Genomic DNA, 112,020 nt, shown 5'->3' with positions numbered 1-112,020 from the left:
TGTTGGCTTTAGCTGTTTTATATGGTCGGCTAAAGTAAGTGATACGCGTACTAAAGTTCTGCCTAGAATCAGCGTATACTATATATGAAAGAAGGGTGAGCATGCCCGTTCCTCATGCTTGCAGTGTCCTCGTCGGTTGGTATAGTAGCCATGGCAGATATTTTCCCGAGGTTTATGGTATTGTCACGTCCATGGGTACCTTGAACTGAAAATTCTGACGCAAGTTTACTCACGCACATTCCGATTGAAGGGTGGATGCTTAGAGTAAGGCCCATTGAAACGAGATGCGACCCGGCTTAGTATTTTTTTGCTCTAATTTATAACTAGTTTTTAACCCTAAACGGTCTAATCTAGAACGGTCTAATCATTGAATTTGAGTTTTACAACCTTGTTCTGATTTCCTGCGTACTAACTAGTTAGTTTTTTTGTAGATTTCTGCTGCTGTGAGTCAGTGCTCTTTCTGTACAAATACTCAAATACCTAAGCTGTACATCGGTTACCATGCAATTGTCCACAGCCTTTCTTCACACAATATTTCACGCTCCAAACGATGTCTTGCCCATGTCTCCCCTTACCGCCTCTTTTATGGGCTCTGTCGTGAGCGCCTAACGCGAATATCATTACAGCTATGTGATCTGCGTAAGCGTGCTGGATGTCCGAACATCACGATATCACCTTTGGAGAAATGACATGTGGTCTAGTAAGCGTACATAAATCGTCATAGCACACCTGATTTCGAGCGTAGTCCACGAGAAACTGTGGGGCGGCCCCGAGCTGTGTAAGGAAGGTCAAAATGAGAACAAATTATGCGCAAGAAAGTAGACCTGGGGCCGTGTTTTACAAACTCTCTATTTTCTATGGTACATCTGGCGTTCAATTGGTCCTCTGTCATTAGACTCTCGGCTTTGCCCGCGACTTTCAAGCGTGTGTGGGAAGGGACACTCCATTGTGTAGTTGACAACCGGCCATTGGCTGCGTAGAGTTGCCACCGGAAACCTGCCTCATAACCTGCATCACCTGTATAATGACCTTTTTAAATGTGTCTTTCAAACAAGTGCAAATTGTGCACTACATGGCCAATTGGAATTAATTTGTCCGAAACTGTCTTCATGTCATTCTCGAGGGCCACGTCTGATTCCACGTTCACATATCTGTTCAAGGACAACCACCTAAAAAGAGTTCTGTAAAGCAAGATAACGGACCCTTGCCTTCCTGCATTTTATGTTCTAACAACGCCCTTCAATGGCTCGGATAATGGCATTGCCCTACACTTTGTGCTGCTCCACCAAATATTAAGTCACTAATAATCAAAGCCCCAATCCGCCCAATCCTAGAATACGATGGCGTTCGTTTGATGCCCGTGTAAGCTTGGGTTTGTAAATAAATTTTAACCGTCTGAAATTGTTTTGATATTTCATTGATTGCACAGTTTTTTCGTCTCCTTCGTGTCTCTCTGATCGAGGGTTCACTTCACAATCCCCGCGTCATCGCATTGAACGTTTAAAGGTCTTGTACTCTATAGTGAGAATCTGCGGATTGAAGCACTTGCGGCTTGTTAAAGTGACTTGCTAAATCCACGGATTTAGAGAATTACTTTCGGAAGTGTGACAAAAAGCCATACATTTTACGAAAGAATTCAGGCAGGGTTGAGCGCAATATCTGGCTTGTTTCGCGTGGAATAACCCTTGAATAGCAGAGTTCATATCTTCTTGCCATAGCCTGATGCGAGGCCGCAATGCATCAAAATAAATAAATCAACAATCACAAATAGATACATATATATAAACACCTAAATAAACAAATCTAGACGGGGCGATTGAGTTGTGACACACGGCTTCAATAAATTTATTAGCGAACGCAAGCATACCATAAACTTATGCTGGAAAGTTTACATATATGAGCGCCCAAGTCGTGGCGCCTAGAGCAAGGGAGGATATTCGCTGCGAGGATAAAGGCGGCGCAACTATTTTCTTGCGGTGTAAAAATGTCATTACGGAAATAAAAACAACGCGATAATATTATGAAGGCTCGCTCCACTCACGTCTGATTCGCATCGAGTTTCGAAGCAGAGTGCCTGAGGGGACTCGTAACGGTTTTCGGGAACCCAGGCGAAAATATGAGCGCCGTCGCCACCTGCAAAGCATGAGCATCATAGGCACCCTAAAGTGCCCGGCTATAACGCCGCAGGCAGAAGCGGCGGGCTGGAAAATTACGTAGAGAACATAAGAGTGTGTAGGTGATTTGAATTTGAAAGTGCTGTCTCATCGTGAGCATTGTTAGGAGGTTCATTAAAAGTCCATTGCTCTTTGATGACATACGCCTAGTGATTAGCATACAGCCGTAAGGAAACGCAGGTTCACTTTTATTTGCAAAAGTAGCACGGTTTTGTTGGAAAGGCCGCGTATGGGCGGCACAGCCAATGTGTCAATATTATGGGAAGGATAAAGCTTCTAACTTGTTTCTAGCAAAAAAAAAAAATTGCAGATTATTCACTGCGTCAGAATTTAAATTCATCATTTTCAGAGTTTTTGCAACTTCTGTTTAGGGTTCCTCTATGGAACCCATGCCACGTGATTATCTTTGCCTACTTTTCAGCGCGGGTAAGTTAATTTTATCCCATCTTTATGCGGGACAGATTGTTTCCGGCTTTACGTTTTTGGCGCGAAACTTCTGACCTGATACTTCGAGCGTTTTTGCGGACAAATTTAGTTATTGCTTTGGCCGCACAGATTGTATCCTCTGACCATCTTTGTCTAGGGGGTTTATGCATGAGCTTTTGTTTTTTGGACGATTTCTTGTAGTTCGTTTTTCAGCAAACTTCTTATTTTTAGCGTCGCGAAAACGCTTGTACAAAGATTCGATTTCTGTGCTTTCCCCTCCTCCTGGTTAGCGCTCAATGTACTTTTCACTGTCAGGACAAGATGTCTAAATGCGGGTGCGGAAAATGTTACCCTCACCTTGCACTGACGCTTTCTTCTACAAGCTACATACGGAAACATAGCCCTTGACGACTTCCCTTCAGAAAAAAAGCATTTTGTGTCATTTCTGAACTGCCACCTCTGTGACATTCCTCAGACAATTGAACATTGCTTCATCAAGGATGTAATGCTGTTCTGGGGTGTCTTGCAAAGGATTTTGAAAAAGAGAATTTATTTGGCACCTGATAACATACGATGCTTCACTGGAGTGCAGTGTGTTGGTGAACCTGTTGTTGTCTTTTCTGATTAAACTGTCCAACTTAAGGAGAAATAGAATGATGGACCAGCAGTGTGAAGCAGTTTCGACCAAATCTCATTTCTGCCAAATTGTCATTCATTTGAGTGAAGTGTATGAACAGACCGACTTTATTCCAGAGTGGCACTTCCTCTTGGTTCTGTGCTCAGGCTTAATTCCCGCCTTGTGCCCTGTTGCTCTCTCTTTACTGAGCTCTATTTCTCAAAGTTTTTGAAAGCTTTGTAAGTAGTTCATTCTAATAAACCAAAATTTCAGTGTAATAAATATCATGTTCAAGAAAAAAAAAGCTTTTTTTGTGACCTACAGGTTGCGTGATCGCCTCCCAATTTGAACGTAAATTCGGTTTTTGAGGAAAAGAACTGGTGGAGTAACTGTTTCACGTATCTCGGTAGACACCCGAACCGCGCCCTAAGGAAGGGATAAAGGAAGGAGTGAAAGAAAGAGGTGCTGTAGCGGAGCTAGATAAAGTTACCTACACCAGCTTTTTGTCCTGAAAACTCTCGAGTCTGCTCTGGAAAATAACTGTGAACGATTGATTGGGAATCATTAAGCGTAGAAAGTTGGGCTAGTTGGTTGGTAGTACTATTGGGAATCACACTGCCTTTTTTGCAAGTTAGGCAATATCTCGCTGCAACACGGCCCTTATACAGTCCTGACTCGAAACCACAGTTCATTATAACATTGTAACCAACCTTTAAGCCTCAAAAGAGCTAGGTCTGGGGCTAGTCGTTATTTGATCCTGTGGTCGAAAAGCGCTAGCCTGCAACTGGGGACGCGAAGAAAGTATGCTCCTGCCACTTATTTTCGTGTCCTTGTTTGGAATTTTCGAGAATAAGTCTTTCAGCATCGGTTTTGCTAGTCAACTGCGCCTGATAGCAACGATATTTGCCACCAACCTCTCTTAACAGCCCATCTATACTTTGTTTTCAAGCATTGAGAAAGCTGGTCTAAAGATGATATTGTGGAGAGATTTGTATGCATCAGTGTATCTCCTCGTCTAACGTAATACGTTTAAGATGCGTGTCTATATGAAAGAACGCAACTCAACTGGGAAGTCTTTTTTGTTATTGAGTCAGCCATTTGGTGCTTTATAAATTTCTGGGCATCAGAAATGATTTCTCTCGACTGTTATTAAAATGTGCACTCTGAGATACTGTGAGGTGCTGGGCCTACAGGTGGACGTACAAAACCTTTGCACATTTTCGAATAATTCGAATGGGGTCGGTCGGGTCTCGGGTCGGTCGGGTCTTAGGTCGTCGTGTCTTGTGGTCCGGGCGGGGGACGGGGCTGGGGTGAGCGGCGAGGTCGGTTCAGGTCGGGTGGGCTGGGGCACGACCGGGCGGGGCGGACCAGGCACTCACGGCCGTCGTCCACGGCAGGCGCAGGACACCGAAGCTCCGGGACCAGGATGGCGATGAAGGGACTCCAGCACCTCCACCAAATGTAATGTGGCGGCCAGCCGAAGAATGAGGCGTGGTGAACCATGAACGAGAGATGATTTAATGGCCGCTGGCCTAGCGCGAGCGCTCCGTCCCGCGCCGCTGCCAGCTTCGTCTTCGTCACAATATTGTGAACCGTAGCTTAAGGCTAGTCTGCTGGTATTATGGGACTAAATGTGAAATGCAACAAAGCCTCAGCACCGAAGGTATAAAAATTTATAACGGTCGTCCCTATTGAAAGGAACAAACTACTTGAAAACTCCGGTAGGGACACCTGTACTGGGTGAAGTGGAGATAATTGAGCATCTTTACTACACAACTTTATGTTGTGCTCCGCCCTTAAGAATATTTGCAGCTCACCGTTCATGGACTACCCCTATACGGTGGTCAGACTGCTCATAGTTCATATAATGCGCATATAAAAACAAAAGTTTTTCAAAAGAAGTGGAATTGTTGACCGCACCAACCCTAGCGAAAAGCGCAGCTTGACTGATCGAATGTCCGAAGGGATCGGCCTGCCAGGCAACGCTGGGGACACCGCACTGAGGTCCGAACGTGTCATTGAGGAACCTGAGTCCCAGCGTCATCTGGTCGATGCTCGCCGTGTAGTGAGTGACAGCCTCGTCGTTCTGCACCCAGCCACCACCCACGAACTGGAGCTGCCCTGCGAGATTGCGTCTCAGAATTCAGCATGGCTGCCGTTCTTCAAAGAAAAGTTATATAAAAAAGTAATTACACTTTAGCGCCCACCCAAGCACAACCACACGGCTACAAGAGACAGATAATACAGGAGAATTTGTTTCCTTACGTGAAATCTACTCGATCTCGGAGAATTGTTTTATAAACAAATTGGCTTCGATCAGAAGAAATTCTAAGGGCCCGTATACTGTGCGATGTCAGTGCACGTTAAAGAACCCCGGGTGGTCAAAATTTCCGGAGCCCTTCAGTCGCTTTAAAAAAAAAGCGACTCCGGTAGGGACACCTGTACTGGGTGAAGTAGAGATAACTGAGCATCTTTACTACGCAACTTTATGTGTGCGGCACACACACATAAAGTGTGACGTCAAACGCCAATACAAATAAACCAATCTAAACAAATTAGACGAACCCCATTCGCACCCAGCGTAAGTGCTCGCGGCTCTATCTGTTAGCCGTCCTGATTAGCCTTGCTGTCAGAGAGACTGTCGGGAATGCCTGCGGTCCCAGGTTTGGGTCCCGGACCAGAACGAATTTTACAACTGCGGAGTTTCCGAGGATGTTGTATAGGTTTCTTTTCTTGCCATGTGGCGTCGCATGGGTGGATGTCAATGAATAATCAGTCTCTTATCTGAAGCATATATAGCCCATTGCTGAATTTCTCTAAACACATTTTACTCAGCACATAAATGATCCCAGGACTCTATAGACATGAAAAGAATACAAGAGCCCTTCACTCCGGAAGGAAGAAGCAGATGACAGATAAGTTTATTATAACAGGAGGTGATCAGTATAAATACTTGGCGTGAAATAACAAAACCGTTTACTATATATACCGATGAGAACACGTTCAGCAGCTTGTCAAGGATCGACCCATAAAATTTTCACCTTCCTCGATGATTAATTATGCAATTTTTTGCTGGGTATTCAAGTATCCACGCTCAGGGTACAGGCTTCTTTAAAAGAACAGAATTATTGCTGTTTGACTGATTCCTGTGATATGAACAAGTTATCTATAAGAATCGAAACATTTCAGGTACTTCAAAGAACTCATGTTTGAGAAACAAAAACACAGACTCGCTAAAGCTATATCGGAGCAAGAGTAAAACACGAAGGTGCCCATTTTAAGAACAGTTATCAGCATAAGTTCGGCATGCTAGGCGGGGTGTGTTTCAGGTTTGAACAGGCTTAACTGCATGGAGAGCAGAGGATATTGCGCTTTGTATACGAACACATTGATAGTGTTCAGGAAGCGTCTAGCTGACACTCTCCATACTCTAGAGCTTCAGGCGGGCGGTGGTACTAGCGCACTCTTTTATTCAGATGTGGCTAGCGAACGAGACAGGGACGAGACCAGCGACGTCCCGTTTGGGTTGCGGTAAGGAGAGAGACTTAGCGGGACTTGTTACTGCATTTTTTCTGCCGATGTGCAGCACAGCACGTGATTTGCGTCGTACTTCCGACCCTATTTCACCTGACACCATATCCAACAGGTGTTAGCATACTGAGAAGAAATTGAATTTGACTTATGACGATTGATTGCCACATTCTAATGACAAAAAGTGTATTCTCAGTAAACAAACAGTCGTAAGACAGGAAAGGGTGAAAATGAAATGCAGGCAGGAGGGCACCGGCCGACTTAACAAGTAAACTTTGGTGACCTCATGTATATTTCCGTTTGGAGTACCTGAAGCTAGGCTTACTGCCAATCGATTAGAACCAGCGATCACGGAGACTAAATTTTCGATGTCACCATCATGTAACAAATTTCAATCATGTTACAAAAAAAATTACATTTTCTGGTCCAAATTTCTCAGCAAAATATATGCATTTTGTTTCTATACGTCAAGAGAGCCACGAAAAACATAAAAATGAAATCTTACGAAAAAAAAAATTCGATACAATTGTCCGCAGTCTGCTTTTGATTCGGATGCCACAGAAGTGTATAGAAAACTGGGCGCTTTACTATAATTTGAAATTAACTAAGCTGCAGAACCAACACGAGAGGTAGGATGTATAGATTGATATGTCAGGAGTGTCCCCTCTGAAACGGAGTGCCAGTGGATGCTTCCCTTCTCGGTGTTTGTCATTATATTTTTCCAGGCAGCTTGTCATAAAGGCACTATCTAGAAATGATCCCCTTTGAAGTTTAAATTCGTTTCGCATTTAGCCGATACGAAGGTGAAGTCTTCAGTTAGCGTTTTTACGTTCCTGCCAAGCTTTTAAGTCTCCACTCTTCCGGTCGTTTCTTAGTAACCTTACCTCATATGCATTCACATCATCTTCGTTATCTCTGATTCCTAGGGCCTCAGCGATACAAATCACTTCTGTGTCCACATCTGGATGGACACTGCCACGGTTTAGCAAACTGTGCTAAACAAATTTATGTATTTTTTCTACACACTGAACATTTTTTTTATCTTTGTGAAATAGCTTGGTTTTTCAGGGTTTAGTGTCCTAAAGCGACCGAAGCTATGAGGGACGCCGTAGTGACGCCGCATTTCGACCACCTGGAATGCTTTAACGGGCACTGACATCGCACAGTACACGGCATTTCTCCTCCATCGAAATTCGACCGCCGCGGCCGGGATCGAGCCAGCGTCTTTAGGGTCAGCACCCGAGCGTCATAACCACTGAGCCGCTGCAGTGGCGCTATCTTAATTAAATGTCTTTTCAAAGTTCGTGTTCTCAGGCATTTTGATCTTACTTCAGAGTTCCTCGCTGCCTTTCGAATTGCCATAAAACGATTCCTTCCTCATTTTCCTTTTTCATTTTCTGTACAGGTCCAGAGACTGCTGATAGAAATAGGGCGCTCTCTTATGTGCCCTACGCACATCGCACCTTATATTCTTCCACCCGCAGGCATATCTCACCGCACCAGCCATCACCTACAAGTTGCCCGTCCACGATCACGCACCGTCACCTTTTCTAATTCCTTCTTTCCTCGTGCAGCCGCAGACTGGAACGACCTTCCAAACAACGTTGCCATCATCACTTGCCCAAGTCTTTTGACTGATAATGTAGAAGCTTTCCTGTTATTGTGAATTTGTACTTTTATTCTTGCCACCCCTAATGTAACACCCCTTTTAAGCGGCCTTTAAGGTAATAAAATGAAATGAAATCTCGCTGCGATGCCAGCGCAAATAACTGCGCCGTTTTCAGTTTCTCGAGTTTGTAACCGCACAGCGACCTACCTGTGTACACGAGCCTTCGAACCTTCTTCCTGATGGCGGCCGGCTGCTCCTTCCACCAGCAGGAGAAGAATAAGCTCTCGGCCGACACGTACCGACGGCTGGGGTTTTGAAAGAGAGCCTCCAGCGTGGTGTTGTAGATGCTGTTGACGTCTGCAACGCAGCGTCGACGTTATGCAGCCTCGACAGATTCCAAAGTAGTGAGTTCGAAAAAATACATATTGATTACTTCTCGGAGGGAAGGAAAGGCGTAGTGGAACTAACTCGGTGCACACCTCAAAAGCACAACGAAGGAAGGGATAAGGAAGGGAAAGAAAGAAGGAAGAGAGAAAAAAGCTCATGTCCAACATTCTTGGACAAAATTATTGACTACCGGAATGAGAACAGAAAATTGTTCTAATTGGTGAAGATTCATACTTGGCAGCGCGAAAAAACAGTGTCAAAGTGAACGAGAGACACAACAGAGGCGCGACTATCAACTGAATTTTTATTACAGAACTGAAGGTTTATAGGTGCACAAAACCAGATACCGAAGAACGAAAGACAAGAAAACACTACTCTCACTTCCATACCAGCAATAGGAAACCCCAATCAACTCAAACGAACGCGGCCTAAAAAACAGACAACCACTAAAGGAAACAAAAGGTCATGCATCAAACCAACCCCCGCACTGTGCACTCGTACTGAAGAAGCTACGTAAAAACGCTATCTCCTTACCAAGCACGTTAGCAGAAGGTGATGCGACACACGCGTCCGCTTTTTTTTTTGATCAGGTAAGCTTCCACCAGCTCACGACATGTCTGATGACTGTGAGTTAACAAGATACTTGTTTTATCCAGCCATAGAATGCAATATTTGCAACCTTTGCAGTGCAATGCAAGGTTAGAGGGCACAGCATCTTTCAACGAACTACGGTGCTCCGCCAGACGTCCATTAATACATCGCCCAGTCTGGCCGATGTAGTTCTTGCCACATGAAAGCGCAACTTGATACACAACACCTTTGTCACAGTCTGTAAGCCTCTTTCTGTGGGCTATCGTGCATCCTCTCCTTGCACCGCCAAAACTCATAAGCCAGACGTCCCTCTTAGGGCTATTGTGTCGGAGCGAGCCACTTAGCAATATGTTGTTTCAGGCTTTCTACTGTGACATCGGAGCTCTCTCAGGCTGTCCGACTCTATTTTGGTATAATTCTACAGATGTTGTCAAGTTTCTGTCACATCGAGAGAACAGGAAGCACTTCGCCTACAGCGTAGATGTTGAGGATTTATTTTACAGTTTACCCCACGCTCAGCTTATGAAGTGTGTAAAGGATTGCATCCTCGAGGGTAATGATGAAGTTGTGTTCATTGCGCAATGTGGTGTCTCGGTGGAAAGTTTCCTAGAGCTCCTTTCCTCTTACCAGGGCTCTACCTTAGTGGGATGGATCGGAAAAGTGTACGTCCAGAAGTCTGGCGTTCGAATTGGCTCCCGAGTCGCGCCTGTCTTGAGCGATATTTTCCTTAGTAAAATGGATAAGAAACTAGCGGAAGATCTTCCTGCTGACCTTACGGAAAGGGTTTTCCGGTATGTGGACGATTTTTTGATTTTCCTAAAGAAATTATACCCCCGGGTGATTCCGGACGTCCTCAAGTGTTTCAATGAAAGGGGCGAAGGTTTGAGGTTTACCTTTGAATTACCACAGTCAGGCTTCGTCCAGTTCTTGGACCTAAGTATCAGCAGTCACGGGAGTAGAACATGCTGGGAATACCAACCAAGGACGAAAAAGCCGCTGCTTAACCACAATTCAGGTCATTCGAGATTGGCTAAGGCCGGCATTGCTACTGCTTGCTTGAAAGCGTCCCTTTCAAAATCCTTTAGCCCCAAGGTGGAGGCTGGCTTCCTGGGGCAAATGCACAGGCTTATGGGAGCTGGCTTTCCTAATCGGATCCGGTCTCAGCTCTCTGAAAGGATCCTGTTTAAGACGGGAAGGTCTGAGAAGAGTTCGAGAAAACGTATGGTGGGAATACATTACGTCCACAGTATTTCACATCGCCTGAAAAAAGTGGGGGCGCGGTACGGAGTTAACGTTGTTTTCACGGCGAAGAATAAGCTGGGTGGTGTGTGCAGTGTGGTGCGCAATAGGCTTGAGCATGGTGGTGACAGTGCAAGGCGAGGACACATGATAGCCCACAGAAAGAGGCTTACAGACTGTGACAAAGTTGTTGGGTATCAAGTTCCGCTTTCATGTGGCAAGGACTACATAGGCCACACTGGCCGATGCATTAATTAACGTCTGGCAGAACACCGTAGGCCGTTGAAAGGTGCTGTGTCCTCTAACCTTGCATTGTACTGCAGAGGTTGCAAAGATTGTTTTCCTTTTCTTGATAAGACAGGTATCTTGTTTACTCACAGTGATGAGACATGTCTTGAGCTGGTGGAACATTACCTGACCAAAAAAGAAGGGGACGCGTGCGTCGTATCACCTTCGCTTAACGTGCTTGATAAGGAGATAGCGTTTTTACATAGTTTCTTCAGTACAAGTGCACAGTACGGGGAGTTGGTTGGATGCATTATCTTTCCTTTATTTTTGTTTTCTTTAATGGTTGTCGGTTTTTTAGGCCATGTTGGTTTGAGTTGATTTTGTTTCGTATCGCTGGTGTGGCATTAAGGGTAGTGTTTCCTTTTCTTTCTTTCTTTGCTATCTGGTTTTGTGCACCTATAAAGCTTCCCTTCTATAATAAATTATTCAAGTCTGCGCCTGTGTTTTGTCTCCTTGTTCGTTTTGGTCCTGTTTTTTTTTGCGCTGCCAAGTAGTAATATCGGAAAACTGTAAGGTAGTGGTGTAGAAATATTTAAGGTAATATTATATTCATCCGATGCATACCAAAAATCTTTTTTTTTAAATTATTTCCATAGCTCGCATCGATCTGTTAAGAATGCCATAAAAATCGATGCGGGACCCCTTTTGACGGTAGCAAAAAGCTAATCGCAAAAAAATGGAAGCCTGCCGACGGAAGATCTTCGGATATACTTAAGGTTATAGCGAAATCTTACAATATATTGGTAATAAACTGGTTTGGTTTAGTTCATGGCGTTTTAACGTTCCAAAGCGACTCAGGCTGTGACAGACGCTGTAGTGAAGGTCCCCGGAAATTTCGACCACCTGGGGTTCTTTAACGTGCCCTGACATTGCACAGTACACAGGTGTCTAGAATTTCGCCTCCATCAAAATTCGACCTCCGCGGCCGGGATCGAACCCGTGCCTTTGGGGTCAGCAGCCGAGCATCATAACCACTGAGCCATTGCGGCGGCGTAATAAATTGATTCTCGTTCAAAAATACTTTCTTTTTAAATTGTTGGGTATGTGACAATGCAGTACTCGGGGATAATTTCGCACACCTGCGGTTAATTAACGTTCACTGACATCGAGCAGCTTTCGAGCGTTTTTTGATCACTCTTTGGTTAACCTGTACGAAGTGCACTAGAGTAGTTTATTTTTTGTAACAAGGATGAACGAAACAAAATAGATTAAATAGCAGCTTGATTATCTTATCAAGGGCCGTCATTTTTCTTCGAGAGTAAGTGGCTGTCACATCACGGTTATTTGTCTTGTTCGGCCGGATCAACAGCGATCACTTTCAAACTAACCCTGACTGCATTCCAGTGCAAGCTGTTACAAGAAAAAAACATTTATGTTGTTTCCGGCGTGTTCGACGACATTCATCGTCTATTTTCTAACGCCAGAACGTCACGTCCCTTCCATGTTATCAGGGACAATGTACTTTTATGCAGTCAGTGAACGTTGAATTTTCTTAACCTTTCCTGTGTAAAGAAGTAATGGCTAGAGTTTTTCCTCTGTGCAGAGAAAGTGCGAGGGGGTTGTATTTTGCCACAGCATAGCTCTCACGAGCACTTCTTTCAAACCCTTGTCTGGTGAACACCTCTCGCAAGAACATCTCCGCTTCTTCCAACCAAGTCTCTCAGGGTGGAGCTCCCGCTGTCATTAACAGTATACTTAAGGCGATAGTCCCATGCACATCTTTTCACTTCCCAATGGCCTCCACTTATGAGCAACAAGGAGCATTGCGGAACGGGCCGTGAACTATGCGGCGAAGAATAGTGTATGTTTTTTTTTGTTCTCTATCCGAATTTTTTCCTTCAGGACTAGCAGCTCCACTAGCAGTAGCTGCGGCTAATTGCGCTGCCTGTTGCTGAGATAGTTTTGTCGCTTTTTTTTCACACCATGCATGCTGGGGTGATGAACAGATCTTTGTACGCCAAAGCTACTGTGTAAGATAGACAAGATCCCCGCACTGGAATGCATTCGAAAGAAGCCTGTTATATCGCGCTGACGTCATGCCCTTTGCTTTTAAGTGTGCTGCTTTTCTGCTCACTTTCTTCTCGCTAAAGCGGTCATTTGCGCACTTTTTCCCTGACTGCTGGACGGGCCACCTGCTGACATTGATCAGAAACAAAATTCACCGGCGAGTTATGGCCGGGGTGGTGGGCGCGTTCAATTGGTGCCTCTCATAGCGTTTCTTTATCCCCCGTGGTGACGGTCATTGTGAAATCGGCAGACATCATTCTGGGTCAGAAAAATTGTGTTGACTCGTGTAGTGAAAATAAAACTTCTAGATTTGTTTCTCAGGAAGAATTCGATGTCGGGCAGCTGTACTGGACGGTGTCATCTCCGAAATACTTGCGAATAGTGCTCTCCCCCAAAATATTCTCTTTGCTGCTGCTAAATTGAGCCCATGATCTAAAGAAGCACAAAAGTCCCCGCCCGTCCCTGCCGATGGATGGATGGATGGATGGATGGATGGATGGATGGATGGATGGATGGATGGATGGATGGATGGATGGATGGATGGATGGATGGATGGACGGACGGATGGACGGACGGACGGACGGACGGACGGACGGACGGACGGACGGACGGACGGACGGACGGATGGATGGATGGATGGATGGATGGATGGATGGATGGGTGGGTGGGTGGGTGGGTGGGTGGGTGGGTGGGTGGATGGATGGATGGATGGATGGATGGATGGATGGATGGATGGATGGATGGATGGATGGATGGATGGGTGAGTGGGTGGGTGGGTGGGTGGGTGGGTGGGTGGATGGGTGGATGGATGGATGGATGGATGGATGGATGGATGGGTGGATGGGTGGGTGGGTGGGTGGGTGGGTGGGTGGGTGGATGGATGGATGGATGGATGGATGGATGGATGGATGGATGGATGGATAGGAGCGCCCCCTTTGAAACGGGGTGGTGACAATTGCCACCATGCTCAGGTTTTCTTTCTTTATTTTTTTCTACTGTGTTGTCAATTCTCATTAAGATTCGCCATCATCTTTACCTACGGTTTCCTACAATTCTAACCTTATGCCACATCTCTGCTTTTCAGCCACCAATCCTCGAATCGCTTTTTGCTAACTTCCACTGCAGATTTATTTACATGACCATTGTTATCTTTAAACCCTAGGGCCTCAGGAAGAGTGACTGTGCCTGCATCGACATCCGGATGGATACCATCACATTTGAGTATGAGGTGTTCTATTGTTTCCACAGATCTACCACACACTGCACATGTGTCATCTTCTTCGTTTAATTTCTTTTTGTAGTTGCGCGTTCTAAGACACCCTGACCTAGATTCAAAAAGTAGGGCACTGCCTCCTGAGTTATCATAGAAAAATTATTTCCTGATCTGCCTTTTCCAGTATCGATATAGTTCTACACTATGTTTATTTTCCATTCAATTCATCCAATTTATAACTTCCGCGTTTTTAACCTGTCGTTTAATGCTCTTTTTTTCTCCGTCCTCATGACCGGCATACTTACTGGTTAGTTTTCTAGTTCTTTTCCGCCACTTTGAGTCAACGCTCTTTCTGTATAAATATTTAAATACCTTAGCTGCCCACCTGTTATCGTCCAATTTCCTCAGGCGTTCTTCATATAGTGTTTTACTCTTAGCTTCCCGTGCTTCGAACGATGCCCAGCCCATATCCCCTTGTACTGCCTCGTTCGTGGTTTTGCCGTGGGCACCTAGTGCTAATCTTCCAACAGCTTTCTGATTTACGTGTAATCTCGACTGAACTTCTGCCCTTAAGCACAGAAACGCATTGCCGAAGGTAAGTCCCGGCACCATTATTCCTTTCCAAATACCTCTTAGTACTTCATATTTGTTGTACCCCCATAATGCCCTCTGTTTCATTATCCCGACGTCTCTTCATCCTTTTGCCCTAAGAGCCTGTTCATGCTTTTCCGTGCCTTTGATTCGTGGCAACGCCATCTGTCGGGTACATCACACCGGAGAACGGTAGTGGCGTGCCTTTCTCAACATAGCCCGCGCATGTAGCCACTTTTCTTCACGAGTAATGCTGCTCTGTGTTATGTGGCTAACCGAAGTAGAGAACTCAGATTATTACTGACCTTCTCGACATCTTTACCATACACCAGAATCTCAAGTTATGGGCCTTTTCGCATGGGGCCTCAGCTGAGGCGCGGATGGTGCGGCCAGGGTCAAAGCCGCAAACTCGTGCTCCTCAGTATCCAGCGACTGCAACCATTAAGCCCCTGCGGCTGATGCTCATTCACATAAAAGGGCTCTACAAAGTTGCGGTATGGCTGCGGTGAAGGACAACGCTTCAAGAATATCTTCCAGCAAGAACTTTTAGATACCCTTTGTAGAAGCTTAGTTGCCTGTACTAAACATTTGAATTTGAGCATCTTCGGTCCTTTCTCTCTCTTCTCGTCACTTTCCGCCCGCTCGAAGGTCGGCGCTCTTCCACCCGCCTCATCGTTGACGCGCGCGGGAATTTCCCCTGGGGGGAAGGGGGGCCGGGGGGGGGGGGGAAGGAAGGACTCTCCGGAGCGACGCAGCTTACTGGCTGCGGCTATGGTAGCTCTCTTACTTCTGGAAGAATCTAATCAATGGCCGCTCCTCGACTGGAACACGCAGAAGCGTGCAACACACAGGACGGTTGGAGCCTGAAAAAGTAATCGAAAAGAGGTCGCCAAATTTTGTGCGCGACTCTGGGCTCTTTGGTGTGTGTAGAAGTGTATTATTTGACCAGGGTCTTAAAGAGAACAGAGTGCAGTAACTGAGCGAATTGGTGCGCTCTCTTCAGAAGGGGTTTCGAGCCCCTTTAAGGCCAGAAGCAAGGCACGTATGTCCCGAAAAAGCTGACGTGTACGGCCGATCGGTGAAAAACGTTTTCTTCTCACGGGGTAGACCTATTTTGAATTGTGATGGGATAGCAGTGTCATCAGGCAGGAACGACTGGCATGAGAACACAGCCGAAAATAATTCCCTATTACAGACAGTTAACACAGTAGAGATGAACAGAGTGCAAAATCAAATATGGGCCAGAGGGGAGAAAAGACAATACGTAGAACTAACCAATGTGTACTCTGAAGCAGCACCGCTGACCCCCTTTTTTTTGTTTTACTTCTGTAGTGCGGTATGTGCTTATGAGTTTAGGTGACCAGGTAGGGCGCCTTCGTATAATCTACAGCAGGGCTCTTAAAGGTCACCTCTCCAGAAGCCTGATAATGAAGCGCCGGCTATCTAAATTAATGCAGAACCGCATAAGCCTTTACTGCTGCCTCGCATTGGTCACACAGTGTTGCTTCGGGAGATAAAAGCCATGAAACTCAGTAACGTATATAATCTGTCTAACAGTTATGTTACTTACGTGTCACAAGTTTTGTCTTATATAGGTTTTTCTTACTGGAAAATGGTAGTTTAAAAAAATGTGCTTTCTTGGTTATAGTGGCGCTTAAGCATCTCAGGTAAAAAACAAAAAAATGTGAAAAAATGTGCTGTTCCCAAAATTCAAAGGCAAAGAAAACACGCTTACACACGTTGAACATCTCATCGAGGGGCAAGTACCACCCGGCGTCGTTGTGGCTGTGACTGAGAAGGTGCACGTTGATGTATCCTCGCTTGGTCGCGGGACACCCCTGGGCGCGGATACGCGGCACTGTCATTTTCACGGCACTAATGACGGCAGAGTGTTTCGCTTGCTTGCCGCCTTTACAAAGTACGACATGAAAGAAAGAGAGGTGATGTGGGGGCGAGAAGGTTACACGAAAACTGGGGGAAGAAAATGACAGGTCGCGCTCGGCAAGCAGTTGACCACACTAACGACTGAATGCTAGAGCAAGCAGTTGACCCTACTAAGAACACTGCTTGGGTTTTTTTTTCAAACTACTCTAAACAAAACACGATTTGTTGGCCATTGAAGAATTTTTGAAATTCTTTTTTTTTTCTTTTATTCGCGTAGTTTGTATAGACCTTTTCCCTGTTGACAGCTTGATCGAGCGCGCGTGCGTGTTGGACTGTGCTGCGCATCCGTAGTAGATGCTTGTATGAAATCTGCCAATCAGAACGCTGCTGGCACAGTCCAGTGGAAATGTGGGTGCGCTCAAAAAGGTAAACGTGAAAAGTTCTATACGTCATTCACCTTGTGTTGGTTCGCGCCCCCTAGATTGACGCCATGGAATGTTCCTCCGCCACTGCTGCTGCCAATTCCTCTATCGCCTCCTTATCGCTTTCAATCATCGTCTGATCACCATCCCATCACTTTCTCTCACCTTCACATCACATGTTGTCGCCTTTCACTCGCTAGCACGGAATATGTTCACGTCTGTCCATCAAGTAGAAAGACCCTCGTCGTGGCTATGAGGCTCCGTACTCAATTCCGACTAGTCCTGGGTTCGAATCCGACTCGTGGAAATTTTCTCTGTGGGATTCTTCCTCTTTGTGCGACGCAGAAGGGCGACACATACATCGCTGAAGTCGCTCAACGCGGCCAGTAATGCGAGCGCATGAAAACTGTTGCTCGGTGCTTGCGCATAGCGATTTGTCCAATGTTAGTGGAATGTTTTAGGGGAATCCCCCAAGGTAGAGTAAATTTGTAACAAGAGAGCAAATTACTCATTGCGATGCACCCAAGTGCAGCCATACGGCTACAAAGGAAAGCTATACAGCTTTCTCAGAAACTTCGGAGTTAAAGAAAAATTCGTCCTGGTCCGGGATTCGAACCCGGGACCACCGCGTCACCGGAGCAGTCGCTCTACGAACTGAGCTAACTGGGACGGCTAGCACATGGTAGGGCGAGAGTTAATTGATCAATAACTTGAAGTGGGAACACTGTTGGTCGAATGTTTTAGGGGAATCCCCCAAGGTGGAGTAAATTTGTAAAAGGGAGAAAATTACTCATTGCCATGCACCCAAGCGCAGCCATACGGCTACAAAGGAAAGCTATACAGCTTTCTCATAAACTTCGTACATAAAGAAAAATTCGTTCTGGTCAGAGGTTTGAAGCGCGGACCACCGCGTCACCGGAGCAGTCGCTCTACCAACTGTGCTAACTGGGACGGCTAGCATGTGGTAGGGCGAGAGCTAATTGATCAATAGCTTGAAGTGGGAATAGTGTTGAATGAATGTTTTAGGGGAATCGCCTAGAATGTTAGAGTGAGCGCAGCAGCGCTTAACAGACTCGAGTTTCATAGAACGTCACGAGAAACTGAAACTGACGTCCCCATTATTGGTGACCTCTTTTTCTCTCTCTCCTTTCGCTCCCATATTTCTCCTTTCTCTTACGGAGCGGTTCAGGTGTCCACCGAGATATGCGAGACAGATACTGCGCCATTTCCTTTTCTCAAAAAGCAATTTATTTACCAATTTACCCCATTGCTGAGCAAGTGCATAACACACGAAAACGGCACGAGCTCTCCGTGAGGCCCGAGACTGCTCCTGAGTTTGCAAGCACCGAACTCACAGCCCGTGCTTGTTCCCCATATTTTTTTATGCAAGGTCAAAGAAACGTACAGAATTAACGAGCCCGCCACCAAGACGTGCCCATAAATCTTAAAACATTACGATCCTAACACGAATGGGCGATGCCCGCACTGTGGGGAGACCTGTGATATCTTCCACATGGTGTGGACATGTACTCAAAATACCCACCTCCCCCCTTCCCCTATCCCTTCCAGAGAGGCATGGGAGACTGCCCTCCTCAACTGCTCCTCGCTTGAGTCCCAAAGGGCTTTTGTGAAACGGGCGAGAGACGGGGCCTCGTCATGCGGTGTCCCGGACTAGGGATGCCGACCATGCAGCGGGGCCACTCTGTGGGTCCCAAACTCTATTTCAGCAATTAAAAGTTTTCACCACCACCACCACCATAAATCGCTTCATGCTGCGGACACTTCTTAGGAAGACGATATGTGAGGCTGAAGCAGCACGAAGCAACAGCAAAGGCTTTGCGTACCAACACTAAGTGCGCGCTCAACGTTTAGAGCACTCATGGGAGGGTCTAATTTGGCGAAAGAAGAGAAATAGGTCAGTTTCATTACCATTTTCAGCATGAAGAAAAATTTAGTCCCGAATTCTTGGGCCCCGTTACGAAATTGTGCAGACGGTAAAGTGAGCGCGCAACGTTTCACGAACTGAGTTATTAGTGCGAAGAGATAAGGCTGGGCACTATGCTTGATTCTACGTTTGAAATTTGCTGTATTTAAGCGCGTCTATCCTGACGTGCGTGTCCACGTAAGTTTTGCGTCACTATTAAAGACGCTTGTCCCCATGGTTTAATCGGTCTAGCTGCTACTGTTTTCCAAAAGCAAATTTTGCGGTTACGAGCACGATGCACGCATTTTCTCCGTGCCATACAGTGAACTTATTCTGTGTTGCGAATGCAAATAATGTGAAGATCTTAGTTTTGTTTTAGTTTATTTTTGAACAGGAGATTAAGTACAAGCAGATAAATATTGTTGGCAAAAAAATTCAACTCAAAAATGCATCCTCGCTGTGAATGATTTCTATTATTGTGGCCACAATATTCTGATGAATATTAAGGTGATTATTGAACATCATGTGAAGCAACTGGCAAGCTCTTTCTTTCTGTGTTGCCAATCCTCGCGTTGTAAGCGTTAAAATGATCCTCCAGCCTCTACCTGAACCGAGAGATGCAAATGATGTGCGTATCTTCCAACCACGAATAATGTGTACACTCTCAGCGCAGCAATGCACAGGTCTTCGGCAGATCCAGTGCTCAGCGAAACTTTTTTCTCCGATGGGTTCTGGTTCCGATGTGCAAACGCAATAGCAGCAGTGCATGCTGCTTCGTGAGCATATATGCAGATATTGGTGTTATGTTTCACCGGAATAACGCAGAATGAGGCTATAATTTAGTTGGATGTTGGCCTGAATTATTTAGGTTGTCATTCCAAGGCTTTCCTGGATGCAAAGGTATACAGCAACGCTTGGCGGAATGTGCAGTTAAGTCCCTCGGCCCAATCTTCTACCCTTAAGCGGTTTGTGGTGGAGAGCTGCGCTTCGCAGAACACTGCCTCAAGAAAAGCGTTTTCTCGGATATTTCGTCATAAGCAGCGCTCGCTAAAATGACGCCCCACAACGAGGCACTCACCTTCCGTTCGCATTCGTTGGCCCCAAGCGTCAGTGGACATCGCCAAGACGTTGACATCAGCAGCAGCTGAACGACGAGCTTAGGTCCCAGGTAGAGAAACGGGACCGGCGCGCGCATATTCAGGGCGGAAATGTTGAAACGGGAGGCCGCTCACATCCCCCATGGACACTCGACGCCAAGCACGGCCGGTACTGCTACACTTTCCATTACACGGCCTAAAGATTGATGCGACAATGCGGAGAGGGTCTTGGTTTTTGCGCGTCCCAGTTGCTGTGGCAACGCCTCTGCTGCCAACAGGAGGCGGTGGGGCATAACCACACTCCAGTTCTTCACACAATTACTCTGTGCAGGATGGATGGATGGATGAATAGGAGCGCCCCCTTTGAAACAAGGTGGTGGCAATTGCCACCATGCTCAACTTTTCTTGCATTATTTTTGTTCAACTGTGTTGTTAATTCTCATTAAGATTCGCCATAGGGAACCTCGATTTAAGCGCCACCTATTAGGATGGCATAGAGCGTTAAAACTCAAAGCTGGCACTCTTGGATCCTACTGCAGGCGTCAATTTCGGACGCAGAGTTTGAGCAGCTTCTAGTTTTCTACCCCAGAAAAAGCCTCACCTGCATCCGCTGCAGTACTTAAAGAGTTTGTAGCTATATGGACTATGATTAGGTATTCCGGAAAATTGTTGCGCCTGGGCGCCATTTAATTTTTTACATACCTCGTGATGACGAGTGAGTCCCAACACTGAAAGGTGCTGTCGGGCACTGAAGAACACTAATTCCTGGCCGCTTGCCTGGGCGCCTAACATCGATGCGGCGTTGCGTAAACGTAGCTTCGCGTAGCTGCACGTTTCTTCGCGGAGGTAACCGATTTTTCAACCATCACGCAGGAAATAAGCTGTGGCAATTCCTCAGATTATCTACTTCGGGGCAAAGCTTAGAGTTACTCCACTAGGTCGGAGTTGTGCGCTGCCAAATTGGATGAGGGGACACTGTGTCTTCGGGAAGAAAATCCGCCTTTGCAAAGGAGAGAGCGCTAGCGCCGGGTGATAGATATTCATAACCAATGTTAGGCGAATGACAACCATTGCAGGACAATTGCCGCTCCTAATCCTCCTTTTCCCCATTTGTCGCGCGCTGGACTCAGTCTGCGTACCCCTACTAGACTAAGAGTCTCTTCTCTCAACCACTGATGAAACTATGCCCATGAGCCTCTTATATAGAATTACAGGAATATCGAGCTCGATGTGGAGTACATATTTTCTCCGTACTTTCTCTGTTCCTGTTTGGCGTGCATTACGTCATACTGGGTCCGTATTTTTTCATATGTGTAGCTAGTATTGTCTAAATCGACTCCGTACTTTCTTTATGGTCTCCAAATGATCCGTATGGAAAACAGATTTACGGGAGTCCCCATATGGGACCCGAGGATCGGTTGGCACCGCTTTCATTTAGTTTCTCTAGAAGTTCGATACGCTACCCATAAGATCACTGGTTATCTGTTCTTTGCCACACGTCAGGTGTAGTTATTTATTTTAATTTCCGCTAGGATGTAATTACCTCGAGTTTGTCCTCTAATTCGTGTAGTGTTTTTGTCTCTCAATCTTACCTCAATTTTCTTCTCCGCTGGTCGCTGCGCTATCCAAAATTTTATCTCTGGACCCCGAATTTGGGGCTTAATGAGGGAATTGTGATTGCCGTACTGTGGAGTGCGTAGGATTACCTTCCCAGGAGTTGAAACCCTCTTATGATGAGAAGTAATAGAGGGTTAAGGGGAGGAGTACAAGCACCCTTAAAATAATAGACTCATTATCGCAAGGAGCTGGAAACATCGCGTATCCTGCAAAGGAGCCTGGAAGGAGATAGGTTGACATTTTTTCAGCTTCTTGCGTTGTGTCCTTGGGCAGAGGTCGGGAAAGAGGACTGCGCCCCCACCTCCCAGAGCCTTTTTTGGAGCTTTACTCTGCGAGAGACTTACCGAGCGTAGCTTTTCTGATTCAAAGAAACTCAAGCAAGGAGTCCTCTATGAAAAGCTTGCGGTCACCGACGCCCTACTCCCAATCCACTACTCATTTGCAGCAACCTCCAACAAATGTGACCTGTCGTTGGGACTGCAGTAGGTGCTGTGCACGAACGCAGACTAATCCATAGGCTTAAGTATGCTGAGAAAATTTTCTTTATGTATTTTTATATGCTTGATTGCAAAAGCTTGCGAGCTCGTTATTTATAGTTAAGTGTTAAGCTGTCTCTGCAGCAGATTTTTGAGGGAATGACAGTGCTTGGATCCAGTCCATGCATGTGAATTAGAATTGTGCTAAGAGCGTGAAAACATACATATTATGCAAATTGCACGTAAATGTAATATTTGAGTGACTGTCATTACTTGGCTAAACAATATAACACATGTGTGCCAGGGGTGCATCCCAGGCACAAGCCCATAGTAAAGGCGCCGACTACCTTTGAACGCGACGCCTAGAACTTGTACCGCGGCCGCTGAGGACAATCACGATCAAGTAGTTTTATCGTAGCAGCTGTTACATCAAGACGAGAGAATGAAACCTTGAGATAGTTGGAATAGAAGAAGTCTTCGGAGATTCACTTGAAGTAACCTGGCGGTCCTCACTTGGGCGCCGTGGCGGACTAGAGGGAAGATAGTTGCATAAGCTTGTTAGCAACCCGTACCTTCAGCAGAAAGAGAGCAATAGTTTGATTTTCCCCCGCTCCATAGCGGACACTATATGCCACACAACGTACAGAGTGCCACAATAGACAACGAAGAATGCGTTAACAGTGAATAGCAAAGGTGCACTACTAATAGCAGTAAGGTTCGGCCCTTAAGTGCGGATTGGCATGAAGTGTTAGCATTTCCTTGGAACGAACTGCTAGCATGTGAGCGGGGCTGTAACAGTAAATTATTGCAGTCTGATGAGTTCATGCGATATGTTCGTTAGATTCAAGATGTAAAAACAAGAATTCACTCTCAGTAACTTCCCGCTTTTGGGGTTTGCATAAAGTGAGCCTTTACGTCGCGAGCGTGTCACACTTGATCTTATAGCAGTACCAACACACATGACTTATGTAATACAATCTCAGCTAGGGCTAAAAACTGAATGTTAGAGACAACCCAAGCATCATGTGAAGATTCATCGCTTGTATCAGGCCTCAGAGATTTTCTTTTAATTTTATCTTTATGTGCGCTTGAGGGTATAGAAGCATTTGACGCGTTAAACGGTGCACATAGTACCTTTAACGGGACCCTGCTTAACCTCACCGTGCTAGCACTGTATCCCTGAGAGGAGACACTCTAACCAGTCGCAGTGCTACTTCTCGGTTCGTATACCTTACCCTTATTTTAGAAACAACCAATATACCGGCATCAAATGTTTGCGGGTCACATATTCACAGAAAACCTAATTATTGCAGCGCACCCTCGCGATGCAGCCGGCAGGTAGTGTTTCCAGCCGATAGAACTTACACGTTGCAACGTACCTGCAGATATTCAGATGTTCGGCTGACATGAGTGCGTCGAAAGTTTCTCCCGCATATCCTCAGCCGCTAAACGTTTGCTGCCGATAGTGCAGCTTTAGATCACTTTCTTTATGAGTACCACACTGGGTAAAACATGGAGCCTGACAAAATCTCCATCACTCAGTCCAAGCAAACGGTTGCATTCAAAGGACAAGGCATCGCGCCGAACAGGTTGTGGCGTTCCGCGGACTCCCTGGCAGCGCTACAACAGGCTGTCGCGTTTCACTGCTAAATGCGAAGCTTAAGCGTCATTAATTAGCGGATAATTAGATTTAGGCATTAATCAGTAATTAGCCATTAGGCAGTAATTTGTCATTACTTAGTCATTAGTACTTAATCATGTGCGACTTCATCCAGTGGTGACGTCACCAGTGCCACAGAGGCAGTCAAAGTGGTGCGGAAAACGCTTTCGCCTCTACGCACTTTAGGCAGTCAAAGTGCCCTCCGAGATGCCGCCGCCGCTGCGATTGCCGCGCCGTTGCTTCCGCAATTCTACTCGGGATGGCCATTGGTCTAATATCTGAAAGAGTTGATCGCCAGCAAAAGGAAAGAGGAGATGGGAAGATGTCGTCATTGCGCAGCGGCGCCTGCCCACAGCTCACACTGAGAGAAGCAAGCTAAGTAAGCTCTAAGAGATTGGCAGGGGAACCGAACAAAAAAACTTTCGCAGGCCACCTTACCTCTTTGTAGTGGCGAGGACTTGCTAGACATGGATGCTGGAATGCTTTATTTGCGGATGTAATACAGTTAGGCCTTTGCACGTGGCGTCGAACTGTACGCTGAACATCTTGACGAGGCTCCAGGAAATCATGTGTGCTGCAGCTTGCGGCTGTATAGGTGCTGTTTCGAGAGCATCAGTGTGTATCGCAAAATGACGACATTACAGAAACACATGTGCACTTGAAGCAGCGATAGTGGTATCAAGAAATTTCACTTCCTTTCTGAAATACAGCTTCATACCGCGCTGTGGCATTCTAGCATGTATTTTCATGGAGTCGAAAAGCGGCAAACGCTGGACTTGCTTAGTGGCTTGCATGATTATCATAGTTTCGTGTCTAGTTGTTCAACGCTGACAGTCAAAAATTGTTATAGGGGCTTTGGATTGCCATTTGTACATGGTCGCATTTGTCCAAACCTACAATTGCTCACTCAGTCAGCTGTGTTGCTAAAAAAGTGGTGATCTGTCCCGGCATAATCTTCACTACCATGTCTCCCGTATCTCCGACCAAGGTTGTTTCAGGAGCGTCCATCTGTATGTCGTCTAGCGGATGAGACGATGTGTTCACACGCTGCATGGGCCAGCGGTGCCGGGTTGCGCCCGGAAGGTATTGGTTGGCTCCCAGCGTCAGTGGTTGGATGTCGCTGAGGCGATGACCTTCCAGCAGTCGCTGTAGATGGCAAGCATGAGGTCAAAGAACAATCAAAATGGACAGATTGATGTAATGCTTAATAATAAGCGAATAGCGCCTTCTGACTCCAGGTTCGGCCAGTCCACTCACTCATTCGCTCAATTAGTTTCTTCTTAATCGAACGAGTGACCAATCAATAATAGGTGCAAGTGAGTTAGTCATTCGGTTCGACACCAATATGTCCACAACACAACAACTCCCCGAGCGAAAAACCGCCCTGTTCATTTTCAAAGCTGAATTTTGAAACTTTGACAAAAGGACATCAACGTAAATCACAAACTTTGAAATTTTTGAACCTATTAACTAGCTCGGCAGGGATCAACGCATTAAGAACAACAAAAAAAAAAAACTCATGAAAAGGAAGGAAGCATCTATGCACTGTCATGGACTGTAGAACTGTTTTAGATGCCAAGTCTTTTCAAACTTCTGGAGTGCCTGGAGCACGTAAAATTTAATAGGATTTTTTCATGACAACGATTTGGTTAACGACAGTAATGATTTAGTTACATTATTCTCTTGGAACTCCGGAATGCTCTGATGAAAGAACCCACTTGGCCTATCCTTTCGAGGTACAGCATCGAAAGATAAAAACTGGCTGTCTCTGGTACCTCATAGAGGCGCTCTATATTTTAGGGCTACAGGGATGTTGAGCATTAATGGAGAACTGCACGCAACTTGCTCCCAATGTAATACTCGGTAAAAATCGATTCCTTGGCTTTTGGTGAAAAAGAGGCATGTAATGCGGAAAAACTGCATTTAAATTTTTTTTCGTCCCTCAATTCTAACCCGTGACACCAAGAACAAAAGGGATATAGTGGTGACTTAGTGAATGGTGAGGTAGCGTAGTCTAAATGATCGGGCACAAAAACTGTCTTGCCGTATTGTATTTTATTGCAAAAACAGCAGAATGTGGCGATACTCGTATTCCTGTTCACACCTTTTCTAAGTAATAAAAGCTACCTTTCAGCTTAGAGCAGCCTCTTTGTAATTATAAAGCGATCGTCTACCCATGACAGTTGAATTTATCTCAACTCAGAGCCGCTTTAAGACAAACCATGCTTTGGGAATTACGGGACCCAAGAGAAGTATTTCAAGCCTGATTGATAAGTTTATTCATAAAAGGGGCAGACAGGTTGGCCGGAAACATCGCTGCCGCTGAAAGAGGTTTGCACAAAAAATCGCGGCCCTGAAATTCCACAGACACGAATCAACAATGCGCTCACGTTAACTGCCTGTTCCCGTGGTAGTGGAGATGTAAAACTTCGAAATCAGAAGATAAGCGGATGAAAATGACTCCCAGACACAGTTTCTTTTCTGGTAATTTCTATCGTAATCCGGTAAATAACAGATCGGACATCAACCATAACTGTAGTAAGGACTGACCCCAAGTATGCTGTTTCAACTGATATGAAGAGAGGGACTAAATAGTTCTAATAAGGATCTATTGTTCACTGTCAGTAATATACTAAAAAAATTTAAAGAAGGAGCAGAGGCACTGTGTTAAGCGCGAGGATAAGTGCTTGGTACTTCTGTCTTGTTGCGTAAAAGATGTAAATCCCCCATCTATAGCAGACTTAGTGTCGACTGTGGTGCTATCATTGTTTACAACTTCAATGAAGCATCACCAATGCTGCAACTTTCCCGTGTGGAATTCCGCCGCCCCTTAAGCTGGAATTACCATTCTGCCCAAAAATGCTTCAGGGAGGCTTGAGAATAACACGCAATTTTCAACAAAGGTTGGTCAAGCAGCACTAACGCACATCCTTTGAAATGTATTCGACATGTTTGTCGCTTTGGGTGCATGAAAGAACATTTTCAACGACTTTTCACCTTTCTTCGCAGTTAAGTGACAAGGATACACTCCTGCAGATTCTTAAACACTATTGTAATATGTCATTTACCTCTCTCTATCCTACAAAGACGCCCGCTCTCCTCTCCAACACCCTTGCCCCTTCTGACCTCACGACGATGACTGATCATTCTCGAAGGGACTCACTCCCCTGGCCACGTAGGAGGGGGAGAAAGGTAGAGAGAGAAAGAACAAAGGCCGGGAGCGCAGAAAAAGGCAAGAGGGGATGCACGCGGAAAGTAGCAGAAAAAGGGATGAAATAATGACTAAGGAAGTTAGTTTAATAGACATTGCGGACAAACAGGATTTGGCTTCTGTCAATAGATTACCGAATTCTAAAAAGAAAACCTTTACTTTCACTAAAACGGAGATTCTATGAAGAATAAAATAAAAAATATGAAATATATGTCTTGCTATTATCGGCTGACTTCGCAAGTAAACTACAGTACGCGCACGCAGTTTTATTCGTGAATAGTGAGGTTAGGATACATCGCTATTAACGTAATAAGCATGATCAGAGAGTCTTGGGTCCTCAAGCGAAGAACTTAAATCGTGCAGAGGTAAAATTCTTAGATGCAATTTTCGTACCCATATTTGAGTCGCTTGCCACGGAATAAACTCCTACCAAGACAGACTTTCAGACTTTCAGAAAAAACCAAAGAATGAATTTCAATAAGCACAAAAATTTAATGCACTTTTCTTAGACTTCCTTTTAAGGGCACGCATTCTGCGTGATCACAGCGCGTCAACGTGAGAATTTCCGTCAAATAATAAAGACTCCACCTGTAAAGGTTACAGCATACTACTTTGAAGCTGTTACCATTGCATGATACGACCAGTTGGCGAATGGTTTACAGCACGCCGGTGCTTACCGTGACGTTAACGTCCACGGCAGCATCAGCGAGCCCCAGATGTTCGAGTCGAAGCAGAACTTGGCTTGGCGAGAGCCGCTCCAGGGTAAGCACGTGCACCGTGCTAGGCAGAGGTGACCGCAGTGCGGAAAACTGGAACACGTGAAGAGTAACGACGTCATGAATCGATTTAAAGGAACATCTCGTGTTCCTCTCTGCAGTGCTGGCTTATGTAAACGCAAGCAGTCTGATGGAAGATCCTGCTTGATTAGATCGGCTAGTTTATTAATACATTGAAGTAAATTTTTCTAAGCTTCCCGAATATTGAACTGAACAAAATCAGTGGGGAAAATCTTGCTCCTCCGCTATTTCCTAACCTTTTAATCTGAGTAAAAGAAGCTTACACTGAGCAATAGCTGCGAGGAGAATTCACAGCATGCAGCATATTGCCGCGTATACAACAATAGCCGCTCGGCGGCTGTTCGGCACGCAGCTCGTGCGCCACACGGTTCGCTGCTGAAGAAGACGAAGCTCGACGTTCCATCCTGGCCGTCTCGGTGTGCGCTGGCATCATCTCGGTGTTGGCGTTCCTCTGCCGTCTGGACGCGGCGCTACCTGTACCAACTGCTACGTGACACTGGTGGAGGTGCGGGCTCGACGTCCCATGTCCAACACCTCTTCAGACAGCCGCTCATCGAGTCCCGACCAGCTACCCCTTGTCTGCACGCCCGTTCACCGCAGCAGCCGCCGTCTCCTGGGACTGGTCCCAGAGTTTGGTCTCCTCCCAAAAGAGGCACGCACTCATCGACCTGGTGAGCATACCACCATGGCTCAGGCTAGCGCTTCACATTTGACGCTCCAGCAACCCCGCGTGCCAGCCAGCTTCCATGGCGTCACTTTCGAAGACGTTGAAGACTGGCTTGACCAGTTTGAGCGGGTTGCCGATTTCAACCAATGGAGCCCTGCGCAGAAGCTGCGGAACGTGTATTTCGCCCTCGAAGACGGAGCCAAGATTTGGTTCGAGAACAGGGAGGCCGATCTCCAAAGCTGGGATACCTTCCGCCAGCAGGTCCGGGACACCTTTGCTAGCACGGACCGCCGGGATCGTGCGCGGCGCCTCCTGGACGCTCGCGTACAAAAGCCTAATGAGACCGTTGCAATGTTCGCCGAGGACGTGACCCGTCTTTGTCGGCGCGCTGACCCAGATATGGCGGAATCCGCGAAGCTCCGCCACCTGATGCAAGGTGTGACGGACCAACTCTTCGCTGGTTTGGTCCGGAATCCCCCGCAGACGGTAGCCGACTTCATCAAAGAGGCGACCGCCATTGAGCGGGCCTTGCATCAACGCTGCCGCCGAAATGACTCCTTGTGCGGAGAGCCAAGCGCCAGTGCGGCTTCTTTGAGCGTGTCCAGCGACAATGCGTCGCTGCGTGAGCTCATACGCGCTGTGGTCCGTGAAGAGCTGCAGAAACTGACCCTTGCCTCGTCTGACCCGACGGCTGCGGCTCTTACCGAGGTTGTGCGCGACGAGATTCGTCAAGCATTTTCACCGCCTCCTCCAGTCATGCCGGAGCCACGCCCCATGAGCTACGCCGCGGCTCTCCGTTCCGAGTTGCCACCTGTGCAACGCTTGCCGTACCACCCGCCGCCGCCAACCGCTCCGCCACCGTCATTCTACCAGCGGCCTCAGCGAGGACCTGCCATGCGTCCACCGGCCCGGAAGGCGGCTGTTTGGCGCACTTCTGATCAGCAGCCGCTCTGTTATCATTGCGGGGAAGCCGGCCACCTGTATCGCCGTTGCCCATACCGTGAAATCGGCCTCCGGGGTTTCCCACGTGACGCTCCTTGTCCCCGTTTCGGTGAGCGACCCCACGAAATAGAGGAGTACCTTACTGCCCATGACACCACCTCTAACCGCCGACCCCGATCTCCGTCTCCCGCACGCGTCACGTCGCCCAGCCGCCAGGCTTTCTCAGATGGACTGCGGGGCCGGTCTCCAAGCCCGCGCCGGGGAAACTGAAAGCGGCGACCTCAGGGGGGAAGGTTGCTGACAGCGGATATAACGAAGACCCCCGAACGCCGCCGGAGCGCGATGCCGAGATCCCGATGCCGCCGCAGCACGATTCTGTGAACCCGAGTTTCCCTGACACCGATGCAGTTAGCGCCGACCTCCGCATTCACGTTGACGGGCACCCAGTGACTGCTTTAGTCGATACAGGCGCGGACTTTTCGATCATAAGCAAGCACCTCGCGGATCGCCTCAGCAAGGTAAAGACAGCCTGGGATGGACCTCAAATTCGTACTGCTGGGGGTCACCTCATGACGCCTGTCGGAAGATGCACTGCTCGAGTCACCATTGCCAATTCTGCTTTTGTTGGCACTTTTGTTGTTCTGCCGCACTGCTGCAAAGACCTGATCCTCGGAATGGACTTCTTGGGTGAGCATGGTGCCATCATAAACCTTCCTGATCGTCTGGTAACATTTTCGACCCCTGGAACGATTCCAATCGACACCGAACCACGCAGAGTGGCCCTGCGCATAATCGACGCCGATGTGACCGTCCCTCCGCGATCCTGTGCCCTCGTTACCGTCATTTGTGACGACCTGTGCAGTGCTGACGGCGTAGCAGAACAGAACACTGCGCTTGTACTCTCTCATGGGGTCTGCATCGCCAGAGGTATCGTCACGCTACGGAACGGCCTGGCAGATGTCCTTCTAACGAATTTCGGGACCTAACGGCAACACATCGCCAAAGGCACTGCGGTCGCATACTTCGAGGGCATCGCCGAAATTAACGACTGCCTTGCCCTCCAGAGCGAAACGTCCAATTCTTGCACACCTCAGCTGATCCTCGACGTGAACCCAGGCTTACCCCCGGCCGATAGGGAGAGCCTAGTCGGCCTACTGCATCAGTTCCAAGACTGTTTCTCGTCTACGTCGGCAGTCAAACAGACGCCTCTCGCTAAGCACCGCATCATTACGGACTGCAGTACCCGACCAATTCGACAAAACCCATACCGTGTCTCACTGCGGGAGCGTGAAGCCATAGCTGAACAAGTCAAAGAGATGCTGCAGGATGGTGTTATTCAGCCGTCGAGGAGCCCGTGGGCTTCGCCTGTGGTTTTGGTTAAGAAGAAGGATGGTAGTCTGCGATTTTGCGTTGACTACCGGAAGCTTAACCAGGTTACCAAGAAAGACGTCTACCCGTTACCACGCATTGACGACTCTCTTGACCGGTTACGGCACGCGCGCTACTTTTCTTCGCTGGACTTAAAAAGTGGTTACTGGCAGATCGAAGTTGACGAGCGGGATCGCGAGAAGACAGCGTTCGTGACGCCGGATGGCCTTTATGAGTTCAAGGTCCTTCCTTTCGGTTTGTGTTCAGCTCCAGCAACATTTCAGAGAATGATGGACGCTGTTTTGTCGGGCCTGAAATGGCAGACGTGCTTGGTATACCTGGACGACGTTGTTGTATTTTCGCCAACGTTCGAAGAGCACCTCCAGCGCCTCTTGACCGTGCTACAGGCTATACGATCTGCCGGCCTGACGTTGAAGCCCGAGAAATGCCACTTCGGTTATGAGGAGCTCCTTTTCCTGGGCCATGTCGTCAGCCATCGTGGAGTCCGGCCGGATCCGGCTAAAACAGCTGCCGTCGCCAACTTTCCCACTCCTTCGGACAAGAAAACGGTCCGGCGTTTTTTGGGCCTTTGCGCGTATTACCGGCGGTTCATTGCCAACTTTTCCCGACTTGCTGCACCGTTGACGCATCTTACAAGAGAGGACGTCCGATTCACGTGGACAGAACAGCAGCAGCAGGCATTTGATGAATTACGGCGACGCTTGCAAACCACGTCTGTCCTTGGTCATTTCGATTCTCGTGCGGAGACTCTCGTCCACACAGATGCCAGCAACGTGGGTCTCGGTGCTGTTCTCGTCCAGTGGCAGGACGGCGCTGAGCGCGTAATAGCATACGCCAGCCGCACTCTGTCTCGTGCCGAATCTAATTATTCCACGACCGAAAAAGAATGCCTTGCCGTGGTATGGGCTGTGACAAAATTTCGACCTTACCTGTACGGTCGACATTTTCAAGTTGTAACCGACCACCACTCTCTCTGCTGGTTGACGAACTTACGGGATCCCTCTGGCCGCCTTGCGCGTTGGAGCTTACGCCTTCAGGAGTTTGACATGTCCATCGTCTATAAATCAGGGCGCCAGCACAACGATGCCGACTGCTTGTCCAGATATCCAGTCGAGGCTGCGCGCGACGACGACGAACCGGACTTTCCTCTCATCGCAGCCGTAGACGCAGCGACTATTTCCAGTCAGCAACGTGAGGACCCGGCGCTGAAACCTCTCATCGACTTCCTGGAAGCACGTACCGAGGAGGTTCCCCAGCCCTTCGCAAGAACCCAGTCCTCCTTTTGTCTGCGCAACAACGTGCTGTACAAAGCCAACTTTTCTCCAACCGGAAGCGACTACCTCCTCGTCGTTCCAGCGAATCTCCGTGAAGAAATCTTGCAGGCGTGTCACGACGAGCCCACCGCAGGTCACCTCGGCTACGCCCGCACTCTGGCTCGGATCAAAAAGAGCTATTACTGGCCTAAGCTTGCGGCGACTGTACGACACTATGTGCGCACGTGCCGTAATTGTCAACGACGAAAAACACCCCCTGTCAAGCCAGCTGGACTTTTACATCCCGTTCAAGTGCCCAGACTCCCGTTTGAGCAAGTTGGCATGGACCTTCTCGGCCCTTTTCCAACTTCATCTTCGGGAAACCGGTGGATTATCGTCGCTACTGATTACCTTACGCGCTACGCTGAAACCAAGGCCCTCCAGCGCGGCACAGCAGCCGAGGCTGCGAAATTTTTCGTGGAACGCATCGTCCTCCGGCATGGCGCTCCAGCACTAATTATCACGGATAGAGGCACCGCTTTCACTGCCAAACTCTTGGAATCCCTCATGCGGCTGAGTGGCACTACTCACAGGAAAACAACCGCCTACCATCCCCAGACGAATGGCCTGACCGAGCGCCTCAACAAAACTCTCGTCGACATGCTGTCCATGTATGTTGACGTTGAGCATCGCTCTTGGGACAATATCCTGCCATATATTACTTTCGCGTATAACACGGCTCAACAGGAAACCACGCGGAGGACGCCCTTCTGTCTGTTGTACGGCCGCGAAGTGTCGACAATGTTGGAAGCAATGCTGCCCCATGATGGCCGCGACCCCGACGTTGGCGCCGAGGAGTTCACGCTTCGCGCAGAAGAAGCTCGACAACTTGCACGAGTGCGCATCCTGAACCAACAAGACCGTGACGCCCGACGTTACAACCGCCGCCACAGACTGATGACGTTCGCCCCGGACGACAAAGTGTGGGTATGGACCCCCATTCGACGCCGTGGCCTTTCCGAAAAACTGCTCAAGCAGTATTTCGGCCCCTACCGAGTTCTCCGTCAGCTAAGCGACGTAACCTATGAAGTCCTCCCTGATGGGGCTTCCCGGACTACTCGCCGTCAGCAGAGACCAGAGATTGTTCATGTAGTGCGGATGAAGCCCTATTTTTCGCGAGACATTCAGTGACTCAGTGCTGTGCGTTACTCTGTTTTTTTTTGTTTCTTTCTCCCTATTTTCTTTTTAAAGCATCGGGCCGATGCTCTTTCCGAGAGGGAGGGTAATGCCGCGTATACAACAATAGCCGCTCGGCGGCTGTTCGGCACGCAGCTCGTGCGCCACACGGTTCGCTGCTGAAGAAGACGAAGCTCGACGTTCCATCCTGGCCGTCTCGGTGTGCGCTGGCATCATCTCGGTGTTGGCGTTCCTCTGCCGTCTGGACGCGGCGCTACCTGTACCAACTGCTACGTGACAATATTAATCAGGGCAGCGATGAGATAATGTGAGACAAGAAATGCAGTTTTTCTCGTACTGGTAGTGCACACAGACAAGGACTCAAAGTAAGGTAGAAAGGCACACCAGACCTTTGCCTTTTCCTTGTCAGTGTCAGAACAAGAAAAATGAAATGCCAACTACAGCCCACAAAATTTTTAAGCAATGCAGATTTACGCTAGCAAATGTCCTGGTGAGATAAAACTGCTAATAAGTACACTTTTCCACGATTGTAGCTATGAGATTATGGAAGAAATATAGAAACACCGCTACCGCACGTACACATGAGGTATGGAATTTCAGTCCAGAGGAGATGCGAACTACGAACGGGTGCACGCAAGATCCTTTAATTTTCCACTAACTGCTCACATCGTCTTTTTTATGATACGGCAGTGGCGCCAAGGAGGCCTCCTCTTGACATTCATGAAGTTATCCACCTATGAACTATTTCCTTACATAGAGGTATCATCATTAGCCCGATCACATAAACATCAGGACGATGTCCTCTGCAGTTCGCTTCCACTCCACGCACTGTTGCACCAATCACGGCCATCCTAAATGAGGAATCTAATTCTCACAGCACCTTACTCTACTATTGTGGGTTCGATATAGTGGTGAGGCGGGATTAGCATTATAACAAAGACCTTGACTACTGGCGATGTCCAGCGATCCATTCGAACGCTTCGGTTGCACAGCTAAGTTCGAGAGTTATCAGACGCTAGTGTCGCACGACGGCACTACCCTAAATCCGTACCTTTTCCTGCTTGGGCTGCCATCCAGCGGGAGCGAACACCAGAACCGGTCTGTAGACTAATTGCAGTGCCTGTGGACGCAACATCTGGCGAGCCTCCGACGCGGTACCCAGGAAAAGAAGGTGCCTTCCTCGGGCCACCAGTCCTTGACCGTCACTGCTAGTTTCCTCTATGGTCTCAGGATTTCCAAGGTCATCGTTGGTCGTGTGGTACCGGTGCAGCTGGGCGGTTGATGTCGATGGTGTTGCAAGAAAGATGGGCACAGGAAGTGGGAGCACATTGTAAATAACAAGACCTCAGAGTAGCTGAAGAGGAAAAGCTCATGACATGCAATCGTGACTAGCTTGAAAACAGGGAATAAGTTTTTGAAGGGTCTGCTGGCAGGCACATGTAGATTTTGTAGCAAAAGTTACCTTCGACTGATTCTTCCAAAACGCCGTGGCCAACAAGCTGAATCAACCGCAACGAACGTGTAATACTCAGCACGTTGCTGAGTACTGTCGTAAATATTTGGAAACTCTTCTCATTCAACGACATTAGACAAACTGAACTGGAATACTCATGAACTGAAATACTTTACTGCAATAAAACCTTAGGCAGCACAGATGCTATTTGTCTTGCTCAAACATGCGGATTTCACGTTTCGTGTGATGTGAATTTATTATAATCGGATACAGCATTCCTCTGCAGTGAAGTCGCCTGATTTTAAGATAACTGCACAATGTTAATTACCGACAAAGAAACGGTCTGTTTAAGCCTTCCACCTGATCTAAACAAAAGCTAAACGAAAGAAAAATCTGAAGAAAAGGACAAAGAGTTTTGATGACCATCATTTGGCTGTTAAAGTGATACATTGGTGTTCTGATTTTGTATACTGCTGTGATTATTAGTACGAGCAGTACAGCGCGCTGCGAACCTTGGCCTCTCGTTGCTATATAAGTGCTGCTTTTCACTGCGATACCAGTACCAATCGCGCATGGCGAAAATGCCGGCCTTATGTCTGTGAAGCATGGAGTGAATCCTCCAGCCATCGTAAGACCCACCAGACTCTCCAAGCCAGCTTCATCCGCCAGAAGCATCAGCCGCCACTAACCCACCTACCTGCGCCCTCCAAAATGCCGCCATTCATTAAAAGCCGACGCAAAAAGGGCAATGGGTGGCCCGATCCAATGGAAATACATAGAATTCGACTCATTCCCCTTTTCCTGACATGATTCGTCACTCACATTTCTTTACAACTATCGTTATTGCACACTTACACTTCATGAAACGTCGTTACGCTTCAACGTCGATGCGCTAGAGGTAGTTACTCACCACAGGACTTCTCCTGGAAACTTCCGTTATCGGTATTATATATTACTCCTGTATATGCCGCTAAATGTTGTCTGGCAGTGGAGGCCTTAAAAGCGAGAAACATACAGGAAGAACCAGGGCACAGTGCACAGGTCGCCGAGGGCTCATGCACGCACCCAGTCAACACACTTTACTCATGCTACTGTCGTTGACATCTCTCGTTGCAATATATTTAGCTCCAGTCATTCAGTAAAGTTGCGAACAGATAAAACACAAGACGACGGTGGTCATCACGCGTCAGTAAATGGTTAAGCAGTTAGATAAAGAACATCACTGAGCTTCACGTATCGCGTTATGCCACTCCAGAAGTCACCGTTGAGTAGACACAGCAGTGCGCTACCTTCGCCAGCCTCGCAGACAACCACCGAAATTCAGAATATAAGCTAGAACAGGTAGTTCTCCTGCAGGTAGCACTTCGCTCTCTTTACGTCGAGGGAGGCATTGAGCACGGATTTCCCCTCCAGCGGCACCAGTTGCTTCCAAAGCCATGCTATGGGTCGCAATTCATCGAACGCGGCGGCGTAGTGATTTTCGACAGATGCTGTGAGCCCTCCGTCCAGTTGCGGTCTCATCAGGAAGCACGCTGTCTTGCTGAGGTAGCCCTTGTGTTTTTGGGCTGCTCACGCACGGCTAGCGTGCGGAGCAAGGCATCTGCAGACTCTGGAGACAGCTTATTTCCAACGAGACTTACACTGTGAAGTCTTGGAGCGCTTTCTCTGAGTATTTCGGCCACAAGGGTACAAGCGTGTTGTTTGACGTTAGCGTCCTACATGTCAAGTTCACGAAGCCAACGCCGCAGGCCAAAGGCTACGAGAAATCCGCTGTCAGGCTCAAGACTGTTGCAGTGAGGGTGCAGCACCATGCGCTGCAGGTTGGGCGCCTGTCCGATGATGAAAGGGGACAAGGCGGAGAGCGGCTCAAAGTACGGTTGGTTGTACACCCGCACATCGTGGATCCACTGGCGCTGGCCATGCAGGTGACCAAACCATGACTAAAGCGCCGTCGTTTTCGTCGCCGCCGCATAGCTACGTGATCCCGTATTCATCAGGGTCTTCCCAGGAGCGGGTTCAAAGCTTGCCCTGCTAGAACTCAGCCAACGCCAACTTTGCCGCCCGCAAAAGCTTTGTTCCACAAGGCTAGCTGGTCGATGAGCCAGCATGCTATGAGCGCGTCCGTGGAGCATGAAAGCTGGGTGAGAGCGTTCGCGGCGCCATCGCCAAGTGCAGTGGCCCGCGGCACCCACTCCTCTTATTTGTTGTAAGGACGGCAACGCACCTTCCACGATGGTATTGAGGGTTCATCTTCTTAAGAAAATTCTCTCCATGCCCTAGTATTGGAGGGAGCAGGCGTATTTCCTCAAGGGCGATGAATTTTGCTCTTGGACAAAACTCCGTTTACTCACGCTGCCAGTCTCGAACCGTCCAAGGTCATTCGACGAGCACGAGATTTTGAGTTGTTGCCCTCAGTTCCGGATCTTCATATGCATCCACGCCGATTGTACTCATAACACAACATTTCATCGAACAGGAAGGCGTGCGCTGAAGGTAGAGCGCTTCGCATAGCAACGAAGGAAACGAAGACTAGCACTCATTCTTACACTGGAGACTCCACCGCCAATAGGTTATGCCTTCGTCTTTGCCGCGGTCTTTGCTTATTTTGATGATGACAATGATGAGCAGCTATATCTCTTAACTCTCTCGATCCTGGCTGTCCTACTTGTAAATCGTGTGGACTACGGCTGACTGTACATGTAATAGCCAAGTTGCTTGTCATGCTCCACACTGGAAACTATTTCGATCTTTCTTTACTTATGTGGATGGGCGTATTGCTTGCATTATCGTTTCAGAGCGACAGGTTATGCAGCGCGTCTGGAAAGTTCAGTGGCGTGAAGAGCAGCGGCTTTGTGTTCCACGTTTACATTGAACAAATACCTCTTATATGTCTTCCGTGTACAGAAAGCATATCATTTTCAATTTGAGTTTACGTCCCTCGTATCCTTTGAACATTCAGGACATAGTAGTGTAATAAAAAATTACCAGGAGCACTTAGGAAATTTACCTGCGAGGAATAGGAAAATATTGAAATTCTGTTCCCATTCTGTTCCAATATTATTAAGCTCCATTTGAATTTCTTTCAAATTCTATTCTTAATAAATTTCAATTCTACACCAATTATACTCTATTCTTTTGTAGTGGTTAACATTTAGCAATTTCCTACCTTTGAAGACGTTGCACAATTGCGACCAATCATAAATTATGTAACGCCGCCACTTTTTGGGAGACCCCGTCTAATGCTTTGGAACTAATAATAAAAGAACACACGATGGCAAAATGACGAATAGTAAACAGCACTTTCGGCGGTTAGTTATGCAGTCAGGCTGTGGTGCTTTTTTAGTGTTTGTGGTTCCTTTTGTTCAGACTGTGTGTAATGTGTGTGTACTCTGAGCGTAGTTTTCTCTAGTTTCTTGGGTTACTTTTGTGTGCGCGCTTTGAATGCACAATCCTCTCACTCATTTATTCACATCCTCTTAGCCACTTTTACTTTATGCTCGGTAGCAATACGTACTCCGTTGAACAACCTCCCTGCCATACCGCTTAATACTTTATCTCGATGTATAATATAGATAGTTGCACCTGTTGTGAAATAGCTATATATCATCTTCTATTGTTCGCACTTTCTATATACAGAAACCCCTAAAGGCCCTCGCTACGACGGTATTACATAAAGGGATGGTAAAAATGCAGTCATGAGAAACTGAACCCTTAAAAAAAGTAGAAAAGCAGAGTCGTTGAACAGCTAACAAGTATCAAAATGAGGTGGAACAACAACGCGCAACAAGAACATAATGGAAACAAATAAACAGTGGCGAACTATAAAAATCAAACGAATTATGGTCAAACAACAGAACTAGACGAATTGTTCATCCCTTTCACTTTTTAAAAGTTCATGAAACACTGTCGGATTAAGTGCTGTTGTGATTGTAGAAGGCAGCCGCTCCCAGTCTATAATAGTTTTGGAAAAGAAAGATTTAGCTAAACCTGAAATATTGCACGACGTGCGTTGGATTTTGAAAGGATGGCATTGCCATTACTTGCTGTAATTCTTTCTACTCTAATACTCATTCATGAGTTCTCCTGTGTCTCTGCTGTTTCGATATTGTATTACTTTTCTTTTGCAGCTAATTCGGCTTTAACTGTTTGTCTACGCCGCGCCAAAGCGCTTTCGTACGGTGCCGTTTCATCTATTTACGTCCTCTGACTAAAGTTCCCCAATCTAGTCTGAGTTGTCATTGCGATTGCATTGTGGCTCTCATTTTGTGGCAGCTTGCTGTTTCATCGATGTTTAGGTGTATTAGAAATATAAGAAAGCTCATTTGGTTAAGTATTTGAGCCAGGAGATATATGCTTTGCCTGCCTTTTTTTGTCCTGCCCTATAGCAAAACGCAGCTTGAGCTGTATTTTACCGACGAGCGTTGATATCTTTCAAGTAAAGCAATGGCCATGGCTTGAGGTGGACAATTTTCCATGTACTTTGTACGGTAGGCAGTGAGGCCTGCTTTTGGTTAATTTTTCTGCTGAAGTTCAGCGGCCCCATCCTTTAGCCACCGCCGTAAGCTGGAAAGTTACCATAAGCTCGATGTGTCCCTTGCGTAGACTGGTTCCACCCTGGGCACGGTCCGGAAGAACCACCATCTGCAAATCCTGGTCTTTGTCCTGCGGGTGAGGGTGAAGTGTAATGAACGCGTGTCAATGAGTGGGATACTAGTTCCTCGGAAGGTTGCCCCTGTGACTCACAAAAACGAACAAGCATTGTAAATAGTTTGAGAGCAACGCGTTTAGAGACTATTTCATTGCGCTGAAGATGGCGTGAATTTTACGCAATGATAAATATAACAAATTCTTGGCGACGCCTTTATCACGCGAACAGAAGCCACACAGAGCTGCTAATTTTATAGCAATCCGGTCTCTCTTCGTAACTGTAGGATTATTTGAGAACCAAGGCGTCTTATGGCTCAGCCTACCTGAATATAGATCCAGGAAGCCACAGGATAGTAGTTGGACGAGATAGGCCACTTCTCTCCTTCTCGGGCACTCACCCTGCGCCGAGTCAACGGGCAGCTGCATTCCAAGCTTTCACGTGAAATGTGTCATGCATTCCTAGCATGTGAACTACTCAGCATGCTTGTGGGAACTCTTTACAACTTTACCCAGGGACAGATAAGCGTCTTGCACAGCTTGTAAGATTCTGTTCCACGTAAAAGTCATTGAAGTTAATTCAGTGATTAGTAAATAGAAGTTCGTACTTTCGGCTGCAGTGGAAGGGGATGAGCTTTGCACGGCTTGCGTTCGATGTCTAGAACTGTCTATGGTTACAGAGAGACGTCTAATACATGCATGAAATAACACAATAGATTTCATGTATCGCATAAATACACAACTGTTTTTTCTTCTGTTTGTAAACGGCGTCACAACGCATTGAGAGAAACTGAATTGCCCCTGTCATGCCCGACATTCTTGAACAAAAAGGTTGAATATTCAAAAAAACTTTAAGATAGAGTTAGAAATGTAATGAATGTATTGGTCCATTCTTCCAATGTGTTGCAAAATCTTTATTTTTAAATTTTTTCCATTTAAGCAGTTAAGACTGCCTTATATTACCCACGGGGAACGCTACTGACGAGAGCAAAAATGTTACTGGTAAAAAAATTGCAATATATAACAAATGTGCTCATAAACTCATTCTCGCTCAAAAATGCTTTTGTCCACTATTGCTGGATATGCATGCGAAGCCTCAAAGGTTTCCTATGGCTCTGAATGATAATAAATTGGGTAATGAAAACAGCCATATTTTCTTTTGCCATGTCGGAGCTTACCTTCAAAGTTGGAGAGTCAAATTGCTTAACTGTATTATCGCCACTAAAAGTGATGAATCCAAGAACGTCGGTCTAACCATTCATTTCAATTTGCCTTCATGTTCAAGAGTATTCCGTAGTTCAAGTACTAACTGTAATCGGTGTCAACATCTCTGACATCCCTGATCTTGAAGGAAAACCTACTCAACTGTGGCTGTCAAATCCACCGTTTTGGACAAAATATTTATTTATGAGGCAACTGGGAACTATTGCAAGATATAATGTCGGTCGAATATTTTAGGTCGAAAATTTTTGTTCGAGAATGTTCCACATCACTTGAATATAACCGTGTGAAAAGCGTATGAGAAACGAATGCAAGTTGGGGAGATTGAATTCAAATATAGCTTTTTAATTCATATATAACGGTTTTGGCTGCTCTTGCTGAGTTACGCAAATAGCACTGCACGGCCTAAGTGTGGTCAATTGCTGCGTATGAAATGTTCTTGTACAGACGTGTAAATGCTTTCAGGGAGGTGGCGGCGGTTTAGCAGCTCTTCTGGACCTCCCCCAGCACTTGCTTTCTGTGTTAACTTGCCGCATGTGAGCGGGATCTCCTTTACCGCCTACAAGCGTTGTCGGTGACGTGTTTCCAAAGGTTTGGAAGCAACTTACGACCGCGAGTACCAGGAGATGGGCGATAAGTACTGAAAGTAGCGCCAGGCCGCATACTTGCCTCTTTCTTATTTCTGGCCAAGCCTCTATCTCGCTTCGATGGGGACAGACGACATTTTTTGGTCCAAAGCACTACTTCACGAGATCTAACCGGCTCACCGGATTTGTGTGTAGCTATACCTTGACGATGGTCTTGGCCAGAGTATAAATAAATAAATTTAGTAAATGGTCCCGCGACTGGAGTTCAAACCCGCTTTGGAGCGAACAGATTAGCTTCGCTGTCCACTGCACGAGAGGACCATGCTATCGCCGCAGAAGATCACACGGCGTGGTCAACTGCAACACACTTTCACGCGGTGCATTGCAGATCGCTGTAGTCATTAACTAAGGCTACTATCTAACTAATGTCGTCGCTAGACGTCCCAGGACCTAAAAAAGCAAAACCAAGAGCCAACCATGCTAAACACACACTTTCACACGTCTACTCGGTTTGCCTACGTTAAAACCCTACTACTTTTTTGAATTTTCGAAGATGGAGCTGTCTTTACAAACTATTTTATTGCACAGTGTGCCATTTTAACTCACATTCTGTGCATGTCCCTCCAGCCATTACTGTCCGTGTAGAACCCCTCGCTGTGGAGGTCGCTGTCGAATATGCTGACCACGTCACAGCCTGCAAAGCTTTGCTTGGTGGGCTCCGTCATCCTAAAAATGAAAACAAAAGGAATCGTTTCGGAACAAAATTTTTAAAATGTAGGCAAACCAGCAATGGCACAGAGCTAAAAAAGTGCACCAGCACTAGGCAGTAAACAAGAAATAAGAGCACTTATTCTAGTGCTTCCTGTTCTTAACGGCGCGATATGTACACAGTCATGCGGCTGCATAAAGTGTGTGTTTCGCAAACACTTCTTCACTAACCCTTCAGCAGCTCACTAGGGTAGATTCCGCAAAATTATGTTCAGGCAATGGTGACTTCCTGTAGGTCTTTGCGAAGTTGTATCGGTGGGTGCCGCCGCACAATGTGTTCACACATGTTTGCTAGCGCATATGCACAAACATGGAGAGAGAAAGAATAGGACGCACGCCGGACTTGCAACTGAAACATTATTGACCGAAGAAAAAATTTATACGATCTTTTTTCTTCTTTTTCTTGTACCAGTGGTGCCATCATCAGCTGCGATCGCGTCATGTTTTCAATGTGCTCATGTTTTCCTTCACCTGCTAGCAAAGATGAATACCTCTGCATGGTATAAAGAATATTCGGATAGAGTCAGGATGGTTGAGGAACAAGCAACCGATCATTTTAACCGTCCGTAAAAAACGTGCATAAAACTTAATGATCGCTGAACTGCTTCCAGTAAGAGCAGCTGTTAATGAGTGAACCATGAGACTATTCAGAACATGTTATGCTTAAAGTTGGTCTATAAGACGGCCCCTTTGTTGCTAGAATACTTTTTTTATCGTCATTGGTTGAATGTAATCGGTCGTATAAGAAACGCTGTCTCTCTGTTCGTGAGATCTAAAAAACGCTTATATGTTCAAGAATTTGTGTACAAGAAAGCAGCACAGTACTATGAATTATTGCAAGCTTTATGTTTCACGGGACTGGCTGCCGTCGATTAATGTCACGGAGCCATCAAAATTTAATAAAGAGCGCTGCAAAACTGCATTAGCAGTAACTTGTACTCATACACATCATTCTCGGGCATCAGTAATTAGTATTCTGTGCTGGCCGCCGGAAACTCATCGGTGATATGTTAAACTTTTTATTTTTATAAAACTAGACAGTCCCATGAGATTCAGCTTGAACTTTGAGCCTAATCTTCAACATCGCCACGAAACCTTCCTTATGAAATGCTTGCTGCGTTCGCACTATTTCCAACGCCCATAGAAAATCAATGGGATGTACCGAAGTCTCCAAGTTCCCGCTGTGATTTTAGTTTTCAGCGCCACGGGGCTGGTGGTGGCAGCCGTTTGAATTAAAATCATTTGTCCAGTTGCCTTCGACGTGGGGAAAGGTGGAGCTTTGTGTCTTGTGCAAGCATTTTGAAGAGTTCCAGTACTGTGCCCCTTGCGACAGTCATCGAAAAGAACCATATAGATCGGGACTCGTTTCGCAGCTTCAAGACACCCTCAGAATTGATCAGTAAACGCTAATGCCTTGGCGTCTAACTACTTAGACATTGCCTTCTTTCGTTCTTTCGTTTCGTTCCCTTCAAACCATATTTAATTGTTTTAAATTTTCTTTTTTTCCTCTAACTGTTGAAATTTGGAATGGATTGGACGGCTCACTTCGTTCATTGCCAATTGAAGAGTTTGTTGTTCAGTTGCCTGACAATTTGACCTGTTGATCTGTTTTTAATACTTCTGTGTTATGTATTTCTATGCTACGCATGTTATTTGACTTTACTCATGTATTTACCCACTCCTGCTATGTCTCTGCTCAGAGACAGCAGTATTAATAAATAAATAAAATAAATAAGCCATGAGCAGTCGCCAGGTGCTTAGTGATTTGATTCCTTTACGTGCGTGCAGTAACTGACAGCATGACTACAATACAGGCACGCAATCTGCCTATCCTTTTGGAGAAGACGCGATTCGCACTGGCATTGAGCATTACGCATTTTTCAACTGCCTAGCGGGTCGCATCTCGCGGCAGTTCAACACTCCATCTTATTTATTTATTTACTTACTATCAGGGACGAAACTTTACAGAGAGGAGGGGGTGATACAGAACAAAAACAGAACAAGTAACGTAGCACTACGATGTAAAATCAATTACAGCATTCTTAAACAAGTCGGCGTTTGTAATGGAAGCGATGGAAGCGGGAAGGTGGTTCCATTCCTTAGCAGTCTTGGGGATAAAACAGGCGAAGTATAAGTTGGTGCGACTGCTGGGTACGCCAACATTGAACTGGTGGTCGCTGAGGAACATTGAGGAAAGCTTCATCAATTTTTCTTTTAGTGAAAATAATTTTTCTGCCTGTTTTCGGCCATGGTCATATCTATTCGACAGCGAAGAGCTACAATTGCTTCGCGCGCTAACTTTTTCAAATTTGGGAAATTCACGTGGTGGTCACCACTTGCTAATTAATGGCGGTGTAACCTACCGCTGGAGATTTGCTCATAGATATCAGTCTTGACGTAATTGCAGTTACTTCTGCACATGGCGAGGCCGGCGACATCTGTATCTTATTTCTGGCCTTTTCTAGCTTATGATAGCCCCGATTTTAGTGCGACCTCTTGTTTTTCATTAAATTTCAGTACTCATTGCTACAAGTGAGTTTCAATCATACTATGTGTCGTTTTGGGAAAAGGCGCTGGCGCCGCTTGCTTCTATATTAGCCTTACAGCTCCGTGAGTGGTCCCACAGTCCAGGTGAATTCGATGAAAGGACTGTCACTGTGTAGCGTTATCACTTGCGAAAGGTAGTTGTTGAAGATCTGGTGGATTTCTTGCACAAGGGGTCCCTGTTGAAGAAAGCGATATTGATACAAAACACGGATCAGGATGGCATTTATAGACAGCAACATTTATAACAGAGTGCACATGTGGGTGAAACGTTATTAACAAGCCGTTTTTTATGCGAAGCATATTACAATAGGTAACTCAAGCCCTTCGTGACGGTTACACGCTGTGCACACCACGTGACACAATGACGTCACGACAGATGAGAGACGGGGCTCCAACTTGTGCCGTCGCTGCGGTTGCACGCCGTGCAGATCACGTGGTTTGTTGACGTCACACCACGTGACACAATGGCGTCACGACAGATCGCCGTCACGCGCTGGGAGAGGGAGAACGATGCCATCGCACAGACGCCGGAATGTCCTCGAGCGGCATTCCCGCGCATTTCGAACGCGCGTTCACACTCGGTGTAGGTGAAACGCTCGCTCCACCGGGCAGGCGGACGCGGCTTCCGTGGCAATCCAGGCGCTCACCCAACGCGCGTCTCGGGGTTAGTCGGCGTTCCGCTGTAGCCATGCCGTTGTCTTCCCCCACGACGAAGGCTTCTAGTGGTTGTATTAAAATGACCAAGTATTCAACCAACGAAAGCCACGTATTACCAAGCCTAGCCATCAATATGCTTCGCATCTGACTAGGCTTAACCTTAGCTAAGCCTCAGCCATTTTTTTTACTACCGTAAGGTGAGAGCTTGCTTTGCACTTTTAAAACCCTTCTCTTTTGATTACGCATATTGCTACACCAATCGCATCTCACACAAAACTTGTTCTGGTCAAATGTTTAGGGGAATCCCCCAAGGTGGAGTAGATTTGTAATAAGGGAGTAATTGCTCATTGAAGTCCACCCGAGCGCAGCCACACGGCTACAAAGGAAAGCTAAACAGCTTTCTCAGAAACTTCGTAGCTTTTCTTTGTAGCCGTGTGGCTGCGCTCGGTGGATGTCAGTGAGTAATTACTCCCTTATTACAAAACTTGTTCTGAGGAAGATATTCTTACAGAAATATTCATGTAACGTCCACTGCCAGTTGTCTGAAGGTGTGCATTCTCAATTTCGATTACGCCTTTTTGTAGGAACGCAGAGGACACTTTAAAACGAAAGTTAGGATAACTCTAAATCTCAAAGCATTATATGGAGCCTGTAGATTTCGGTCACTGCTGACGTTATGCAGCTCCTTTCCAAGTTTTTTTTTGTATTTCACCATTTAGACAGTACTCTACAATCCACAAATCGACGCGGTAGTTTTGTAAGGAAATTCACCTTTGCACTGTAACAGTAGACACTATACATATATGGCGCAGTCACCGCAATGTACATGAATATCTGGTTGCTCGATAAGAGCAGTTTAAATGTTTACGAATATGAGAGAATTTGCACTCTCAGAACCGACCATGCTGCAGTTGCGAGCGCGTTTACAAAAACTTTTATACTAAAAAAACATTTCGGACAGAGCAAAAGCCATTGCACAATTGTACTGACAAAAGACAAGCGTACACAGTCTACTGGTCATTTTCTGCGGATGCAGTGGCTAGCGAACCAGAGCCCGTCGCTCTGGTTCGAGTGTCTAGGAGAGACTTTTAGCATAACGGAGGGGTATACCTCTTAATCGGACTCCTGTGCACGTGCAGTGGCAGGCGGGGCCAGTAAGGCCAGTGCAGGTGCGCAGGAGGCGTCCGGCTGTCAGGTATGTATTTTATGCTAGTACGTCTTCAATATGCTAAAAGTCGGTGCGGATTTATTACTGTATCCTCCATTTTCAACAGGCCGGAAGCTTGGAGAAACTACCTCTCCTCCGTTGCTGGTTTTAAAGCTTTCTCAGCCTCTATCGGTGACTGACTCTAAAGCTAGGATAAAGATCGGTAAACTGGGATAAACAAAGGCTATTCTTCGAATTCGTGGTGGAAAAAACAGCGCAAACTAAGACAGCGCAAACTTTTCTGTGTTTTATGGCTTAGTTTGCGCTGTTTTTTCCACCATGAATTCACACCAACTAGCCCAAATGTCTGCTTTGCTATTCTTCGAACCCTTTCAACCCCTTGCCACCGACGCGGTCCAAACCCGAGCAGCTACTTTTGCTGTGAGCTGAACAGGAATCTGGCTCATATGAGTATTACTAGCCCGCTGCACTGAGCAATGGCTGAAACACGTGTGTAGACTGGATTTAGTACGAATGTCATCGAAAGGGGGCAGAACCAGCAAGTCCACTGCGTTTATGTACCACGTAACGCAATATGTGAAGCATTCTATGACAAAGCCAAAAACTAAACTCCAGTCATCAAAGCTAATGTGCGTTCATTCCGGTCGTGTCAGATCCCTCATTTTATGAAAGCCGAACCAGCGGTGCTGTCCTTTACCTACGGGAATGTGATGCCTCATTTTCTGTTTATAGCGGCTTTGGCGCGTTGGCTTTGTGACCTAATTGAATTAAATGGAGAACAAAAAACAGCGTGGCTTCACTGGCTTGCTAGCAGCTGCTTTGAGATATTTGCTCGCGAACTTGGGAAGAGTGAACGTTCCAGTCTCACCGCTGTTCTCCTTATCAGCAGGGTACGAATGAGAACTTTTGAACGTTTCGGTTGGTTATATCTTGGCGTAATGAAACTGCCCTGATCCGCTGCCTAAGGGAGTAAATTGAGTAGGAACAGGTAACCTCGATCTTGTCTGAAAAAAAAAAAGAAACTGTTGAATGGTACAGAATAAACGTGTAAAAATTACCGAGGCAAACTTTCTGAATCTGTATGTTTTAAGTGGACAGCGAAATAGTACTATGCTAAAGCAGCCTTCTATAGCTATGTGTGCGCTGTAGAGTGCTATATTTCTGAGTGGCGTAGTGTGTTAATATTTGAGGTTGCTGTTTGACTCATAATTTTTTACAGCACAGCTGTTAATGTCGCGTTTCTCGGTCGAACTTCGTGGCGCAGTGACGTAGCCACGCTAGGATGAAGAGGAGAGAAAACAGCGAGTGTGGAAAAATAGCTGTCATGCGGTGTCACCTCCCCTGCCTCCTGCATCTTTCCCATGCGTCCAAAGATGAAGCTGTTTCCATCCCACTCCCGGGATCTTCATGTAATGCTCGGCTGCACGGACGCGAAACGACTACGAATGCAAACATCCCTTTGCCGCCCGTCTCCGTTTTGGTGATTTTGGGAAAGCTAGCCCGAGGCACTAGTTATGACAACTGCACGGTCACATGAGCGTGCCATGACTGCAAGCTCGCCAGCAGTACACGGGTGACACTGATCTGCCGCCGCAGATCGTGCGTGCTTACCTTTCTACAGGAACGAGAGAACAATTTATGATCTCTTGATCAATCTTTATCTCTTACAGAATATTACAGACAACATCGCAGGTATTTTCCCCCGCCTAGTATAACACTCAACTATCAACAGGCGGTGGCATGGAAGCGTCTACAAACAGATGTCTACCCACACCCAATTCTAAGCAAACATATCATTCCAGAAATAGAGGATGATAAATGCAAGAAGTGCGGGTTGAGAGGGACACTCGACCACATAATGCGGGAGTGTAGCCAGTCACCAAGCAGGGCAAACAACATTAATAGTAGAGACGCCTGGGAGACCTTGCTCCGGAGCTCGGACCCTGAGCTCCAGCTCACCGCCGTCCGACTGGCTGAAGAGGCCGCCGGGATACAAAAGATCCTGGCCAGCATCTAAAGCGACTACCCCATGCGGCCGGATCTGTCCCGATCCTCCTCCCTCAACTGAGGGTATAGGACAGGGGAGGTCTGGTTGAGGTAGTCTCATTCTGTTGGACAATAAATGTTTTTCACTCACTCACTGATCTCTTGAGTTGATCAGTTTATGAGCGTCAAAAGTACCTCTTTAAAAAGATGCATAAATGCGGCTCGACCCACCGTGACGATGCGGTAGGTGACTTGGTCGCCCAACTCCTGTGCCTCGCTAGTTGCGGTGAAAACGTAGTGGCCAGGCGTGGAGGCGTTCTCCGGAGCTGTCCTTTCGAACAAGTACGTGGCAAAGGTCTGCCTCAACTTCACCGAAACCTTGGAGCCGTGCAAGAGGACGGACGAAAGAAGGCCCGAATTTGGGTCCAACGCTATGTGGTACCTCTGGGAAGAAATCAGGACCGAGACAGATGACGTGTCATCACGCACTGTCTCCCGACTCGGCTAGGCTTAACACAGGGAAACAGGTGCAGCTCAGTATTGCACACCAAAGAGTAAACAGCTCTGCGCATCATGACGTAGAGCACCATGATATAGCCTGATGAATAATATCATAGCATAGCATAAAATATTATAGCAGAACACAACAAGAACAGCGATAGCAGAGATAGCAAAACCTAGCATAGCAAAGTCAAACATAGACTAGTATAACATTACGTAGAACATCCTAGTATAACGCGCAGGATGCCTCGAATATCAGATGTTCCTGGATTGCAGTGGTTCTGTACAGTTTCGCAGTGGCGCCGGCAGCAAACATTTCAAAGCGTTATAGAGAAGTTACATAAGAGCATGGCATATGTATTAGCCAGCCTCGAGGAAAAGAAAAACGCATACTTATGCTTCACGTATTTAAATTAACAGTCGTGGTTGCCGCCATAGATAAATGTAGAACCCATTAAAGTTTCAATGTGTAGTGCATATAACTTTTTTACATGTTAACGCACGGTGAATTTAAATCAGGACGTGATTTTATATTTGGCAGCGCTGCGACTAGGAACAAGAACAGAGAAGGAAGACAAGGACAAGCGCTTGTCCTTGTCTTTCTTCTCTGTTCTTGTTCCTAGTCGCAGCGCTGGTGAAATTTTGAAGATGTACCAACTAGCTCAAACCACCATTTTGCTCCAGTATATTTGGCAGTGTATTGACAGATGAAACAAAATTATTGTGCAATAGCAGCCAGGAGTTTGTTGAACAATTTCATCATTCCAGAAAGAAGCACACCTCCATCCTGTTTCATGATTTTGTTGAAAAGAATGAACGAAATTAAGCTCTGCAAAGTTAAAAGTCGCTGGAAAGGAATTTATATGGTTAAGAGGTACTCAATGGCCAGTATTCAGCTGAAGTTACGACGTCTTTGTCAAAAGGTGCAAATGATATGCGATAATTATCTCGCAAGATGCCACGTAATGAAATCCTGGTGAATCGTCTTTCTACGAGCGTGAATTTTAAATGGAATTGAGTGAGGGGCCGCAAACATTTGTGATGGCTTCCGGTATTTTCGATCAGCAGCCCACCCGTATAGCGACCTGTGAACGCGTAAGAATATATGTACTGCTTCAAAGATTGCGAGATAAGATAAGACGTGAGCTCGGTCGATTACGGCAGAACAAGACCAAATGTTACGAAAAAAAAGAAACATGGATCATGCGCTGAAAACAGCAATATATACTGTGCAAACAATTTCGATAAGGAATTCTTTGCAGCTAAAATTGCATAATTAATAGAAGCCAAGCCTGTACAAAACTTGAGCTTCGCCTTTTATTTTGTATGTACAGCCGTTGTCAAAAGTTTGGAGCCCAGGGGGTTTTCTTTTGAGCCACATTGTGTCATTCTTAATGGATCTCTAGCGCTACAAATTTCCTGGACATGAGAAGATATCTGGTACTGCATCCTGCAATAGGTAGGACTTTATGAATGCCCCTGGAGTCCCAATATAAAGCTTAGAAGTGAACCCCCTGGGCTCTAAACTTTCGACAAAGACTGTACATGTGCATCAGATGGCCTGGGTGTTGCATGGGGTTCGTTGTCATGCGCCACATTTGAAGTGACCCTTCAGGGGTTCGAGGTTCGTTGTCTTTAAGCAGAGTGGAGCCCTTGACATCATTTAGCATTTTGACCCCTGATTACAATTGCGCTCTTTGGTACCAGCGTCCATCCAATATCTACGAAACATTGTGCCAAAACATGCAGGTCGCTGGCGTAATAATTCTTTTGATAGCAAATGCATTTTGAAACTTAGACGGCGTACCTCGTTCTCGATGAAGTTTATCGCTTCGTCCAGCTCCAGGTAGTTTTCAGGACTTTCTCGACTATTGTGGGCGGGTCCGACTTTCACGTGGTACAGGCTGGCACCCAGCGGATCAACCTCGGCTTGGAATACTAGCGACTGCTTGGCATCTCCGGAGCTCTCTTGTATGCCGTGTCGATGGGGAGCCAGTGGAACAGCCTTGGGGAGAAAGTAAGCAAGCGGTCATGATCCATGGACTGCAAAGACGCATCTTGCTAAATATGTATTTTTACTGTGCTGCTTCCGCTGCAGTTTGAGAGCAACAAATTAATATCCGTAGTTTTTATGGTGCTCAGAACAGAAGCTCGCTTTGTCATGCCTGCAGGCCTTCGTAGCCTGCATAGAAAGCACTCCCAGAACGTGTTCTGCATTACTTCGCCTAATTCGCAATCACAGTGTCGTGCCAGCTGTGACTAATGGGAGGCAAGCGGCAGGCGGCAATTAAAGTAATGTTTGGTCGCAAGACTTTGCTGCTCGGAAAGAGCAACATGGGTCGCAAAATCTTTGCCGGTGGCTGTGGTACAGAAACACCCACCTGCCAGTGCACCGGCGCATCGCTTAACCGCTGCGCCACTGCGCTGGCAGTGGCATGACTCGAGGCGATTTATCAGCGTTAAGTAGCGAATGAATAATTCGGCATATATGGTCTTTAACACACTAAAAGTATCACTAAACACCCGTAAGACAGATCTTAAGTGTCCCCTCCAATTCAAGAATTAACGCATGCTTTCGCACCTCTACTCGATTTATCTACGTTAAACCACACCACCTTTTTTATGCGAAGCATACTACTTTAGCTACCACTTCAGCCCTTCACCGTGGTTATGCGCCTCCAAATCACGTGATACATGACGTCACACCACGTGACACGATGACGTCACGACAGTAGAGAAACGGGGGCCCACCTCGCGCCGTCGCTGTGGTTGTGCGCCTCCAAATCACATGATACATGACGTCACACCACGTGGCACGATGACGTCACGACAGTGGAGAAACGGGGGCCCACCTCGCGCCGTCGCTGTGGTTGTGCGCCTCCAAATTACGCGACACGATGATGCTTCGCATTCTCCAGGCTTAACCAAGTTAAGCCTCAGCCATTTTTTCTGAGGATACTGGATGAAGCTGCATTGTGTTCGCAGTTTTCTGCATTCATGAGCTTTTGTATGTGGCTGAATTGGCCTCTATAGCGCGCTTTCCTCCGCATTCAAAGCTCACTGCAAATAACAACTAAAACGAAATGTAGCATACAATAACCTTCGGTATATTTAGTGAACAACGAGTGTCACAAAACCAAGCGGCCTGTTGTGCGCATTTATAAGGAATGAGACTTACGACGCTGGCTCAAATTACCTTTCCCGCTATTCTTAGTTGGCCAAGATGTGAGACCAGGCTTAAGTTACTAGGAGGGCTCGTGCGACCACATCTCGTTGGGCGTAAGTTTCACATTGCTTATCGCGACGAAGGATAGCTTCATTTTGGCCCGCCCTTTTTTCTACTCTTCCCATTTTCGCGCACTCATAGCTGTGTGCCGCAGTAGGAATTACTGTTTTAGGCAGACACCGTTCTTGGAGTACCCTTTTGAGTGAAAGGTAAATTATCTCTTACACGCGATGTGGTCCGCAGGCACTCCTTCCAGAGCGCAGAATGAGTGATATTATTATCAGAACAAAGAAAAAAAAAGAAAAGAATGAAAGGTCATTCGAAATATAACTGAAAATGGTGCATTGTTCATTAGCGAAAGTGTGTTTTCTAACAAAGCTTATGCTGCAGAAGGCATAAAACACAAGGGGCGGTATAGCCCCAAAACAGTTATTCAGGGCGAGTGAAGCTCTGTACGATGTAAACATGTCATGAATAAAAGCTGCCAAGGTAGTGGTCGGACGACCTTAGGTCGCGCACGGCCCGGACCGACCTACCTGCGACTCCACCGTGGCTCCCTTTGGTCCTGTGATCGTTGTGATGCGTTCACCGTCACCTTCTAGTGGAAGGCGCACATACGGCGAGATCGGTACGCTGGCTGGGTTGTACACGATCACGCCAAACTGCGAATCAATCGATCGTTCAATAAATCAATCAATCAATCAATCAATCAATCAATCAATCAATCAATCAATCAATCAATCAATCAATCAATCAATCAATCAATCAATCAATCAATCAATGAATCAAGGTTTATTGAGCTGTAGAAGTTAATAACTAATTAATATAGGTTCTATCAGCATCAAGTAAAACACGAACATGACACAGAAAAAGCGTACGGCAGAGCGAAGGTATCTTAACCAAGAGGGTCGGCATAGTCAAGCAGTTGATCTTCTCTTCGAAGGCGGAGGGAGGGTACATATTCAAAAATTTATTGGGATCCCTTTTTTTGTTTCCGTTTCAGCATCTTGTGTTTGTCTTTACCGGTTCGCGTATCACTTGATGTTGGCAATGTATACCAGGCATGAAGAGAAGTCAGAAATAGGGGAAATTGGGGGCAGGCTTATCAGCAGTAAAAATTTGGTAAGTTACCAGATAATGAAGCCGCAGTGATAGTATATTGTACATTCAGTAGATCCACGACTAAAAAGGCGATAAAAACGTGAAAATATTTTCTGACATGGTTAATACTCTGCATCATGTGGGGTTTCTAGCCGTGAGGAAAAAAACCTGAAATGAAGAAAATATTTACACGGCCTGCGAAAACTATTTAGTGCTACGATTAAATGGGTGAACAGGTGGAAAAGTCTTTCATAACTAAAGCCCTAACACAATACAAAAAGGAGCAATGAAGTGTATAAGACAAGGACAGACATGCTGCGAATTTTCAAAAGATAAGTTTTTCGTTTTATCATCATATACAGAGGGAGCGGCGAAAGGGTCTGCACGGAGAAATGCTGCAGAGATTTATAACTTAAAAAAAAACAACTAATGTGTTGAGTGGCAAGCAGCGCCGCTCGAGGTTATCACTTGAGATCCGTATTACTATGATCATGGGCTGTTAGCTACCGCGGTGGTACGCTTTCTGGGCAGGGGAGAAAATGCACACATCTTATCAATGTCTTGAACAGTTTGGTATCAAGAGAAACAGGGCGTGAGTTTCTCAGTCCATGCGACGGAGATAATTCCTTGACGGTTATGTGTCGCGACGAATACATTAAAGGCAGGCTGAATACAAACTTGAAGTTTGTCCGAATCAATAGATCACGATGTCTTAAAGACAAAGGTGCTTTTGTTACTGAAAACCGAGGTTTTGGGTGCTGAAAAGATCAAGAAATCAGATTCAAGTGTCGCTATACGCGGCCATTTTCGCAAGAGAACTCTGGTGCGCCATGAAAAATTTTTAACGGCGATGACTAAAGCTACACAGCTATCCAGTTCCGAACAATAATCACAGATTCCATTTCAAGCTTGACGTCCCGAGTTGACTGGAGTGGCGGGAAATTAAATCCTATTTTATCTGAAATAAATAATAGATTTCCCGCGGGACGAACCTCGACATAGAAAGAAAGTGGCATGAAATAGATATTTACTAATACTGAAACTTGGATGGTTTTGTTTTCGGTGTCATCTTAAGGACCAAAGAGGAAGACACCCCGGCTTCCCCATTTCAACTTGCCGTTCTAGAATAACGAAATTTAATGTAACCACTAGATGTTTATTGCCGTCAAAATAAACGATATGAAATGAACTTTTGCGAAACTTGTGTGAAATGCTCGCCATGGGGAACTGGCCAATATAGCTTTCACTTTTGAACACGATCGTGTTGGAAAAATCACTGTCGAATAGAAGAAGCTTTGCGCAAATTTAGACAGGCTGCCAGCTTTGTGCAAAATGTTACCCGGTTCGATAGCAATTGGCTCAAGATGTTGTTTTAGAAAACATCTCACGTGCATTGATGTCTGTAGATCCCTGCGAGCTAATAACTGAATAAAAAACAAACTCCTCTCCTAGACAGGGTGCGGCGCGGCAGCTAAGAGCCGTCCCTTGTGGGGTTTGGTGCTGCCATGCCTGACGCAAGTCCGCAGGCAAGCACACCAGCTCGTATTGAGGAATGCGGTGTGCCCAAATCTAAACAACAGGTGTTCGCCGTCAGACAGCCCTGGCATGCAGTCTTGCAGCCGTTCATGCGGTCTTTCTACTTTTGCGAGTGCCTCTACTTGCGCTCTTGCACATAAACGCCGCCAAAGTGAGTTTCGTCCTCGGGCACGTGACGCTGCATGACTTCCTGTCTAAAACACTGATCACGTACACCATAATCGTTTCCTCCTTAGAAGAACTAGCACAGAACGAATGGAAGTACTTCTGGTTCCTTGGTGTGCTCGCAGTCACTTTGGTTGAGGAGATGACAGAAGTGCAGCTTTTTCCCGATGTCATCCACGTTAGCTGCACCCGGATCCAGTAGAGACACCACGCTGGTGCTGATCACTCTCTGTAATGGTAAGCAAGCAGGCAAAACCAACCGTAATGTGCCAACAAATTACCGCATCTTTTCAAAAACCTACTGCTTCTTCGATGGGTAGAGTTTTTTTTAAGTCGACCCGAATATACAACCCCTAATATGGCAAGCTGATAAGTGGTACCACGCAGTGACGGCGGGCAATGGTACTGGCTACAAATGCATAATGGTAAGTGGCCAGTACTGCCGATGGCGGCGCTCTAGTAGTGTGCTAACCAGCCAAAATTTGTGTGCAGGTCAACAAGGCTGCCACAGGGTATAAAAAATGCGCACTTCCCTTTTCAAGACCTTCCTTTCGTATTAGTGGGTAAGGTTTTGTATGCAAACCTTCTCATATAGCTTGGCGCACATCTAACCCCCGTCTGCACTAACCGGCCTGTCATACTGTTGAGTTGGAATAAATGCTGTAATATGGACTGTGAGAAGAGGCACTGAAGCTGACTATGAATGGCATACGGCACGAGATTAAATGTCTTCACTCTTCTATATGGAATAAAACAAAGATGGATGTGTTTGTAGATCGTGCTGCCCTTGATTACCGAACTCTTCGTGCTCTGATATGGTTAAATCATTGATCGTCCAAATATATAAAGGACAGGGCCTCACCTCGCATCTCTTGATGCCTTGGTGCAGCATGTTCGCATAATCCTGGGCTACGTCGTCAGTGCAGGTTCCCCTAAAGGCAGGAGAGATGCAGCCGGACGTGCAGTAAGCAGCCGAGAACAATCAGGCCTACAGCAACTTCAAGACTCACGTGATGCCGTCGTGATGCTGCAGAGTAGCCACTGCTTCGCCTGCGTACGTGAATAATGATGACGGGCTGCCCATGAGACCAAGCCTGGGGCTTGTTACCACGCATTGCAAGGCATAATTTCCTGGAGCCGCTATCACATTTTGACGCCTCTGGAGTATGAAGGCATTTGTGCTTAACCAGTGACCTAAGGAATACGGATCGCTCAGGAACTTTCATCTAACACATGCATCGTATCTGCCTCCTTGGCATGGCTTGGAATGGTTTATCACTTATGCGCACTTTACACCTGATAGAACCAGACAACCATTACTTGTCGCTACTGACGCTAGAGGCAAGAGTACATCATGAAAGCGAGAGATAAGGAGTGTTGGGATGCCACGGCACTCTGTGGCCTTTCTGCCGCTGGCGCAACCTTGGCGAAGAAAGTTCAAAGGATGGAACCGCATGTAAAATGCGAAAGCTTTAAATAAGGCGCACATTGTTTCTTGAACAAATGCGGCCGAATGTGCAAGCCACTGAAGGGTGCGTAAGTGTTTCTCGTGATTTTACCTTGCAAACTCACAGGCATCTCCGCTTCACTCGCATTCAGATCGCTTCGCTATTACTATGTGCCCCTGCTAAAAAGAGCGAAGGAGCATTGCTTGCCTTGTGGTTGCCGGGTTCTTTTTTGTGCTTGACAAATCTATGGCGGCGCCCCACCGGAAAATGATAGCCTTGCTCTTTTGCGAGTGAGCATCACTTCACGCTAATTCGTGCAGCGGCGTAAGTGATTCGTGCAGTGATGCACTAGTTAGAAGCTATATGAGCGATTCGATCAGTGCCTTCTAGTTCACCTTAACTTTGGTTAGTTTATTTTTTGAGTACTCAGGCTAAGAGGGGCGCCGTAGTGGAGGACTCCGGAAATTTCGGCCACCTGGGGTTCTTTAACGTGCACTGACATCGCGCAGCACTCGGGCCTCTAGAAATTTTGCCTCCATGAAAATTAGACCACCGCGACCGGGATCGAACCTGCGTCTTTCGGGTCAGCAACGGAGCGCCATAACTACTGAACCACCTCGGCGGCCGTCACCTTAACTTTCGAGCTTTAATACAAACATACATCTCTGAATGAAATATATAAGTCCCAAGGAAAGCGGCACTTATTCGTTTGAAAGCCGGACATTCCTTGCAATCTTCATTCTATAGTTAATCCGAATCCATGTTTAATAAGCCTTAAGGATAAAGCGATGAACTGTCAAAGGAATGAAAAGGATCAATTCTTAGGTTGTTGCGATTGTATACATAGATGTCAAACTAATGGCTGTCAAAACGATAAACAAAAAAAAGAAACAGTAGTATGCGACAGCTGGCTAGAAAAGGAGCTAGTATAGCGGAGATAGGGGTGACTGCATAGTTTTCATAGCTGCCGCCGCGGTGGCTCAGTGGCTATGGTGCTCGGCTGCTGTCTCAAAAGACGCGGGTTCGATCCCGGCCGCGGCGGCTGGAATTTCTTTGGAGGAGAAAATCTAGAGGCCCGTGTACTGTGCGATGTCAGTGCACGTTAAAGAACCCCAGGTGGTCGAAATTTCCGGAGCCCTTCACTACGGCGTCTCTCATAGCCTCAGTCGCTTTGGGACGTTAAACCCCATAAACCAAACCAAGCCAAACCAGTTTTCATAGTTGTGTTTCTCACGCTCTTTTTGACTCACGCTTAACCCCTGAAGGCTGTGCTCATGCATGGCGCGTTCCTAATGCACTTGCAGGTTTGATTAAATAGTGAACAGTGCCATGCGCAACTGCTCAACTGTGAAAGACAACATTAATTTCGTACCGCTAAGTAAATGCGCACTTTGCAAGACCATTTACGTAAAAACGTGAACTATGCTAGGTGCTTCCTTATTTTTACCGCAGAAGGACGAAACATTGCGTCCTGCTGACAGATGCTGACGTCTTCGTTTGATTCTGAGAGTGGTAGAACGTTTGTATGCACGCTAATTTTTCTTCGCCCAAAAGAAGAGAAAAGAAACAGTTTGTATGCACGTAACGCTTTTGTAGCATGGTAATTTTAGGCAAAAATATTAATTAAAAAAATTAACGATTGAATGATTCAGTCATTCAAACCGTCAGTCTTTCAGCCACTCAGTTAACAATCATTAGATAATGATATATAGTAATAACCAGTCATTCAACAAACAAATAATTGAACATTCAGGGAATCCAGCAAGCAATAGATTTTGTGTTGAATGTTTCGGTTTACGAAAAAATTTTCAAACAACTTCCCGCCACCTGGTGCGGCTAACTGACCATGCACATCCGCCATTTGATTTGCTGACAAATAAAGTTGTTTCTCTTTCTTTCGAAATGAAAGCCGTGTGGAAAAAGAAGGCCGTTGATTGCTGCATGAAGCCCTAATTAGTGGGGCTGATTTCTGTTTAAGAATTTTGCCAACGGAACCAACCCTGAAATAAGCAGATTGTGCCAGCCGTAACTAGGTGGAACAAATGCGTATAAAGTTGTTTTAAGGTGTTCTCTTTTAAACAAGCCACAATCATACTATGCACACCGCATTCTTGCCGTAGATATGCAGCTTACCTAGTGCTTTGACTTCAGCGGAAGCGTCCTTTCCTCCAAGAACAGACAGCTGCTTGCTGGCCTGTTGAGAGGAAGCACGTTTTAGTCTAAAATGTAGTTGGATGTACTGGGTTGCACTTTTTGGTACAAGAGAAGAAATTGCGGATTGGGGTTTGTTTAACGCCCTGAAGTAACTCAGGCTATTACGGACGCCGTTGTGGGGGGCTCCGGATCAATTTGGATCACCGGTAATTCTTTAACGCATCTCACACCTAAAGGGCTTTTTTTTGTTTCGCCTCGATCGAAATAAGGCAGCCAACGGCCTCGGTAGCAGCAATCGCAGAGAAGTGTCTCAAAATTCAGGTAAATGGGGAACGGTTTTACAGTTGAAAAATTTCTTTACAGAGTTTACTGACATGTAGTGCGTACAGACTGGAGACCGCCTGTGGACATTCTGGCAAAACTTTTTTCGGGTTGCTAATATGCCTGTCAGAAGTATCAAGCGGCGGCTGGCTGGGAAAACTGAGAATCTGTAATTTCCTCAATGTCGTCACGCAATACAGATTCATTTCACATGCACATGATTGTCAATGATCTTTTTACACCAGTCACTAAAACAGAAGCTGCAGGAACTTTCCGCTTCAGTGCCAAAGTGCTTCGCTGCATCGAATCAAAAGCTTTCACCACCAAGGGGTCAATATGCGCTGCTGCATATGTCTCAATACAATGAGAAATCCAATGTTAGAATTAAAAAAAAATCTACAGTATATGCGTCACGGCTGCATGAAAGAACATTCCTACAAAAGACAGCAATAAAGCTAAAGCTTCGCCACCATCTTCATCACCAACTTAACCATATTCTTCGCAGGACAATGCTCCATGAAAATTTCTACCTGATTTCGACAACGATTTCATTAACTCCCGTGTGTTTCCAGCCGCCGCTCTGCTGGCAGTTTCTACATCTTTGCGTTGCACCAATCACTTTCCTTTTATGCCTCGCTCCGTTGTCCCCGAATTAAGTTCATCCTTTTTTTTAAACTTCATATTTCTGTCCAGTAGTTGAGCTCTGGCAGAATACGACTGTTGTATACTTTCCTACCGAGGAATGCTGGCAAGCTGGTATTCTTGATCTGAAAGTGCTACCTTCCAAATGTACTCCACCCTATTCTTACTTTCCTACGTATTTAACTACAAGTACCTCGGCGTAACATTAAATAAGCACCTTAGTTGGACTAGTCACGTCGACAAAATTTGCGCTGCTGCTGCAAGGAAACTTGGCTTTCTCCGCCACAAATTAAAGTCTTCCCCACAGTCCGTGAAGCTATTAGCATACAACACGTACATTGTACCTAAACTTGAATATGCTAGTGTGTCATGGGATCCATTTCTCAAAAAAGATATACATTCACTAGAGATGATACAAAGAAAAGCAATCCGGTTCATTTTCAACAGTTATCATCGGAATGCTTCACCGTCCGCCATCATGTCTGTAAATAATATTCCATCTTTTTGAAAAAAGAAGAGCACTCGCTAGGTTAATATTTCTTTTTTCACTTTATCACCAACAGTTCAATTCCTCTTCCAAGGACTACCTGCGCCCACGCTTAACCCGGTATACTAGGAACGTTCATGACCACAGCCTTACGCCGTTCTTTGCCCGTACAAACCTCTTTAAAAACTTTTTTTGTTCGCACTATCGCTCAGTGGAACAGCTTGCCAGCTCTCGTCTTTTCCGCGCGTAATGTTCATGATTTTGAAGAACGCTTGTCCCCTCTCATCTGAGTTCTGTTTGTAATCCTACGTCTGGTGTTTTATAATATTTCTTCCTGTGTTTTTTTTTCCTTTTTGACAATGTTGTTCATACAGCAACCTTTTACTTTTGACTGCCTTTATGTTGATCATTCAGGTGTATTGTAGTGTTTGTCTGTTTTCTTTCTTTCTTTTTTGAAGTTTGGTGTGATCTTTGGCTGTTGTTAAATTGCCCACTCTGCTTGGCCCTCGGGCTGCAGTATTTTGTAAATAAATAAATAAAATAAATAAAACTTTCGTGGTCCGGATATGCACTAACTGCCCTATGTGGACGTATTTCCTTAACACTTCGATGCTTCGCTTCTACTGTTACCTCTTTTCCTGAAGGTATTGGTATATTTTTACATTTATTTTTCATTAATTGGTTGAGAGCATCTTTCATGCTCTCCAATTTGTCCCTTCACTTACTTAGCATGGCTATTCAATAATAAAAAGCCATTTTCGATTACCGTTTACTCACAATACTTCCCTACCTAACCATCTGAATACCCCCGGTAAACACTCGGTTAGTAGTAGTGAATGGACCGTGTCGCCCTAGTGTACAAATCTTCTCCTTCGAGAATTTATCAGTTTTCGCGTGGATGAATATTTTGTCTATGCAGCCGCTATAGCTGCTTTCTAGTACCTTTATATATGCCTCTTCTACAGACTGGATCCGTAGTGATTGCGTGAATGCTGACGTTCCGACTAACTCAAATGCTTTCTCGTAATCTATAAGGTATGCACCGTGAATAAAGGTTAGTTATGCTTTACGCATTTGTCTTTCCCTTTATTGATTGTGCGAGTGGGTACTTTGGTTGACTGAAGTCTGTTTTGAAGTGAAAAGCTTCACTACGAGGGTCGGAGCCGAGCTTGGCGTGAGCCGCTGCACAGATTTGCCAGTTCACCGCGTGCGCAAAACCGAGTGACGACACACGCGGCACAGGTGGCCGCAGCCGCCGCCGCCGACTCCATCCCTTGACCTTTCGCCGCAGCCGCTCGCTACTGCGCATGTGCGCCGCCGTTACTGCTGCGCGCGCTACTCCTCCTCGCCACCGTTTGACCTTTCGATGCAGCCGCGCGCAACTGGGCTATAAATGCGCTTGTCAGAGAATAGGCTCTCGCACTCGCCATGGTAGGGGAAGCAGCCAGACGTGGCTGTAGAAAATTTACCAATCCAAGAGTGCTAGCTTGGGAGTTGGACGAAAAGCTGCGAAGAAATGAAAAGCGCAAAGCTAAACGTATGGCCGAAACGCCAGAAAACCGGGGCGGAACTCCTCTCAAACTAAGCGTAACCGAATCTTTTCGCTTGTATATCCAGGCTTAACCAGAGCTGAGCCACTGCCAAATTTTTTTCTCACACCATTACCGATCACCATAACGAGCTTCTTGCTAGGAACAGAGGATAAGTTGATGATCTGTAACTTTTCAATGACTTGACATTTGCCTTCGTCTGAATTTTGAAAAAAAATTACCGTTCTTGCAAGCTTCCTGTATGGTCAAGGTCCTGAGGTATTCTCATGGGCATATTCGGTAGCCAAGTTGTTCGACAAAAATGCGCGACCATCTTTCGACGTATACATAGCTTTCATCATCGAAGGAGCGGCAAAGCACGGCACATCGAAGAAAAATCTATGCTAACTGGTGATCGGCGCCCCACTGCCAACAGTAATAAAGCCATATAATGAGTACATCACTAATGACATCTTGTCAGTTTCTAAGGGGCGTTGTGGTAAACCTATTTTCGATGTTTGTGCATGAAATGTAACTAAATAGGGTATAGATATGTGACCGTTTATGCCGAGTTCATTATATTCCTTTCGTTTGAGCTACCTGTTATAGTTGCTAAGGAAATAACATCCTTCTAATGTCATCTCAGAGACAACAAAAATATGAAGAAAAGGCAGAATTTTTTAGATCAGCATTTTCAAGAACGCCTGCTCTGTGCAGGCAAATGTTTTTTTAGATGCGCCATTCTTATTAAAATAGGAGTTAATTCCAGCACGCTCTCATGAGTGAAAGTGTTTATTTGAAAAATAACATTCCAAAATAATTGTAAGCTTATATAGAATACTCGAGAGCTTTTTTTTCAGTCCTCAGTGTCTCAGAATTTGTGCGAAAAAATGTAATCACTCTAGCGTCATTCGTACGAAATGATGAAGGCATGAGTGATCGCAATCGCAGATGGAGTGAAAGCTGACAAAATCAGCCTTAAAGATTATTCTTTCGCTTACCTCTTTATCTTCCCATTTGTCTTAACATTTGCTCACAGAAATGCGGCATTGAGGTCATCGCACGCCCTCATCTTTCTTCTTCACGGTGAGGCATAGAGATACTAAGATGGCCGTGCTGCGTCACTGGAAAGCAGCGGGAACCGCGATGCGCCGGGACCATCACAAGCACGAAGAACTTAATTTTCGACGGCCGCACTTAAGGTAAAGTTTATTTTTCTAAAATTATGCCGTATATTTCGGTGTAACTTCTCGCTCCCGGACTGAGGAAGAACTGAGGACCGCGAAAGGAGATGAACTAAGAAATCGAAAATTATGACGACATTGGCCATTTTATTGGCTGCGTGATACCTGGAATGCAGTGGTAAGAGTGAGTTCATAAATGTTTCGAACTTATAGGTTCCATTGCGTGCACCCAGGAATGCTAAAGTGGCGTGAAGAAACACTATCGATAGTTGCTTTGAAGAAACTACTTTCAACAACGTGAGTGTTCTTTTCACTTCAGGCCGCGAGGGACGCTAATGTGCCTTGTTGTATAAAAATTAAATAAATAGAGTCACGCGGGCCAACAAACCGAAAACGATAATAATTCCCAGCATTGTAGACAGCGGTGCAGTTTTTTCGCCTGTGCTACTTTTACCTAACGCATATCTTGAATCTGACATTCTGGTTTATGGTTTGGTTTATGGGGTTTAACGTCCCAAAGCGACTAAGGCTATGAGAGACGCCGTAGTGGAGGGCTCCGGAAATTTCGACCACCTGGGGTTCTTTAACGTGCACTGACATCGCACAGTACACGGGCCTCTAGAATTTCTCCTCCAAAGAAATTCTAGCCGCCGCGGCCGGGATCGAACCCGCGTCTTTTGGGTCAGCAGCCGAGCACCATAGCCACTGAGCCACCGCGGCGGCGAATCTGACATTCTATCGCGCAGTTACTTTCATACACTACTAAGTAAGTCGTGCTTTTGGCCCATTGATTATGGTGTTGACATGCTCAGCAATACTCGTGAGGTTGCAAACACTTTTTGTTGCAGACAGACAGAAAGTGGCTTAGGGAAAGAGCTTTCTCAACCTGTAGCGCGGTGTGTAGTTTGTACTGTGTCGTGTTCGCGGTAGCTCTGAAATTCAACCGCTGCCTCCATGTGATGTACACTTTGTTTAGAAAGCCTCGTGTAGCGAGCTTCAAGGCATATAATGTCGTATCATCGAATAATTTGGCGCTTCTTGGAGCTCCTTAGTCTTTATGTACAATTCAAGCATATTCTGCAGCCTCTGCTAGATGAAACACTGGTAGAATTTAAAGGAATACCTGGAAACGTCGTCCTATTCATGTTTTTTCAACATGTAATATTACGCACAAGTTCAGTGAGCTTTGCCTGAACGTATAAAACCCGGAAACATAACTGGATGTTGCATCACGAAAATGAGAAGAGAACTAAGATGTACAGAGAAATTGTTGTTTGTATCGTGTTTTCAGGTAATCAAAACAACAAGGTACCCACACTACGGTAGAAGAGAATAGTAATTAGACTCTTGTTAAACCTTTTCTCCACCTTCTGGGTGCTCCCTGAGCACTGTGCACTAGTCACTGACGTCATTCTGAGAGAAAAAGCCAGTGCAAAAGCTCAGGGATAAAGAGAGGGAAGGCGGCCAGACTGAAAAGAAATCCTGTTTCCGCAATCACGTGGCAAGAATAGTATAGTGATAGGTGCGCATGAGAATTCGCCGGGCCACTCGATCTCTGATTTCCCCTGCGGGCTGCTTACCTGGAGAAAGCCATTAGCATATCGCACCATCATCTTGAGGTTTGGCCTGGTTGTGTAGAACCCGGTCCATGAACGTCCGGGCTGGTCAGAGTAGGGAAGCAAATCTCCCGCGAAGGCAGGCCAGCTCCGCACCGCGTCATGTAGTGCCTCATTTCACACAGATTCGTGGACAGAAACGAGGAAGATAATAAGGAAAAAAATATTAGCGAAAATGAAACGAGATGTTCGCTAAAACTTCAAATTGTTTGGCTGCGCTGACTAATGAACAACAAATCTTATCTTTAAACGTGACAGGTTTTTCCAGAACTCGTTGCAGGTAGCGCTATCAGCAGTTATTATATTACTAAAATGTCCATTGTTTAAATGTGTAAGTGCTTTTTATTTAGATAATAGTTAGCTCTCCTACGAGAGTTTTCGGTCGCTCGGAAATATTATTTTGAAGTCATGCTGCGCATAGACAAAAAATTTACATTCCGTTCCGGGGAATACAAAAAAGTTTCTACGATTAGGGTGGTCGAAAAAGCAAAAAAATACCTCTAGCGAACAAACCGTTAGCTGTGGCGGACATCCATAATTTTAAAACAACAGTTTTACGCAGTAAATGAACTCAATTTACAGAGTATCATAGCTAGAACAGGAACGTCATTGTTGCTGCTTTAAATTGACTAGCACGGCTAAATGAATTCATTATTACCGTTTTCAGTAGAAAGCCGTGGTGGCTTGGAGGAGTGCCGACTTCGTAGCCGCGTAGAGGACAATATTAAAACGAAGAAAAAGTCGTTCACTAAATCCCTCTAACAGGACGAGATTTAGTGCTTTTTCTCGCACAAACGTAGCGCGTGAGGCAGGCAGGTTAAGCATAAATACAATTTCCACTGGCGACGTATTTCAGCGCTACGGCTTGCGCTAGTGTACCACGTGACACACTTCTTTTCCTTCGTTGCTGGACGCAAGGAAAATGACAGCCTTCATCAACTACGCAGCCGTCGGGTTTTAGAGCGGATATAGTACGCGGAGAAGAATGTGCCAATGCACAGCTTCTTGAATTCCCGGTTGGAAATGGCGCAACATCAAACTAATGTGCATGACATTGGCTTGGCTCTTGGCACAGGTCTGTGTCGGGACAATGGACTAGGTTCCTACCTCCACGTAGCAAGCTGGCGTCGAGTGAACAACATGCACTGGCGGGCCTTCCTTGTTCACAGGCGACATTTTGTTGGCCTGCTCAATGATGGAATCTTGCTTCTGGAAGCGCCAGTCTGCCGCCACGAAGGCCAGGTCTCCGCCGGACATCATTGAAACTGTGTCGTTCGTGTACACCTTGGCCTACGTACAGAAATGGGCCCAAACTAAATTGAGGAATAGATAAAGATTGCTGACGTTATTGTGAGGTATAAATAAACAGAAGCGAAGACGCGGTAGGAAAAAATTCCTGCGCAAATACTATTCCCTAAATCTTCACGAAACTCAGTTTTTATTTCAGAATACATAATATCCAAGTTATAGGGGTATTACGTAAGCAGTGGCCAAATATGAGAAATTAGGACCTACTGTTTATAAATAGAAAGTGCAATATGACTTTATGAAGGAAGGCTGATAGACAGGTGATGAGATGCCACCTAAATTATGAAGACGGCCATTCTCACAACTGAAATGCATCATCCTCATTAGCGTCGTCATGAAGTACAAAAGAATTAACCTGTGAAATCGTAAAGACTAGCGCTGAATAAAGTGATCCTCGAGGCGGCCTGGAGCCGGCCGAAGCGAAGCGTCATTTGTACTGATTTGCAGCGTTATATCAAGAATAGGCCCGGATGCAGCAAGGGCTGATTGAATTGAGTCCAGACTTGGGTCGCTGCCCGATCTAGGCCAATGACCTCGGGTATCAGTAAAGCTATGCTATTCAACATGGAACCATTTCCTAAATGCCGGCTCCATGAACACAAGGGACGCGCTTCAGCAGAACTGGAATCAGTCTCATTAAGCTTTTGGACATCATATGCCTCAAGCTTATGTCAAATAATTAACAGGCCTAAGTCCGTACCGGCTGTCTAGGAGAATAAGAATTAGCTGCAGCGCACTGGACACGAACCCCCTAGTTAGGTACAGCCGTCTACTAGCACTCCTAAGAAGAAAGGGTCATGACAGTTACATTCTGCCTGTACTCCTCTTGTAGTCGAAACTTTAATGCTATAACAAAATGCTTGAAATTAAAATTCCGTGCAGGGCATTGGATGTGTACTGAAAATTACCGGGGGCACCACTCAGAGGCAAAGCTGCGCAATGTAGATTAGCAACTCTAGTTGCTGATATGAAATAAAGAGCAATATGGGCGTAGACGTGGGACGTTATGCGGAAAACAAATCACAGGGGCTCCATTAGGGTAGGGAAATGAATTCCAAAGCAAAGAAAACAGCAGGATGCCGGAGGGAAATCAGGTGAAGACAAGAGACTAGTGAGAGACTCATGGGGATGCGGCGGACACAAGATCACACTGATTAGAAATTACTGGCAGAGGCGTTTGTTCACCAGAGGACGAAATAAGTCCGATAATGACAATGATAGGTGAGATATATATAAATCCCCTCAAAAGATTTTACCTGGTCCCGCGCGTACTTAATAAGTGCCGATGGTTCCCTAGTGTTCCGTGTTAGTCGTGCCTGGAAGAAAAAGCAAAAGGGAAAAAGTTGCGGCTTGCATAAACTGTGCACCCTCCTGAGATCTGGCAATACAAAATCTCCCCAATATAGTTTGGTTTATGGTCCATGGGGGTTTAACGTCCCAAAGTGACTAAGGCTATGAGGGACGCCGTAGTGAAGGGCTCCGGATATCTCGACCACCTGGGGTTCTTTAACGTGCACTGACATCCCACAGTACACGGGCCTCTAGAATTTCGCCCCCGTCGAAATTCGACCGCCGCGGCCGGGATCGAACCCGCGTCTTTCGGGTCAGCAGCCGAGCTCCATAACCACTGAGTGACGGCGGTGGCGAACTTTACCCAATATAGTGAACACCATAATCACAGGCGGGGCAATGATTTTCGGAGGTTTCGGTCCGATGGATTTTTTTTACAATTTTTACAACCTGTGCTGTTATCTGGTGTATATGAACAAAGTCACGTTGTTGTTCCTACTCTTTAAAAGCTGTGAGAAAGACAGGAGTCAGCATGAGCAAGTTTTGTGGCAGCTATCAGTAAAAGGTCAAACGCCCGCCGCGTTGGCTTAGTGGTTTCGGGGTTTGTCTGCTTACCCGAAAGACGCGAGTTCGATCCCGGCCGCGGTGGCTGAATTTCGATGGAGGCGAAATTCTAGAGGCCTGTGTACTGTGCGATGTCAGTGCACGTTAAGGAACCACAGGTGGCCGAAATTTCCGGAGCCCTTCACTACGGCGTCTCTCATAGTCTGAGTAGTTTTGGGACGTTAAACCCCATAAAGCTAACCAAACCAAAATGCGATCCCGTTAGAGATCCCTGGTGCGCAAGTAGTCGTTTCTTATAGCCTATTTTCTTCCTGCTTACTCTTGTATGAGGAAGTATTCATTCTCTGCTTTGGATTAAAAGATCGCGGGCAATCCTCATGCCCCTCCTGGCGCTGTCGTGCAGCGGTTAAGCGATCACCACTGCCTCGGCAGGTGGTCGTTTCAAATACAGCCACCGGTGCGGCTTGTGAGACACAGGTTGCTCACCCGAGTAACCTCTCGCGACCACTCATTAAATTTACTGCTGCCTGCCACGGTGGCAAGTTTGCTCACAATTCGGTGGGCAGGTTGTTACGACGTAACAAGGTTACGTGACCTATGTGTGATTCTCTGGCGATTTTCCGGTACAGCAGACATGAGTTGTGGAGGTGCTCATCTAAAACGTCGTTTATTCACCGTGCGATGCGTAACGGAAAATAAGCAAGGATATCTATGCCGAAGAAATTTCTCAGAGAAAATTTTCCCGCCGGAGATGGAGATAAACAGGTCACAGTGAAATGTGAGCAAACTGAGCTTGAGTTCAACACAACTTGACGAGATGTAATAACTGTCCTTTTGTGTCACGGAGCCCAAACTGTGTCGGAGACGTTTTTTAAATTTTTGATGGTAATGTGGGTCTGAAGACGTTGTTGAAGTGTGCTTCGCTTCATATGGAACTTTTCACCACCTTCTAGAAAATCAGTAGTACAGTCTGAAGTAGGAAATTTTTGAACCAAAAGCAATATTAGAGCTTCTGTCACTGAAATGTGTGCTTATATATGTTGGCTGGCATGTTACGAGTGTCAGTACGCCTATAAAACTTCGTTACCACCGGTTGAAATGCATATTAATAAGTTTGCTTGTACTGATTCCAAAAGCACTGAGAGCTCCTCGGGCGGAAAGAAACGAAACGACTTTGACGATACTCACTTGATAACAGCAGAGGTTGTAAAATAAAAAAAAAAACGCCGTTTCGATACTATAACACTCTCAATGACTGCCACACGGCCGCGGTTCCTATAGGATGGTACTGTATCGAATGTACGAGGCGAAAGTGCCGCGTTTGAGTGCGTATATTGAGGTTGATTTCTCTTCTTTGTACTTTTTCAACTACGCATAAAATTTACCAAATTACCTAGATCGTAAAGTTGTTCCATCGCCTATGCAACTTCAATGAAGTGAACACCATTCCTCAATGAAATGCCACGAAGTTTAAGTTTAGTATTTGTTTTGACAGCTACTGGGCCCGGAAAGTGGATTCTTCCTCGGAATCGGTTGCTGTGCCGTGACATGCTCCTCGGTGCGCCGGATAAATTAATTTATTAAGGCGAAAGCCTTTAATGTCTCATCGTTGTAAGCAGCAGTTGTCGACAGAGAATGTCACGCTTTTCAGTTGGTCGAAACGGTCGTGACGTCACAGTGCGCCAATTTCAAACGGGGCCAATTGTACTTTGGCTAGTAACCACGCAACCAATTGAAGGGACCATATAGTGATGCTCCAAGTAAGTGGGACTGAGCTTAGTTAATTGCTTAATTACCCAATTAGCCTAATTAACTTCTCTAGTCAGGCCATATAAATAAATAAAACCTAGTAAGAAATTGGTCGAGCTCGGGAATCGAACCCCGGTCTTCGGAGTGCGAGACGAGCATGCTATCCACACCGCCATGCCAGCTCGATGGTTTGGAATGAACAAAGGCACGTCTAGTGAATACGGTGTCTTCGCTCACTGCCATCCTCCTCCCTTCCCTTCCGGCGAGGTTTAGGTGTCCACCGAGATATGAGAGAGAAAAATACATTTCCTTTCCTCAAAAAACAATTTACCGACGAGCGAGGCGTAGAACCGAATGGGCGATGGCGTTCTATGGACTCCCTGGCAGCGTTGCAAGACGCTCTCGCGTTCCACTCTTAGAGGCGAAGCTTAACATCTTAACCACACATCAGTGACCACACTTTAGGTCAAAAAAGTGCACCCCCCCCCCCCCCCCCCTGAATTTTGACGGGTGTCCACCGCGATATGCGAGACAGTTACTGCGTAATTTTCTTTCCTCAAATACAATTTTCATTTTCTTCATTACGGGCCATCTTCGTCTTTCTTCTTTCACTCCCACTTCCTCCGTTCCTCTACGGTGCGGTTCAGGTGTCCACCGAGATGACAGAGATTTACTGCGCCATTTCCTTTCCTCAAAAACCGTTGCGTTGAAACGGCAAGGCATCGCGCCGAACGGGTGGTGGCGTTCCGTGGACTCCCTGGCAGCGCTACAACACGCTGTCGCGTTCCACTCCTAAAGGCGAAGCTTAAGCTTAAGCTTAATTACCAGTTAATTAGTATTCAGGCATTAATCAGTAATTAACTATTAATTAGTGATTTGTCATCACTTAGTAATTAGTACTCAATTACATGTGACGCCACCAGTGCCACAGAAGCACTGAAAGTGGTGCGGAAAACGCTTTCGCCTCTACGCACTTTAGACTGTCAAAGTGCCCCCTGAATTTATTACGGCGTTTCGTCAATAAATTCAACTCTGGTGAAAGTTCGATATTACGCTTGTATAGATGCTGAGAGCATTCCTTCTAGATTCACTTCGAGAAGAGTCGCCTTTTTGCAGCTTAATCTACGTTTTATCCGCAGCCATATCCTAGCCAAAAAGGAAACCTGGCCTTCCCGGCCTTCCTGCTTCTCTTCACGGTGGACGAACTAACACCGCAGTAGTTTTCACATTGATTAATATTACGAAACACGAGCAATCACTCGCGACCACTGATTACATTAACTGCTTCCTGCCACGGTGGCCAGTGTGCTCACAATTTGGATGGGCAGGTTGTTACGACGTAACAAGGTCACGTGAGCCGTGTGTGATTCTCTGGCGATTATTTGGTACAGCAGACATGAGTGGTGGAGGTGCTCAACTAAAACGTCTTTATTCACCGTGCGATGCGTAACGAAAAGTAAGCAAATATACCTATGCCATAGAAATTTCTCAGAATCGGTTGCTGTGCCGCGATAGGCTCTTCGGCGCGTCGGATAAATTATTTTATTATGGCGTTTTCGCTCTTCAATAAATTTAACTCTGGTGAAACTTCGATGTTACGCTTGTATAGAAGCTGACAGCATTCCTTTTAGATTCACTTCGGAAAGAGTCGCCTTTGGCAGCTTAATCTACGTTTTATCCGCAGCCATATCCTAGCCAAATAGGAAACCTGGCCTTCCCGGCCTTCCTGCTTCTCTTCACGGTAGACGAACTATCACCGTAGTAGTTTTCACATTGATTAATATTAAGAAGCTTTACACGCGTGTCCCCCCCCCCCCCCCCCTTCCCCCCGGTAGTTTTAGGCGTGCCACTGATCCGTACACACGAGGAATGAGTTCAGAGACAAGCGGCGCCACTAACACTGCAATTCTAATTTTCGATATCTTGAACAAATATTGCATTGGAGGTTGTAATATTGCGTCTGGGTGCTCCGTTTAAGCATAATACGTATCACTGCAGGAATTGCATTGTGTTTATTGCGGTGTGGAAGAATGACGACGTAGCACGGAGACACAAGTACGGCTACCTCATGGAGGAAGTGCAAGATAGCAAACACTATTCTAACTTGTGCTATTTCGAGTCGGTAGGTCTAAGTGGGTTCATCAGGTCACTAATTGTGCCTGCCTTGCAAAAGGTTTTGAGCGTGGCCGATCAGGCTAGTTAATAATTAATGACAGCTAGGAATCATCACAGTGCAACTTAAGGCAAGGTCAAAACAAAAACTGCCGACGATTACGTTACTTCTGTAACAAGGTCAAAAAAAAAGAAAGATGGGACAACACCGTATTTTCATTGTTATTGTCTTAAGCTGCGCTGTGTTGAATTACCAGCTGTCTCGCGAAAACTGAATTATTCCACTCTTTTAGTACGCAGATATTAGTTCATTGGCATACGCTGCGTTTCTCCTGAATGCCACCGTACTAAGCATTCTACACGGTTGGAGAGAACATTCAAGCCTCTCACTCCAGTTTTGAATTTCCATGCTGCGCATATCTTCGCAGACAATGTGGCATCGAATTTAAGGATATCTAATAAGGCCCAGAGTGTATGTCACTCACACTGAGGTTTTCGCATCCTCGCCAGGTGAGACAGATGACGGGTGGTGTCTCGTACGAGTTTTTAGGCACCCAGGCTAGTATGTGTCCGTCGTCACCACCTGCAAAGCGAGCCAGGAAATCGTGGTTAAGACGTGCATGCAAAGGAAAAAAGAAAGAGAAAAAAATGTAACCCCTTTCTATTTGTCTGGAGAGCGTGATTGATCATGAGTTTGACGTAGTAATTCTGGTCGACACCTCAAAGGCCGTTGCATCGTATTTTCCTGTAGTCCAATTTTAAACGCCCACACACGCTACTTGTTCACGAAGGGGCTAGATAAACAAAATAGCTGGGATTCGTAACCAATTTTATCAGCCCCTGTGGTTCTGTTTTGGGATTTGGGTAACGTGGCCAACTAATGAAACTTTGAAAATAGTAAGGTTTCTTTTCAAACTGTCGTTGAAAAAATACTTATAGAATTAATTGCACATAAAACGAGCACTTGATCAAAAAATTTAATTACAAGGCTGGTGCCGTTACAGCAAAGGGATGGTGAGCACCGTCCACAATAATAGTAAAGATAACAGATTATCTCCTTGTGTCAGTTATGAAATACTGTGCACAAAGTGCCCGATGAGCGGACTTCAGTATATTTTTTTTGCATGCAAGTTTGTATGAACTATTTTAGGCACTTTTTTTTTACATGCAATTGCGACGGAGAGATCGCCGCATTTCACAACGCCGCGTTGAATTATGCGACCTCTATAAAACTGTATGCGTCTTTAAAATGAAATTTGTTGGGCCCGCAGTGATCCTCCCTTCCAGGTCTTGGTTAGCAGTGGCTGATACAGGAATCCGTAACACACACATAAAAACGAAAAAAAAAAGCTGGCGATTCCAGAGTGGCTGACGTGTCTTAGTCTTCGAATGACTTCCTAAAACATTCTTTTCGGAAGTGGCCTGTGCGTCGTGTTCCGCAGTAATGTTCTCCCCTTGAAAATTAGCTCAGATAAAACAGCGTTAATACAAGATCCATAACTACAGCGCAAACGACAAGACAGAGATGAAGAAGGGACACCACAAAGCGCTGTGTGGTGTCCCTTCTTCATCTCTGTCCTGTCGTTTGCGCTGTAGTTATGGATCATGGAAAACATCAACCCGCCCAACAAATGCTTTTGTTAGTACAAGCGTCTCCAAGACCAGAGTGATACAGAGGAACAGCTCGTTGCGTATCATGGCCTTGGTTTTATCTGCCCATGGAGACAAACCAGCTCGACAGTCTCTAATTCGTAATAAATACCCCTCAGTCGATTATTTTATGCGCGCTACCACGTTCATCAGCCGCAGTTATCTTGAGCTTCCTAATTCCCAAATTGATTTCTGCGACACGTCATGCAAGAGGGCGTTCAGCATGGGGACTTTCCCTGTTGGCGGCTGTCGGCCTGCCATACGAACTCCAAGGCGCGGGCCCGCTGCCACTCTTCCTTGGTGTCCCACGATATCCGGCCCAGCATCAAGCTGCTGAAGCCCATCTGAAACAAAACATCAGGCACCAATGCCAGGCTCGTTAACACAAAGCCATGCAGCGCAATTAACGGGTGTTCCAAAAATAACTGATGGATTTTGAAAATCAATAAAAAAAAGATGCAATGAGATAGAATTGCATTGTTTGCGGCCTTACGCTTAGGAAATCAGGGAATTTTATCCCTTCAAAATCCAAATTTAGTTTACATTTCCACCAACAGGTGGCGGGTATTTTCTTTGGAAACTGCGCCTCGTTTCAACAAAACTGCGTTTCAGGCGATGGAAATCTAACACAATAAACAACCGCTGTTCAACGGAATAAACCATTTTTGGTACAGCGGAATTGTAATCTCAATGGCACACGCTATCAGCTTGACGGCGAACTACGGAATAACGAGCTCAAATATGCTCCGTTCTAGCTATACCTCTAGATCGCCTGCAGGGCCACCTGTTGGTGGAAATGTAAACTAAATTCGAATTTTGAAGGGATAAAATTCAATGTCTTCCTGAGCGTAAGGCCAAAAACAGTACAATTCTATCTCATTCCGACTTTTTTTTATTGATTTTCAAAATCCATCAGTCATTTTTTGGGACGCCCAGTATATGCACATAATAAAGGGAACGCATTGACGTTGATATGGCGGGGCAAATTTCATCAGCACAGGGGTACCACTGAACTCCCCACTACTACTGGTACTTGAAAATTCATATGCACTGTATAGTAACCACAACTGGGCGGTCATTTGTAAGTCCAGAGTACCATAGAAGAGTGCCATGTGTACATGCGTACGGGTTGGTTGATCTGCTATTTTTCTAAATTACGCTATCCAAACTAGGCGGTCGACCAATACGCGAATCAATGACACGGAGAAGCGCAAAAGAAGTTACTGAAATATGAGAGGGTGTAGGAAAGACGCCAACAATGATAGTGCGGAAAGTGCGGTGTTTTGACTGCCTTCAAGCCTGCAAAAACTGCTGCCATTGCTTGGAGCTTTGCTGCCCAAATATTTCACGCGCTTGCTTGTTTTCTAAGAGACCTGTGCAAACATCGAGTCATGCTTCCCGACCGTGGCGACAGTTCTCGGCAGCGTTTAAGTGGCCCGTATTGTTACGCATGGATGCGTCAAATAATGAGCGAAAGCACGTGACAAGGGTGTGGCTGAAAAACTTTGATGGTGCTTATACTACCTTGAAGAACACAATAAGAAAGCACTGCAGATCTCTCCCGCGCAAGTATTCCATCGCTTTTCCAGATTCATAAGTCGCGGAGAGTCCTCATACCAATACTTGCGCCAGGTTTCTTTTACTAAGCTCCAAAGGTGGGCAGATTGCAGCCACGTGCTTTACGGGGACTGGGACGGACGAACGCCGGCTTTTTACGAGAACGTGACCTCAGATGCTATGGCATTAAAAAATGCATCAGTTGCTGGTTAAAGAAACGCGAGCACCCTTCCCGTGATGAATTTATTGCGGTGCTGCCGCAGTGCCACTATTATGTGGTGTTCTCCTAGGCAGTACCACTCATCGGCCCAAGAGACAACAGTAAAGCGAACCGTTTCCAATATTGGGCCAATTATTTGTGGTGCTTGTGTTTTGTCTGTAGCCATTAACTACACGTTGGAGGCTCGGAGCCTGTGTTGGTGGTCCAAAAGTACGATCGAACTTTTTGCGAAAGCAATACTAGTTGCACTTTCAGGCCGTCGCGTAGCGAGGCCGGTAGCTACCAAATTAGCATATTGGATTTGATTGGAATGAATCGGATTGGATTGGATCGAATCGGATTGGATTGGATTGCATTTGATTGGATTTGATTGGATTGGATTGGATTGCATAACCGATGCATCACCACAAGTCTAACCGCAAGCGCCACCACCAGCTACACTACCAGCTGAACCATGGCGTAGCTACGGATATTGCTTTCGCAATTATCGGGCTTAACCAAGCTAAGCCACAGCCATTTTTTCTTTTCCTGTTTCCAATGTTTAGGACCCACCTGCACGGCATATCGACTAATATGCGACTCAGTACGATAGCATGCATCTAGCATCCGCTATTGGGGGTATAGGCCAATTCTTGGCAATCTTATTTTGCCAGATGTTTCGAGTATTTCCTGTGCTGCGTCGTTTCCTTTAATTGCTACCCGGATGTTAGACACTATTGGCTCACTGTGAAATTCTGTAACTCGTTTTTAAAGTATGTATTCTCTACCTTTTAATCAACATGAAAATTGAGCGCATAAATGCATTGTTCCCAAGCACAGTCGACCATTGTGAACTTGTTATAGGCTTGTTCACGGAAATTTGAGCAGAAATTCTAGTGCGCAAGAATCTAAAAGCAAACTGAAGCGGCAGGAGCTGAAGGGGCACAGGAAACATTTGTGGTTGAAATGTTTTCATAATATATACTACCGTAAAACTGGAATAAGTAGAGATCAATTCATAAAATCTCCATTTTATATAGAAAAGACCTGACCACTCTCTGAAAGTTCGTGAACTTTCTTTTAGAAGGGACGTCATGCGTTATTCTTTTCTTGCGCGTACGATTATAGACTGCAATGCTTTGCCACTAAATATTGTTTCAGTACTAGCAAATGATGCTTTTTACCGCGTTTTGCGCATTATATTTCGATTGGGATTTTTGTTTCGAAGATGTCCCCCTGCGTTAATGCCTTAAACAGGCGATGCAGGTAATAAATAAATAAATAAATAAATAAATAAATAAATAAATAAATAAATAAATAAATAAATAAATAAATAAATAAATAAATAAATAAATAAATAAATAAATTAAATAAATAAATAAATAAATAAATAAATAAATAAATAAATAAATAAATAAATAAATAAATAAATAAATAAAAAAGGCTAGATGGCCTGCACGCGTCCTCATTTCTATTGCGGCAGCTGTTACACACCACGCTAAAGAACACATCTTTGAAGATTCGTGTGCGAACTGTTCATAGTTTCTCGCAGAGGTTTTCCTTCGAGCGTGCTTCTGGAGGAATGTTGACTACCCTTATAAGCACTTTCGTAACGGCAATTTATAGTTAGTGCCGAAAAAATGGCACCCCATCATGGAATAAAATAGCAAGAAACATGCCTTCTCGCAATATCACGCATTTGATTAAGGGCGTCTACAGTCCAGAGAAAAAATCACACCCTAGAAAATAGCGCCGCCTGTGCGATGGAGTGTCCGAAGGGGTCCGCCTGCCATGCGACGCTGGGCACGCCACACTGCGGGCCGAACGTGTCGTTCAGGAACCTGAGTCCCAGCGTCATCTGGTCGATGATGGCCGTGTAGTGGGTGACGGCCTCGTCGTTCTGCACCCAGCCGCCGCCGACGAACTGAAGCTGTCCTGCAATTTGAAACCAATTGCCAAGACAATCGAAATGAAGTCGGAAGTTCCTAAAGTTTCATTGTGAATGTTCAGGTTGGTTTGGTTTGATTTATGGGGTTTAACGTCCCAAAGCGACTCAGGCTATCAGAGACGCCGTAGTGAAGGGCTCCGAAAATTTCCACCACCTGGGGTTCTTTAACGTGCACTAACATCGCACAGTACTCGGGCCTCTAGAATTTCTCCCACAAAGAAATTCCGCCGCCGCGGCCGGGATCGAACCCGCGTCTTTTGGGTTAGCAGCCGAGCGCCATAACCACTGAGTCACCGCGGCGGCAATTTTTTTTTTCATTTTTTTTTCAGTATTTATTCAGGTTTAAAATGATCACACGAGTCGGATCAATCAGATGTGATTATGCTCGACGTCGCTACAAGTGGAAAAATCAACCGTATTTTTTCCTCGCGTTACTGTCGCAGTTAGTGTCGCTGTTTTGGTGCGACAATCACGTCTATGCCCATTCCGTCATACGATTCGCATTCTGAGCCGTAGCAATGTGTGGGTGCCCAACATGACGTCAAGATACTGGCGCCGCCGTTTGTGCTGTAATTTCTCGGTCCGCGTTGTTTCTAGTGCCGTAGTTCACGGCTTGTCTAGCACTCTCACGGTAAGATATTACGTGCTCCTAATTTACATTTCCGCGGAGGATTCTGAGGGGTGTGAAATTGTCAGTGAACGTTAAAGAACTCCAGCTGGTCCATATTATCGGCACGTTTACACTACGGCGTCCCTTGTAGCGTGAGTCGCTTTGGGACGTTCAATACGGTAAAACCGCAAAAAAAAAAAACAAAAAACGCCTCGATGAAGGCGGAAAGTTTTAACTCCCGTCAAACTCACTGGAGTCACAGGATTAGTCCTATATGTTCAGGGGAATCCTACACAGTGGCGTCGAATCGAAAAAAAAGGAGCCATTGCAGAGCAGCTTGTACCCGAATGTAGCCGCATGGTGATAATTAACAGCTATGAGGCTTTCACAAAATCTTCGTAGTTGAAGAAAACTTTATCTTGAAGGGAGGGGGGGGAGTGAAATTTCTTTTCACGGGAAAGCGGTATCCCGTTAAGAATCAATAAAAACGAAATAAGCAAATGGAGCGAGTCAGCATGCAAAGTTCCGTAGCACTGTTAAACGTTTAGAATAAGACTAAATCATCTTTTGTTACCCACTAGGCTAGCAGCCTGTGATGCATCATCGGACCATGTAGGAAATGAAGGCCTGGAGACGCCATATTAGTAAAAAAGGAATACTTCGGTACAGCAATGAGATACGAATGAACTAAAGAAAGCACACAAATGGTGCAATTGAAGGCTGATCCGCAGAATAATTTAAATATGAGCAGGACATGCTAAGGATGCTAACGTCGCAATTCCAAGCTCCTCTGCTCAACCATCCTGTCAGTCATGTGCAGGGAGCGTGGTACTGTAGGAGAACTGTTCATGGCTTCGCTTGTTTTAAGAAAAGGAATGCGCAACTCATGCGGAGGCAGCATCAACAAGAAAGAACAAAGCGAGATAAAACATTGGGCCAGGAAACAACCAGGCGAATAAGACGTAGTAAGGGAGTCATCCATCGGAAGCAAATATTTGCCATATTTGTAGTAAGGGAAGCAAATTTTTGCCATATTTGGACCTAGGTATCACTGGGGCCCAAAGAAAAAGTCGATGCACGCTTACTCATGCGCTAACCGACCGGTCTGAGGCGCTCTCAGCCCGTCGCGTGGCTGTGCTTAGCGCGAAGTGCCTTGAACATTGCCCCACAGCGCGGTGCTTGTATTTTTCCGCATTGCTTTCAAAAGAAAATAAACATAAGATCCGTGCTCTGCAGACGCACCTGAGTCGACGGCGGCTCGTACTCTTTCCCGCACTCGGGCCGTCTGGTTCTTCCACCAGCGTGCGAAGAAGACGTTCTCGGCTGACACGTAGCGCCAGGTTGGGTTCATCCCCAAGGCACGCGTTGAGGTGTTGTAGATGGACTCCACATCTGCAGCGGCGTAACCGCCGGTACCATGATTCACATGGCAGATATTTATGATAAGGCAGTATTTACTCATTGACATCCACCCGAGCGCAGCCATACGGCTACAAAGGAAAGCTATACAGCTTTCTCAGAAACTTCGTAGTTAGAGAAAAATTCGTCCTGGTCCGGGGTTCGAACCCGGGACCACCGCACCACCGGAGCAGTCGCTCTACCAACTGAGCTAACCGGGACGGCAAGCTTATGGTAGGGCGAGAGCGAATTGATCAGTAACTCGAAGTGGGAACAGTGTTGGCCAAATGTTTAGGGGAATCCCCCAAGGTGGAGTAGATTTGTAATAAGGGAGTAATTACTCATTTATGTTTGGCCATCAGCTTAGCATAACAGTCGGAGAAAAAAAGAGCAGGCTGTAGGTTGACATTAGGTTACGGCACTAGGTACCGCCCAATAATTTTTGAACTCTGAAGCTTAGGTTAAAGGAAAGCAGGGAGGGTTGATTTGACTTATAAAACACCTAAAAAAAAACGAGGACGGTAGAAAGGTTGCGCCTGTTCGGTCTTCTTTTCTGCCGCCATCGCTGATATGTTTTTTTTATCATATACAGGCTCACACTGGATATGAAAGGAGTGACATTAAAGAATAGTGTATTAGGATCATTTACACTCTGGCTACAACAAAAGTGGTAGCGAAAAATATCTTTTAGGGCAATCAATCTTACCAGTTCATACAAGTTATGTTGGTTATAGCTCGGCGTTCGCCCTTATTAGCGAAAAATAGAAAAGTTAAACTTGGGATAGCTGGTCTCGCATGTTTCAAACAAAGAACGGATCGCAATGAAAATTACACTCAGAGAGCTAACGAAGAGGCGGGGCTATGAACATGATGCAATAAAGAGAAAGGATGTGCTTCACACGCCGTTTGCAAGCATGGCTACGTTAAAATATGGATGAAAACAGTAATACTAGTGAGCGCTGAACCTGCCCCAGCGCTGAAAATGCGTGCTTGGACTGGTATAGAGAAGAGAGGATTTCGATTATTTAGCAGAGTTCTAGTATTCATGACAGTAAGAGCATCACCCGCAGACAAGGCAAATTTTGTAGACTGCTTTCCACAGGTCAGCGGCTCGTTTAAAGCTGGCCTCTCTCTGACCTTTTTTGTTTAATTCGAATCTTGTCGGATATTTCAACCCCACTCGTTGTAATAGATATATGTGTCTAATTCAAACAGGACACTTCGAAAGGAACCAGGAAGATAGGAACACCAAAAACAGCTGAGCTGCTAGAGAACGGTGGCAGGGATTATTTTGAAGTGAACTAGTAAGCTGGTTAGTGTGTGGAGTTGCGTTATCGAAAAAAAATTACTGCCGCATTTGTTAACGCAGTACAGATTTTTGTATTTTTTGGCTTAAAAAACTGGCCCCGCACGCACTCAAAGACAGCAGCGGCGGCTCGGAATGTTCAAGGTACAGTGTAGTATATCACTAAGTTTTTTATTTGCAGCGCCCTAGTCGCGTATGCTTTTCATGTAGTAACAGATTAGCCACTTGTTTCCATCACGAGGGAAATATCACACAGGGGAAATAGACGGCATGCAGTGCAAAGTGATGGCCGGCTCACAGGCCTCGTATAAGGTGTCGACAGTCTGAATCCATCCGGCGTCGTTGTGGCTGTGGCTCAGGACGTGCATATTGATGTGGCCCGGCCGGCGTGCCGGACAGCCCTACGAAGAAGAGCGGCCACGTTCACCACAACTTCCAGTCTCCTGTGTCATTCACACCGTCCACCGCACTAATGGCGGTTATCTTCGGAACAAGAAGTGGTATTTGATAGTCACTAAGCGGAAAGCTTTCGCCCTATTAAAGGGGCTCTGCTCCTGGCGTAGAACAATTACAACAAGAATACTAAATGCCTTTATTTCGACATTAGGTGATATAAGGAGGTGCACCCAAAAAGTATTAGATTGGCTTGACAAAGTAGTGCACAGCTGAGGTATGACAGAACATGCATAGGTATGTGCGTTAACAGTAGGTACCTCACAGGTATGACAGAATAAGCTACTGGTAGCACAAGAAGCTTCTCGAGCAGCTGCTACCCTTCCCGTTCGACCATGTTCGCGCTATGACAGGGCGTTCCGCGCCCACCTATGTGGTTTGCGTGGTGGTAGTGAACACTCTCAATAGACAGCACGCAGTACAAATACAGTGAAAAAAAAAGGTCATTTGAGAGCGACAACCGCACCTCATTTGCTAGAGTCGCGTGCTCGACCGGCGGATGATGGCTGAAATGCCACTGACGGTACGTGTTGTCTTTTTGCTACTTTCTCTTAAATGATTTATGAACTACATATGATTAAGCTTGCGAGCTGTTTTTCGAGGAAATCATTATGTAAAAAAGTTTCATCAGTGGTTTTCTTGGTTTCAATAAGAGTTGAAAGTGACATGCACAGCTGCAGCTCAAAAACATTCGCACAAGTGACAGACGGCCAGCTGGGCGGAAATAACAATAAAAAATAGAATTATCTGCAAGCGGAGACCTCTTCTGAACATTACGCTAGACTGAGGGATGGAAAAGGCGTGCGGTTCTTTTCATTGCCGTTTTCTTGAGCCGCAGAGCCACAAGTTTAAATTATTTCGTACCAGTCATCAGTCACTTCTGGAAATCTTTCTCCGCGGCAGCTGTATACATTGATGAGCCCTTCCTTATCGAATTTTTTTTTGTTCAACAGTTTACGTATAGTCTATATACGTAAGCGCAGACGTTGCAGGAATTTCGCATGTTCGAGAAAATTATATAGAAATAAACCAATCACTTCTACCTGCGGTCAGTTAAAATGCATGTTACATGTGGCTGTAAAATCCACGTATTTCATTTCTCAATAGTCGGCTATAGGATCACCGAAATGAATCGCTGTAGTAGGGTGTTGTGATGGGCATGTTGCTTTATTTTCATTTCTGGTTAACATCACATTCACCGACACATTGGCTTGGTTTCTCTCACATTATCGCAGTAAATTAGGGACCATTAATTTACTTTCGTTTACTTCAAAATGTGACGGTTATTGTCCATAGATGTCATCTTTCGATTGATCACAGACTGCCGAGAAATAAAACGCACTTGTATGGCGAAGTATTTTGCAACAAGATGTCTAACCACCGTAAATATGGCTGTTCCCGATCATGTAGATCATGTTTATGGCTCGCACTGTGCCTCTTTCTGACAGCCTACAGACGATTGTCACGTGGCTCGCAGCTCACGTTGGCTCTTTGAGAGGGCAAACGTTTTTAGGCGACCAATGTAACCTTTTGTTAAACGTCAGCGCCGTAGCTGCTCGGGAACACTTTGCATCAGTATACTCTTGTTATACTTGGTAAACTCTTGTTAGACGGGCATCACGAAGGCCTTAGGCCTTATGTTCAAAAGTGCGGGCTGGGTAGCTACACAGTACTAGTGTAGTGCCATGGTAGGCAAGGGCCTTCATGAGGAAGGCGCACGTTCAGAACCTTGAGGGCTCAAAGCAGCTGCCTTTGATTACCTTAGCCTCAATAGAAACTTACAGTCACTCTAGATCACTTTTGTTCGAAGCGTCATTCAGAATAGAAAAGTAAAAACGATGAAGGAAAATTTATACTTCTTAGAGTGCTTAAAAACATGTGCAAAGTATAAAAATATTTGCCTTCTTTTACGTTTTGGACGGCAGGTTATATTTTATGGTCACACTTGTGGAAGTAAAAATTTTGCAGCAACACCAAGTGCCGAGAAGGTGTTTTTAGTTGTTTTGTGGAGCAAGTAACGTGCAACAAATCTCCAAGCTGAACAAGTACAAGAAATGATCCACTTTAATTTTAAAACTCTCACTTCACCCACCTTGTGCACATCAACGGGCGCTAAAACACTACGACTGTTGCACCCATTGGCTATACCGTGTAGATGCATCGCTGCTGCTTTGAGGTTTAGCTCGTCTGGTGAGAAGCGGCGGCTGTGCTAGAAAGACATTAGACGAATACCCTGCGACAGGGATATCTTTCTGAGTGACTGAACGCGGCTAAATTCCCCGCAGGTCTAGTGGCAGAAGGTAGAGGTACAAAAAAGACGGTAATTTTTGCCTAGCTTGAAAGTAAATGCAAGACAACACAAGGAAACCCTTAACAGAAACACAAAATGGAAGGCTCTAAACTGGAACAGAAACGCGTATGGAGCACCAACTACCCATTCTGAGCTTCTATTCTGCACACTGGTCTAGTGATTTGTTCTTTGCCACAGTTCTTTTTCAGCCCGCGATTATTCACTAGAGATTTACTGTTTGGCCTCCGCCTGGTTGTGTACTCACCCTCAGTTCACATACGTTGGCTGCTTCAGCACGCTGCCCTCGCCTTGTTGTGAAAACGCATAACAGCAGAAACGCCTCAACAAACAGCCACAAGACCCGTACGGCCGACGGCGCGAACATAGTGCGAGGAGCGATAACACACTCGCCCCAGCGACGATTGTCCCGGCAAAGCACACCCGACACCGCGCTCTGCTGGGAACACCCGTACGGAGGAGGCAACGGCGAAGATGAGAACGAGCGGATGTGAGTGCATACATTGGCGCGTCTAACATCTCTCCCCCTTCCTTCTGTGCACTAGACTAGGTAACTGGCGACAGCTCTCCTTGACAATACCGTGGCTAGCTGAAAAATGCAAAAGAAAATACGTACTATGATAAAAACACCTGTGTTAGCACTGCTGAACGGATTATAGTGGTATTAGACTATGAACGAAAGGCCGCGTAATTTTGCGCAGCGTCGTGAGAACTGCTGTTGCTACGCCCGACTGCGAATTAAAGAAAAAAAGAAACGCGAAACGTATGAGCCAAGCAAACTTAAACTCAACAGATGAATTTAGCAAGCTGCATCCTTCAGGAAGAGCGGCCACTGGTCTTGCAGCATTTTTAGGCAAGAAGACGCTGCTTATGGCCATCATGCTGCTGAATTACTCTGGGACACTGGTAAGCAGGCCTTTCGCCCATGATAAGCTGGGTCCAGTCGCTGCGAGCTTATGACTTGATTGCAGAAGTTTAACGCCAAGAAATCTTCTGTTTGTAAATGTCCTGTTACAGACGCTCCTGATACTTCAACAACTAGCCAGAAAACGACTGCGAATCCGCAAGAAGTCTCATTCATACAACTGTTGCTTTAAAAGTGTAATATATATTACCTTTACTCTAGAGGTGCAACATATTTTCCTGTTCTGTAGCTTTTCTTTGAGCGCTTCACATACGGCGTATCTTCGTAATATGTTATGCACGTCATGCAAAACATCTGACCATCTGCTTGTGGGCTCGCCTCCTTTAGATAACGTTGTTTTCATCAAGAGCATGGTGTAAGAGCTATTTGGGCCTACAAATTTTTTGACGCACGTCAGTTCTCTTCTTTCCAGCGCGTACAGATGGCGGCACAAGTGGGGAGGGGGGAGAAGCCGTCAATAAGTAGAGTGGGGCGAAATAAAAGAATGAAAAATAATAGCTCCTGCCTTCGCCACTTCCGTACAACAGGCCTAATCCAATTGTAATATACAAGGGGAAGCCCAAGGGCAATAGTGATTTTGCCCCCCGAAAGAGGGAAAATAAAATAACAGGGGGAGGAGCTACTAAGCGATCCACAGCCGGAGGACCGGGCCCGAGGAGACTCTACTGATCCCCACTGGGAAGTATCAGGTAGGGATGGGATATGGCAGTGGGATATGGGATATACCCATGGGTTATGGGAATTGGAGGGTATGGGGACAGCAGAATTTCCCCATAATTCCGATCCCTTTGAGCTCATTTAAGGCCTCCTTATGGGGCGAGCACTCGAATTTCCACCAATATTGCGGCCCTCGGCCTCTAAGCCTACTTGAATACCACAGACCACTCTGCCAGGGTCTCCGACCGTCCAAGACAGGGCAACCTAACAGGGGCTGGACTGAGATCCCCTCCCCCTAGCAAGGTTCCGCCACCTCAACTGTCCAACAGTACTAAGATGACAGAGTTTTTGCCTGCCCGTTCGGTCTCCGGTTCATTCTCCAAAGAGTGAGTGAGTGAAGAAACTTTATTTCCGCCAGAAGAAGACCCGTGCCCCTCCGGGTCCGCACGCAGGCGTCCGGGGAGGGGCAGCGTTCGTGGTGGGATTTCTTTCAGAGTTTTCTCTGATGTCATACCACCGGCGTTCGTCCTCTCACATAGTCTGTAAAACTCCTATCTTCAGGCTCCAACGGCTTGGAGTCTCATTTTATGTCCGCAGCTCACACCTCACGCTACTACAACGTCTTTCTGTTTGTGCTTTCTCAAGGCTCGGTGTTGTTCTGCGATTTCGTCAGGTCTTCACTCGGTATTGACCACTCACTGGGCCCTCCCAAGTTTCGAGGCCTACTAGCCTCCCGAGTGGGCAACTAATTCTGTCATTTTTCCCATCTTCGGGTAAGGACAAATTCTCGAAAACCCAGGCTTGGTGCGCTCACTCACATGACCCCGCGTGACACCGAGCTATTCGGAATGGGAAACCAACGCGTTGCGGCTGGGTGGTACGCCCTTCCGTAACTCCCTAAGTCCGTAACTCTTCGCACCTGTCCCCGTGCCAACGGGCATTGTGGACTGCGACACGCTCGCAATGTGGCGGAGAGGCCGCTGCACCCTCTCCTGGGGGTTCGCTACACTGCAGGGCGCGGTCCGGCTGTCCCACTTCGACCACTGCCGTTGCACTACAACAAAGCCTAGTAGTCTAAACCGCGGGAAGGAAGGGGGGGGGGGGGGAGCACGGGCTGGCCGCACAGCCAGATTTCCTCCCCGTGGGAGGCAGTGAAGTGGAACTGCGGCGGCCTTGCTGTTGATATTCCGAGATATTCCGAGATCGCCCAGTACCGGGGCAAGTAAATGTGCTTATCTGAGTGCGGCAAGGCTTAGTACCGTTCTAACTACTGTCGACACCGGGTCGTTTCACGCTACTTCGCGTTCTACCGTTTTACTTCCTGGGACTGCATGAGTACGTGGAACAGCAGCGAGGACGGAGCCTTCACGCCCTTCGAAGCTCGTCATAGAAATAAATTTATTCCAAGCTTGTTTGCTATACCCGGACGATTGTTGAGCGCATGATTGAATATACCGCTAGTCAAAGATAAACGGTCGATCTCAATGCGCACGCTCCCACATTTAGGCCAAAGAGTCTACTTCTACGTTCAAATATTACCTGAAGAGTGTAGTGCGCTGGTGCTGTGAGGAGATGAGATGTGGCCTGTAGGGAACGTGGCTAACTTCGACCACCTGTGGTTATTTAATGAGCCAGAAATCAGAAGGGCGTTCCCGCATTTCGCCTGCTGAACAAATACTGCCTCCACGGCCGGGAATCACACCCGCGCTTTCGGGCTGTGTAGCAGAAAGCCTCCGCCGCCATGGGCGTGCGCAGGGAGCGAAGGGAAACCAAGAATGCATTTGGGACGTCTTAGTGACTAGTGCAGCGCACTTTTAGCTAAGCGACGCGAAAAGGATCCGCTAAAATTTTCTTGCGCCCCCCCCGCGAGTGGTATCTTTTTCGCCGGCACCGAACATGCTGAGCGAATGTCCATTTTAAGGAAAGACCGGCATTCACATGAAAAGATAAAATAATTACGTGGCTTGAAACTGGACTTGGTGGATATCAGTTCAGAAGAATTCGAGTTGGTCTGCTAAAGTGCCTCTGTTTCTTAAATAGTGTTCCCCAAAGAAATGCTCTATCAAGCATTTGAAAGTCGTGCAAGATATGCAGCTCCGTATTTCCTATAAATTTTGCCGCCTTATTTACAGCTTTCATACAACAATATTTTGTGGCATGGAATTACACCGCGGGTGATAACTGCACTGGGCCAAGAGACCGCCGGCGGAAATTAATTGCAACGCTAACGCGCCATCTCGCATCTAGTGTGCCTACATAGTTGGTTCTTCTGATAGTGTGGAGTCGCCCACACAATGAGGGTGTGACAAATGAGGGTGTGGACAACCATTAGTAGCCCCAATTATTTTGTGCCCGACCTCATGATCTCCAGGCGTTTGAGTTGAGGGATTCTTAAACCACAGTGAACAGACTACCTACGCTGTATAGTAAACAAATTGAATGATACAAGGCGCTTTGCTGAGATACGTGATTCCGTGTATTCATGATAGTAGCCACAAGACACATTCAATTACGGCTTGATGGGCTACTGTCGTGTGGCCAGAAGCCCAAGCCAAGAAGCACTTCTGAAAATAGTTGCATCAATCCACTTCCACGACGAACACGTAGGTTTCTCGGAAACACCCATTGAATAATTGTCCAAGTCAGCTTTTGGGCCTGGCTGGATTTCACAGTTGTGCCGCAATAACAATCAACGCATCAATGCCATCAGGCACATAAGCCGTGACTACCGTCCGTGGACGTGGCTTGCACCTTCTAGGGAACTTGCTGTACATGTTGCCTACCACTCCGTTAGAGGCGAGGAGCTAATGGTCACGCATTGAGGTGCATTCTGGCAGCATAAACGTAGTTAAACACAGATTGAAACGCTGTCGAAAGTCAGACAAGCCGTGTCGCTGCCCGCCGCTCCGCAACTCTTGGGGTCATACGACACAGCGACCCTGTCCCGTTGCGGTTGGCTGATGTAATAGAGCGCGAACACATTTCTGCGTGCTCTCCGCCAGTGGCGGGAAATCGGGAGGCTAGGGTCAGCAGCTAAATATATTAACGCGATAATGTTAAGACTTAATGTCGGCGTTGGCTTCTTGTGCGAAAAATCTCCGGAGGAGCTGCCTAGCTGGGCCATCTAGGTTCCCTGACCTTGTGGCGTCACCAAGGCCTGCCCATAAGATTGTGAACAAACTGAGCAACGAGAGAGGTTGCAGTTAAATTAATGATCGAACGCGAGTGGCTGCTCGGGAAGAGCAATCTAGGCGCACAGGCCCCGCTGATGTCAACAGCTGCCCTGGCAGGAGGTTGGCGCATTCATTAACCGCTGGATCACTGCTCCAGGAGTGATACGAGGGCTCCATGGGCCCTGTGAATGTAAATCCTAGAACGACAAATTCCTCATGTATGGGCATTATCCCATTAACACTGTGGAGCCTAAGTGTCCCCCCAAGTTTTCTTACACCGTGATCAAGAGTAAGGATTTCGCTGCTGCTTTCTTCACCCTTTGGAACTGTTTCTTCATGTGGCTTGTCCGTGCTAAGCGGCGACAAGCAGACGCTCGGAATGAAAAGAAGGAGGAAGAGTAGGAAGGGTAGGAGCCAAGATGGCTGTCTCGCTGGGCTGGATGCTGGCGCTGATGGTGGCGGCAGCAGCCTGGCCATCCGGCAGCGGCGGAGTCGCCATCCCTCCATGGCGCTGGCAGTTCCCGTCCAGGCACCGGGCGCTGAGGGAGCAAAACCGCTGCGCACCTGATGCTCAAGCCATGGAAATAGGGGAGCGCGCCACCTGCCCCTTCGACGTCATCCTCAACGTGGACCCCAAGCGCATACCGGCTGAGATACCTATGGCTAGTTGCCGGTGAGCGCTAGCGGAGGATTCTGGAGTCGTAGTATTTCGCAATGGAAGTGGCTGTATTGCCGGCAGCCGGCAGAACCGCTCGAAAAGCAATGCCGACGGTATGGTCTAATTGGCTCGCTGTGGTCATGTGTGCTGCACAACCGACCTCCTCGAGAAGGAGGAAGAAAATAGAACAAATGAACCCCGTACCGCACCTTATTATGTTGGAGAGCTCCCGTTTGCAGCGGTTCCAACATATATCAGCCAGCTTGGGTGATCCGTTGCTGAATACCGTGGACTTTCAACATTTAAATTTCCCATGGAATGTTCGATCATGTAATACAAGGCGGTGTGAAGTGTCCATGACGCTTCTGCGATGCAGAATCCCCCACCTCAACTTGTACTTATGCAGATGCGGGTTCGCTACGAGTAACCTTTGTAACACATGCGGAGAAGTTGAAACAATTGACCATTATCTCCTCTCTTGCCGGCGGTTCGCATTTCAGAGAAAACAGTATTTGGAAGACCCTCTTTCGAGGTTAGGACTCCCTTTGTCTTTACCATTTCTGCTCTCGTTTGGTGCGAGCGCCACGGGATTCTCGTTAAGCACTATTTGCGGCTACCTTCATGATTACATCATTGCAACTGGCCGCTTACCCTGTTAAATCCATATAAAATTCTACTGAATGTCCAAAAGCGTATTTTGTTTTATTTCCTGATGTATCTAATTTGCTTATTTATTAAAGATTTCTAACAGTTCATACATATTTTCTGATTTCAAACATTCTACTATTTTACTTAGTTTTTTTTTCCCGCACTTATACCTCCTTGGCATTCACCACCGTACCTTAGCCAATCCCCCCGCGTGGGTATGTGCCATTTTCATATGGTGAAGAAGAAGAAATGAATTTTCCCTGTGAGTGTGTAGCTTTTATGTAGGATTCTGTGATTGTGAGAGTTAATTTGATCGCCGGCTGCCGCCAGTTTTTTGTGCAGAATGTTTAGCCGGGGAAACAGCTGGAAAAAGAATGCCGGCAGTGTCGTTTCATTCGCTGTACGCTGTGATGCGACCGGAATCAACAATAAGATCAAACTACCGGCAAAGTTGTCAGCGGGCTATGTTGTCGGCTGCCGGCATAATAGTACCATCCTTTCGTAATCGTTAACGTTCACCTGCTGCCTAAGGACAATGTCGGTGATGTGAGCTCGAATCTGAGGAACACGTGTGGCTTGTGAATGTGAACTCTTCGCTGTGTGCTTTCAGAGGTCGCTTCGCTCACGGGGCTATAGAGTGTGTGCACGTATGGGGCTAGGTGTGGGAAGAAGCGCAAGGCGCAGTAACATAGTGTAGCTTGAGGCTGAACTGTTAGGGTCGTTTACTGACGAACGAGTTGTTTCGGAGGCCTGTGAATAATCGCTGACATCATAGTCGGCGTGGGAAGGCCACCAAGACAAAGACCTCCGTTCAGAAAATCAAGAAGATAGGGAGAATTAGAAAAAAAAACAGGAAGGAAAAGCAAGAATTAGCGTGAAAAACTGATACTGAAAGCAAGAAATGCACGACCACTTATTAGTAGATTAGCACCATTAATGCTTACTACGCCCGCATCTAGGAGAAGTATTACTCTGAGGTTAGATGTTAGAGCTATCTGGTGTAAGAAGTCAACCTCATCCTTGGCGGTGCAGTAAGTGCCTACTTGCCACACTGGTGAAAAGTGGGCCGAATATAGGGTTTTTGTGGCGGTGTCTCTTTCTCTGTGTGCCTTTATGTTACATCGATGTGCCTCTTGGGCTTACAGGATAGTGCATCTTAATGAGAGAAGTAACTTGCGAGATGATGATGACTATAGCGCTAGTGCTGGAAGCGCTACCTGCTCCATTTTGAGTCGTCTATAGAGGCCGGATTTTTAGGCACTAAAAAGCACGTTTTAGGCGCCATAAATAGGCGGCTAAAATTCCATTTTAGGCACCTAACGGAGAAAAATAGGCACTATAAACTTTATCAAAAGTGCACACAGTTCCGAACTTCAGCGCGCAATATCTGCCGTAAAATAAAAGAAAGACACAGCAAGAATGATTTGGGACCTTAAGCAAGGTGCGAACATTAGAGGCCGTTTTTTTTAAGGCTGTCACGCAACTTTTCGTACAATACGTATGCTTCAGCAGACCAAAAGGGACGGTTACCAACCGTTTTAAAACACTTTGGTGTACCTCGAAAGAAACAATTCGCTTGTCGTGAACAAAAGTAGAAACAATGAACACCTTAACAGGAGGCCATGTACTTAGAATTTGATAAAAACATTGTCAATTGAAAGCATCTGACAAATGAGTTCAGTCTTCGCTCACACAGGAATTGAACTTATTTATTGCAGGCATACACAATGCTTCAACATTAATAAATATGCTGTCATTTGTGGTGCCATATGGTCAACTACCACTTTAACAGCCGAAGTCATCAACAAGCTGCCACTATAAAATGGCAGAAAATAGGAAGGTTGCTTCGATATTTTCGGCTGGCGTGGTTGGTATTGTGTACGCAGCCGGCGTAGGTACAGTGTTCACCACAGCAAACTGACGAGGTCATCTAATGTTGCCACGTGTGTGTTCTACTGAAAACCGAAATGGATTCGAAAGCAAACAGAATTTGAAAGCAAAACCACAGCGTACTTCAGGCCCCTTTTCTGCAATATAGGGAATTTTTAGGCACCGACGTCGGAAATAGGCATTTATAGGCACTGACACCAACATAGGCATTTATAGGCACTATAAAAAGAGTATTAAACATATTGTCAACACCTAATTCGTGCTCATATGTAAAAATGGTGCGTCTACGAAGCGTTTAAAAAAAATAGGCATTTGCATAAAATCCGGTCTCTAGTTATCTATAAGCGGAAAAAAGCTGTAGTGGAGTGGGCCAATTCGTCTACTGGTTAAAATAGTTTCGAGGCGGCACGAGGTCTAGAAATCAGAAGAGGCCAAAAGTGTGCTGCTTATCTTCATAACCAATTAATATTATCATTAATATTATTACAGGTGTCCGAAGTACCAGTGCGGGCCGGACCGAAATTGCGTGACTCTGTCTTACATGCTCGACGTCGTGTACAACGTCAGCGGTGTTCTGAAGACAAAACAAATCGAAGCCACGTCCGCATGCATCTGCGCCTTGCCTCAGCTCGTAGCCACACAGCCGACAGTAGTAGCAGACAGAAGATATCCAAGGGCCGATGACCCAGGCTATTATCTGATGCACTGAGGTCTTATGTTTACCATCATTTGCAAATAAATTCTTCGAACCTGCTTAGCCTTGTGTCTCGAAATGCACCATATATTCTAATTTATAAATAAAAGGCAGCTGCAGGCAGTAGTAAGAACTTAGACAGCGTCATGTACTACACTGTCGTAGAAAAAATTTAAAATTGGATAGTTGTAAGATACATTTATGGAAATATTGAAAGTAATGGTCCATTCTTCTGATGTGAGTGAAAATGTTTTTTTTAGCGTGTTACCATCCAGTGCGTCGAACAGTTAAGGCTACCATAGAAAACTAATGGAGAATTCCTTTCATGATAGCGAAAACGTTAATTGAAAAAGGTTGTTAAACTGCCGTCCGCTCATCTGAAGATACATAGATTTTTTATGGCGTAAGATTAACTTTATATGAAAAAATTGCTTTTGTCCAGAATTGTTGGGTATGGTCTATAATAACAAAAAGCTCTCGTTTAATTTCAAGCTGCTGCTCTTTCAAGGTATGCATATGTAATCCCTTCATCTCTTTCATTTTCTTTATAGCAAGCAGTTTTAATCCGTCGGCGTTAGAAGTCCTACCGCGAAGAAAAAAAGTGTCGGCGTCGGCGTGCAGTGCTGCGTATTGCTACCTGCCACCGCTGGCATACGGACGAGCCACCTCTCAAGATTGGTAGGTTGCAAAGTGAAGAAAGGGAAGTCGCCCTCTCCGCTTATAGCGGAGCAAAGGGAGAGGCGCCGGAAGATGGGTGCCACTGGAACCAAGAAAAATATTTCCTAAAATTGATAACGACTCATAAGAACCACGAATGACTGAACTCAGCAAAGAGCACAACAAATTCTTGTCAGCAGTTTGCTTAGCAAAGTGGAACAGACAACCTTTAAAGGAGAAAGAAGATGGCAGCCACGGTAACAACCCCAAAAAATTGACTGTGACTAACATGGCAGTGCATATAAGAAAACATAGAGAAAGTAAGAAGAAGAAGAGAACAAAATAAAATCAAGTACATCTCATGCTAATGCGCTGTCCCTGCATAATGCTAATTAGGCGCCTACGTAATTCTTTTGTGCGCTTATTCAGCGCTTAACCTTCAAAAATGTACAGCCCCTTAGTGTTTTCGTTGAAAGCATGCTTTCTAACGTTCCGTGAACTAGGCGTCCCACTTACGGTCGATACTTTTGTGGCGAACTATTTTGCTGAAAGCCCGAAAGACGCGGGTTTGATCCCGGCCGCGGCGGTTGAATTTCTTAGGAGGAGAAATTCTAGAGGCCCCTGTACCGTGCGATGTTAGTGCACGTTAAAGAACCCCAGGTGGTCGAAATTTCCGGAGCCCTTGACTACGGCGTCTCTCATAGCCTGAGTCGCTTTGGGACGTTAAACCCCATAAACCAAACCAAACCTATTGGAAGTCACAGTTACACTGAAAATTGCCACGTAGCACAAAGTGGGCTCCGAGATGGGCGCCGTGGTGTGGCTCCGGTATGCGTGTTCGCCAAATGCAGCCGGTACAGCCAGCGATGACAGCGCCGCCCACCGGCAGGTAGCAGCCACATTAAGGCTGGTTATAAATATTCATTCAGAACGACGGTTTGACATCGCCGCTATGGCGCAGTGGATTAGAGGCGCGTGTTGCGTATGGAAGGTCGGCCGTTCGACTCCGCTCTCTGTACTGCAATTTTATTTTTTTAATTTCATTTTTTCCCATATTTTCCCTTTTAGGTCGCAAATCGTGATGCTTATTGGCATATAACGCCATTTAAGAGGATTTATTATCCCTTTTAGGTAAGCCGTTGTGACAATCTTCAGTCACCGTGATAAATTCACCGTGGTTTCAAGCCTTGTGGCTGTACAGGCTGCAGTTGGCGAATACGCCTCCGGTATGGGTTGCCCACGTGGGGCCAGTTTAGATTCTACAACCCGGGCCAGCATGGTTTGGTGTAGGAAATACATTCAGCTGATGTGTGCTTTAAAATGCGGGCCGACATCTGTTCAATCAAGGCAGCCCACCGAGCATCTCCATCGGTTTCCCTGGCGGCGAACTTACCAGGGTAGTCAGGAATCCAGAGAATCAGAAACGTATATTCAGATAGCGGCTGCCTGTATTTTTTTTTTGCACACACTACTTTTCATGGTTTTATCGCCTATAAAAACGGGATCAAAAAAAAAAAATTCTAGGTCGATACACGCTTCTCTACCCCCTATCCTTTATTACGGGGCTAGCTTATGGCAATACACCCCCCCCCCCCCCCCCCCCCCTCCAGTACAATTCAGTGCACAAAGCTGTCACCACAAATCACGAGGAACGACGATCATGCCTTAGTTAAAGCGGAAACTAACAGGTGAGGAATCGAAATGAGCACACAGTTTTGTGATATATGCACTGAAGCATGGCGCCGCTTCGTCAGCTCTGCTTATTTTGCTTCTTCTTGCGCAGCGGCCGCTGGAGGCGTGTTAGCTTCCATGAATCTGGTGGTGCGCTACCAAAGACAAGGACAAGGAAAGCAGCCAGAGTGTCGCAAACTTTGAAGAATTATTTCATAACGAACGGGTAATTTATACAGAGCGTAAAGATGGTTTACACTAATTGGATGAATACTAAGGTTCTTAGTAATTGTTACCTTGGGTACAATTCCAATTTGCTCGAAATGAAGAGGGTGCTTCTAACTTTTTGGTTCTGACCTCCAGATTTACCAACCTATGAGTATATGGGGTTTAACGTCCCAAAGCGACTCAGGCTATGAGGGACGCTGTAGTAGGGGGCTCCAGATAATTTTTGACCACATGGGGATCTTTAACATGCACTGACATTATGCAGCACACAGGCCTCTAGCATTTCACCTCCATTGAAATGCGACCGCCGTGGCCCGGACCGAACCCGCGTCTTTCGGATCCGCAGCCATGCGCCATAACGACTGAGCTACTGCGGCGGCTCCTTTTTTATCAACTTATCATCTCCTCGTTCAGCGATACGCTATTTCACAGAACCTTAAACTCCATTTCATAGATCAGGTGCAACGCTGTAAAAGGTACGGAAGAAGTCCGCGTGAAAAAATAAAAGGGAGTCGTGTTACTCCGCGCTTGTTCTGAGGTGAGTGTTCTAAGGCACGAGAAACGGGCAGCACGTTGTCAGCGATAAAAGTTCATCTAATCAAGCTCTTGCAAAATGTGTCATGTAGGAAGCCTGCAGGCTTGCTACTCTGTTTTGCTATGTTTACTCTTTTTAGCTCACCACAAGGTACGCACTACTTTTTGGTTGCGGATGCAGGCAGCGCAAACAAGAGCGCTAGCTTTGGCAGCGTTGCACCAGATGTACGAAATGAAGTATAGAGGGCTAATGCCATGTGTGACACTCGATGTGTCGAGTCAAAGCTATGAAAGGTTCAATGTCGCGGTAGGCCAGGACGGGCGATGTGCGGGTCACCGCATCAGGTGCTCCCGCTACTAGTGACGCCCGTGTTGCGGATGCGAATCATGAGCTGCATTATTATGCTGGACAAATAATAGCCATTATCGCCAGAACGCAAAACCTAAACTTGAGGGCACACTAAGCTCCAATACATACTAACGCATTCGCCAAGAATGCGCTCGAATTCGCAGAATCAGCGGAATAAAAGTCGTTATTATTGTTCTTAGTTTTTTTGGAGGGAACAAGAAAAAAATGCAGACATGTGCACACTGAGTAATGTAACGCAACCTTCAAAAATCTGCAGGCCTTTTTTACTGACAGTAAATTCATGTATATGGAAATAATCAAGCTTGATAGCATCGCTGCAGGTTAGGTAAGTATAAGCAGCGTGTTAGCAAACAAAGGCTCGCGCGAACACCATTGGATACAAATGTCCCCAGGCTAGCTTCAATTCCTATTATGGATCTTTTGTCTGGCAACTTTCGTCGCCGATGGTGCTTTTGCGGCACCTGCAGTAGGGTAATATCTCCCTGCGAATAAAGAAAAGAACAAAAAGAGGTCAGTGAATAGGAAAGTCACGGACACATTTCCCCTAATGGGCCAAACAAAAAAAAAACTAAAACCCGACATGTGTTCAGGAAATTGTTGCCGCTTTGCACGAGTAATTAGCGCTCTGACTTAGAAATTTCGAAGCGAATATCTTTGAACACAGCCGCGCTCACATCATTCCCCTAAATAGAGCAAGTAAAAACACGAAAAACTCTACACTTCCTATCTCAACAGACTAAATCATTCGCTGAATGAAAAGTTTGTTAACTGATTTAGGATAATTAAGAGACTGAAGACCTGAAATATGCCCTCACTTTTATCTCGCCTGGTTATATATGCATTAAAAAAATCGTCTGTCGTGTGCTGGTCATCTAAAAAATTAAGAAAACCAAAATTTGAATACCCTTAAGCACGCCTGTCGGTTGGCCTCAAAAAAAAAAAAAACCTTCACCACGTACTTCAAGGAGGAATCGGAGAGCTCTAGGCTAAAACTTTTCCTCGTTGCTAACTTCGCAGGAGAACTCCTCCTACGGGTTAAATTTACATGGCTGGTTCTACAGGAAGCACATACCTTCCGTTGTGGTGGTCTCGTGTTTTTGCTTATATATTGTACGGTCGGTAGAATCAGGGTCATACACATTATCTCTCACTGCGGAAGCGAAAGGAAGAGAAGCAAACGAACCAAAATCGGTATTAGCTGCTGTTAGCAGATAATCCTGCAGACATGAGATAAGTGAAATGCAAGGTAAGGTTCAAAGTGACCGATGTTCGGACAACCCTTATGAATTAAAAATAAACAAAACCTTGCACACCGCATTTCGAGTAAGAACTCGACCACAACTTGAAAAAGGCAGGGCGATAAACAGAAAAGCATAGAGTGAAAACTCACCAAATATGGCGATTTGTAGTAATATATCTGCAAAGGAAACAGCACCGTATGAGGGAGAAAATTTAGATCGGTTGTCTTGGGCGGAAGAGCGTTTAGGTTTATAGCCCAGAAATATGTGTTTAAGAGGCTCAAGAACCAGTTCTAGGTGATTAAAAAAACACAGCGCCATGCGGTGATTGGCTCTGTGCTGACTGTGTCTTTGATGCTTAACACCGCGCGAGGGGCTCTACTCGTTAAATCGTGCCAAGTTTCGAAAGCGCTGTAGCCAATATGTAGTGAAGGGACTTTTGCATCCCAGCAAAGAATCCTTGGCAATTTCGACACGCTCTGCACATCATGATATACGATGCTTTTTATATTACACACCTCCCGTCGATTTTGTGACCGGTGACATAAATACCGAAATTTCTGTTGACATTTTTGGAGTTTTCTGACTTATAGATGTTCCATTTTTTGGCGTTAAGTGTCTCTTTGTCGTTAGAATGCGGTAATGAATCTATCCGTAACAACGAGAATTTCTCCTCACCGCCCCTTCAGGAGTGCAAAAATATGTTCTCTAGGAATTGCAGTGTTTTTTGAGCATGGAAACACTCTCCTTGTGCCTGTTTCTGTGCGTATTAATGACGGAACCATGACGGCATTGGAAAGTTGAAACCTCCAAACCGTGGTTTGCATACATTTGTGAGACAGTCCTAGTGTAGCGTAAGCGATACTGTAGCAAGCACATAGAGAAACTTTTATAAACGTAGCTGAATGCCACCACAGAGCTTGTTTGCCGCTTGCATAGAAAGTATTGATGTCTGTTACGGTTTTATTCTTAAAGACGGAGGTTCATTGGCTTTCCAAGAGCTGTCAGAAAGTGACACAAGAGTTTGATAGTGAGGGGACACTACAGGGAATGCCTGTTACTGCATGAGCGAAAAGGTACATTTCCGAAGTTGCGCGCTCACCTTGGCGGAACATGAGGATATAGATTAGGGTTAGGAGCATGACGCCGAACCCTGCCTTGACCGTGCACGTCCTGTAGTCCCAGCTCAGATACTTGCTGTGCATGGCCCTGAGTATGGACAATGGTGCAAACAGGAACTGTTGTTCTGTGCGTAATTAGAGTAGAGGAGAGACAGGCATCAATAAAGGGTTGATAGAACGTAATCCCAACGTTTAGGAACCTACGCGTGCAGAGACGTGGCCTTTCTCGGTAACCGCTGCCAACCTGAAGATGGAGGTCATTCAAGAGAAGGTCGAGGAGTCCGCTCAGAAAAAAAACCAAAAGAGTTTGTGCGTTATGTTGATCACTTCTTCAGTGTTTAAAAAAAATCGCAGGTGGGCAACTTTCTTGTGCTCCTCAACTCCGTCGAGCGAGAGACCCTCTTCACATTAGAACGAGAAACGGAAAACACCTTGCTGTTTGCTGACATCCTGGTAAAAAGACGACAAGACCTGAGGATATGTGTTCGCAGGAAACTGACACATACCGGCCGCTACCATAGTTGACACTCTTACAATTCAGCGAACCACAACGCTTTCGTCTCAACTATTTTCTCAAATGGGAGGACCACCTACGCCATCAATTTAAAGAAGAGAAGCAAGGCCGCGTTTGCTAAACATCAGACGACTGGTTACACCGGGACCTTGTCCCGTCGTGAAGATCGGATGATGTTGAAACCACCTGCTAATGAAAAGAGGAGAAACGCTCGCTTTGTTCTGCCATATGTGAGGGGCGTCAGCGAAGTTTAGTCTAGTATTGTGTGGCAGCGAAACATCATTGCTTCCCATAAACCCACGTCAACTCTCTGCCCTTTCATTCCGCTACACAAATAACCTATACCCAAACAGAAGGGCCTTAGGTGTGGTATAGAAGATCCCGTGTGATGTATGTCCCGCCTCGTACGTTGTGCACTATCAGAAGTAATCTAGCAAGGAAGTTTCTCTCTTATCTCCAGAAAGGATCAGTTATTTCACCTTTTAAGCTCAAATTAAGTGCAAGGTAAGAAAAACCCTGGTCCTCACCTTCTGAGACCTTTTGGTCTTTAAGGGTATAGTAAGGGCGCCGGTATATGAATGAGGATGAAACCTTCTTGTCTCTTTACTTGTGGAAAAGGGGGTGTATCGGCAAGGCGTGAATGGCCTGCGTGAGGTGATCACGTAAAAGAAACGAGGTCTGCTGCGTGCAGTTTGCTGACCATAAAGTAGGGCTTGAAGAAGAGACTGGGCTTGTCCAGAAATTTTGGTATGTAGTTTTAACAACATTTCCTTGACGCAAGGGTCTCTTCTATGTTATAATCCTAACAAGACAAAAAAAACAGTGCGTATAAATATTATTAAGTCTAGTAGCATAGGGTTGCACCTGCTAACAAGCTGTTCTTAGTCACAGTAAAGTGCTCGATAATCGAAATCTTGCGAATGGACTCATATCTACTGGAAATGACGTATTTGAGCTTTTTTTGCCGACAATGTAACTGAAGTGGCGCCACTCTGCTGCACCGTGAAGAAAAATTCCAAGCAAAAGTTTTAGACATCTCCTTATCATGGAGAAACAGACAGTCACACTTTTTACGAAGGCACTTGCACTTGCTTATCCGTCCTTCATTGCGTTTAAAGCAAACGCTTTTGTTCCCTCGGTTGAAGAGTTTAAAAACGCATAAATACCTGGTTCTTAGGGCAATTCCGTTTTTAAAAGAGGTTATCTGCCATTCATTGGGTTTGTCTGGGATGAGTGGGTCACGTTGGTGTTTACACAACTTGTATATATCCCCTGCAATTTTATGTACCCTCCTGCAACTATGCTTTGGCGGCGCTGCGCGAGTTGTAGAAAGTATAATAAATACAGAAAGATAGCCATTCAAACAAATAATTAACACAGCTCTCGTGCTCTAAATCTGGTTTTTCTGCGTACGTAGCTCAAATGCATAGTTTTGGACAAAAGTGGAGTTCTGAATACGGCTGGGAAAAGTTGAATAGTGTTAAGGATATGACGTTCTAAACTGATATCTGTACAAATGATGCTCTCTCAGGCACATTTATTTCAGTATTTTCTAAGAGGCAATACTGGCTAATTATCTGAGTTCTTTTAGAGTAAAAATATTAAAAATAATTATTTTCTCCCCTGCACCCTTGCCACTGGAAGCCCAATTTTGCATAACCCTTTCTGATCCCGCGTGGAGCGCTCCTTCCACGAATAGCACCAGACGCCGGTGTGCACCTAAGGCGCGCACTCGACGCCCGGCGTCGAGAAAAACGCCCGCCGCCGCCGATCTGGACGCGCGGCGTCCGGTGAGACCGGAAGCGGCGGCTGAAGCGAGCCAATAGCAGCGCAGAAAGCCCGCTCTTCCGGTTTGGCCGCCTCTGCCTGTCGCCGCCAACATGGCCGCCATGGCCGACGAGCTACGCAGTGATTTTGGCACGGAAATGGCACGTGAAAATAAACGCATCATCAGACATGAAATGTCGCTTTTTTTGGAGAACACGATCGAATCTTGGATCGTAATGCATGCGTTTCCTTCCTGAAGCGAGTGCGTGGAAGAGAACCGCAGCCGATGGTATCCGCGGCTGAGCGGGCGCCGAAAGGTACGGGACGGCATGCATTCGGGCACGCAAATCCTTATAGTTACTTAAGCGCGCGTGCTAAAATTCGTACAGTGATGTCGAAGTGAACACTTTCGCGATTTTAAGAGAAGGGTCAGCGTCGCTGCTCTCACAGACCTCCTGGCTCAGTGGCATTTGCCACTTCTAGGTCACATTTGTTTTCACGTCGAGGGATACCCGACGGCGCGCCGCCGCTTCTATGCTCCGTGTATCTCCAGCCGGGCGTCGCGTCGTAGCGACGTTTCCTGCCGTGCGAATATCGTCGCATGTATCCCGGGCTTAAAGCGTGGGTGAACTCACATACTGAAGAAGTGCGCCCCCACCTGAGCCAGCGGTTCTTCTCCTTCATACCCACGTACGTCCCGTCGGGCATCTGGAGGACCCTTTTCTTGGGCTTCAGATCTTCTTCAGGAGCGATCGGCCTCAGCGAACGCTTGGAGGAAGCGACGCTCACGCGACTTCCGGCCAGCGAGACCACCGAGGCCGCGCTGTTGTCGCGTTCGCCTCCCATGTCGGCGTGCCTTGCACCGTGGTGTGACCGCCGGTGGCGGCTGCTCGACTTGCTGGCTCCGGACTGGTCGCGAGCGTACCTGGACGTTCGGCTGCGTCGACTCGCAGTGCTAGCTACGGATCGGCGGCTGGCACTGGCTACACTGGCCCTTCGGTCGTGATGCGTTGGGGATGGTGCCTGCGAGAAGGCGTAATATATTGTCAAGCTGCTATCGCAGCTTGACAAGTCCTCGTCCCCTACAAAGCAGCAGCAGTACACGCCGACAACCAGACACATATTACATCGAAAAATGAAAAGAGAAAGAAAATAAGAGAAATAAAAAGAGATATATATGATAAAGTATAGAATGTACCACTCGTACAATAAAAAAAAGGTAAAAAAAGAATGTATGACTTGCACACACCAAAAGCATACACTTGTTAACAAATTGATAAGAAAGGTATGTACACTGAACGCAGTTCTTTTCATGCGAAAAAAAAAAGAGTGAATACAAGTGTCTAAGTTGGAGGAAGATTAAATACTACTATCAGACAAGGAAGCATTGAGCACTGTAAATACTCTGCAAAGAGCGATGTAATAGTAAAAACGAGCGCATAAATGTAATACAGGAACATAAAGGCGACATTGGTTGATAGTTCATATTTAGGAAAGCATGCACAAATGTATGCATTCATGACAAGTGAATTAGGCAAAGCTTACGTATGAGTAAAATATTCAGAACATACAAAGGTAGCAAAAAGAGAAAAAACGGTGCATTACAAGAATACAGGTTTCAGTTCATGTCGGTTAAGATCAAGAATATCCATGATATCCTTTAGGTATATGTTTAGTATATTAGAAATTCGATATTTTAGTGTCTGAAATCCATAATTAGTCCGGAAGGAATGCACTTACCGAAACTCTTGTTGGCATATCCACTTTTGCTGGCTTTCACGAAACATACGGGGCAAAACCGAATGCCGAGGTGAAACCATTAAGACGACGGACTAACCAAAGCCCGTAAAGAAAATGGAGTGTTCTTGGCTTAGTTAACGCATTATCTGACGATAATCGAGCAACCTACTAAGACGCCAGAAAGGAACGGACGCAGCAGTAACCCTCGCTAATAGGTAAGAAACAAAAATAAATACTGTGACCAGCGATTAAGCGCTATATTCAACCATATCCCAGTCCACCTTAGTGCGCTGTTGGATCTTCATGTAAGGAAAAGTACAGACAGGGTTGAAGTATAGCTCCAAGGACCATTAGAGCACATCTGGAGTCCGGGATGCAGATTGCGCAGCACACAAATGCACAGCGGAATTCTAATTAACAAGGAAAAAGTGTCGCGACATGCAGAATCATGCCAGCTTACGACAGAGCTGGGTGGGACAGAACGTTGTTCGTTGGGAGGCATCTCGAACAATATTGCGGCTTGTACAATGCAGGGAATATGATGCCCACGAAGGGCAATGCTAAACGTTATAAGTTACTTCACTTTGGCTTTTAGTCACAAGAAGTTTGGGGGCAATGCTTGAACTTGAAGTGGGTGCTCGCCAGATGAAGGAACAAGAAACCGAAGTTAAGTTCATTTCAATTCAAGCCCTCACTCATGATGTTTTGTGTAGTGTCTACGGCGTTTCGCTACTGCGCACAAGGTCTTGGAATCGATCTCTTCACTTTGGTGACCGTGCTTCGCAGCAGATGAAATACAAAAACGCCCGTGTCCTGTTTGCTGTCAGTGCACATTAAAGAAACCGAGGTGGTCGAAGTTAATTTTCAGCCTTCCGCTACAACGTTGTTCACATCCTTTGCTCTGCTTTGAGACGTTGAACGCCGACTTTTGTTATCATTATTCTTTGTGCTGGGAAGGTAAACCTAGGGTTCACGTGAAGGTATGCAGTAAGCGTGCATAACATTTTAAACTAAATGTAGGTAAACAGGCGAGCTCATGTCGCTCGGTGCAGACAGATCAGTTTAGGACGCGATAGCCAACAGAAACCTTGAATGTAGGACATGGGCCGGCCTTTGGAGCTGCTATCGAACTGCCAGCTAAAATGGACGGAGATATAGCCTCGCTGGTTCAACACAGTATTAGGTCAAGGCACGCGCACGCTCCATCGCATAGCCCAAGTGAATCAGGAACGCTCTACAACTCATTGCGTAGTTCGTGGCGCATGGGCACACTCATAATCACAGCTTAGACCTTAGCACACGTTCTCTTACGACAACACAAATGTTTTTGTTTTAAGATGGTCTTCATGTTCGTGAACACTACTAGATCAATATTTCTTAACCAATCAATCATTCACCTTTACTGAGACAGATCGCTTCTGTGAGGTTCGGCTGGCTCGACTGGCTCGGCTGGCACGGCTGACTCGACTGGCGTCAGGAGCTCCTGCGACTGCTGCACCAGTAGCAGGCTTCTGACTGCCGGCCGCCTCTTCCGCCCTGTTGTCTGCTGGCTGCGCTAAAGGCTTCGTGGAAGGCTCTCGCCTTATTTCGCCTTTGGGGTGTCCAAGGGACTGGTGGCTTGGTCTGCTGCGGGAATGCTCCTTGACCGACTTGGAATGCTGCGATTTAATTTATGAAGGATTTAATCATGAAAAGGAAAAAATGAAAAAAAAAGACTAACCAATTTACGGCTTGCCTCATGAGTGTACTGGTGTCATTATCATTTGCGGGTGCATGAAGTGATAGTAAAGATATGGTTATTTTCGCCAATAACTTATTATTGTACTTCATTAAATAGCCAGCAGCAGAGCAAAAAAGTGCCCCGGTTTTCAGCGGGGCGATGTCGGCGGCATTCAAAACCTATTCCTGAACAGACCGTGCTGCAATGCTCTCGGTGTAAATAAATATCAAAGGCGCAATTTCAAAGCCCAAGTGCATAGCGGTGCCGACATGAGGGTGAATACAGGAGCATTTTTACTTCGTTAGCAGTACTGTTCTCTTTCGGGGAGAACCTGCAGTCTGACTGGACTCTAAGATGCCTCCTCCGGAATACCCTCATGTGGCCGCACAACAGGGAACATAGAGGTGAAAATTAATCTCACGTCTATAAGCCTGCACTCGCCACCCACCCACCCAATTCTACCTTCGATAAGGACTCAATTCTCTAGATGCCTTCACCCATCAGAGGTTTACGGCGAAACTTCGAAAGCGTTATTGGAAGGCGCTGAATGTAAAAGCCAAATTCGCAACCAATGCTGTTAAAGATTTGCCGCATCCCATAGTGTGGTCGCCTCAGCGGTACTTTTGATATCTGATTTTATTCCCCCATTTTAGTTGTGCTCTGGGGACTAAGCGCATTGTCAAATATACGCTATGATGATGGCCGTTTCCGTCTGTTTCTTGCCCCTAATTGTAATCTGCTATATACCGCAGAAATCAAAGCCACTTGTTTGTCATGATTAACAACGTCTAAGGAATGTGAATAAGTATTACGGTATTGTTTTAAGAACGCCATTATGTGGCGAATTCCCTGAATGCACTAACATCTCAGAACTCGAGTAATTGATCGATTCGGTCCAGCTGCCTGTATAATCTAGCTGAATTTAACTGGGAGACCGGTGCTCCGTTGCGGTGGCTCAGTGGTTATGGTGTTCGGCTGCTGCATGAAAGACGCAGGATAGACCCCGGCCGCCGCGTCACATTTTGATGGAGGCGAAACGCTAGAGGCTCATGTATTTTGCTGTGTCAGTACACGTTAAAGTAGGCCTCCACTACGGCGTCCCTCATAGCCTGAGCCGCTTTGGGACGTTAAACGCCGTAAACCTCACAAGACACCCCCCTCCGGTGAAGCGAGCATACTGAGTACGAGCCACGGACTAGAGCGAAGTTCTTTTGACTTCCGCAATAAACTGGTATAGGGTAGTTTTGCAGCGTGAGCTGTGATTACCGGGCACGTGCTTACCAGCTACTTGCCACACACACGCAGACAAAAATAAGGATAACCTCCATGTGAGCTGGCTGTCCGTGCACTGCCGTAGCCTGCGTCATAGGAGCATAGCTTGAAGATCCTGCCGGCCCGAACGGACCCTCTGGTGACTCGACCGGACCCAGCATCTTCGCCTTGGAAGCCGTGCGTGAAACACGGCTCCTGCTGTGGGAAGCACTGATGGTCGATGCCTGCTGCCGCCCAGATGCAGTTGACAGCCCGCCTATGCTGCTTTTGCTGCTCTTGCGGAGTGCGTTGACAGCTTCAGGCTGAAAAGGAAACATCACGGGGCACCTCAGCTTAGAGAGCAGGGAATTTCTTTGAATACAATGAGCGATAACTAACTTAAAATCTGTCAGGTAGCCACAAAAGAAAACTCTTTTAAAACGACACTTTTTATCACATTTTAGCACAACAAAACATAAATGCAAGTTTGAAAATTGTTTCTTCAGGAGTTTGTTTCCTCCAGCCCCCATACTGCCGTTCATGCCGTGGTGATGGCCGACGGCGCGCACCACTCTGGCTCCATCTATGAGCGAGTGGCGGCATTATCGTTCACTCGGTTATATCGGCGACGGCGACGCGGCTCAACCCACGAACGGGCGCGCTTAAGTGCTAAGCTCGAAAAGAGGGTGACGTCATCACGCCGACGCATGACGCAAGTAGAATGCGGAGGGAAGCGGAGGTCGCCAGGTGTCTCGTGAGGGAGAAAGGGCAAGTGTTACGTCACGATTAGAGGGCATCGCGCCGCTGGAAACAGCACGACAGGACGCGTAGGGCAACGTTACTTGCTTTACTAGAACCAGAACTGGTTCTGATGTTGCGCAGATGTTGCGTGAGGTGAGGCGGCATCGCGCCATGGGACACATGAAGTCGCTGCTGCTTCCGGCGTGCCATTTGCTCGTTGGTTGTGCTGCTGGTTGTGTGCTCGTGCTATGGACAGTGAGGCGAACACGTCTACATCTACATCATCTACATCTACACCTCCACGTCTACGTGTAGAGCGTACGAACCACGACGGCCAATAAACATGAACACACGAGCAAAGAGGGTGGCGCTGTGTGCAACCAAACCAGCCACAGTCGTCATCTTTGTATAGGCATGGCAGCAGCGTTTGTTTGCGGCCTAGTTGGGCCATGGTTTCAGAGTTGCTAGTTAGCGACTGTCCCGTCTACTTTTGTGTTGGTGTGTTGAAGGCATGCCCTACTCGTCATAAAAGTCTATCACGTACGAGGCGAAAACCGGTTGCAGGGCTGACTAAACGAGAGGCCAACGCTAAGGCCGAAGCGGTGCGACGGAAGCTTGCGGAAGATGAATTTCAGTAAAGACTGGCCGAAGCTAAACGGCACAAACGTGAACAAGACCAATAACTCAAATATGAGCCGAGCCGAGGAGAAACGACAGAAATGGAGAGGGTATGCCTTAACCAAATCTCGAGCTCAAATGCTGCATCTGACAGCAACGATTTTCTTTAACAATTCGTTTGTGCAGAATGCATTTGGCAGTGTGTGCAGGCTGTGCGACAGACACTGGTTCACCAAAGACTTGACGAATGTGCCCAAAACAAGGAATCTGCTGCTGCAAAGAGACATCGCGGGCCATAAACCTTGCTACGTTCTAAGTGTGTGGAACGAACAACGATTACGATTAAGGCAAACGATTGCGCAAGCGTACATGCCCCAGAGGAAGTTTACAATGACTTTAATGCATGTAGAAACATTACTCCCAAACACTTGCCCGGTGGAATCCATGCTTTCACATTCCCACATGTAAGCAGCCTGGAGTGTCTCTGCCGAATCTTTTGTTAATCCCATCCACAAAAACTCTGAGCTCTGATGTATCAGAACAGTATTTACGTTGCATTCAATCCTATCGGTGTAGTTTAAACAAAATATTTCAAAAGTGAAAGCAAAGCACGGTTGAGGTGCCCTCTGAATAACATAAAAGTTTACACACACAAAAAAAATTCCAAGACATGTCGGAAACGCGATCAGTGCGAAAGCTAAATGCACGACCAATACTGTTAACACAGATGTATCGCCTCGCATCGTGTGATCGATTGTGCCCTCATTTTTACATTCGATTATTTTCCAACATTCTAAATTGGGTTCAGAGCACAAACGGCATTCCCAGATATAAGAACTTCAATGACGGCCGTTTCCAGCTGTTTCTAGCGCCTAGTCTTAATGCGTTATGTATAGAAAAAAATGGACGCCATTTCTTTGTCACGATTAAAACGTTGTCAGGGGGACATGGAGGGTGAGTACTGTGCTGCTCAAATAGGGACATTATGTGGCGAATTCCCTCAACCCCATGACACCGCAAATTTCGAGATATTCATCTATTCAGTCCAACTGCCTATATCGTCTTCGTGAGCGTGGTTATTGAGTGCGGGCCAGGGACAAATCAGCGAGGTTTTCTTCACCTGCGCCACAAACCCATATAGCTTTCTTTTCTAGCCGTATAGAATCACCCGGAAAGGTGTTGATTGTAGTTTTGCAGTGTGAGCTGCGATTACCAGACGCATGGTTACCAGCTGCTTGCCACGCACACATAGACAAAAAAAATGGAGATAACCTCCATCTGAATTGGCTCTCCGTGCACTGGCCCAGCCTGCATCATAGCAGCAGTGCTCGAAGATCCTGCCGGCCCGAGTGGACCCTCTGGTGGCTCGACCGGACCCCTCATTGTCGCCTTGGAACCCGTTCGCGAAACACGGCTCTTGCTGCGGGACGCACTGATGGTCGATGCCTGCTGCCGCGCAGATGCAGTCGATAGCCCGCCTACGCTGCTTTTGCTGCTCCTGCGGAGAGCCTTGGCACTTTCAGGCTGGAAAGGCAACGGAACGGGGAACATTAGCTTAGAGACTAGGCCGACTTGTTTGAAGACAGTGAGTGATTACGGTCGCCAAATCCACCATGTAGCTGCAGAAACGCATTTTAAACTGCACTTTATTTTGTCACAGTTTAGGAGGACAACACCCAAAGACATGTCCGAAAATTATATTTATTTTAAGAGAGGAAAGGGAGGAGTAACTGTGTCGCATCTTGGTGGCCCTGCAACCATGCTGCGGGGGAAAGGATGAAGGGAGAAGTCAAAGTAGCCGAAGGGAAAATGGTACCGTAGTGGATGGCTCCGGATGAACTACACCCATCTGGGCATTTTTAATCGTGCACTGACATCCCACAGCTTATAGGCGCCTTTGTGTTTCTTGTGCGTCGAAACGCTGTCGCCTAGGCCAGGCTCGAACTCGGGTCTTGCGGCTCAGTAGCAATTAGTGGCGTTTTGAGGAAACGAAATGGCTTATTGCTTATGCGGGTTTGACGTCCCAAAGGGACTCAGGTTATGAGGGACGCCGTAGTGAAGGACTGCAAAAATTTCGATTATCTGGGGTTCTTTAACGTGCACTCACATCGCGCACTACACGGACCTCTATAAATAGACCTTGTGCCTTCAATAGGAAGGAGGCTACAGAGAAAAATGATATGCACAGTCTGCCTGCCAGTCCGAAACACATTAGGGAAGTTCGTTGCTGTGCTGACTGGATGCTGTGGTGCTATGATCAGGTTTCAGCGAAAGTGTGGTTTCCTTTACGCTATTCTGGAGCAATAAAAGTAGTGTACACTACTTTTGCCGCACCAAAATTATGCAAACGAAGCTGTCTGTGTTTTTCACAGTTAACAGAAACACGAAATGAGGCTTTTGTATAAGTGCCCCCTGGGAAGAAAAACCGTTGCCGGCTACTGCTGGAAAAGAAACTTGTTACAGCTATCGTCGCTCAAAGGTAGGGACACTATGCAGACTACTCTAGTCGTCAGTTAGACCTTCTAACTTTCGATTCCAAGGTGGGTGCTCAACATCTAGGTTAAGCACGGGCTCGACATGGTTATTGCAGTGGTGCTAAAGCGCACGCGCGTTTAAAGGGAGTAATACAGGATTTGCAGCATAAAGTGCTTCAAGTTCACCAGAAAGTTTCAATTACCGTGCACCAAAGACATTTTCTAGTCGGTGTTTATTAGGACGCTTTCTCAGTAAAGTCTTTGCTACAGCCGAAAAGTCTAGGGGTATTTACATCGGATATCATGGCCGTGTACTGAGTCAGAAAAGAAAGGTTAGAAAAGAAAGGTTCCGTACGACATTTCAGCTACCACACCTACCATCAATGATTCCGCCAGAACATAAGGATGAAATGTGTTATTTATATGTTTTTGTGCGTGATTACGACAGAGTGTACCGAGTAGCAATGCGGAAGCAAACGTTTGACTGTTTCACTCTGAGACTTACCTTAGTCTGAACTGCTTCCTGATGCTTTGGCGAAAGATCTTCTGGGCTGCTGCTCGAATCAGACTGATGCGGGGGCAAGGGATGGAGTTTGCGAAACTCTGCGTGTGCTGGTCTTTCATGAGCACTCTGTTGAGCTGGGAGTGCCCTTCGTGACTCGACCAAGGGAAGATCTTCCGGATATGGAACCACTGCAGTGCTGGCCTTCCTGTCGTGATGGTCGTCGGACTCTGCGGATGAAAAGAAACTCGAGAGTCGGCCATCACGTTGTTCTTGACTAGAGGAACGAAACGGAGAGAAAACTTGGCAACAGGAGGTACGAAGTATCCTTCGGCAAAGCGTGCTAGGAAGCATTTTGCGGGTCTTCATGCGTTCGACGTTCTCCTTTGAAATAATGTTTTGAGGCGTTTCAATCTTCGCAGACTGTTAATAGGATTGACGTACAACTGATTAATCTAGGGGCTCAGGCGTCACTGACACTGAAGTGCCCAGATTTTAAAGCAGCATGAAGTCATGTGAGGGGAAAACAACTTGAGTGTTATTCCTGACGAGATCATTTGGACTATCGACTAACCAGCGAAGAATTTCCTGCAGGGTGTCCGGTAGCCTATCGGACAGCAACTTAAAGCGTTTTCTGTGTTAATTTTTTTCGCTTTGCATTATGACATCTGGCTCCTAAGCACTCGGTCTGCAATACCAGCGAACGCATTAAAATGTTCAAAATTATTCTTAGCCAGTTTGCTTGTAGTCACATCCCCTTTAATACTAAATTCGGCTGCTGATATTTTTAGCTGTCTATCAGCTATGTGGTCAAATTCAGCTGCTACTAGAGTTTTTTGTTCGTCCGGCTTGTGAAGTTTTGTGAAAATAGCCTGTTAACTGATAACTGAAAGGATAGGGATATTATTTGCGAAGAAAATGCGGCAGCTACTGGGTGCAGAAATAATGCTATATCTGTGCTTGAAATAATCAGTTAGCGCTATTTACATGATATTGCACCGACTAGAGTAGGGACAAGCCATCTAAATCTAATTCTGAAGCTGGCTCTAAAGTCTATGAACAAATACCGGCAGTAGCAATGGCCTCATTCGGGGAGCTTGGCTAACTATCCCACCATCTGCTGCAGCGATGTTCATATTCGCTGACCCTCAAAGAAAAGCAGCAGTGGTCCACCGATAGCTGTCTGCCCAGCTCGCAGGTGGAGCCACAATCTGCCCACATTCTGAAAGTGGAGCCATGTAGTGGATAGTTTGGATTTGCCCTTTCTGAAATAATAGCCATGATTGCAACTCTTTTGGTTTCTAATATAGTGCGGCAAAAGAATCAATCATAATTACTATGAAAGCCATCCACAACCCCAGGACACGACTTCTTGGCTGCCACAACTTCGATAGAAAAGTTCGATAGTTCGATAGGAAAGTTCGAGAGGAAAACAATCCATTGAAAGCCTTGATCGCATGCTCCCGCGCTTGGGTACTCGCGTTGCGTACTACGAGTTTCAGAGTAATTTTCTCCCCTGGTAAGCAACAGAAAAGGCTGCCATTATAGGACTTTACCAATTAACACTTCTAGACGTAATTCTCACACACAGCTTACTTCCGCGATGTGGCTTCTTGGAATCGACGCTGACGCTATGCCTCTTTTCGGTGGATCCTTTGAGTGGTTTGCTAGCATCCTGCTTGCTTTCAGGGTGGCGGGCAACTGCAGAGACGGTGGTTCTCCCCGCGGCATCTTTTCGTTTACCCTTGTCTTCAGCCTGCGAAAAAAACACTACCAGAGGTTTAGCCCTTGTTAAACCTAGCCATACGAGCGAAAGCTCTGTTAGGCATGGTCACGTATGGTTTGGTCACGCTCATCCATGGCGAGACTGAGACACCGAGCGCCAGCGAAGCAGATGTTATACCCCCGCTAATCACGTGGTACAGCAGCGGCGAGGCACCGAGCTGGGGCAGCTGCGGCGCCTGTCCTCAGTGAGTGACGTGGTATGACGTCACTTGCCACAGCTTCGATCCACCGCTCAAGGTCAAACGCGCACCAAACTTGACCTTGGGAGTTCTAGTGCGAAGAATAGAGCTTTCCCTCTAAAACAAACTCGGATGATCGTTTCGTCGGAAACCTGTGTAACAGTATTCTGAACCGTGTACTACACAAAGCTCCATCCAGTCACAGCTACCAAACTAGTCATATGCGCATGCTTCTGCGTAAGGCAAGAGCTTACGTCACGCTCAAACACTCAGCAGGTTTTTCTTTATAGAATTGCAGAGACCACATTCGTACTAAAAAGGCCGCGTCAACGGCAGCGAAACTATGCCGAGCAATGGCTGGCAAATTAAGACGTAAAAATAAATAGAAAGCTAGCTGTAAAAAAGCGCCAACTCGCCGCGGCCTGAAGGCGTCTTACGTACTTAAATATGCGAAAAAATCAGAATACACAAATATTTTGTATCATGCTCTGTTTCAAATGCGGCCGCCGTGGCAAGGATCGAACAAATGACCTCGCAGTAGGCAGCGGAATGCACAGACACTTAGCTACCAGGCGAAGTCGCACTGCATTTTCTATTTGCATAAGCAATAATTTAGTTTGAAACTGAGGATCAAATTGATGAATCATTAACTCGAGAGACTCGATGGCATTTACGTCAACGTAACATGGCAATTCGCACCTTTGTGGGTGATGACGAAGAATGGTCTTGAGACTCAGATTCGCTCGAATGGCTTCGCATGGTCGACGAACGCTCTCTTCTTCCCTGGAAAACACAAAAGGATTGAGCAGAAAGAAAAGGCACAAAAATTTTCAGCAGTTAGCCCGCATAACCTGGTGCTGTTTAAACAGAGATCACCCGTGTTCTTTGCAAAGAGTTTAACGCGTTTCGCCATGATGAATGGCCAACTGGGTCGAATTCTCGCACTTTCCATAACACTTCTGGTCGTTGGAACCATACTTCTCGATGTAGAATTACTGTTTGCTTGCGTTACGGCGTGACATTTTAGACCGGTAACAAAGCTGTGATGTCGAATAAGCTGTCGTTCAGAACGACCAATGGAACAAAATATTGGTGGGAGGCACTGAGGTCAGCTCTTGACAAGCAATTCTTGTACATGCCAACGCCATGTACAGTCTTTGCAATAAGTCAATGTCAATGTGTACCCTTGAGCTATACAAATACAGTGAAATACCTAGGATTATACTTTGACAGTGCTCTTTCATGGAATGATCACTTGTCCCACGTTTGTAAAAAGCTCCGAACCGTCTCCTGTGTGCTTTACAACATCAGGTACTACATGCCGCTTTCAATACGCAAAGTTATCGTAAACGCCCTTGGTTATAGCATACTGCGCTATGGCATAACGATTTATGGTCACTGTGCAGTTCGCTAGAAGTGCAGGATTAATTCTCTCCTACGATCTCTATTAAAAAATATCGGCTATGATTTAGGCCTTCCCTCCAATTCTGATCTCTTTAAGGTATTTTCTCTACCTGATTTTGATCGCCTTTTGATGGAAACGATCGTCCTGAAACATTTTTGGCTTAGTGACTATAAGATTCCGTATGTTCCCACACGGTCTCTTCGACCGAAGGAACCTTTTTGTATTCCCCGACGGTCTACAAGATATGGAAGGCGTGTAA

General features: G+C 46.2%; 3 protein-coding genes across 3 annotated transcripts; 1 reads left to right on the top strand and 2 right to left on the bottom strand.

The window, feature by feature from the left end:
- Positions 1 to 2,037: 2,037 nt before the first annotated feature.
- LOC149336144 (lysosomal alpha-mannosidase-like) lies at positions 2,038 to 16,537 on the bottom strand. Its single transcript, XM_089554087.1, has 4 exons — positions 16,408 to 16,537; positions 8,564 to 8,713; positions 5,141 to 5,337; positions 2,038 to 2,133 (listed from the first exon to the last, which is right to left on the bottom strand). The coding sequence occupies exons 1-4, from the start codon at positions 16,535 to 16,537 to the stop codon at positions 2,038 to 2,040; spliced, it is 573 nt and encodes a 190-aa protein (XP_089410213.1).
- A 7,794-nt stretch (positions 16,538 to 24,331) lies between these two features.
- Positions 24,332 to 78,472, bottom strand: LOC149336143 (lysosomal alpha-mannosidase-like). The gene is made up of 21 exons (XM_089554085.1): positions 78,379 to 78,472; positions 76,317 to 76,513; positions 73,046 to 73,166; positions 71,658 to 71,755; positions 66,714 to 66,773; positions 65,257 to 65,439; positions 64,114 to 64,260; positions 58,350 to 58,410; positions 55,779 to 55,818; positions 55,631 to 55,700; positions 54,869 to 54,997; positions 52,503 to 52,628; positions 50,548 to 50,745; positions 48,471 to 48,683; positions 44,486 to 44,604; positions 41,720 to 41,815; positions 39,632 to 39,707; positions 39,237 to 39,323; positions 34,260 to 34,478; positions 27,641 to 27,772; positions 24,332 to 24,898 (listed from the first exon to the last, which is right to left on the bottom strand). Exons 2-21 carry the CDS (start codon positions 76,434 to 76,436, stop codon positions 24,656 to 24,658), a joined length of 2,538 nt encoding a protein of 845 aa, XP_089410211.1. The 5' UTR covers positions 76,437 to 76,513; positions 78,379 to 78,472; the 3' UTR covers positions 24,332 to 24,655.
- A 9,303-nt stretch (positions 78,473 to 87,775) lies between these two features.
- On the top strand, positions 87,776 to 91,261 carry LOC149336142 (uncharacterized). The gene is made up of 2 exons (XM_089554670.1): positions 87,776 to 88,029; positions 91,042 to 91,261. Exons 1-2 carry the CDS (start codon positions 87,776 to 87,778, stop codon positions 91,259 to 91,261), a joined length of 474 nt encoding a protein of 157 aa, XP_089410796.1.
- Positions 91,262 to 112,020: the final 20,759 nt, after the last annotated feature.

The sequence above is a fragment of the Amblyomma mixtum genome, chromosome 7 (assembly GCF_055824585.1).
Source record: "Amblyomma mixtum isolate Tamu chromosome 7, ASM5582458v1, whole genome shotgun sequence".
Taxonomy (NCBI): Eukaryota; Metazoa; Arthropoda; class Arachnida; order Ixodida; family Ixodidae; genus Amblyomma; species Amblyomma mixtum.
This window is presented reverse-complemented; position numbering and strand designations above follow the sequence as displayed.

Bases quoted from the DNA above. Each gene is read 5' to 3' on its own strand.
- LOC149336144 (XM_089554087.1), bottom strand. From the start codon at position 16,537: ATGACAGTGCCGCGTATCCGCGCCCAGGGGTGTCCCGCGACCAAGCGA. The intron at 5,338-8,563 runs GTAGGTCGCTGT...GCAATCTCGCAG, and splicing joins TCGAAGGCTCGTGTACACAG to GGCAGCTCCAGTTCGTGGGT. The intron at 2,134-5,140 runs GTTGGTGCGGTC...CATGCTTTGCAG, and splicing joins AAGCTGCGCTTTTCGCTAGG to GTGGCGACGGCGCTCATATT.
- LOC149336143 (XM_089554085.1), bottom strand. From the start codon at position 76,436: ATGACGCTGGGACTCAGGTTCCTGAACGACACGTTCGGCCCGCAGTGT. The intron at 27,773-34,259 runs GTACGGATTTAG...CACGTGTTCCAG, and splicing joins GGCAGCCCAAGCAGGAAAAG to TTTTCCGCACTGCGGTCACC. The intron at 24,899-27,640 runs GTAAGCACCGGC...TGCCATCTACAG, and splicing joins CCGTGGACGTTAACGTCACG to CGACTGCTGGAAGGTCATCG.
- LOC149336142 (XM_089554670.1), top strand. From the start codon at position 87,776: ATGGCTGTCTCGCTGGGCTGGATGCTGGCGCTGATGGTGGCGGCAGCA. The intron at 88,030-91,041 runs GTGAGCGCTAGC...ATATTATTACAG, and splicing joins ATACCTATGGCTAGTTGCCG to GTGTCCGAAGTACCAGTGCG.